General features: G+C 38.1%; 2 protein-coding genes across 11 annotated transcripts; one reads left to right on the top strand and one right to left on the bottom strand.

The window, feature by feature from the left end:
* Nucleotides 1-734: 734 nt before the first annotated feature.
* On the top strand, nucleotides 735-57,705 carry EZH2 (enhancer of zeste 2 polycomb repressive complex 2 subunit). 9 transcript variants are annotated; one of them, XM_066992155.1, is made up of 21 exons: nucleotides 813-870; nucleotides 2,100-2,165; nucleotides 22,915-23,038; nucleotides 23,557-23,685; nucleotides 26,452-26,568; nucleotides 31,163-31,301; nucleotides 33,881-34,012; nucleotides 34,575-34,677; nucleotides 35,217-35,380; nucleotides 44,378-44,469; nucleotides 45,454-45,694; nucleotides 46,094-46,263; nucleotides 46,631-46,725; nucleotides 52,229-52,269; nucleotides 53,365-53,490; nucleotides 53,889-54,067; nucleotides 54,775-54,870; nucleotides 55,463-55,544; nucleotides 56,328-56,408; nucleotides 56,521-56,605; nucleotides 57,373-57,705. In XM_066992155.1, exons 2-21 carry the CDS (start codon nucleotides 2,128-2,130, stop codon nucleotides 57,431-57,433), a joined length of 2,295 nt encoding a protein of 764 aa, XP_066848256.1. In that variant the 5' UTR covers nucleotides 813-870; nucleotides 2,100-2,127; the 3' UTR covers nucleotides 57,434-57,705. The 9 variants fall into 9 exon arrangements, with proteins under 9 accessions (XP_066848259.1, XP_066848261.1, XP_066848256.1 ...); XM_066992157.1 differs by having other exon boundaries at nucleotides 814-870; nucleotides 23,557-23,658; nucleotides 33,881-34,024; XM_066992154.1 differs by having other exon boundaries at nucleotides 816-870; nucleotides 33,881-34,024.
* Nucleotides 57,706-60,252: 2,547 nt separating this feature from the next.
* Nucleotides 60,253-109,501, bottom strand: CUL1 (cullin 1). 2 transcript variants are annotated; one of them, XM_048048996.2, is made up of 22 exons: nucleotides 109,368-109,501; nucleotides 95,213-95,503; nucleotides 85,445-85,619; nucleotides 84,258-84,425; nucleotides 83,136-83,186; nucleotides 81,940-82,030; nucleotides 81,131-81,294; nucleotides 78,115-78,277; nucleotides 74,498-74,628; nucleotides 71,421-71,528; nucleotides 71,225-71,331; nucleotides 69,984-70,032; nucleotides 69,348-69,479; nucleotides 68,696-68,813; nucleotides 67,766-67,842; nucleotides 66,889-67,020; nucleotides 65,483-65,575; nucleotides 64,094-64,141; nucleotides 63,929-64,011; nucleotides 62,645-62,750; nucleotides 61,690-61,803; nucleotides 60,253-60,790 (listed from the first exon to the last, which is right to left on the bottom strand). In XM_048048996.2, the coding sequence occupies exons 2-22, from the start codon at nucleotides 95,350-95,352 to the stop codon at nucleotides 60,710-60,712; spliced, it is 2,331 nt and encodes a 776-aa protein (XP_047904953.1). In that variant the 5' UTR covers nucleotides 95,353-95,503; nucleotides 109,368-109,501; the 3' UTR covers nucleotides 60,253-60,709. The 2 variants fall into 2 exon arrangements, with proteins under 2 accessions (XP_047904953.1, XP_047904954.1); XM_048048997.2 differs by lacking the exon at nucleotides 109,368-109,501 and adding an exon at nucleotides 104,738-104,761.
* Between the last annotated feature and the right edge of the window lie 34,678 nt (nucleotides 109,502-144,179).

The raw sequence follows: 144,179 nt of genomic DNA on the forward strand, positions 1-144,179 counted from the left end.
ACCGCGGTGCGTGGTGCCCATTTTCGGAGCCTGGCCCACGGACGAGGCATGGTCACGGAGGGCGTCCCAAGCCGCTCACAGCAGAGGGGGACGGCGGCACCCGGTAACAGACAACGGGAAGAGACGGCAAAAGTGAGAACACGGCTCAGGGTTTATTCCACGTCAGAAACCGACACCGGGCGCGCAGGAAGGAGTTACGGTTACAAGGGGAGGTGAAAGATCGCGGGGCTAACTTGTCCCTGCAATTTTATTTTCACCAGTGAAGACACAGAAAGGTTGGGCCGGGCAAAGAGGGGGAGCGCCATGCCCCGCTCCCGAGGAGGAGCACGGGAGGGCTGCGAGGAACCGCGCTGGGTGCCGGCCGGGGGGCGAGGGGCGGCTGAGGGCTGGCTGAGGGCTGTGCCCCCGCCCCCTCCCCGTCCCGCGCACAGCAGCCGTTAGGGCCGTTACCGCTCCCACTTTCGAACTGATTCAAACCGGGGCGCGGCCCCGCCCCGGGCCGCCAATCCCCTCGCGCCCCCCGCCCCGCGCGGCCCCGCCCCCCTCCCACCGGGGGGGGCAGCGCGAGAACAAAGAGCTCCCCCTCCCCGCCCTGCCCCCCCGCACGTGGGGCGCGAGACCTCGCCCCCCGGCCCGCCCCGCGCCGCGCCTGATTGGCGCGGGGGAGCCCCCCGTCCGCGCCCGTCCAATCGGGGCGGCGCGCGGCGCTCGCCAATGAGCGCGGCGCCGATTGGGCCGCCGCGTTTGGCGCTCGGTGCGGGAGGGTGAAGCCGGCGGCCGGCGGCGGCGGGGCGGCAGAGCGGGCGGGAGGGCGGCGCGGGCGGAGCGGGGCCGGGCTGCCGGCGGCAGCGGCGAGAGGCCGGGGCGGGGGTGAGTAAGCGAGCGAGCCGCACGGTGGGGCGGGAGCGGCTATTTATAACCGGGGATGGGGGGCAGCGGGAGAAGGGGAGGGGGCGAGGCCCCGCGGCGAGCCGCCCCTCGGCCCCGGCGCCCAGCGGCGGGGAGACGCGGGCGCGGCGGTGGCCGGAGGAGGCGTGCGCGGGGCGCCCTTTGTGTGCTCTGGCCCCGGCCCAGCGCCGCCGTTCCCGCGGGGCCCTGCCCCAGGCACGGCCGGGGGTCCCCCCCTTCCCTCACCCCTCTGAGATCCCCCCCGTGGTGCCCGCCGGGCCACGACAGCCCGCACGGCCCCACCGGGGCAGCCACGGGGCTGGCACGGGTCCGCCCGGCCGCGTGTGTCGCGCCGTGCCGGAAACCGGGGCAGCGGGGCTCCGCGCGCTATTGTCCTGCGGGGCAGCTGCTGCCGGGCGCCTCCTCTCGTCGGGATCCTTCCCCTGGCCTCGGGGGGCTCGGGGCGCCTGCTGGGCGGTCACCCCGGCGGGCTTCCCGGTCCCTTGGGACTCCGGTCTGCCAGGGCGCTGCGCCCCGGTTCATAGCTGGGTGCCTGGGGTTAGCTCTAACGCGGCCAACCACGGGCGCACAGAGCAGCCTCTGAAGGCAGGAGGTGTGAAGGAGGGTGCTGGACAGGGCTGTCCTCGAGCAGCACGCGTGTGGTCCGAGAACGACGTAGAAATCGGTGTGTTGTAGTAGCATCGTGCGTGTGGTTTTCGTGTCACCAGGTATTCGCGGTGATTCAGAAATTACTAGTAGCGGGCTGAACGTAACGCAGCAGGAGTGGAATAATGGGCTTGTGCCTCGCTGAAGTCACCTACGCAAAGTTACAAAGCGCTGTCTTTATTTTACTGGAACTGGAGAAAAGTTTTTTTTTTTTTTTAACTGTGGGGCTGAAAGTTCAGATGCTTTGTCTCTAAGAAAAAGCATGTAACAATTTGAATGAAGCTGTTCAGTTGTTGCAGGATAGATTTGTCTTTGTTGTAAGTCTGGCGGCTGCAGATCCAGCTGTTACGAATTTGGTTCTTATTAACGTGTGTTTCAGTGAAGGTTCTACCAGTACTTTTAGTGAAAGCTTCACTTCTAAACTGGGATTTCCTCACAGTTAGGTTCTCTCTTTCTCAGGGGTTGGCACATTCAGATTCTTTATGTGATTTACAAAAATTTATAAGTCTTTATTAAAAAAAAAGTCATTCTTTGTTTGTCCCCAGTGTCTATATCAAATTGAGAATCCGGGGAATGTTTATTTGTGGTAACAATAAAGCATCTTCAGAAGGGTGAGTATTATTTGTCCACAATGTACAATAGCTATTCTTGCTTTAGATTAGATTATTAAAATATGACTATTAAAGATGTGCGGTATCTTTCAGAAAGCATGCTTCTAGTACTTCAGGAGATAGGACTGAAAAGTTTTATGTGATGTGTCGAGCGTTTGAACTTTGATAGGTAGTGGTTTATCACTTACTTGCTTTAAGTTTATTACATCAAAATGTTACACGTCTTGTTACAGAGTATTCCTTTAAAAAAAAAAGGGAAAAGTACACTTTTTTATTCCTCTATTGATAGCAGGGATTGAAGGGTAATTAAAGGCTAAAGAACATATGGAGAAATCTGTGATAGTAAAATGTTCTATGAGGTGTCAATAGCTATTTTCTTCTGGATCATTGTAAGAATTCAAGATTGTAATTTAGGACAAAAACTGGGGAGAAGAAAATTAAGACACTTTTAATATGTAATGTTACCCTGAAAAGTGACAGACACTGAAAATCCCTATAATCAAAAGAAGGTAAAATGTCTTTGCTCGGTTTAAAATGAGCTAAAACAGTAGTCTTGTCAGCTTAGGCTGGAGACTGGAAATTCAAACTTTATTTTCCTTGTATTTTTACTCTCTAGTAGCTAGAATTGCCAACAAGCTGAAATATGGTAAGTGATTTCATTGAAGATATGTCTTTAAATGGATTTATGTTTGTTCTGTAACATTGCAGCATTCATAGGTGAAATGTAAATATATTCCTGCGCTTCTGCTTATCTGCAAGGAAACTTTGGCTTCATGAGCAGGGAATTCGTGTAGTACATTAGTGAATGCAGTGACTGTATAAATGGAGAGTGCAAGCTAACTGCTACTTTCTGTAATCCCTGAATAGCTGGTGCACTCTAAAAGTCCTCTTGAAATTAGTAAAAAAATAAAATAAACCTCTCCTTGTCACTGTTCACAAAAAGATTCTGCCTCTTTAGCTGTATACGTCATGTATTCATTCTAATAAATTCACAGCTGTAATGTGAAAGTTGAACAACATTTTTAAATGGCAACACTACCGTCATGGGGAAAAATTATTTTAAAAAATGGCTGCAGTACTGTCAGAAGGTATATTTAACAAATGTTTGCTTTATGTTGTTCTTGAGCAAAAGTAAGGTGGAAAACTTTAGTGTTGTCTTATGAATGTTCTGTAGTTCTGTGGCTAGCTGCAATGCATTGTAGCTGACTTGGAGAAATATCTGAAATTTTAGGGGGAATAAAATTTTCCCCAGCAGAGATCCTGAAAATCTCAGGAACAGGATGTGGCGTTTGCTAAGCAAGGAATATTCAGAAGTTTACTGAATCAAGTAGGTCATCTTCACAGAATTACGCACCCAAGGAAAATTCATTGTACCAGATTTAAAAAAAAATGTTGAAGAAATGGACTACATACTGTGAATATAATTCTTAATGGTTTCATAAATTGTTTGAATAGCACTTACCTTAGGAAACAAGACCACTGTTAACAGAAGCTGTAGGACAATAATAGGAAGATTATTTTTAACTGTAATGTTCTCTAATGGTAATGTTGCTACCAGCCTTCTAGTTTGCTGATAGTATGGAGGTGGAGAGTGGTGCTAAGCTCATTGAAATGGTGGCTGACAGCATCTGTGCTGTCTATATCTCTAAATGTATTTTATATGTGTATCTGTACATTTAACATGACTTGCCATTCTGGAATATTTGTGTTAAATCAGTCTTTAAATGGCTGAATTAGTCTAGTGATGACATAGCTCAGGTGGTAACTTCAGTTAAGCTTTGTGCTTGGGAGAAGGAAAGGTGAGATGAAGAAACAAAGCCTTGTGTAAAACGGAAAGATGTTTTACAAGGGAAAAACAAGGATGTCAGTTCCAATTTAGCAGATTGCTTGGATTTGGTTTTTAGCTCTAAGTATATGCTCAAGATTTTTGTTGAGTTAAAGATTGAAAAGAAAACAATGTAAAGAACTATTAAATAGGTGTTCTGTCTGTTCCCACAGAGATCAGTTAAAGACTCTGAGATGAAGCTGTGTATTGCTTGCTATCTGTGCGTGAGGTGAAACTCAAGAGTGAAATTTTGTTAAAGGAAGAAGTAGGTTCTGTTGAGGTCCAAGCAAGCAGCACTGAAGTTTTCTAAAAACACAGCAGTAGCAATGCAGTTTTCTGTAACTGATAATAGTAGGTAGGTAGTTTGTTGCAGGCTTGTACTGGCTGTGCACCTAGATTCCCATTAAGACTGTGGGCTTGAAGTCTGGGTCCTCAAATGACAGTGAGAAAACTGCCTCCAATATTGGAGTAAGTATTTTAAATTAAAAAGGTAAATTTGGGTAGCGGCAACTCTAAGGAAGGGGAGTGAAAAGTAAGATTTTCATTTGCATATAACACTGACAATTTCAACATAATTTTAAAAAATAGTGAAAAAGAAATTCTTAAATATTACTAATTATTTAACCACAGACTTGTAAGTTGGTTTCCATTTAAAGAAAAAAAAACCAGCAGAGGATGTCTTTTAGACGTCACTACTGTGTCCATAAAAAAGTATAAAAAAATAGATTATTGTAGATTCCTTATTTTAGGAATCTTTTGGTTACCTGGCTGAAGTGTGGATGTAGAGTGTTTTGGTGATTGTACCTCTGTTCAATTGGTGAAGAGCACTATTGTCATGGAAAGATTCATAATGCATACAGTGCTTCCTTTCTAATGGTAAAATCAGGAGTACTTTTAAGGTGAGAAGACCATCTGGAAATGTAGTTAGATACCAGGCATGTTCTAACTGCTGCAGATAACAATAACTATGCACTGATGTGAGTGGATCAGTGCAATGTTGGCAATTGCTTGAAAATGTGATGTAGTACTTCAAAAGCTTGTCTTTCAGATACCTCACTTGTTAATATAATCTTAGATAAAGCTGTCAGTGCTGCTGTCATTCTGTATGCAGGTAAAGACTTCTTTGATATGCCATTTCAGGAGTACTTACGAATTTGCTATTTTTTCACCTTTTATATATGCGTATGGTGCTGGCTTAAATGATATATGTGTAGCTATGCAAGCAAAGTGGTGCACATTGCAGTCCACACTCTGGGCTTTCTAATATGTGAACTAAAAATATATTTGCAGGAGAGTGTGATTTCCTTATGTGTTTATTTTATTATTTTTAATCTAGACCCAGGCTGTTTCCTTTGTCAATTTCTGTTGTATCTGGTTCCTTCTTTCATTCTGCCTTTTTCATGGTTGGTTCTGTTTCTCTGCTATGTATTCTCCCTTTCACAGCCTGTGTTCAGTTTAAATCTCAAAGCCATTAGACATAACTTAAAGAAATAAAGTATTTGAAAGGAAGGAAACTCAAATCTTACTAGTAAGTGTGTGTGTATTTTAATTGTGAGCTGCTTTCCTTTCCATGTTTCTTAGGGTGAGTGGATCTGGTAAATTGTGTATTTCTGCTGCGTAGGTGTCTGATCTTACTTTTAACTAATAAGATGAAATGTTAGAGATGGAACTTAGTTTGCTTTTTCTGTGAGAAATCAGGTTTGTTTTAGAAAGACCTGATATACCTGCAAAAACTATACCATGGCAAACGGATTAGAGTCACTAAGTTATCCTCTCTGATTTTATGATACAATTTATAACTAGGAAGAATATAAAGTCTGTCCATTGTGATAACTTCTTCCAGCAATCTGCCTGCCAATTTATGACACGTTTTTAGCATTTTTAAGAAGTGTGTTTAGTGCAAAGTTGAATCCATTGTTTAACTATTGGAAGAGAAGATTGACATATGTTGTTTTAGTGTTAAAATAGTTTGACCATTACTGGTGTTCAGTATATCATTGATTTGAAACCGGGGAACATAACTGGTTCCAGAGCCTTGGAACTACTCGTAATTCTCATCTGTAGCCTAAGGGAGCTGAGTTTTCACTGGAGTGTGGTTTTTTAAGTTAAACTGTTTCTCATTAATTCCCTTTATTCTTTAAATAAATATTCTAGAACAGTAGGATCTTTATTTTTCCCCCTTTATAAGCAATATTTAATCTGCTGATGGATTAATCACTATGCTTTTTAGAATAGGGATGCTATGCATTAGACCCAGTTATTTTGAGGGCTTTAAGGATGAGAGTTGGCTAAGTAACTCTTTTGGTTGCTTTCATTGTTTGAAGTTTATTTTGGAATTTCTCAGACAACTTACAAATATTCTAAATACACATTCAGCTCCAAAATTTGACACACTTATCTGCAATAAATTCTATATGAACTGTCTGCATACATGGACATGTAATGTATTTGAAAGTTTAAGCTATTTGCCTATGCAGAGGAAGAAGTATGTTATAGCTGTTGAACTGCTTAATTGTTGTGTGGCAGGATTTTTTCAGTTTGGAGTGTGGTTTGCCTTTGTGTGTGTGAATTGAACTGAATAACTTTTAGATATTTTAATGTTTTTAGAGTAAAAACAAAAAAGGTGTGTCCGCAAAACTAGTTAGGGTGGAATAGACACTGAACTCCAATTCACACCCAAAATTATTTTGCCTGTGTAGACATGCCTTAGGTGCTTGCAGCAAGTGCTATTTTTTCTGCCAGATTTATCCAGGGTATCAAAAAGGTTTGAATTTTAAGAGGTGGAGGTGTTAGGCAGCAGAGGTTATTTGGAATGTACAAGGGAGTCATCCAACTCATCTGGGCATCTGAATGAGTGTGAGGGGAAAGATTTGGAGGTATGCATTTGAGCAACTAAAAGTTTAAGTTTTATGTCTAAAACTTGACTGTCTCTTGACAAACAGCCAGGCTTCATCTTATGTTAGAGGTGTGGAATGGTTTTAATGGTGACTTATAAAGAACATGATAAAAATCAGGCTTGAAACTCATTGCTGTTCTTCTATTTGGAGTTTTACTTTTTTTTTGGGGGGGGGGGGAATCCAAATAGTCTCACTTGTGCCTGCAAATATAGTTAAAAACATAAGAGTAGATAAAAATAAAAAAAGCTTTATTAGTTGATACATGGTGATTTGCTGATATTGCCTTAACTGAAGTGAGATTTCACTTCCAATTTTGGTTTGATCTTTCATAAAATAAAAAAAAAATCCCTGGTGGTTATAATTTCCCTGTTTTCTACTCACCTTCCCCCACATCCCCAAGTACTTAAGCTTGTCATTTTCATTTCTCAAACAGTATTTTCCTAAAAGTATCATATGTTTAATTGTTCTGGGAGAAATATCATTGAAATGATTGCTTCTTACATGGTATTAATTAATTACATTTTGTCTTTTTTTAATTTTATTTTTTTAATCCTGAAACTGTTGGGATACAGAGGAAGGAATTCATTTTTGAAGAGAAGCTTTGAAAGCTACAGGTTAGCACGAGCGAACTGCTTCAGAAATCTGGTAAAGATTTATATTTACATATATTTAATGGCTGTCTGAAAACAAATCAAACTTTTTTGTCCTACTCATATTTAAGGAAAAGTATATTAGGAACCTACTGAAATTTTATATTAACAGACTATTTGTTTTCTTTATTAAAGAGAATGAAACTCTCTCCATTGTCTTTACTAGTAAATGTCCTAAATGAAGGACTTCTGTCAAGTGAGATGGTTGAAACGTAAATCCAAAGGCAGTGTACTACTGGAAAAGTCCTCAAACCGATGTCTTCCGTCCTTATGGTTGGTGGAAAATATGCAATAAACTGCATTTCTGGTACAGTTCTGTTGTTGGATTTTACTCACGTGCTTCATGTTTGATCAACCTGTAGTTGGCTTGAAAAGTTTTAAAAATAACTGGGGAATTTTGTCAAGACCATGTGCATTCTTCACTGTTTTGTTTGCCTTTTCTTAAACATGTTTGAAGTAGATTGATTACAATTATTTTAGATACTAAAAAACCATTTGGGATAAATTTTATGAAGTACTTACAGAATGTTTGGGTTATTTATAAACTCCGAGTTTAACATCCTGGTGGATAAAGATAAAGAGATGTTAAATAACTGGTTGTTACATACCTTTGATAGCTTTCTAACACAGAAAATAAGATTCTAATGTAAAAATAGTAAAAAAGATATAAATTAAGATTCCTCCCCTTTTTCCAGGAAGGAAGAGGGAGTGGAGGAGTGTTTCCTCCTCTTTCATATTCAAGATCTCCTCGTTCTTCTCTTTCCCTGTTCCATGCCTTGGTAAAGGTGGCAGTGTTTTTCTTTTTTCTTCGTTTGGGGTTTTCTAATATCTGCCTAGTCAGTTTATAATAGTGGTAGAAACTCCTGAAAAGAATATAGCAACATATAAAGCAACATAGTGTTAAACTGTGTGAATGAACTATTAGACAAAAGCAAGAGAGAATGAACTATTAGGAGAAAGCAAGAAATAAAATACTATGGGAGGCAAACTAATACATTTAAAAAAAAAATCAGGGGGGAAATGCTTGAAGAAAATGTCAGTTCTTAGAGCACTAGAACTGACTTGTTTCCTTCCTGTCTTGATTTACTCTGATGTAAGCATCTCAGAAAATAGTGGTATGAGTTTTAGTATGAGTTGAGCGCATTCAGAAATCAATGTGCAGTCTTAGGTGTTTAGCGCTCTCAGGAGGAGTTGGAAATTGAATGTGTAAGGCCAGAGTTTTACAGTGTGGTTAGGTGGGGACAGTAGCAGTGGATGCTCACTTTTCTTCAGTCAAGAGACATGAGGTGTTTTCAGCCAAAGGACTTTCTCGCTTCTGTCAGTGACTGGCTACAAAAATACTCATGCTGTCGGGAGGGAAATGATAGCACAGATGCAGGAACAAGTGGCAGGTAAAAGTCTTTTTGTAGCAATGCCAGCAGAAAGTAGCGGTGACACTTGAAAGTCCAAGCCATCTGTACAGGTTTTGTCTGGTATAATCTTTGGTCAGTGATGAGAAACCTTTTTTGAAAAGGTTCACTTAAACGTTAAAAATAGATGAGAAATGATGATTGATTAAAGACAGCAGATGTGCCCAAAGCAAGCAGAAGTCATGAGTTAGGCATGGGGATGAAAACAGGGTTTTCTAACCGGTTGGTAACTGGACTGAAGGTTAGAATTCCTAATATCTAAAATAAAAGCATATCCTAGCAAGGTCTAGGGATGCAATGCAGGACTAGCTACTGTGAAGTAGCGTATATAATTACGTTATGTGGCTGTGACAGAGAACAGGCATGTCATGTCAGTGAGTCTTCTGAATTGTGGTTAACTACAGTGGCATCTCAGTGAATCTGCTGCTAGGTTTGATAAGTCAGTGACTGCATGTTTTTAATGATTTCTGTTGTTTCTTCTGTTTTTCATAAAATGAGAATTCGTACTGCAACTTTTCATAATGCCAGGGCACTTGCAGACCTTTGAGTACGTTGCAGAAAGCATAACTAACTTAGTTATCTCTAAGCAATGTCACACATGATTTATGTTTGCCATTTGTATCAGAAGTTACAGTAAAGGATGTATGCAGAATGAGGCCGTCAGCCTTATTCTCATAGGAAAGCTGTAATCAGCCATTTAAAGGAAACTGATTACATCGATCAGCTCAGTTACAAGGTTTTGCCTATGTTATAGTGAATTAGTAACTACTCCCAACTAGTCTTAGCTTGGGGAGTAATACTGCAAATAAACAAGTATGCATTACAGCTAATTACTTTATTCAGCATATGGTCATGCAATTTCTAGACTAGGACACAAAAGGTAACAGTATGAACAAGTGAGTGAACAGCGGGCTGGCAATTTTGACAGAAGTATGTAGCTTAATTGGATTAAATACATCATGAAACTGTATTCGTAGTTCAATCATAACCGTTCATATAGCTGTAAGAAAAAATGACGTGTATAGTAATTTTGTGTATGATGGCTATGTGGATCAAGACAGCATGCCAAAATAGTGAATATGCTGCAAAGTAGTGTTTTTTTAAAACCTCTTTTGAAAGAGTGATGAGATGTAAAGGATTATTCCTAATAAATGAATGTGAAAGGGTGAGGGACCAGTTTAACAAAGAGTAAGTAACTTTAAAACTTGACATGTAAAATTGATTTTTTTAATAAGAAAAATTGCTGTTGTATGTTCTCAGAATTACTCAATGTTTTTAAAGCTATAAGGATTTACAAACGCGGCAAAAAGAAGCTGGTGACTTTAGCATCAGACTGAATGCAATAGGACTGGAAAGATTCTGGAAGTGAAAGCAAAAAAATCAGTTGCTGACAAGGTGAAAATATGCTCCTGGATGAGTAATACCATACAGGTAGCTGTAAAAGGATGAAAATATTTTCAAGTAGCAAAGAAAAATGTTTTTGAACTTTGAGCTGAAATTCTTGCTTAAAGAATATAGAAAAAATTGTGAATAATCTTGAATATCCTGAAGTATCAACTGGGAACTATTAACTTAAGGGGCTGCTGGGATAGTAACAAGGCCCAGAGAGCATCGTGTTTGGGAAGAATAATTGAGAAGGCACAGCTTTTCATTTGCAGGGAAGCAGGTCACAGCAGTTGCGTACTGTGCACATGTACTCCTTGCTCATTGATAGCTTCTAGAATATGTTTAGGTTTTATTTAAAAAAAAAAAAGAAACTGAAATAAAAAAATAGTATTTAACATTCCAGGGTAAAGATTGGGCTTCTGATCTTAACCACACCAAGAACAAAGTAAAGCTTTATTCGCTTAAATTACAGTAAATAAAAGGTTGGCAAAGAATGACACTTCAAAGGCACAGAAGTTGGGCTATAAGAAGAACTCTGTTAGAATATGAAGAAGGCTCACTTGAAAAACCAGCCCTTTACAAGTCTTTCTCAGCTAATTTTCCCTCTACTTTTTCATTTTCCTTCATTTCTCTAGTCCTGCTCCCTTTGAAAAAGAAAAACAACAACAAAACACCTTTATTTGGAGTTGAGTGAGAGCCTGTTACTCTGATACATTAATTCCAACAGTGAATGATGGTTTCTTGAAGTAGAACTTGCGAATTTACTACTTTGACTCTGTTCTGGTTTTAGAAAAAGTGATCTTTTTGCTTTGTCTGGCTTTGAAAGGAACACTGCATCTTAACTTCTTTATTTTAAAAACGTTGGTAAGTTTATGGAGAGTGTGAAGCATTGTGGTTAGAATACATTTCTTAATTAGTGAAGAGCTTTCTTTGCCTTTTATGTTTTATATGAGGAGGAGCTAAAGATTCCAATTGCTCTGTTAAGCAGAGACAGACTCTCCAAATGAACAAACGCAATCTTGTAGTGGGAAGGAATATGTGAACTAATGAGTTGATGGAGTTGTTAAAGGAGACTCTAGCACAAGGGGTGTTTACACTGAGAACAATCAGTGATAACATACCAAACTAAAGATTGCAATCTGATTAAGCTCCTAAACACTTTAATTCAGAAATTACTGTTCCCTTAATGTTGTTGTTTCCCAAATTGTACATGTAGCTGACTGAAATATCAAGAATTTTAGAGTGTAGTGGTGAATATTTTCATCTTCTGAAATATTAAATTGGAATTTAAACAGCAAGCAAGCTCGGTAGCATCAGCTTTAAAAACAGTGTGGCCCTTGGTTTTGAGATGGCAGGCCCAATTCAGAATTTTGTTGGCTCGTAGAATAGTTTAGGTTGGCAAGGAAATCTGGAGGTTATCTGATCCAGTCTCCTGTTCAGGCAAGGCCAACACTGAAATTGCATCAGGCTATTCAGTGTCTTTTCCAGACCACTTTTAAAATGTTTTTGCGAATGGAGATTCCAGAATCTCTCTGCTTAATGTGTTCCTGTGCTGGACTGCACTCGCTGTGAAGTGTTTTCTCCCGATGTTGAAGTGAAATCCCTCACTGAGACTTGCTTGTTGCCTTTTGTACTTTTGTTTAGCACAGATTATCATGTCTCCGTAGAAGGGCTAGAGCAGTACTCAAGTTCTGTGGTCATCTGGGTTTAGTGCTGATTTGTATGAGACAGCACACTGTTCGTGGAATTCCTATGTATTTGTTTAAATTTGTGAAATGACTTCCAGTTTTGATAAGGCCTTGAAATAGGCGAAAGTGTAACATGTTTAAAAGAGGCTGTTTAGGAGTTTGGATCCCTCTGTAGTTTTCTTCTATTTTTTTAAGAATAGACAGAAACATATCTTGAAGCCTTAGACTTGTACTAATAATAGGAAATGGAAAATAACTTTTGTTAACTGTTGATTTGAATATAGAGAGTTGTTGTGAATGGCTGTCATGGGATGTATGAGGCAAAACTGAACTGGAAAGCTTGCACTAACTTCTCATTTGTTATAGACATCTTCTATACCTGTCCTCCACTGGCAGCTAACAGAGGCAAGTTACAGACTGTTTTGCCACTCACTGCATCTTTTTCAGGGCAATCTTTAGCTGATAGAGTGAGAGCGGGAAGCACAGTTCTTGAAAACTACTCACACAGAAGTACTTTGCCATGTTAACTGCTTTGATTGTGCATAGACTTGTAAAGAAAAAAAATTAGTGTGAATAGTATGTTACATGTGGTATGGAAAATAAATGTTCCAGTCTAAGGCAAGTTGGGGAGATGCTCAAGCAGTTTACTGGTATTGACAGAAAGAGGCTTTGCTTCATAGCTGTGACCCTGCCTGCACGGCTCTTCCCTGCCAGTTTGTGTGCTAGCCCTGCCAGCATGAGTAATTTTGACTTTTTGGTCCAGTTCAAGACCAGTCAGTGTCTTCTGAGGGGAGAAAAGGTCTGATTTAGCAGAACTAATCATCACAATCAAACTTAGCGTATTTGCCCTGTAAATTCTATCAGAGGTGCAGAGGTAATGTAGGCAGATAATGAAGAGAAGAAATGTATGCCGTTTTAAGATTTCATTGTCCTTCCCAGTTCTAGCCAAGAAGTACATTAGGATATATGTCATCACCTTCCAAAAGCAAATGGATATGTGAATGTGCTGTTAAGTCGTGGTTAAGTTGGAATGTTCTTCCTCAAAATTAAATTGTATTAGGCAACTGTTAATACATTAGTAAATAGTGATTTTGCATGTTGGGGAGGAGGGAGTGCACTGGCCTTGAATGTGACAACTTTTAAGCTGTTATCTCAAAGAAACAATACTGTAGCAACAGACTGCCAGTTTTGAAAGGATTTCACTACTTAAAATGTATTCTTGTGTTGCAAATGCTAATTGCAAGTAACTGACAGTACTATAATAAATAGGAGCTTAATTGCGATGAGACTGCTCATAAGAAAAATGTCTTTTTATAGCAGCAGACCTGCTTTTGGTGCTGCCGTATTACCTGGAAGGTCTGTCTGTGGCTGTTACCCATCTGTCTGGGTGTTAGGGCTGGTGCTAACATGCGTTGGTGCCCATGCTGCTATTGAAACACAGGCTTTTAATTCTACTTGTAAACCAGGGGTGTGCTGCGAACTTTAAGGTAGAGGGAAAGGAGTCATTCTGAGATTGGGATACTTACTTTCACATACAGACATTCCTCTTTAGTTCAGGGTTACGGCATTGGTATATCTGAAGAAGTTAATGGTTCTTCTCCATACGTTGTTAAAATTAGTTTTGTATTTGATGATAGCTTTTCTAAGAGTTTCCATCTCTTGAGTAGTCAAGAAGGTTCTTGCAGAAAACGGAATCTTACTAGAATTGGTCACGAGTGTTATATTAGCCTACATCAGCCACAGCCTCTGTCTGTCAGAGTGAGGAAGGACAGATGAGCTGTTTAGAGTTACCTACATAGCCTAGATTCATAAATATATTTCTTTTAGATATTGTCAGAGTGCAATAGAGGTTAAGCCTTTGTAGGCAATGACAAGCCTCTTGGCTTTTATGTGGCCAAAGAGTGGCAGGTCTGGCATGGGTGTCTTACTGAATGTTTCTGGTTGGCAAGGATAACACTTAAGTACTGGTATAACTGTGGCAGTGATACAGTGTGGCTTGACAAACACTTCTGTTGAAGGCAGGCTGGCTTAAACTCCTAGCCTCTCCAATTTCAGTTCTTTGCCTCTTGTTCCTACCCCTTTCCCTTGTGTTGATTCAAGTATTCCTGTGGCTGCTGAACAAACCTGCCTGTGGAATTGATTTTGTTGAAAATTTGTATTTGAAAACCTAAGTGTGTTTATTTTCTGGGCTGTTCAGCCAGATTTTTTTTCCTGACCTAGTTTGATTAACAGAATCATAAGCACTTAGATCTTACAATAGAGAAGGCTGAGTAGAAGTGGAGATGAGGTGTGTGGGGCCACTGATACAAAGGATAAATGATGTCTTTTCTAGGTGAAACTGACACTGAATAATGTCTGAGGAAGATAGTTTAACTTGATGATAACATTTAATAAAAGTCTTATGCCTAAACTTAAACATTCTCAATGATAAAGATCTTCAGCATATGGAATAACGTAAAGTATGTTTTAAAACATAGATAGGAATTTTTAAGTATTTCTTGGTTAAACAAATTGAATTGCACTATAAACTTAAAATACCATGTTTCTATAAGATATTACAGTAAAAAAACACTACAGTTTATTCTCATCTATCACTGTGACAAATTTTGTAGAGTGAATGTGCTGTAGTGGAAGATTATTAATAAACTATGCTAATCTTTCCAATGTTGTATTTGACCCAGAGATTTTAGTTAGTCAATGTGGTTTGGTGTCTGAAATGCAGAAGCTGACAGTGGAGAGCTGACAGCCTTGAGAGTATTTTTCTTCCCATGGAAATGAGAACATGCTATTTTACACAGATAAGTTTGAAAGATAACTGTTTTTGTATTGCTTTAGAAAATGCAGAAAGTAGAGTAGCAAGCAGCTGTAAATCTTCTAGGCATAGACAATATGCTACGAGCACATGTTGCGTGCTCGTAGCACAGGTAAAAAGGCCATTCAGGTGCTGGGGTGTCTTTTCCCCTCACCCTTTAACTTGCATAACTTAGTACAGAAGAAGTTAGCAGCTTTGAAATCACAGAAGTAAACATTTTTTCTTAGTTTGCCTGAGAGAGTAATACTGTTTCTTGACCAGAGTTTTTTCGTGAATATCTACACGGTTAATAAAAGTTTGGAATAAATGAAGGATGCAGATTACAGCAGTTACTTACAATTAAATTTGACATCATTTTTTGAAGTCTGGCAATATGTATATGTTGGTTTATTTTTAGGTGCTTGATAATTGTAATAAGAGTCTGCTGGAAACTGCTTACTCTGAAGGCCTTTAGAATAGGTTCATAAATAGTATTGGCTTGTTTTGCATTTAGACTGCATGAAGTAAAATACTAAAAATACATTTCCAAGAGTTTCTAAGTAATAAAGTTTGGTTTAACATAGCTGATATATACTTGGCTGTAGCTGAGCAATCATTTAGTAGTATTTATATATTATGTTGTTATACTACTTTGTGCTGTATAAAATCCTGTAATACGAAGATCATTTGAGTTTTTTATTAGATGGGCTTGGAAAGTTAAAAGTGCTGTGAAGTTAGACCTTTAGGTATACACTGAATGCATTGATGTTGGTAATTGACATTTATTGTCTTGTTTCTTTTCTAGTGAAGGTGAGGCTGTGGTTTTTTGTTTGTATGTTTAGGCTTATGGAGAAGTCTTTAATCCTTTCTCCTTCCTGTTGCTAAAATTCTGCTTTTTGGGTTGAACATGAATTGTCTTAAATCATGCTGTCTGAACAATTTTTTTCTAATTTGAAGAAAATAGCATGGAAGATGTGGCTTTTGTAATCGAACCCAAGTTTTGTAGATGAGTGAAGAAGTTCAATAATGACTTCAGATAGGGTTTAATATACGGTAATTTTGTCATTAGTAAAACGGAATATGCGTAGTCTGAGGGACATGTGTGCTGTCTGGATCTGATAACAGCTTACAGCTAAAGAGCATGTCTGCTACTCCAGAGCAAACTGATGTATAAAACCAGGGCCTCTTTATGGTATAATGGCACGCACTATTTCCTCCCCTGTGGCCCCAGCATTGGCCAAAGTTCCTCGCAATTCTCTCCTGATTTGTAGCTGTGCACAAGTTATGTAGGGCTCCAGGTGGGGTCTCAGGAGAGCAGAGTAGAGGGGGAGAATCACATCCCTCAACTTGGATGAGTATCTTCGTCATGTAGTATTGAATCTAATAAGTTTATGCCATTTGAAGTGACAGTTCATGAAGCTAGCTGAGATGCATGCTTTGAGCTTACTAGTGCATCAGTCCAAAGAATGTAATGACAGTATGTCACCGCGTTCATGTTGTCACTGAGGTGGGAGAGGTCTGGATGTGGGATGTAGTTTGCTGAGCAGGTCTGTGGAGTTCAGTAAGTTCCCCTACTTCTTGAAGTTCTGAGAAGTAAATGTGAAAGCTCTCACATTTGGCTTTATGTGAGGTTCTAGTAGTAGTATTTCCTCCCACCCTCCCCAAACTGAATTATTTTATTCTTTCATTACTCTAGGCAACAAAAGCATTATGACTTGATTGTTCATTGGTTTGCGTCAAGTTGCATAGGCACTTTGTCTGTTGGGTTTTGTATTCTCTTCCCCTCACCCTCAGCATTGAAACTGTTGGTTAAGAGTGCTCCTAAGTGCATTATTGTTTCAGAGTATACATACAACTGAAGTATATGAATAACATTTTGAGCATATATGAAATTCCAAAAAAAAAAAGACTTGGAAGTTGCGCTGTGCACAGTATGTTTTAATTCTTAAATATCTCCAAAAAGAATTTCTGAGTTGTCAGAATATAATGTAATATTGTTACAGCTTAAAATATTGTGTAATATTAAGCATAGTTACAGAATTAATAATGTTCTTTTATAAGGGCAGACTCCCCTCACTTATGCTGTCATGCTTTACAATTTCTAACTTTTTTCCTGAAATTTGGCAGGGTAGCCAGAGGAGCTTAAATATAGTCTTTGACAGCAGTATGACTGCTTGAATAGACTGCCTAATTTAGAGCATTATCCACGTGATTGTTTATTACTGATGGGTATTGCCAAAGCGATTGAAGAAAAATAGGATGTTGTTTTTAAATAAGGCTATTTGTATGTTCTGTAGGCAAAACAGCAATATGAATGGATATTTTTCTGTACTTGTCTCTTGTTGTGAATTCTAGATGTATTGTATGTACTTTGGCTGCTGACATTTAGTAGTTGTCTGATTTAAGCTCATGCAGTTTTTAAAAACTTACTGTAAAGCATACGGATCTTGTACAAAATTTCATTATGAAATGCTTAATGGAGTTTATTTAGTACAAGCATGCATGCTCTAGGACACTTGCATATTTTGTTGTTTTTCATTTCCAGCTAGGCAAGCATGAATGGAAACAGAAAAGAACACCTCTGTCTGTTCTTTTTTTTTCTTGTATGGTTTTTCTTGGTCATGTTTAGGTGGGTTTGGTATATCTCATTCCTAATACCATAGTTAAGGCTCCTCATTGGTCAAAAAGAGGCATCATTTGTGTTACTTTTTCTTTTGATGATGCTCTGCTTCAAATTGTGTTGGTCCTTCCATTAATATAATTAACACGCAATTCTACCCACCTGCATAGTTAATACTATGAAATTGCTATAGCTCAGGGAATTAGTTGTGATATTATTGGTAATGGGAAAAATAGCGATGGTGTGAGAGCTGGAGAGAAGAGTGTAGGGACACTGCTATATGGAGTAGGCAGTGTGGGGTCACCTGAGTTCTGCAGTCCTGTGTTGTGGAAAGACTGGATAGCTTCTGCTCCGTGTCGGACCTGAGGATTTTGTTTAGGTGTGGCATATGCATCTCCTTGCTTTCTGTGGTGTCAGGATGATTGCCCAGTCTGGAATGGGAGAGTTCATCCATCTTTGACATTACCAAGCTGAAGCTAGAACTCCTTTGATGTCTCACTGCATTTCCCAGTGCTCCCTCTTCTGCAAATAGGTGCAGGGAGCCCTGGCAGGGCTTTTCTCTGTAGTGTGAAGCCAGGTATGATCAGGCAAGGTTAGCTCAGGTTCTGCAAGGAAGTCATTCTCTGCTTTGGGAAATGAGCTTTCTCTAGAGACAAGATAGAAAACTGCTTTAGAGTTGCGCTTTCTCCTTTTTTTTTTGGAGATGAGATAATCTGCTTATAAATAATGAGAGAGTTGACTGTATAGTCTCTTTCTTTTAGAAAAAAGTCTCGGGACTGAGATCTTGAGCAATTACTCAGTTTCTGCAGGCTGTTTCATCAAAGAGGATGAACAAATGGGAAAGAAAGATTTTAAGCAATAGAAATAGCAGGATTTGGAAAGGAAAATTGAGAAGGACTCGATTGGGGGCTATCTGAATCAGACTCTTGCACAAAGATGTTCCAGAATCATGTTTTTATTTGCTAAATGTAAATTGTTTAACGTTACGCTGTCTTAAGACAGCTTTAACTATTCTTAGATGAAATTTAGCTTGTGATATTGTAGGGAATATTTGGAAACTTTTTAATGAAAAGTTGAGTAGTTTTTACAAATCAGTCTTAAAAATCCCTAGCTTTTCTGTTGTGCAACCTGAGCTGCAAATCCCATACAAAATCATTTAATGAAAATGTACAGGCTTTTTTCTTGTGTAGTAAAGTGCAGTTTGTTGCAGCTCAGAGTTGCATACAAATGTGAACAGCAGAAATTGTAGAAGAAGGTGATTTGGAAAAGGTTTTCCTTACACAGAGGTACTAGTGCAAATGAATGAACAGTAGGTTTGAGAGAGCACCTTTACAAGTCCTGGATTTGCTCCAGAAACGAAGTTTACATTGATGTTTCTCCGAAGTCCTTTAGTTCTCTAAATTACCTCCATCCCTGAAAGGAGGTGTCCAGCATCCTTCTGTAAGAATCCATCTTTGTCTGATTTTTTTCCTCTCCTAGCAATGACCCAGCGTAGGCTGTCCTTGTCTGTGCAATTTATTAGCCCAGTTTCTCAGGCTTAGTTTCTGCATAGTTGTTTTTTTTTTGGTGGACCTTCTAGTTGGTGTTAGGAATTGTCTATGGCATTTTATTATAGTCCTAATATGAAGATGCACCATGGGAATTAACTCTGTCCTCTATGAAAATGCATTAAGACTTTCTCCTGAGACATGGGGACAAAAAAACAAAACAGTGTATCTGTTAAAATGTAATGTAATACTACTTTGGTAATGTTCAACTGCCCAGAAACTTACAAATATGGTTCACTTGGCTTGCAAAACTGCTGCTAAAAAAAGCAACAATAATTGAAAACAGTTTTTTCAAAATTGATATTATACAACCCTGTATCCATAACGCTTTGCATTTTTCTTAGCTGTAATTTTTGTTTAACGTATACATGTGTATTCTTCCTCTCTACTCAGTGCTTTTTGTCTTACTATGGACTTGCCATTTAAAGGATGTTTCTAATTTTTTGTATGCATTTGACTTAATGCATTGCGTGTATCCCAATGATCTTTGCACACTAACATTATTACTTTATCTTGAGTTGTTTCCTACTGTTGCTTATACTAAGTTGTAGCGTATTTCTTTATTTTCTAGGATTTTTTTTAATCTGTACCTTCAATGCTAAATTAGTTGTCCATGTTGTGCCTCAAATAGCAGCTTGAAATGTGTGTTTTTATAACTCATTTGTTATCAGATGAATGACCTGAGTGTGTAGTATTTTAAAAGGAAGCATTTGTCTTGTACATTATGAATTACTTTTCTCCCCATTTTAGCACATCATGTAACCATGATGTTCATTACTGAGTAAATTGAATATACTTGTTTTGTTTACTAGATGGAGATATTTCTCTCTGGTCTTAGACTCCAATTTTGGGGTCTTCTGAGGCAGTATTTCAGATCTGTGATAGAATAATGGGAATTCTGCTTATTTTATTATTATTATTAACCTAATCATGTAAGTTTTCCATGCAGGCGTACTTTTGATTAGGGCTTAGCTGGCAATTTAATTTTAGTTGAGAATGCTTTTTTTAGACCTGAATCACTTATCATTTTCCAAAAATCTAAAATTAAAAGGACTGTGCTCAATGCAGCATTAAAGTAAACATAAGCTGTGCTTTGTTCTGGTTTTAATGGGATGTGCTACTTTAGTGTTGTCAGCTGGTTTCATTTATCTTTTGAATTCCTTCATACTTTTTACATGTCTTTTGGCTGAACCCTGAGATGATTTTGATATTCTATATTACCTAAAAATTGAGATTGTCTTTCTATTATTTATTCCGTTTTTGATTTATTTCCAGTTAATGGGATGTTTTTCCATATTTTTCCTTTGCTTAATTTAGCATGTAATACAATGCATTTGCTTTTTTATAATATAACGGCTTTTATGCCGTTCTCTAATCAATATCATAGTGCATTTTGAATCACCGATTCTTTTTATTGTACTCTAACATGAATGGATTGTGATTTTTCATTTTTATTATCTTTAATCTCTTTCTCCTGTAATCACTTGTGTTGTGGTAAATGAAATACAGGTAGATTCTACCTGCTGCCTTGAGGCATGGAAACACATCAGCTGTGTTTGACTCCTTTGCTTTAGGCTGACCTCTCCCTGCTAGTTTACTGGCCTTCCCTTTGTGTAGTCAGATTCTCTTGCATTATGGGAAACATCATGTATGCCTTGCCTTTTTTTCCCTCAAAGGATACTTCCCATGATTTGGGTTAGCAATTTTGCTTTTTTTTGCTGTTTTCGATCTCAACCTGAATATCCAGCATGTTTTCTTTCAAAATATTAATGCCTTACATACAAATGTGTGAGGCTCTTAGACTATTACTTTTTGTTCAATGATTACATTGTAATCATTGTAAATTGATGTAAATTATCACAGTATCACAGATTTCTAGGTTGGAAGAGACCTCAAGATCATCGAGTCCAACCTTCGACCTAACACTAAGCACTCCACTAAACCATATCGCTAAGCTCTACATCTAAACGTCTTTTAAAGACCTCCAGGGATGGTGACTCCACCACCTCCCTGGGCAGCCCGTTCCAATGCTTAATAACCCTTTCGGTAAAGAAGTACTTCCTAACATCCAACCTAAAACTCCCCTGTCGCAACTTTCGCCCATTCCCCCTCGTCCTGTCACCAGGCACGTAGGAGAACAGACCAACCCCCACCTCGCTACAGTCTCCTTTAAGGTAACTGTAGAGAGCGATAAGGTCGCCCCTGAGCCTCCTCTTCTCCAGGCTGAACAACCCCAGCTCCCTCAGCTGCTCCTCATAAGACTTGTTCTCCAGACCCCTCACCAGCTTGGTCGCCCTTCTCTGGACTCGCTCGAGCACGTCCATGTCCTTCCTGTAGCGAGGGGCCCAAAACTGAACACAGTACTCGAGGTGCGGCCTCACCAGAGCCGAGTACAGGGGCACAATCACCTCCCTAGTCCTGCTGGCCACACTGCTTCTTATGCAGGCCAGGATGCTGTTGGCCTTCTTGGCCACCTGAGCACACTGCTGGCTCATATTCAGCCGACTATCAACCAATACTCCCAGGTCCTTCTCGGCCAGGCAGCTTTCCAGCCACTCATCTCCCAGCCTGTAGCTCTGCTTGGGGTTGTTACGCCCCAGGTGCAGGACCCGGCACTTGGCCTTGTTGAACTTAATTATGACATAGTATTGAGAACAAACAGGTTCTGCATTGATTTTTCTTTTCAAGATTATCATGATTTCTGGTAGAACTCAAATCCACTTGGTACAAAACTGCTGAAAATTGAGCTCTGCCTACAAAGATCTTTAAATTGAATAAGTCTTTACTCATGACTGCCAGGTGTGGTGTGGTGTGGCGGAAGTTGTGGCACTGGGCATTTGACTCAAGCCTGAAGAGTACATTTTTCATCTTTACTTATATTGTACCTTAATAAAGGCTAGAATTGTTTCTGCTCAAATTGATTATGTGCGTTTGAGAAAGCATTTTTTTTTCTTGGGCAACTGGACACTTAAGCCTTTCAGCCTCTGGCTATTGTGAGCTGTTCAGTGAAATATCATAGGTTGTTACAGTGTGACTCTGGAGTGGAAGCAAGTCTTCAGTGTGGTAGGGGCTTTGTTTATGAATGCTGTCAAAAGAATTGTCAGTATGGGTGCAGTATATGGTCCTTGATTTTGAAAAATGCTGAGCAGATTTACATGTTCTAACAGTTTCTATAATATAAAAATACAACTTCAGTGCCAATGGTTGTGAAACATAAAAATGAAGCACTTGGTACTAGCTGGGTGATCAGTAAAAGTAGAATCTGTCTTGTTTGCAAACAGCTGGACAGTTTAGTTGTTCATAGAATACCTGAGAAAAGAGCGAGGTCTGTCTCAACTTCTTATGTATGTCTGAATTTCTAGAACTCCTTGGCAATTGAGTGGCTGACTAGGAAGACTGTACTTGGTACATCTGTGCGCTCGAAATCTACTCTAGAAGCCTATTGCAGGATTTACAATCTTAACGACCCTTCCTGTGAGGAGGGGAAGATTTGTCTGTCTTGAACATTGCTGCCCAGAATCGAAGAATCTAATTTGCAAGACTGCTTGTATGGATTCTAACCTATCTCTTTGCAGTGGGGGTTTTAATTTGTTCTGCTTTACTCCTTTAAATACATCAGATACTCCTAATAGCTACATAAAAAAAGTGCTTAAACCAAATGTGAATGGTTCCCATGATTTGTAACTAAAATTACTTTTCTTCAGTGTCTATCACTGATTCTTAATTAAAATTACTTTTTCAGTGTCTATCACTGAAGTATGGATGGTGGTGGTTGTTGTTACTTAGACTGGGATGGTGTTCCAGGTGTATGATTGAAAGGAATTAGGTATGATAGGTATTAAAGGAATATCTCTATCCTGCATTTCCCATCACTCTAACTTCCTTTGTAAGCAGAGGGGAAGGGTTTGGTAGTATTAATGACATTGTTTCTTGCAGGATAATCATGGGTCAAACCGGAAAAAAATCTGAGAAGGGACCAATTTGTTGGCGAAAGCGTGTGAAATCAGAATATATGAGGCTGAGGCAGCTCAAGAGGTTCCGACGTGCAGATGAAGTAAAGGTATGTTATCTTTTGGTTCCATTGTTTAAAAACTGATGTCAAAATCGATTTTCTTCTGAAGTATGAGTTGGATTGACTATGAAAGTTGTCCCACAGTTAACAACTGCAATAACAGTTTCATGAAGTATTTTGTTAACATACTGAATCTTGTCTTAACTCTGATATTAAAAGTAGGTGTGATACATTTGTATGTGATTGAATCCAGTGTGCTAAGTATCAGAAGAGACTGGAGAGCAAGTATGGCAATTCCTTTAGCCACCTACTCTTTCTAATTCTCTTTAGAATTTAATTCCATGTTAAACCTGTAAGGCTCTATATGTGAGAACTTGGTTTTAGTCAAAGAAAGGGATAACAATCTATTACAGAGCCTGACTGACACTTAAAACTGGGACAGTTCAGTGTTGAGCCACTTCTAAATTTTTTGGTTTTAGTATATGTTATGATACCTTAAGATGTTAGCAGATGAGTTCATAGTCTTTGATTTATTTGTAATGTTTACAATTGTGATTAATTTTTAGAGTATGTTTAATTCTAATCGTCAGAAGATACTGGAAAGAACTGAAATATTAAATCAAGAATGGAAACAACGTAGGATACAGCCTGTACACATCATGACTTCTGTGAGCTCATTGCGCGGGACCAGGGAGGTTGGTTAACATGTGTTGTGGTAATTCCCCTTACAAGGTTGTTAGCATGTTTTAATTTTATTACAGGAAATTTGGCTGTTCTTTTAATTTTTTTACCAGCTTGATATGACTTTGCAACTAAACAATTTTCTTACAAGTAAAGGAGTTATTTATTACTTACTTCCATCAGATTTCTGTCTGGAAAACGCTAAATAGCAGGCTACTTAGCTTTGAGTGTCCCATGAGACAAAATTTCTGATAATACGTGGACTTACTTCAGCATCCTTTAATCATTTTGTCTCACTGATATTGGGAGTCTAATGTTGCTTCCATCAAAGTTGTTCCCCTGTGGTACAAATGACTAGTTACTTTAGCTGTTATTGAGTTAAAACACATGAAACCTGTGAACATACTTATTTGAATAAGTCTTCTTTATACTTACAGTTGTTTAAACGCAGGTCCTGAAAGGAGTTGGTACACCCTTCTGTTGCATATTCAGACTAAATACTAAATTTGTGAAAAAAGCTTCCATGATTCTGATGCTGATTTGAACACCCAAATTGGCTGTCATGTTGGTAGCTGAAACAGTGGTTGAAGTCCACTCCAACTTCCAACATTCACCCCAGCTTAATTTATCTTGTTTATCAGTTGCTCTTTAGACACTTCAAACTTAGCCAGTTTGAGGATGCTTCATGTGTAATTATCTGAAAACCTAACTCTTTTCATTAGGCTGAGAATGAAGACATTACTGTGCACAGGTTTATAAAAAGAAAAAAAAACCTTCCTATTCAAGGAAATTTGTCAGGCTTTTTTTCTCAAATTTTAGAGGGAAGCTGATATTCTCTATATCAGGTGCATTTTGTGTGCCTGACTGTTTTCCTCTAAGCATGATTGAATGTGCAGCTCTCAGGTACAGCTCTACACCTATTATATGGCACTGTAGGATCAGAACTTCTCATAATAACTGAGAGGTATACATCCAGTTTTCATTTTTTGATAAAGATCATGTCTCACCATTCCTCGATTGCTCTTTTTTTTGTAGCTTGATTTACTATTCTTTTATTTTACTTTTTTTGCCTGAATTGATTTCCTGCCTGAATTGATGGAGCACACTAATTACTGCATTCAAAACCAGTCTGTCTCCATGAATTAGAAGAACTCTACTACTTGACTTAAGATTGCTATAATTTATAGTGGGAGAAGTGAAAGAAAGAAGTAGTATGGGAGGTGTTGAAAGATTATTTAAGTCTTTTTCTTTCTTAATATGCTAAATTTCTTCAGAGTTGTATAGGGTAATGTCTAGAAATTAAATTACTTGATAGAAAGGATTTTAGAAACCTGATGTTCTTGATGAAGTCTGTAGGGCCTTGCTGATGACGTAGGTTTCTTCCAATGCCTAGTGCAGTTAGCATCAACGAGAGACTATAATGTGTGGTAGCCTAATAAACATCAAGCTGAGTTTCATACCTAAACAATGGGGGAACATAACTGAGACTTTGTACTAAACACCTTGAGTCATTTTGACACAGTCTAAGATTTCTAGTTCCAAAGATAAAAGTAATGATTTTCTACTTTTGTATTTTTCTTTAAACGAAAAATTTGCTAGAAGGCTGCTAGCTAGAAAACTAAATGTTAACCTGAAATGGCAATAAAGCACTATCATAGCACAGTGTCTTGAGTATTGATATACAGAGCAGAAATCTAACTTCATTGCCTGTGTATTTAAAAATAAAATAAAAAACCTGGCTTGTATCATTCTACTGGGGTACTGTCTCTGTATACTGTTTGTTATATTACTTTGTGTATTTCTTTAGAAATGTGAAGCTCTGTTCATCTTTCCCTTCTGGAAAGGAGAAAGATCTTTTGTCTCCACTTCCTTTTTTCCTTTCAGGTAGCTATGATAGCTGTTCTACATTTTGTTTTACTTAACTCCAAAGCTTCCTTGTTGTACTTTCCCTAGCATTGTATTTTCCTATCTGCTTTTGTCTGTAACATTTTTTAGGAGTTTTTCATCCTGCTGTTCAACTACTTGAGAAGAGCTGATCCGTATCTGTTATCTGTTGAATTGATGGAAGAATAACCTAGAATGTGTTTGTATTTCTGTGGCATGTTTATCCTTTGGAGGCTGCATACACATTAAAATTTCCAAAAAAACCCCAACTCATTGACATGTCCAGAGTTGCATATTAAAATGTTAATTTTTCCTCTGCTCTTTGTAAACAGTGAGCATAATTAAAGGTTTGGGTATAGTATAAAGATATGCAGACAGTAATGGGTAAGCAGGGCAGGAGTTAACAAGACATAAGTATCAATTTCCATAAGATGTCTTGCTGTCATTAAAGTAAAATTTTATTTTTTAACATGTATCATACATGATTTCTGCAGTGTATTGATCTAAAGCCAAGGGAATTTTCATCTGCCTCTCTGGCTTCAGTAAATACTCTAAGACCAGTGTAGCAGCAGCAGGTACTAAATCTCTTCTGAGGTACAAAAAATGGTTTATATGACAGGCTGAATAGTCTGAATAAAATACTAAGTATCTAACACAGCCACTTAGTATTATGTGGAGGAAAAAACACATGTTCTATTGACAAAGGTATTAAAACATAAATAATTCCTGCATATTTTTCTTGCTAAACCTGTTCTTATGCCATACAAATCTGAAGCATTTCTCAAAGGCAGGTCTAGCAAATTTTGACAAACACCATTTTGTTTGTTGTAGAGTGATTTTTGTGATTTTTTTCCCTGAAATTGATATATAAGTGTAACTTCAACCTTTTATTTCAGTGCTCTGTTACCAGTGACATAGATTTTCCAAAACAAGTCATCCCACTAAAGACTCTCAATGCTGTTGCTTCTGTGCCTATAATGTATTCTTGGTCACCCCTTCAACAAAATTTTATGGTAAGTTTAAAAAGGTGGTGCTAGGAGAAATGTATGGTGAAAAGAGAGGGGGGTTAGTTTTAGAAATAAAACACTAATAAAAGGTATTACCAATTGCAGAGTAAACCTGTGTTCTTAATGGCCCTCAGTATCTCTACAACCTTGCTGTAAGTAAAGCCTTACAGTATTTAATTTCATCATAGGATGGTTTGGGTTGGAAGGGACCTTAAAGATCATCAAATTCCAACCCCTCTGCACTTCTCACTAGATCAGATTTGTTTTGGGCCCCCATTCAACCTGGCCTTGAACACTTCCAGGGCTGGGGCATCCACAGCTTCTCTGAGCAACCTGTTCCAGTGTCTCACCACCCTCTGGGTAAAGATTTTCTTCCTAATGTCTAATGTAAATCTCTCCTTTCTTAGTTTAAAACCATTACCCCTTGTTCAATCACTACTCTTTGACAGAACTCCTGTGCAACTTTCTTATGGGCCCCCTTTAGGTACTGGAAGGGAGCCTTCTCTTCTCCAGGCAGAACAACCTCAACTCTCAGCCTTTCTTTGTAGGTGAAAGAAGAGGTGCTCCAGCCCCCGATCATCCTCGTACCCCTCATCTGCACTTGTTCTGAAATGTCCATGTCCTTCTTGTGCTGGGGACCCCAGGGCTGAACATAGTATTCCAGGTGGGGTCTCACAGGAGCAGAGTAGAGAGGGAGAATCACCTCCCTTGACCTTCTGGTCATGCATCTTTTGATGCAGCCCAGGGTACAGTTGGTGTTCTGGGCTGGAAGTGCACATTGCAGACTCATGTTGAGCTTTTTGTCAACCACCACCCCCAAGCCCTTCTCCCAGGGCTGTTCTCAATCTATTCTCCACCCAGCCTGTGTGCTTGGGATCGCCCCAGCCCAGGTGCAGGACCCTGCACTTGGTCTTGTTGAATTTCGTGAGGTTTGCACAGGCCCACCTCTTGAGCCTGTCCACGTCCCTCTGGTTGGCATCCCTTCCCTCCAGTGTGACAACAGCACCACACAGCTAGGTGTCACTGGCAGACTTGCTGAGGGTGCACTTGATTCCACTGTCCATGTTGCCAGCGAAGATGTTAAACAGTGGTTGTCCCAATACTGACCCCTGAGGAACACCACTAAGCACTGATCTCCATGTGGACATGGAACTGTTGACTCTCGAAGTGTGACCATCCAGCCAATTCCTTACCCATTGAGTTGTCCGTCCATAAAATCCATGTCTCTCCGACTTAGAGACAAGGATATGGTGGGAGACAGTGTCAAATGCTTTGCACAAGTCCAGGTAGATGTCAGTTGCTCATTCCCTGTCCATCAATGCTGTAACCCTATTGTAGAAGACCACCAGATTTGTCAGGCATGGTCTGCCCTTTGTGAAGCCATGCTGGTTGTCACCAACCACTTCATTTTTCGTGTTTCTTAGCATAGTTTCCTGGAGGATCTGCTCCATGATCTTTCCAGGCACAGAGGTGAGACTGCCTGTCCTGTAGCTCCCCAGGTCTTCCTTGTTTTCCTTTTTTTAAAAAGGGTTACGTTTCCCCTCCTCAGTCACTGGGAACTTCACTGCACTACAATGACTCCTCAAAAAGGATGGACAGTGGCTTAGCAGCTCCATCTGCTGGTTCCTTCAGGGCCTTTGGATGCCTCTCGTCATGTCCCATGGACTTTTGCACTTTTACATTCCTTAGATGGTCTTGAAAGTGATATTCTCTTACAGCGGGCAGTTCACAATTCTCCCTGTCCCTGCCTTTGCCTTCTGGAACATGGGTTGTGTGGCTAGAGCTCTTGCAGGTGAAGTCTGAGGCAAAGTCACTGAGAGCCTCAGCCTTCTCCATATTCCAGGTAACCAGGTCTTATGTCTCCTTCGGGAGAGGGCCCTCAATTTCCCTAGTCTTCCTTTTATCACTGACATACCTATAGAAGTCTTTCTTGTTACCCTTGATGTCCCTGGCAAAAATTTAATTTTAAAAGGGCTTTGGCTTTCCTAACCTGATCCGTGGCTGCTCAGATGATGTCTCTGTATCCTTCCCAGGCTTCCTGTCCTTGCTTCCATCCTCTGTAGGACCCTTTTTCAACTTAAGTTTGGCCAGGAGCTCCATGTTCATCTATGTAGGCCTCCTGGTGTTTTTGCCTGACTTCCTCTTTGTTGGGATGCATCACTCCTGAGCTTTGCGGACGTGATCCTTGAATATTAACTAGCTTTCTTGGGCTCCTCTTCCCTTCAGGGCTTTGTTGCATGGCACTCTACCAAGCAGACCACTGAAGAGGTCAAAGTCTGCTCTCAAAAGGTCCAGGCTAGTGAGCTTGCTGTGCTCCCTCCTCACAGTCCTCTGAATGCAAACCTGCACCATTTCATGGTCATAGTAGCTACGGCTGTCCTTGATCTTCATGTTTCCCACCAGCCCTTCCTTGTTGGTGAGAATGAGGTCTGGCACAGTGCCTCTCCTCCTTGCTTCCTCTGTCACTTGGAGAAGGAATTTGTCATTCATGCATTTCAGGAACCTCGTGGATTTCCTGTGCTCTGCTGTGCTGTCCCTCCAACAGGTATTGGGGTGGTTGAAGTACCCCATGAGGACCAGGGCTTGCGAATGTGAGGCTGCTTCTATCTTGTCTATAGAGGGCCTCATATGCTTGTTCTTCCTGATCAGGTGGCCTGCAGCAGACCCCCACTATTTTGTCCCTGCCCTCCTGTAATCCTGCCCCACAAGCTCTCTTTCAGCTCCCTATCTGTCCCCAGGCAGAGCTCCTTGCACTCCAGCTGCTCAATGACGTAGTGTGGTGCCCCCTTCTTGTTTCCCATGTCTGTCCTTCCTAAAGAGCCTGTATCCTTCAGAGCCATCCCACCACATCCTTGTATTGCCAATGAGGTCATGGCTGTGCAGGCCTGTGTGCCTAACTCCTCTTGTTTGTTCCCTGCGCTATGTATTAGCGTAGAGGCATTTGAGTTGGGCCCCTGATGAAGCTGACTTACTGGCTGGAATTTCTTTTGCTGCTCTTCAGGTGCTCTCCTGCTGAACCGTGACCCTTCTTCAGGCTCTGGGCATCTATTGCTGACATGAACATCAGACTGGGGAGGAGCGGGATGGGCTGAGGTTCCCCTCCCCTGGCAACTTTAGTTTAAAGCCCTCTTCACCAGCTTTCTCAAAGCCAGTCCCATGCTCCCCTGGCTGTAGCATCAGTCCTGTAACTATCTGTTGATTTGACGGATTCAACTGGCCCTTTCAAACCACTTCCCTCTGATTGGGAGGACTGATGAAAAAGCTGCCTGTACTCCTGAGTCCTTCACTGCTGCTCTCAGGGCTCTGTAATCCCTCTTGACGCTCCTCAGACTGCTCCTGGCTGCATCACTGATGCCTGCATGAAACAGCAGCAGTGGGTAATGGTAGTTAGTGTCCAAGGCTTGGCAGCCTCTTGGTGATATCCCTGATACGAGCCCCTGGTAAGCAGCAGCCTTCTCTCAAAAGTGGATCAGGTCAGCAGATGGATGCCTCTGTACCTCTCTCTCGGAAGAGTCATCTGCTACTATCACCTGTAGTCTTTTCTTAGGTGCACTATATTTAATATAATGAGAAATATTTTCTGAGGGATGTGACTGTCCTTACGTAAGACAAGTGGCCAACATACCTGTAGCAGAATAATAATTCTTATGTACTAAAGAGATCTCAGTCCTGAAATAGTTTCCCCATGTAATGGTGATCTCATATAGCAACTGGAGTTCAGCCTTTTTTCTAATTAGCTTTACTGTATATGCAAACTCTAATGTTAGATTTCTGATAAAGGTGTTTGACTTACTTGAAAAGCTTAGCTTATTACAAATCTTTGTCACAGCATTTTGTATACAAAGGCTTTTGCTAAAATGGTTATGATGGTAATCACAACAAAGCAATTTAAATAACTAGTTTTATCAGTATAAGTACAGAGTTCTTCCACACTTTTTTCTACTTGCTTTCAATTTGTCAGTATTTGGGTATTTGCACTGCTGCAGAATGATGATCAGCAGGAAACTTTGCATTGTCTATTTTCCTAACAATAGAAGGCTCTTGAAATGCTGGAAAACACAGCTGAGTATCAAGGTCTGTAAATTCTACTGATAAAACTTTAGGTTATTAATGTGGTAATTCTGGATATAGACAAAACAAATCTGAGAATGGCATTTGGATTAAATAGTGTGAGGCATGTTTCTGTGCTATCTGTTTAGACAACTTGAATTTAGAGTCTTTCTGTATCATGTTTTCTTATCTCTAACAAAGGAATGAAAGGGTGGTTTCTATCACATGTTGCTGAGAGAAGCAAGGAAGAGAGAATGAATTTAACAGTGCAAGCTTCCTAAAGCTAGTTAGCTTATTGTGCTTCTATAGTAGAAGTTTTGTTGCAACACACTGCTGACCTTAATGTTAGGAGTTGGTGTCAGCATCTTGAGCCTTTCACAACTAGTGCAAAAAGTTCTTAAATAAAGATGGTTTTGTTTTTAGTTAACTGTGAATATGCTAAGTGGTGAAGCCAATTTAACTGTTATCTAAACAGTTGTAGATTATGAAAACAGCAGTGGCCAACTGAACATGCAATTTAACAACGATTATGATCAAACGATTTTACTAGGTAGAGGATGAAACTGTTTTACATAACATTCCGTATATGGGAGATGAAGTGCTTGACCAGGATGGTACCTTTATTGAAGAGCTTATCAAGAATTATGATGGGAAAGTACATGGAGACAGAGGTGAGCCCAAACACTCAGGTATACTAATCACTTCTTTCTACATAAATAATTTCTGTCAGTTTTATTTGTTAAGGCCTGATACTTGATTGTTACAATAGTATCTCTAGAATGCCTGTGCTGTGTAAATGTTGGATAAAATAGAAATCCTTATATAAATATAGTGACTTTCATTTTCATAAGGCTACAAAGTATTCAAGTATGGAGAAATTAAATGCATTTTTTTCCAAGACCATAGAGTGATTCATCATAATGCCTAAGCGAAACATGGAGAAGTTTTTGGTGTTCAATGTTCAGGGCTTTTGAATATAATAGTATAACATACAGATGTGTGTCCTGCTTAGCAGAAAGTGGCAGGAGAGGCATGCAAAACTCTGATTATTACAACACTTACAAATTACGTTCAGTAGACCAACCTTCTGTGGGTTTTGATTTTCTTCCCTTACCTTCAAGGTGTAAATAACTTTTCATTGGTTATCACAAATTAATTGTATCAGAGAGTCATAGAATGGCTTGGGTTGGAAGGGACTGTAGAGATCCATCTAACTCCAACCCCCCTGCTATGGGCAGGGACACCTTCCACTAGACCAGGTTTCTTAAAGCCCCATCCAGCCTGGCCTTAAACACTTCCAGGGATGGGGGGAGGACAGTGTCAAATGCTTTGCACAACTCTGGGTAAATAACATCAGTTGCTCTTCCCCTATCCATCAATGCTTTAACCCTGTTGTAGGTGGTCACTGATTTGCCCTTAGTAAAGCCAAGTTGGCTGTCACCAATCACCTCATTTTCCACGTGCCTTAGCATAGTTTCCAGGAGGATCTGTTTCGTGATCTTTCCAGGCAGACATGAGACTGACTGGCCTGTAGTTCCTTGGGTCTTCTTTTTTTCCCCTTTTTAAAAATGGGAGTTATTTCCCTTCTTCCAGTCAGTGTATATGTACCTATCTACAGTATGTATAGGTATTCACATGTATAGTTTTTTCTTGAATCAGTAGATCTGCTTGCTCTGGGTATCCACTCAGAATGGCTTATACAAGCCTAATTTTATAGTTGTAAAAGTTTCTCTGACTATTCTGCTTCCCCTTCTCAAAAACATTTGTCCTGTTCTGCTCCCTGCCCACTCTGTCCCAAGCAGAATCATTTCTTGCAGTGCTGCTTCTTACATTCCTGTTAGTGCAGGAGTCACTAAGGAGGAAAACTACATTTCTGAGTATATTCTGTGTCACTCATGAAAGTTAAGCCTGTGATTCAATAGTAAACGTTACTCAGTCCTACATCAGTCTTGCTAATGTCTTCAGGATAGATGGTGCCTTTATATTTCTTGAAGAACATCACTGTTTTTTGCCTTTGGATAATTTTACAAATTTACTGATTGTTGTTGACACTCTTGTCAGAGAACTGATTAGATCAAAATGTTGACATTACTAATAAATGTATTATATTACTGATTTAATTTATTATTGAGTCCAGCTTTAAAATTAATCTCCTTTCACTGCCTTGAGTCCCACGTTCATGATGGTAATAATTCAGGTCCTTTGTACCTGTATATCAAAAGTCAAAAGAATGCTTTTTATTTTTCCAGTAACTATTTGTTTGTGTGGCTATAATGAAATTTAAATGCTATGGAAATCTGTAATCTAGAGGCATTTCCTTTTATTTATTTATATTTTTATGTATATATATATTTGTGTATATATAATGAGCCATAATTATAGAATAGTTTTGTAGTTGCACTTTTGGGAGAGAAATTCTTACTAATCTATGTGGGTATGTTGAGAGTCTGTTTAAAACATCCAAATACCTGCCTCTTTCCATTATATGCATATTAATAAATCTATGAGCTTCCTTCAAGTTACAGTGTGACATCCACCCCTGTTCAAGTTCAGAAGCAGGGTGAAAGCACTACAGTTGCCACATGGTTCAGTTATTTTTTGAGAAGTAACAGCAGTATGTCAATGTACAGTTTTCCTCTCTGCAAAAATGTCTGTTTGGGCATCTGTGCTGCCCTTTGAGTTTCACAGCAGAATCTGGGCTAAAAAGCAGATACACGGCATTGTATCCTTGAGTTTTCTTGTGAAATTGTTGTTTATATTTCCTTGCCAGTGACATCTACAGTAGTGGAAATAGATGCTAAAAACTACCAGCCAAAAGTCTCTCTGGGGATTCCCTATCTGTCTAAGGATAGTTTCATAGTCTGTTTGCATGCATTGGCTGTCTTTGCATGCATAAGGCTGGCTTAACCCAACCACATTGGAACTGGGATTCTGGTATAAAATCTCTTAAACAATCTAGCTAGTAACTCTACTCTTTAAAAAAAATCTATCAAGGAAGAGAGATTTATTCTTGTTTACTGGCATGAAGAATGGGGAGTTGAAAAAGAATTTTCAAAAATTTTTCTCCCCATCCTGGTTCTCAGGTTAAAAAATGAATACCAAGTATTTTTAATTCTTCTGAGTTCATACATTGAAACGAAGAAGGAAAAATACAAATTTGTTTTTCATAACTTACAGCTTTTGCCATAATTCAAGTGTAGGGAGGATTAAAAATATTTCATATATACCATGTGCTTTTCTGTTCACTCCCAATTTTGCTGAATTTCAGAATGTGGATTTATCAATGATGAAATATTTGTTGAGCTGGTCAATGCACTTGGTCAATATAGTGATGATGAAGATGATGATGATGGAGATGACAATCCTGATGAAAGAGATGACAAGCAAAAAGATCGGGAAGGTAACAGGATGGGTATGTCTGTCTGCAGACTTTAAAATTTAAGACCAAAAAAAGCTTTTCTTTAATCACTTGGTAAATTTGTTCAAACCCTTCAACTTAATAGTTTTCAGATCTAAAGTAACATCATTTTCTTCATCATTTCCTTTGCCATATAGTTCAAGAAATTTAGAGAGAATACTACAAAACATGCTTTTGTCAGCTTTTGTTTCTCTCCAAATTGAGACAATCAAATGCTCAAAAATCAGTTGGGAATCTTTCTAACAAATGCTTTGGTAAGCCTCAGAAAATGAAATAATATTATTCTTAAGTAGACAGTGCTGAATTGCCATCTCCATCTGCTGGTGAAATAATGTTTTCTCCAAATTTCACTAGTACAGTTCTGTCAGCAGGAAAGATCACTAAGGTGTTTAATTTAAATTCTCAGTAATTTAGAAATAAAAACCTTTGTTTCTTTTTTTATTAGGATTTTGGCGAAGTCCCTCTTTGAACACCTCCTTGAAGTAGCAAAGGAGCAGAAATATAATTTTTGTTTTTGTTTTCCAAAATTTTGCTTCTTTGACAGAGAAAGAAAGTCATCCACCTCGGAGGTTTCCTTCTGACAAGATATTTGAAGCCATTTCTTCAATGTTTCCAGACAAGGGTACAGCAGAAGAACTGAAAGAGAAGTAAGAAAGTATTTCTTAGTATATATTGCTGTGTTGAATTATGAAACAAAGATTCCTTGACTTCATTAAGTATTTGTTGATAAGGAATGGTCCCCCTAGCTTCCAGGTTCTGTGGCTGTTGTGTAACTAGTGCAAGTGATATTTGAAGGTAATTGGCTGTTCTCTCCAATTGAGCCAAAAAATAGAGAGGTTTATTAGCTTTCTTTTCAAACTACTGAAAAGTGGGTGCTTGTGTATGCTTAATGTCATTTTCTTGAAGTGGTAAAATAAAAGCTGTTTAAAAAAAGCTACCTTTTTCGTATTAGTAATATATATATGAAGAGGTGAGTTTCAAAGTAAATGCATGCGTTCCTAGCAATTTTATACTTGTGTTAATGAGTATAGAACTAGCGTGTCATATTACTTGCTGATGAACCTTTCTAGCTGACACATTACCTACAATTTTTTGTAAAAAAAAATTGTCACTGAAAACAGAGCGGTAATTGTAAAAACTTGTTTTTCATTGTACTGAATAAACAACTTGTATTTCTTTTCCTAAGATACAAAGAACTCACTGAGCAGCAGCTTCCAGGAGCTCTTCCTCCTGAATGCACACCAAACATTGATGGACCAAACGCTAAATCTGTTCAGAGGGAGCAAAGCCTACACTCTTTTCACACACTCTTCTGTAGGCGCTGTTTTAAATATGATTGCTTCTTGCATCGTAAGTACAATTGTATTGTGCTTGTATCTCTTGCTTTTTGCAAGTCAGAAAACTTAACATAAGATGCAATACAGAAGGAAGTAAAGAGAGATGAAAGCATTATTATCACTAAAATTTACAAAAGTAATTTGTCCATGTTGACACTATTTTGTAGGGAAAACTATACCTCAGAAAATTGAATGCACCTGCTTGGGGTTTATGCTTTTTGCATTTAGGAATGCTTGTAGAATTGCAGGCTTAGACCAGCCTGTGATGTTATTTCTATTTATCTGGTCTTCAAGAGAACTACCCTTTTTCCCACTATTTCTGTGTTACACCTTTGCAGTTTATGCAGAGAAACTGAGAATGGAATATGATTCTGTATAAAAATATTTGGTTATTCAACAGACTTGCTTTGTCTTCTAGGAGGGAGAATGAATATCCATCCACAAACAGTTTTATCTTTCATTCTCTCAGGTCACTTGCACCTGCCTGATGATTTGAAAAAGAATAGTTTCAGACAGTTGAATTTTAGTAACTGTGATATCCTTTCCACTGAATTCCTTTTGTGTTGACCCCCACTTTTGGGGAATTCAAAAAGTGTTAGCAATGACATTAGTAAGAGAAATTCGGAACTGCTAATTGAGACAATTATTTCTCTGAGAATGGAGTCAAAGGTGAAGGGGAACCTAGTGGTCAAATATGAATTGGTTTGGACCTTAGTTAAATACTACGATGCTCTTTATTTCAAATACTTTTTCTCTTTTGACTTAACTGCTCATACGTATGTTAGACTGTAAGTATAAATGCATATTCATCTGGAAATCTTCATGCTTTGTCAGCAGCTCCTCGTGCAGCATGCGCGCATTCTGCCTGTATTTGTACTTCATCCAGAAGGCTTTACACAGTGCTGGTGCTTTTTAGTATCCCTTAGTTGCCTCTTAGTTTGAGGAGGAAATGGCGTTGTCCTTACATGGGGAGGGGTGGGGAAACTTTTAGTTTCATCAACATTTGTGGCTTTTGGAGTTAGGTCAGTTAGTTTCACTTTCTCCCTGTATTCTTTTGGAAGGTCTTGCTTGAGAATACATGCAGAAAAGCTCTTACCTCTCAGTGTTTAAGAAAATAAGTTTTTGTAGATATAGCTGCTGTCTTGTCTTGTCCAGCCAGCTTCAACATTGTGTGTCCTGTGAAGCTATAGGTACTGTTTAAAAGTGCCTTAGTTGCCTGAATGACTCATTTCAAGAAGTGTTCTGCTTGCAGCTGTAGTCTGTAGGACAGGGAAGTGAAGCTGTATGCTACCTCTTGGCAAATATATTAGTCAGGAATTTCTTTTAAGGAGATTTGACATTGTCAGTAGTCTCAGGGAGTTTGAATGCCATTATAGTTTTCTTTTTCCAAAAGCATTTTGGATTTTAAGTCAACAAGAAAGCACTGTTCAGACGCTTTGAGAACAAACTTTTTACAGTAGTGCCCTAGAAGATTTTAGGTATTTCTGCAGCAGTGTTTTTTTGGCCATTTTTCTCAGTATCTTGTATAAACTCAGAAGAGTTTTTCACCGAAGTTATGGGCTCCTTTAAGAATATGCATATACTCAATTATTAACATAGATCATGTAGATCTGCTTTTATATAGATATACCTTTCATAGTCATTTTTGAAGAATGTTAGAAATAGAACTGAACAAACATACATATGTAAGTCTGTGGGCCCTTCTGGGATACACCTGTGAATGCTGAGTGAGCTGGCAAATATTGTAAGGCCACTCTCAATCTTTGATCAGCTGTGGCATATTGGAGAAGTGCCCAGAGACTGGAGAAAAGCAAGTGTCACTCCTATTTTCAAGAACTGCTAGAAGGAGGACCCAGGGAGCTGACCCAGGTCAGACTCACCTCGATTCCTGGAAAGATGATGAAACAGCTAATCCTGGCAAGTATTTCCAGGCACGTGAACAACAAGACATCTTGGGAGTTGTCAGCATGGATTTACTAAGAAGTCGTCGTACTTGATCAACCTGATAAGCTTCTATGATAAAATGACAGGCCTCGTAGATGATGGGAGAGCAGTGGATATTGTCTATCTGGACTTCAGTAAGGCCTCTGATACTGTCCCCCATAAGATCTTCAAAGAGAAGCTTTTGAAGTATGGGCTGGATGAGCACACAGTGAGGTGGATTGAAAAATGGCTGAATGATGGTACCCACAGGGTAGTGGTCAGTGGTGCAAAGTCTAGTTGAAGGCCAGTAAAGAGCAGAGCACCCCAGGGGTCAATACTGGGTCCAGTCCTAGTTAACATCTTTGTTAATGATCTGGACAATGGGGTAGAGTGCACTCTCAGTAAATTCGTGGACAACACAAAACTGGGGGGGAGTGGTTGACCCATGCATCCATCCAGAGGGACCTTACAGGCTTTGCAGGAGAGGTGGACTAGCAGGTGTGCTTCAACAAGAAATGCAATGTCCTGCACCTGGTGAGGAACAAACCCATGCATCAATATTTGCTGGGGGTCACTCAGCTGGAAAGCAGCTTTATAGAAAAGTCCCTGGGGGTCCTGGTGGACACCAAGTTGAAAATGAGCCAGCAATGTGTCTTTGCTATAAAGAAAGCCAATGGTCTCCTGGGCTGCATTAAACAAAGTGTTGCCAGCAGGTCAAGGAAGGTGATCCTTCTCCTCTGCTCACCCTTGGTGAGACCACACCTGGAGCAGTGTGTCTAGTTCCGGGCTCCTAGTACAAGAAAGACATGGGCATACTTCAGAGTGTTGTGGATAATTTCCTGGTTCAGGTACTAGATAAACCAACCGGAGGAGAAGTGTTACTGGACCGGGTGCTCACTAATGTAGATGAACTCATTAGAGAGGTCAAGATCGGAGGCAGTCTGGGCTGCAGTGAACATGCCCTGGTTGAGTTTGTGTTCTCAAGGAATATGGGCTTGGCAAAACCCTGAACTTCTGAAGAGCAAACTTGCAGTTGTTTAAACACCTAGTGGGCGAGATCCCCCTGGAACCCTCTAAGGATGCTTTTCTTAGAGTGCAAGATCTTTCCATCCCTTTCCATCCCCATGTATAAGAAAGGAAGAAGGGAAAGCAGGAAATGGGCATGGCTCAGCAAGGACCTGCTGGTCAAACAGAGGTGTGAGAAGGAAATGCACAGGCAGTGGAAGCAGGGACATGTGGTCTGGATGTACAGGGATGCAGTCCGGATATGCAGGGATGGGATTAAGAAAGCCAAGATACAGATAGAACTAATCTTGGCAAGGGTTGCAAAGACTAGCAAGAAAGGATTCTATAGGCACATTGGTCAGAAAAGAAAGGCCAAGGAGAGTTTATGCCCTCTAGTAAACGTGAAGGGAGAACCGGTAATAAGAGACATGGAGAAGGCTGAGGTACTCAACTTTGCCTCAGAATTCACTGCCAGTCAGGCTTCCAACATCTCTTGAGTCCCTGGTGATGGCTGGGTGAGCAAAGTCCCTCCCACTGTAAGTGAAGAGCAGGTTTGAGACCACCTGATGAAACTGAACAGATAAAAATCTATGGGGCCTGATGACATGCATCCCAGTGTCATGAGGGAAATGGCTATGTAGTAGCCAACCTTCTCTCCATCGTATTTGAGAAGTCCTGGCAGTTAGGCAAAGTCCCATGTGACTGGAAAAATGAAAACACCTCATTTTTAAAAAGGGTCAAAAGGAGGACCTGGGGAGCTACAGGCTGGTGAACTTCACCTCTGTGCCTGGCAAGAGCATGGCACAGATCCTCCTGGAAGCAATGTCAAGGTACATGCAAGACAAGGAGGTGATCAGAGACAGCCAGCATGGTTTCATCAGTGGCAAATTGTGCCTGACCAATCTGGTGGCCTTCTGTGATGGAGTGACTGCATCAGTTGACAAGGGAAGACCAACCAATGGCATCTACCTGGACTTCTGTAAGGCCTATGACATGGTCACACATGACATCCTGATCTCCAGATTGGAGAGACACGGATTTGAGGGGTGGACCTTTCAGTGGATAAGGAATTGGCTTGAAGGTCACACCCAGAGAGCAGTGGTCAATAGCTCTATGTCCAAGTGGAGGCTGGTGACGAGTGGTGTCCTTCAGGAGTCTGTCTTGGGACTGGTACTATTTAATATCTTTATCAATGACAGACAGTGGGATTGAACGCACTCGCAGCAGTCAGCAGGTGACACCAAGGTATAGTTGATACAACAGAAGGAAGGGATGCCATCCAAAGGGACCTGGACAAGCTAGAAAAGCAGGCCCATGTGAGCCTAATGAGGTTCAACAAGTCCAAGTGCAAGGTGCTGCACCTGGGTCAGGGCAATCCCAGACAGGAGTACAGACTGGGAGAAGAACTCATTGAGAGCAGCCCTTCAGAGAAGGACTTGGGGGTTCTGGCGGACAAAAGGCTCTGCATGAACCAGCAGTGTGTTTCGACACAGAAGGCCAACTGCGTCGTGTGCTGCATCAAAAAATGAAGTGGCCAGCAGGTAGAGAGAGGTGATTGTCCCCCCCCCAGCCCTGCTCTGCCCTTGTGAGGCCCCACCTGGAGTACTGCGTCCAGGTCTGAGGCCCCCAGCACAAAGAAGATGTGGAGCTGTTAGAGCGGGTTCAGAGGACGGACATGAAGATGATCAGGGCACCTCTCCTGTGAAGAAAGACTGAGAGAGCTGGGGATGTTCTGCCTGGAGAAGAGAATGCTCTAGGGAGACCTCATTGCAGCTTTTCAGTACTTGAAGGGAGCTTATAAAACAGATGGAAAGCAGCTTTTTGCTCAATCAGATAATGATAGGACAAGGGGGAATGGTTTTAGACTGAAAGAGGGGAGATTTAGTTTAGAGGTTAGGAGGAAATTCTTCACTGAGAGGGTGGTGAGGTGCTGGAACAGGTTGCCCAGAGAGGTTGTGGATGCCCCATTCCTGGAGGTGTTTATGGCCAGGCTGAATGAGGCCTTGGGCAGCCTGATCTAGTGGATGGATCTTTTAAGGTGCCTTCCAACCCAAACTACTCTATGATGAACTTAAATTTCTTCAGATTTTCAGGGCCTTAACAGAAGGAAGAATGTTTTCAGTGTGGAGGCATTCAGAACACAGCAATGTGTCAAGACAGAATGTGAAGTTACCTGTAATGATTATGCTTTTCATGACAGCTCATGCAGCATGTCCATTGTTGCTGACCTTTTTTTAAAAAAAATCTAGTTGATCATTGCAAAGAGACCTTTTGAAACTGTGTTTGCTATGCAGTAAACCTGACTGGATACTGGTGGAATAAACTGATGCTTCTGTCACCATTTCCTGAAGACATAATCCAAATCCTACCTCTACAATAAATCCCACCTCTACCATGATTGATCACTGCTTTGGATGCATTGCTTCCTTCTGCTTTTTTTCTGTAGTGACAGCAAAGGAAGAGGATTTATTTTTTTCCCCTGTGTGTGTGTGTGACTAGAGCTAGGAATTTGTCTGTTAAGAACTGAGAAAATTCACTTGTATGACCTCTTCGCTTTTTGTGAAGTTTTAAGACTGTTAGTCTAAACATGTTGGATTCACTCGTGGGATCTAATTTGTAAGCAGAAATCTCTGGAGAAGGCATAGAGAATTGAAAAATAAAAAGTACAAGAATTCTATTAGTTCTGTTTTTGATCTTATAACTCCCATTCTTAGAGTCTGTTTTTAAGTTTATCCTTATTTTATATAGTTTCAAATCTTCATTGTAGAAAGTTTGAGTTAAATATTGGAAAGTTTATCATTAGGTTTCTAATATGTCAAGTCCCCTTCATGAGCTGGCAATCCCTTTATGTGCAGGTGATGACATTACTGAAAAAAACTTGTGTACCGACTTCATTTGCTGACAGCAAGGAATTATGCCTAAGTGTCTGGACTAACAAAGAATTTAGAAGAAGGAAAAATATCAGGTAGGGAGAATTTCCCAAATAGCTTGACTGTGAAGCAAATGTACATTTCAGGTTAAGCTATTGCCTGTGTGCTTTCATGAAAAAGTTGAGAATTGAGCCTGCTGGGGATCACAAAGATGGAAAACATTCATAGTGGAATAATTTTAGAATTAATTTAAGGAAATTATTAAAGAAAATGAGTTTAGTTATTTAGAAAATTCTACAAAGTCATCTGTTTTGGAAAAAAAAAAGTTTGCAATATTCAGAATACAGCTATAAAAAGTTTTATATCTTGCCCTGGTCCTTTCTTTTGTAATAAGTCTCACAAATACCTTGCAACAGTTGTGGTAGATTCTGGTTATAGTGGTCAGTACTATATGCTGTTGTGTGCTTTGGAAATAGCAGAACACAAGATACAATTCGAAGATTAATTTTAAGGTATAGCATATTTTTGGTCTGGTTGGTTTAAAAAGTCTAAGGATTTGATTCACTGCATTACAAATGAGAAGGATTTCTTTATCTAGTGGAAAAGAAAATTTTAATAAGTAAGCACTTGTTTTAAATTTTAATAAATAAGCACTTGTTTTAACTTGTTTTAGGACCTCACAAACTTGGAAGAGAAATACTTGTATTGCCAAGTGGCATATGTAAAAATAGTTTTGATTTCTGCATGTTGCAGTGGTTTGACGTGGATCATGGCTAGCAAATATTTTACTGTTTTTGCATTTTTGCAAAATCATTTTCCTTGTGGTATGAAGAGAGTGTAAAACAGTCAAGCTTGAATGAATAAAATGGTATACGATGCAAATTTAAAGATTCATTGTTGAAAAAATGTGCCTTTTCCTTTCTACTTTTTGTTGAGAAACTCCCATCATCTCATTTCTCAAAAGCTGGAAAAGGGTGGAATAACTTGGCATTAAATTGCACGGTTTCTTATTTAAATTATTTTAACTACAGAACACATGAACTCTTCAAGGATATATGAAACATGAGAAGTGACATGCTACATAAAAGATTTTAACTGAAATGTGGGGGAAGAGAGGAAGAAATGCTAATAGCAGCAATGTGCATAAATTACATCCATATATTTGTGTATAAATAATTTTTACATATCTATATGTCAGAAAGTGGTAAATTGAAGCTTTTTTATTTTTCCAAATTTATAAAATGTAATATATATCTGTGGAGAAAAAGATGCAATATTTAATTAGTGAAATATTTGTATCCTTTTATACCTTTTTAAGCCCAGCTTTGGGAAAATACATTGCTTCCCTGAAATCCCTATGTACTCGTCATCAATACAGGCATAAAATTACAGAATTTACAATGAAATTTTTACCACATCATCCCTTATGGGAGATGGGAGCATGCAGTGATGGTTTTAAGATGGAGTGATTTCACCAGAGGAGCTTCCTGAAAAAGCACTCATTAGCTCACCTTCCCTGTGGGTGCCAAATCAAGTGCTTGTGAAGCTATGTTGCAAACCAGATCACTGAAACATGATTTCCTTTTAAAAACCTTCTTTGAAGACACATGTGAGCTCTGTCCATAACAGCTGACAGATATTCTTCTTTAACAGGGGAATAACTGCATTTAAAATGTTCAATCTTGAAGGCATAGTGGATTATTATAAAGAGAAGCCTCGTAGAATCTAGAAATGAGTAGGAAAAGCTATGGTGGTGATCTGTTGAAGAAAGATGTGAGTTTTCTTAATACAGAAGAGCCCTTCGTATGGATTAATATGGGTGAGGGGGAGAGATTTGTTCTTTCAGTTCATACAGTAGCACTCTGTATTCACTAAGTGATGAAAAACTTAACTGTGACTTACAGTTGCTTAACTTTAACTGTGGTAAAACTGCAACATGAGTTCTTCTGCAGTGCTTGGGAATCAGTATTTTCAAACAGGAGTCTCTTGTATGCCTTCATGGAGCATTATGAAACAGGAAAGCTAGAACTGAGTCCTATATGTTTTTTAAACTTGAGTACATTCTCCATTTTTGTTCCTTGAAGGTTGTGTATGTCATTGTTACCACATTTAGGGGAAAAAGCTATTTCCTGTATTAAGCTATTTATGTGTATTAAAACAAACAAAATCTTTGAGGATAGTGTTTTTTTTTTTTTTACAGAAAATTGCAGAAAACTAAGGATAGTGTTTTTGAAAAGCTCCTAATACAACAGGGAACAACAGAGATAGAATAACTTGGGAACTTAAGTATGTGAGTCTGGCTACAGGTTTCCCAGACTTTACTTAAGTAGGGGATACTGAAGAGTTCCTGATGCTTCCAATGAAAACGGGAAAATCAGTCTCTCTGGTAACATTCTGTTGGGAAGCTGTTATCAAGTGAGGGAAGAGCTGGTAGAGACAAGCTTTACCAAAGGAATGGCTAGGGAACTTTGTTACCCTGTTGTAAAGGTGGTAATGTGGCATCTGCAGTGTATCCAGTTCGGCTTCATTGTGGCTCACCATTCTGCAACTTGAGTGCTCTACAGATGCCATCAGGATACAAGAAGAAATAGTTCTCTGCAAGTTGCAGACTTGACTGTGGCTGTTCTGATCTGTAGTGACTGTGTGCTGTTAACTCATTTTTACCTTGCAGCTAGGTTAGAGGAACTGGACTCCTGCTGCCTGTTGGCTTAGTTGTGGTGCTAGTAAATACTAGAGTAAAAATGCTTGTAAGACCTTCTCACTAACCAGAATGAAAAGTGGGTCTGTCACATTTGTAAAGTGCATGGCTTTTTTTTTGACAAGATAGAAATGGAAAATGTGGTCCTTACAGCTAGAGAAATGAACACCTAATAGGAGAAACTCTGAATAATTCTGTTTAACTTGGTAATCAAGTTTGTTCTTTTTGTTGGGAAGGGAGATAGAGCAAGTCTTCCTTGACATGTGAAACAAATGTGGTGATTGTCTTCACTGATAGAAACAGGCATATGCAAAACTTACTCATCTGCTTTCCATGTGTAATTAAGTGGTAAGTCAAATGTCAGTAGATGGAGTATATTTTGTGTTTTTCTAGTTTATATCATTTTTATGCTTTTTTTGGTGAAGTCTCGGTAAACCTTGTGTTTTGAATATTGTTTGAAGTTACCTAATGCATTTCTTTTAAGATTTAAAAACATTATTTTTTGATTCAACAGCATTCCATGCAACTCCTAATACTTACAAAAGAAAGAATACAGAAACAGCATTAGATAATAAGCCTTGTGGACCGCACTGTTATCAACATCTGGTAAGATTTCAAATAAACTAAGAATTCACTAAAGCAGAAATACTTACGAAATAGCAAGCTGCACGTAATGTTAGGACATGCTAGGTATGCAAACATGCCTGTATTTGTGGGCCACTTGGAGTCAAATCTGTTGTCTTCAGTTTTTGTGAAAGTGTTAATCACCAAATGAAAGTCTGAGTATGAATAACTTCGAACTCTATTAGATGTAGTCTGATACAGTTATAGGGAAGCAAGATCGTTACCTCCTAATGACACATTGCTGCCGTTGTGTCTAACTTAACTGGGTGTTATAGACTTAGCTCTCATAAGTTACATATCAACTAAAAATTGGACAGGTTTAGTTTACTGAAGGAGAGTTATATCCAGTATTAACGTTTTTAAGAAACAACCTGATAGAAATTAAGGGGAAAGTGTTAATAATATGATTTCAAATTTCTCTCATACTTGCCCTAAATTTTTTAATGTGAGAAACTACATATCTAGTTTTCCAATCTGAAAACGTACTATTGTCGTATCCTTTTTCACTAAAAGGCAAATTGCCACTGATTGTATTTTGAAAAATATAGAATGTGTACTGTTTAGGCAAGAAAAGTTCTTGTTCTGAAGGCCATTCTCAGTGGGAAATTCTCATTCCTTCTGTCACCTAGGAAGATGGAAACTTACTACTGAATTATTTTTCACTTAGCAGCCAAAATGAAAGTAGAATTGAAATAAATACTTTGTAAATGTAGATTTATTCATGGTAACATCAGAAATATTCATGTTCATGATAGAAAACTTGAACACAGAGACATTAAAAACAATTTGCATAATTGGTATGAGTAAATTAACTGGAATTTATGTATACATGATTAAGTTACAGAACAATGTAGAATAACGCAAGCCTGTAGAGTATGTAAGTAGAATCTGTTATCTGCCAACCCCAGGCTAGAGGTGAAAACACCTTTAAACTCTTTACTGAAAATTGTAGTGTTTTGTGTTTAGGAAGGTGCAAAGGAGTTTGCAGCTGCCTTGACTGCTGAGCGTATAAAGACACCACCAAAGCGCCCAGGTGGCCGCCGAAGGGGAAGACTTCCAAACAACACCAGCAGACCCAGCACACCAACAATAAATGTATTGGAATCAAAAGACACAGACAGTGACAGGGAAGCCGGAACTGAAACTGGAGGAGAAAACAATGATAAAGAAGAAGAGGAAAAGAAAGATGAAACATCTAGTTCCTCTGGTAAGCTTCTTTAATTATTTCCAGTGCTTGAGAGCATGAATCCAGATTATGCCATGCAATCTTAGAAACAATGTATTTGAAATGTATGGAAATCAGAGAAAAAACAATATAAGTTTAATAGAAACCTGTAAAAAAAAAAAAATGTACAGATTGTCTCAATTATGTATAGAAGTTAGATGTGTAGTTTGAGTAGCCACAGTTACCTAATTTTAATCTTTTCCAAGAGCTGTGTGAAAATTGCTGTTTTGTTATAGTACTTAAATAAAAGAAACAAGCCAAAATGCAGGCTATTTTAACTACAGTTTAATAGGTTAATAGTTTGATGTTTGTAAAGGCTGTGGAAAATTTTTGAAACATAACCTTATATTGATCCATGCTTTCAATAATTATTTATTACAGAAGCAAATTCTAGGTGTCAAACACCAATAAAGATGAAGCCAAATATTGAGCCTCCAGAGAATGTGGAATGGAGTGGTGCAGAAGCCTCAATGTTTAGAGTTCTTATTGGCACTTACTATGACAACTTCTGTGCAATTGCTAGACTGATTGGGACCAAAACATGCAGGCAGGTAAGGAGGGGGGAAACTATTTCTAAGGATGATAGTATTTTATTTTCAAAAACTGAAGTACAGAAGTACTAGCACTGAAAGAGAAAATTAACTAATTTTCTTGTTTTTCCTAAGAATGCTATGATACAGAATATGTGACACATATAAAAGTTAGTTTTAAATTTTTTTAATTAAATTTACAGGAAGTTGTAGTCAGACTATCTGTTCTTAAGGAGAAAAATAATAAACTTTAAATATATTGAAAAGAGACTATGACTGGATATAATCTGTAAGATGTTGTTTGGAGGAAATCATATTAACTTAGAAAATGAGCAACTTTCTACTAGTGAGAGATTTATCGTGGATGTATTATGGTATCTCTTGTTAGGTGTATGAGTTTAGAGTAAAGGAATCTAGTATTATTGCTCCAGTCCCTGCTGAAGATGTTGATACTCCTCCCAGAAAGAAGAAAAGGAAACACAGGTAAATTTGTTACTAAATAACCTTAGCATAACAGTAAATTGGAGATGCAAGGGATCAGAACAGAAATTATTTTGAAAGAAAAATCATGCAGCTCCTCTCCTTTTCTTTTCTTTTCAAAAGCAAAATTTGCAGCAATAAAATGAAAGTGTGCTGTTTTCAGACAAAAGCACTACCGTGTAGGCAAGCGTAACCCTTCCACTTCCCTTCCCTCCCCCCTTCTTTTTAACCTCTTAAACAGTCAGATTCTGGGTAGGTTTATTGTTGCAAGTTTAAATTAATCAAGTTTTAATTTAGAAATACTCATCTATACAGATGGTTAAAACATTCAGAATATTTCAGTATAATTTTGTTTCAGCAATAAATAATAAATTTGCAAGCATGATTGTGGTATTCAATAATGATTGTTATTTTGCAAATCAAAATCTATGGTTTTATGTTGAAATATATTTCATCAAAATTCTATTCAGATGATCAGTAAGAAAAATGTTTCAGGAAACTAGGATTGCCTTTTTGGGAGGGGTGGCAGTGGGAATTCCTTTATTGCACCCAGCTTCATTACCAACTAAACTTCAACTGAAGAAACAAGTTAATGAAGTATTATTTAAAGTGTGGCTGCAATTAAGAACCTTCAATTAAGTACAAAATAAAGCTATTTGCTGGAGCTAGAAAGACCACCTAAAATAATTCCTGTTTAAATTACAAACTTACTGTCCAATGTCAGTGAAATGTAATCTTTGCTGAGAATCCTGAAGTTTGAAAAATGTGACAACTTGTGTGTTGTGATCATTTTTATTCCCAGGGATAAGAAAATAGGAAATAAATAAATAAATAAATGACTGAAAATTAGCAAGAACATTTCTTTCTGCAAGGAATAAGTACACTTTTTTTTCCATATTTCCTATTTTTCCCTTTAACTTTCCTTATCTTCCCCCCAAGTTCATTCTTCCAGTTCTCACAGTAATTCTAGGTATATTTATTATTTTCAGGGTTAATGAAATTCCTAATGTTGGTTCAAAAACTACTGTTGGAGTAGAATGTTTCTGCTTTGTAGCACAGAAACAGCTGATGTAAGCTAGGAAAAAAATTGGTGAGCATCTGGAAGAGATTCTGTCTGTTCTAAGCAAAACCTACATTGATTTAATGTTTTAGGCATAGCTTTCAAGTTTGTGGGCATTTTTTGGGCTTGGCTGTTTAAATCTGGAGTTATTAGCCACAGTGTAAGTTTGGAATATTCAGTTGGGAAGCTTGCTTTCAGGTTCATGCAAATTGCTATAAAAATAGTGGCACTACGTTTATTTGGAAAGTGCAACTAAAAGTACTCAAATTAATTTTAAACTGAAATGGATTGTATGGTTAATGGATTGACATTGTTTTGGAGGAGTTTGAGGACTTTTTTGTTTTAAATAAATGAAAGAATATACCAGTACGTGGGGTTTCTTGATGTTCCTTTCTTCCTAGTAGTTGCCGATAAACAAAAAACAAACAAACAAAAACCTTGTATGCCAGTGATTTGGTTTTGAAATGCCTTTTAATTATTTTTTAGCCCTAAGTGAAGGAAGAAGTTAAATTTTTCACTTGATTTCAGAGAATGTGGCAATCAAGCAGTCTCCACTCTATGTGCAGCAGTCTTTCAAAAAAGGAAAACCTTTTAGTCCATCTACGTACAAGTGTAATCTGAGCACTGTCTAAAGATGGCACATGATCCTAGTGATTGGGAAAACCATCTGAAGTCTTCGTCTGGTTCTTAGGCTGAGTCCAGTTTGATTTTACTCAGTCATCGAGTAAATCCAGTCCTAGAGGCAGGATGGTTCTTTCTCTTCTCTTTGCACTTCCCCATTGCAAGGGACTTGCTGGTTTGCAGGTTTTACATGTGCAGATGTGGTACACAGCCTTTAAGGAAAAGCGGCACTTACCAAAGAGAAAAGCAGTGGTAGAGGACTTAATGACATTTTCTATCTGATTTGATAGCAGATTCTCTTATAAGGCTTTTTGTTGAATTTCTTTTTAAATATCCACATAGTATGATAAAATAACAGTTCTGTCTTGTGGAGCTGCCATTGTTAGCTGAACGGCGTATTTCCCATGTGGCCTTGTTTGTACTCACGTAGGCATACTGAGCAACTAGCTGGCATGACTGCACCCATTTGGGATAGTAAAAGATGCTCTCACCTTCCTTCCAGTGTCACTTTAGTTAGATAGCTGTAATAAGACTGATCAGTGACAGGAGAAAACTTTTTAGGTAGTTTTTTTTGGAGAGCTGGTAAATGTTAGGACTTGTCTTATATATCAGAGATTAACTTGGCAGTTTGTGACAACTCTGCTTTGCTAGCAGAATAAGTACTTTGCATAAGAAGCAGAGAATAGAAAAATCTGAATAAAGAATTCTTCAGTACTGTTCATTCTCTTATGTATATGCTTTCTCCCATTGTGGGGAACTGAACTGCACTTGCTTTAATCAGCACTCTTTGCATTGTTAGGGATCTGTTATTGATTGCCATGTAATGCTGCTGCTTGATTTTATTTTTTCTCCCTTCCCTTTCCCATCCTCTATTCAGATGTGAGCTTACTTTCTAAACTGTATTTGAAAGTATTTTCTTTTTTTCCCATATTTTCTCATTTTCATCCTGTTGTCCCTAGACTACTGTTCACTCACTACATATGTTTGAGTAGCTAATGCAGTTCTGCCTAGAGTTCATGGTGTAAAGATACATGTTAGCAAAGAAGAAAACTCATTTTGACAGCTGATGTCATAATGCTTCTGGAAATGCTTGTTTTCTAAGCTGGCTATCCTATAGATGTGAGCAACCAGATGTATAAATCCACCTGCTTGTTCAGAATTCTGCCACTGAGTTTCCAATTTATTTTTTTCTGATACCTTGCGTTGCGAGTGCTTCCTCAACTTTGTCGTCTTCAGTTCTTGGTGCACAAGGCCCGATCTTGCCTTATATTTCTGGTTTAGATAGCAGATTATAGGGCAGATGAAGGCATCAATCTGCCTCTGATAGGGTACTCATTCAGGCTTCAGTTCTGTGTAGTACTAGTAAGGGGAACTTACAGTTCTGGCAGCTTTTGAAACTTGCAAGAAAATGAACACAATACTTGATTGTGCTAATCAAACCTCCTGTCTAACTGGTCAGCGTTGGCAGCTCCATGCTGCTGCCTGTCATTGTCATGGTCACACAGGATGCCTTGAGATCCTTTTTTGCTGAGGTCTCTTAGCCTATGACACCAGTCTCTGTTACAAGTGTGACAAAACTGATGCCTTTGTCATTGTGACTTCCATGCAGAATTTTCTATCCATCTTGAGTTGTTAGTATTCTGAACTTTTGGTTGATAATGGCAATCTTTGTCATATTCAGGTAGCCATGTCAATACAATCCACTTTCGCATAAAACCAAAAAGTCCCAGCAGGCAACTAGTCAGCAAGTGGCATTTTATTGTAAGGTATTAGGATAGTGCTTAACTTAAATATCTGTATCTATAGATATTCATGCTAATTGCTAATGAGAGAGTTTTTTAAGGAGTGTATCCACACAGAAAGCCTTGAAGGGTTTGGTATGCTGCTAGGTCCTCATTACCTTAAGCTGAGACAAGCTTCTGTGAAACAGTTGTTCAAAAGTAGTATGTAAGTTATACTTGCCAAACACCAGCCAGGAAAAAAAAAAGGTAGCTTATGCATTAGAGTAACTTAAGGCAAAATCATACTCCTTCCAATTATATGGGAATGGGATTCTTATATAAAGTCAGTGTTTCATAATTCAAAAATATATGTTGGCATCTTTTTTTCCCTGTTCTTCTCTTCTAGAGTGAGTCATTCTTAATAGGAATGTCATCTATTTATTATAGTGTTCTGTAATTCTGATAGTCTTCGGTTCACTGCCCTCTCCTCAACTGCATTAACTTGAATAAGTTTGCCTCTGGATGTTTCTAACTTATATGGGTTTCTACAAATGTTTGGAAGAAAGTTAGCTGTTGATAGCTCAAGGAAGTCAAACAGTAAAGCTTTGAAAGGGCAATAGCACAGAGAATCTTGTTTACCTAAAACTATTCCATGCGACAGGAGGAGGCAGCAAACAACTGAATTAAAGCAGAAATTGAGACAAAGCTTATATAAAAGAAAGTACCGGGTAAAAAAATCCTATTTGGGTAGGTACAGCAGAGGATAATTTTTCAGAACACAGACTTTGGACTGTTGTGTTCACTGAAAGGCAGTACAGCTGTCTTAAGTATTCTGTGCTGAGGAATTTGAGTACAGGTGTTTACTAGTATTTCAGACCAGTTATAAGAAGTAAATTTGCACAAAGTAAAGTTGCTAGATGCAGCTAGCAGCATATTTGATAGTTATCTCATGGGGGAGTGAGAGTTGTTCTATATTCCTTTGATGTTGCTATATAATGTACTAATAAACAGCAAGTATCAAATTTGGAAAATCCTAACTCCAACTAATTTAACTTTTTAAAAATTTCTTATTCAGTGAAATTCAGCTGCTAACAAAAATGCATAGAATTGAACAAAAACTAAAACAAAAAACACAAAACACATGTATTTCTACTTTTAATTTTAAGGCTGCTGAAATTTTCTAAGTGTGTGTTTGGTACCTGCGGTACAGACAGATATTTTTGTTTGATTATGTCTGACTCTGCTATTCGTGATAATATTTTACTTGCCCACAAAATCTGCAACCTGAAATGGGTACAAAATAAAGAAAAGGGGTAATCGTAACTTGCAAGAAATTGCAAGTGTAGCAAGCTATGCTGTGATAAACAAAAATGTGTTATTCCAACAAACACACATTCCACAAACACCCCAACCTCCTGCCCCCAAGCAAACTTGCAAAAGCATTGCTTAGGTAAGGTAACAGAGAAAGAGGACACTGAAGAAAAACTATAACTATGTCAGAGGAAGGCGTATAATGCACATAAAGTTTGAAATAGAAGGGAAATGGCTTAGCAGTGTGATCTGTTGTCACATATTTGGAGATTGGCAGATGACGGGTAATACCTGGTTGTGATCTGTAGGAGACTACTAGTGTGGTGCTGAGCCCAAGTCCTGTGATGCAAACAGCTGACAGACTTTCACTCCCTTATTTAGATGTGCCCCTGCATATCTGCAATTTGATACCTGCTGCTGCTGTTTCTGCCCACTAGAAGCAGTTCCAGCAGTCACCTCGTTGCAGGGTTCCTTCAAGGCCATCTGAATTTAAATCATCTCTAGCCTGGGCTGGGTGGGGGCTTCTCGTGTACAATTCTGGGAGTAGAGTAATGCAGTGGTGTGGGGAGAGGGAGGGATTAGCCTGCGGAGTGTTGAGTTTTGTCAGCTCCAAGAGACTAGAACAAGGTGGTTCTGCTGCAACCATGTCTGATGTCTGTGCAGTTAGCGGATGTTCATGTTACCAGAAACTCGCCCATTTCATATCAAGCATGGGTGCAAGATGCAGATATCTTTCCCAGCCCACTGCAGGAAGAGTTCCTGTCAACCTTCTTGTGTTTTTGTGTTTTTGCAGGTTGTGGGCTGCTCATTGCAGAAAGATACAGCTGAAAAAGGGTTAGCATCTTTCCATTCAATTTATGTCCTGAACTTTTAAGACTCTACTATTGCTTTTATGGTTTGCTTGTTTATTTGTTTGTATTTTTTAATGCTAGGTCATTATATACATTCCATGGGGAACTAGAGATCATAGGGGAAGTAAATAAATAAATCTCATTACAGACATAGTATGGATATAAAATATACTACATTGTTTAAATAACTTATTGGAAATACTCCATGAATTAATGAAAATGGTAGGAGGCTTAATTTACAATTTTTTAAGTATGGTGTCATTAAAATACATAAAACAGTATCAAAAGTAGGAGCTGCAGTAAAAAGCAGCATTTGTTTCTTTAAAAAACAGCTTATTTTAGAAATTGTTTTCTGAAAAATTGTTGAGAATGGTTGGGACTTTAGCAATGAATAATCAGTTTGTTTCTCTCACCTTTTTTGTTACTGGTTGAGCATTTTTGCAAATATATGCAAACCCAACAAAAGCTCACGAGTATTAACAGCAAATGTGATTTATATTGCACCAAATTCTCCTAGCTGCTCTACAGGTAATGCTAGATTTTCCACCAGTAGTCCCTCCTAGCCTGTAAGATGTTAGCATTGTCTGTGTTGGAAAATTGACTTTGGAAAGCACAGTGGTATAATGACCAAGTATTATTTTGCCCAGTGTTATCTGTTTTAAAATTGACTGTTGCTCTAGTGTAAAAATGATCTGGGGGTGGTTAAGCAAATTTACTTTGAATAATACCAGGGTTACTCTACCACATATTTACGCAGGGAATTATACCATTGTAGTTTTGTTTTTCAGTTTTCCACAATAGAAAGCTTCCAACTTTGAATACTTTAAGTAGCTAAGTAACGGGAGGAATGAAGTGCACAAGGAAATAAGCATCTGATGGTGTCAAACACCTTACTAATGTTATGGTTCTGGTTTGGTATCTTTTTTAAAAAAAACTACGCTGCTTTGTAGTATTGGGCTTGTTTGGTTTTGGGGTTTCTTAGTTAAGGGACTTAAAGGGAACTTACACTGAATGAGGGGAACTGCATCTTGTTTGTTTATACCTTTCACTATTACAAAATGTTGCTATTTTTATTCAGATGGGTCATCAAATCATGTTTACAACTATCAGCCATGTGATCATCCACGTCAGCCTTGTGACAGCTCATGCCCATGTGTAATTGCTCAAAACTTCTGTGAGAAGTTTTGTCAGTGCAGCTCAGAATGTAAGTAAAAATATGAGCTATCTATAAATTTTTTTCACTGTCCCAATGTCTCTGTACTAGCTCTCTGTCCCTACTGCAGACAGTGTTTGCAAGAGGAGCAAATAGTGTTGAACAGTGTCTACAAAAATAAATAAAAGCAGCACAATATCCAGTTCTATCTTGCCCTCTTGTTAGCCACTGAACAAAGTCAAAGTCTTAATGCTTAGAATTGAGGAAGACTGAAGTAAAATCAGAGAAGGCAAGAATTCTTAATACTTCCACATGTCCTATAAAAAGATCAGTGGTTGTTTTTTTAATGTTCTGATATGCTATAATCCCTATTGTCTCTTTTATAATCTCTTTTTACCTGGTACTTTTTTCATACTTGCCCTTTTTGTTTTTCTTATGTTCCTTTGTAGGCCAAAACAGGTTTCCTGGATGTCGTTGTAAAGCACAATGCAACACTAAGCAGTGTCCATGTTACTTAGCTGTACGTGAATGTGATCCTGATCTCTGTTTAACATGTGGAGCAGCTGACCACTGGGACAGCAAAAACGTTTCTTGCAAGAACTGCAGCATTCAGAGAGGATCCAAAAAAGTATGTAGATATACAATTACATGCCTATTGCCTTGTTTTTGTTTTTTTGAGGCATTTTCATATTTTCATATCAGAATATGGAATTTCTTTGTCTTTATGCTATCAAAAAGGAAAAAAACACAACTAAAATCAAACAAAAACCAACCAAACAACAATAAAAAGCCAAAAAAAAACAAAACAGAAGGGGAGGTAGCTGTCAATTACGTTATTTTGCTTATGTGCTGCTGTTAACCTTGTACGTTTTATCATATACCACTACCCCGTTAATGTTTTCTGTATGTAATGTTCTCTGTATAATACTGTGGTAGATCTCTCTTCTTTCTCCCAGTCAGATTTCTCTTGTATTTTGCAAACAGTCTGCTGTTCTAAAGTGGTAGCTTGTAAGCCTGTCTCTACTTCAGGATAAGAAAACTTGGCTCAAACATAGAGACTGCTATTCTCTGTTAAGTTGTTGATTCTGTTGATTCTAATGCAACAACTTATACACAGTCTACCAAATATATCTGGAAAGCCTGTTCAGATTTCTTTTTTTTTAAAAAAAGAACAAAACAAAAACTTAATTTCTGCTCTGGAGCATCTTCCCACCAACTAGGCTGTCAAATGGTGAACTAATTAGTATTATACTCCTGTCAGCAGACCTTTCTAGTTTGAAGTCCTTAGTGCGTATGTTGTCTAAGCTTTTTTTTCTCTCCACCCTGCTCCCACAGCACTTGCTGTTGGCACCTTCAGATGTGGCAGGCTGGGGAATATTCATAAAGGATCCTGTACAGAAGAATGAATTCATCTCTGAATACTGTGGCGAGGTAAAGAAGGTTATGTATAAACTTAATTGGTAAAGTTGCATGTTGGCTTGGAACCAAAAGATTGCCTATAATGTGATGTGATATTCTTTAGAGAGACAAATGTGATTAAGTATGTATTTATTGCTGTCAGAGACTCCAAACCCAGGAGTCAAATGGTTGAAACGTCACAAAAATAATGACATAGGTTCTTGTGAGAATGAGTGCTGAAGTGTCATTTTTATCTTTGATATAATTTGAATTCAGACACACCTGAAACTTTGTGCAAAATCATTTAATATAGTACTAAAATTCAGTAGGCACTTTCATTAACTGATATTCCATAGTAATAAATAATAATAAAACTGAATCATATATGCAGTCTTGATTTTTGAGATAAGAAGCAATTCTGGCTTTCTTCCTGTTCTGAAAGAACGTCTTTATGCTTAGAGCAAACCATGATTGTTTGATAACTTCAGAATACTGAAAAGAGTATTTTGTTTGGGAATATTTTCAGTGCCAGAGAATAAATAAGGCCTCTATTTTTTCCAACCTTAAGTTCTTACGGTTACAAAAGGGGAGAGGTGGTCTACTTTACAAATGCTGTTCCTTTCAGATTATTTCTCAGGATGAGGCAGACAGAAGAGGGAAAGTATATGACAAGTACATGTGCAGCTTTCTGTTTAACTTGAATAATGGTAAGTATTTACAAGTCACAATCCTTACAACATAAATAGAATGTATGTTCACAATAACCTTCAGCCCTGCTCTTTTGCAGGCAGCTGCAATTTTTTCTTTTCCTTATCTTTTCCCAGTAATTTTCTTGGTTCCTAGTGCTGATAGTGTTTAATGTAAACACTATTCAAATAGATAGTAGTAATAAAGCCTATTATACAAGCCAACTATGCAAGATGTGTAGGGTAGAAGTAGATTTTTAAGGAGTAAAATTACATGGAAGCACTAGTAAACTAACCTGAACAGTAAAAGTCATGCTAGCTATTGTTTGAAATAATTTTACTATGACTTAAATTAGCAGTAAGTTATGAAGGTAATTTGGGAGGAAAAGGAGAGGGAGCTACACAAATGTACAGCTGCTGATGCTTGAAGAGGAAAAACACTGACTGTACTGTGACAATTATGGAATACTAGAAAATATGTGGAAGAAAAAAGCTGCCTTTGTAAATGTTAACTTAGTATATTTACGGAACTTGTCCTTGTGGAGTAAGTTTAGAGAAGCTTCAAATGAGAAACTAAGGTATTGCTACTGGGGCAGGAGATAAATGGGCTGCTCAGTGTTGGGCAACAGGAACATTGAGTTGCAGGACAATAAAGCTACTGTAAGAGAATGTGCAAGCTCTTCCACATGGGAAGCTGAGCAGTTATCTTTCCAGCTGCTAAAATCTAAGCACACTAGGTATTAAATAAACATCAAAAAATGTTTGTAGGTGACCTATCTATCACTTGTGGTCTTTTTTTCCTAGATTTTGTGGTTGATGCAACACGCAAGGGCAACAAGATTAGATTTGCAAACCATTCAGTAAATCCCAACTGCTATGCAAAAGGTAAGTTTTAAATTCACCTTTAGAGTAACAATATATTAAATGCTGTGGGATGCTAGTTCAGAATATGTTTTCAGTATTTGTGTTAACATGAGTTTATATTTCTTTTTAACAGTTATGATGGTTAATGGTGATCACAGAATAGGAATATTTGCTAAAAGAGCCATTCAGACTGGTGAAGAACTGTTCTTTGACTACAGGTTGGTAGATGTTTTCTGTAACTTCTTCCTATCACACATTGGATTATCTAGCTGCAGTTCTTGGCCAGCTCAAAATTAGCTGCTGAGACCTGAAGTTGCAAGGGACAGTAATTGAGAGACAGTCCTGGAGCATTTTTTTTAAAGTTGAATAACAATAGTAAGACTGACTTAAGGAAAGCAGCTGGCCAAGAGCCTTGCAAACCTTCAATAGCAGCTTGTATCAAGAAAATAAATGATACTTAGGGGGACAGATTTGCATAATGTTCTCAGGCAGACAGGCATTAAACTTTCTTTGGGTAGAGTTCCCTAGGTAGCAGTACAGGTTGTCTACCATCATTCAGAAATGGGCAAGAAATATTTCTGCTTTATTACTGAGAAGTGCTTGCTAAGATCGTGTTCATACTTTCCTCTAAAATCATTACTAGAAGAAAACTTATCTGTCCAGTGAAAACAATACGATTTAACTGCATTTCTCAAGGTTGACTTAATTTCCTTCCATTAGCTAAAATGAACTTTCTCAGTGTGAGATGCAGGATGAGAAGTGTGGATTTTTCCCCCCTCTTTGGATTATGCTTTCCTTAAAGCAATTTCTTGAATGTTCTGCATTGTTCTGTATCTGCAAATTCACAGAGGAAGCAAAGGCCCCAGTAGTGGGAAAACTATGGCAAATCTGAGGGTATTCCAGGCTGAGCTGCTGTGCTGTTAGGTCAGAACAGTGAAGTTGAAATGCTCAGTGTTAATGATTTTTGTTTTTATTTTTATTTCAGATATAGCCAAGCTGATGCCCTTAAATATGTGGGCATAGAAAGAGAAATGGAAATCCCTTGACACCAGCTACCTCTTCTTTTAAACATACAGCTGCCTTATCTTCAGGAATTTCTAGTACTGTGGGCAATTTTTAAAAGATAAAATGATGCAATTTGAAATTCTGTATTTGCAAAGTACTGTAACAGTAATTTATAGTAACAAATTTTAAAAAACAACTTTTTATTGCCTTCTTACCAGCTGCAAAGTGTTTTGTACCTATGACCTTTTGCAATAATATGGTGTGGTACATTTTTCAACCTTGAATAAAGGATACTTGAACTTCTTCATTTTTACTGGAATGGAGTTGGAATTCTGTGCTAGGTGGTTGAAGAAGCAAACTGGCAACTTGCTTTCAATTTCTGAATAAAGGCAGCCCATATTTGCCTAGTTCTGTTTTTGTTACTTCAGGTCACATTTCCATTAAATTCTTTACATACAATCATCTTTGACCTGTCAGGCTAATTGTAGGAATTTCAACTATAGCACTTAAGTAAAAGAGTAGTAGTCCTCAGTTTTCATGCACTCTTAGGGTGAAGCTACATTCAGGTTCTCTAATGTGATGGTTGGAGGCCATCTAAGCTGATCTCTTGTCATACTATCAACTGTACTTAATCATTTTTCCTCTACTTTTGCTGTATCCATCTCATCAGTCTTAACAAGAGACTAAGTCCTAACAGTTCATTAGCAGCAGATGGACACTAAAAGGGGGAGGGGACTAAGTATAGTTGTGATTATTTCTGAAGCAAAGTGTTTTCAAGACAAATGTTGAGGTGTGGTGCCTAATGTTACAGTTTTCTTCTAGACACGTACTAGCTTAATAGTAACCCAGCTCTCCAAACAGGTGCCATGGATCTCGGTGTAGAAAAAACACTGAAGAGGCCATGTGTCATCTGATAAGGGAACAGTGTTCTATTAACTCCAGTAACTGCTACCCTGAATTGTGGCTTCTCTTAAGCTGCAACCGGAATGATGCAGCAGTAATGATGGACAGATTTCATGTGCATCAACCAGCCCAAGACCACTTAGGTTGCATCTCTTAACTGGCTTAGATATAAGTAACAACTGTTTTGCTTATTGGTACAAATGTCTAGCTCTTATTACAAATGTCTTATATGGTTTCATCCAAAATTTTAGATTGCAGATAGTCATCTGTTTAAGTCTTGTACAGAGCAGTCATTTTTTTTTATTTTCCAGCAGGTCACTGCTAGAACATGATGCTCTGATATATAGTCAAAACAGCTGGGCTAGGAAGGCACAGACATGAAAACAGTATTACAAAACTGATTTCAAGAAATCCTGTCAGTAATGACGAACTGCATTCTGGCCTGAGGAGGTTCTACCTCACCGATCCTTTTCAGGCAGAGCTGAAATATTGCAGTCTGGTATCAGGTGCTCAATACCATCTTGTTCCACAGTGACCCAAGGAAGAAGAACTAAGACTTCATACCCCTCATCTTACTGATAAGAAAAATACAGCTTGAACCATTCAAACCTTTAGGGGAGTTGCGAGGGGAGAAAGTCTCTTTTGCTGGTCATTTTTGCTTTCCAGTCCCCATCCTTCCCCATGTTGTAACATGGGTGACCAGTCAGCTATTCTACTTCTGCAAGGTCAAAACTTATTTTCACCCTGCTTAGCTAAAGCATTTCAATTGCCTAGAGCTAGACTGAGAGCAGATGGGCTTTTTAAAATAGAGCTCTGCACAACATAATATACAAACTATACAAAGCAGTACTGCTTTAACCAGTGATGGGTTAGGCTGCCCAACAAGGCTGTGAAAGGCAGCTCACAGCAGGTTATTTCTGGCATCCCACATGACCATTTGGTATGCTTCTCTAGTGCCATACCACCCTTACATCCACCTGCAGAAAAAAATCTTGTGAACTTCAAAAGGCAACTCAAAAATCAAGCAGCAAGGTGCATTTAATCATGCAGGCAGTCTTCAGTGCAATTAAAGGTCTTTCAGTACAGGAATAGGAAGCTTGAAAAATCTCAAGTTCATAAGACTATCCCTTTTCCAAACAAGTTAGGATTTTTTTTTTTAAACCAAGCATTTTTGTAGGTCAAAGTCTAGTTATAACCACAAAACTTAGATTCCCAGAGAAAAATATTATCTACACCAAACCTGCCTTCCTTTTCTTGATGCCACATAAACAATAAACTGATCATTTCTAAGGGGAAAAAAAGGGTTTGGCTACAGAAGCAAATGCCTTTTCACCATCAAGAATGAAAAAATATAATTAACAAGATTGAGTTGTGTGAGAATGGTAGCTTTTTGCTTGTAACATACATAAGCCAGTTTTCATTTCACATGCATATGATGAATATACAACATGAAAATAATGGAATGAAGCTTGGTCAATCAATGTATGTATAGGAACAACTATTTTATTCCCATCACAGGTTGCATTTAATATGAATTAATCTTTAGGAACACACTCAATTTTCTGTTCTATTCAAAGAAAGGGCCAGACTAAACCTTATTCAAGGCAATACTTAGGCGAGTGTGATGGGATACATTAAAAATATGTCCCAATTTCAGATGACCAAGTATTTCTGCATATTTCACATTTTCTATTCCGCTTATCTTGTGAAATCACAGTTTTCTTCTCTTTTCAAAGCAGGCATTTCCTCTTAAAAAGAAATAATACTTATGTTTGATTACAGATGAAAATTAATCTCTTCAGAGAACAAAGTATGCTTTAAATCACTGGCAAATGGGAAAGGAGGAAAAGCAAAACAAGTTTCTATAGCTTTCATAACCATTATACCTTTTATTTACATTTAGAAAGATAAGTCATGAAACTTAAAACAATAAAACCAAATGCAACTTGTACAGAAATCTTTTCATTTTTTTTATTTATCACATTAAAAAATGAAACACACTATACAAATGGTTTTTCATAGCAGATTACACATGGGTCCATTCAGACTCGCTCTCAAAGTGCTGCCAACATTTATAAGTGCTGCCTGTGATGGCAGCTGTTTATCATATAGCCAATGTATTGATTTAAATGCAGTAGCATGCAACCCTTAAAGGAGAAGGGTTTGATTCCTTTCTGTTCTTAAATTAGGTTAAATGGCATTGGTGTCCATATTTACATACTTGAAATGTATCAATCCTGAGCAGTTCTGATGTAAGTCTGAGACTGGCTGATGGGAGTCCTGGTCTCAGTTATTAAAAAGGGAGGTCCAAATGGCAGCAGGGTAGCTGCTATGAAGTTCCGTTGCTTTCATTCTTTCCATCACATACCTATTTGCCGAGTGTCACACAGTCAGAAATTTTGCTAATAAAAATGTTAAGCCAAGTAACTGTAGGTGTCCTTCTCACCATCAACACGTTCCAAGTACTCCTTCTCAATCAGAATGTCAATGCATTTCTGTGAGGAGAAACAAAGGTAAGTGGTGGGACACTTAACAGAAACCCTCCGTGGTTGCTACGAGCTTTGAACAATTTTGGCCTTTGATTTTCATGCCAATTAGAAGATGGGAGTAGGCAAAGGGCACAAACCAAGGCAATTCACTCTCCTGTTTCTGACCACATCCATGTTGAAGACACTCCACTAGTCCACTGAACTGAATTATGCTTACTTGATGTCATTCCATGGTAGTATGCTCAGCAACTTGGTAGTAAGACAGCAAATAAAGAATTAAACCAAGATGTAGAATGCTTACTGTAACGTTACTAAAGATTGTTAAGGCAGTAACTAGTGGCCTGTTTAATGACTTGTCTATATGCATCTGTTTCAGCACTGGTGCCTGTTCATACGGTGGCTCTCCACTGGCTGTTCCAAGCTGCACTTGTCCCTCTGGGTTTTGGATGTAAAAACAAAAAGTGGCACCACTAAACCAACCAATCGGGAAAACAATTAAATATAATGCCCCCTTCCCAACATTTTTATTCTAGAAGAGATCAGGAAACTATTACAGTAAGCAGGTCTGTAAGCAGTGGTACTCTGAGAAGTGTGAGAGCAGGAACAAGAGGTAAGCCTACAGAAGGGGTTGCTGTATGCTGGCACTGGCGCATAAAAAAAAATAGAAAAAAATAAAAGCACTCAAGCTACTATTTTACCATTGCAAACAATACAAAATATAAATATTATACATTAGAGAAACCATATAAGAAATCTATTTCTGGTTAAAATATTTACTGATTAGTTACAACTTTGAAGCTCTGTCCCTACTCATCCCATCTTTAGTTTCCCTTTTTAATTCAGAAGCATGCATTTTATCTTCCTCGCTCCCAGAACACTGGTTCAGAGCAATGATTTTCAGATACCTTAATTACTGGAACTCGTGGCTTGAACCTTGAGGATAGCTGTGTTAGCACTTCTCCAAGCAGTTGCTGGTGTTTTAGAACCTTCCTCATTTTCATGATTCTTACAATAGCAGCCTGCCAAGCAAAGTCAGAAAGATGTGCTTTAGTGCATACAACTGGACTTCTGCATAGAATCACTTCACTTCCCCAGCAGATGTTTGCTAGCACAGAAGCATCACTACTTCAGTAGCAGATGGGGAGAAGTGTACCTACAAGTGCCAACTACTCAGATTTCATAACTCATTCTATATAGCATACAGTCATCAAAAGTGCTTTTGACACATGAATTTTTAGAACTACTCTGCTTAAGGTCAGTAAGGATGATGGTACCAACAGCAATTTAACCTTACAAAAACATTTAACCTTACTGTGACATTCTCTTAGTAGTACATTTATGTGGCAGGCAGGTGATTGATGCCCCATGCCTGTCACTGTTCAAGAGGCATTTGGAAAACACCCTCATTAATATGCTTTAACTTCTGGTTAGCCCTGAAGAGGTCAGGCAGTCGGACTCTAAAGGTCCCTTCCAACTAACTATTCTATTTTATCTCCTTCCCCTGCCCTCCTTGCTTCTCAAGTGGATTCCAAATGAAGTGATAGAAAAACACCTTCTAGTTCATTATGCCTATATATTACTGATTTTCACCCAGAATAGAGGTCTGGTGAGTGTATGCCTCCATGGAACCCAAACACTCACCAACATGTTAAAACTATGTGAAGGACAGTATGCTATCATGTCTTTCACTGGAAGCACCTTCAAGAGCTTTGTAAATACATTTTTAGCTCCATTCCACTGCACTGGAACTACACATTGTCTTTTAATAAAAAAATAAGAAAATCCCATAGTATGTTTCAGTAAAAGACTACAGGGTTAGAATTTCAAGTGCACTGTGTGGTAATATTCTGCAATAGTCACCTGAATCAGTAGTTTCCTATCTTCCTCTATATTTTTGTGTGTAGTTTCTTGCTCCTGCTTCTGTTCAGTCTTCATTGGCACATTGATGTTTACCCTTAATTTTTTGCTGTAAAGAAAAATAGAAGTTATTCAAACAATTAGCCTGTTCTCAAAACAAAACAAAAAACTCACCAAACTACCCACAATTACTTGAACAACAAAAGTAGACTGTCAGTTCCAAAAGATTTAAATAATCTCATTCAAGTTAAAAATAAATTAAAAAAACAATAACCAGAAAAATGGTGGGCCCATGACTATGTGCAACATGTATCATGCTGTGTTACGAGCGGGAAATAAGCCACAGCACCAGGGCACTCGTGAGTCAGTGTGTCCCAGTGCTTAGCCTGTCAGTCACACTTGGAAGTGCTGCAGCGGACAGATTCCATTACCTACTTAGCAGTCCTGTGAGCTGTAATTTGGGAGCCTACAATCCACACAATGCAGCAACACTCAAGTGTTTCCATTACTACACTGATGTAGCCGACAATGAATTCTCAAACCTTTTTTTATTGGTCAAGAGGAGAAAAAAAGCAGATGAAGAGGGAGGTACAAGGACAAGTTTTAAAATAAATGTTTCCTTCACTTAAGATCTGATCTTCAGGAAGTACTGAATTCCTCACTGAACGTGTGTCTATGCTCTGGTTAACATGATAAGAAGTCAGCACAGTGGTGAGAACAGCTTAAAATACACAAACACTGAAAACAACACTGGTTAAAGTAGGTAAGAAAAACTACTGTGAATCATGTTTAAGTTTTCACAGCACTTTCAACTCTGAAGTTCTAAAATGAGCCTGCTGATCTTCTCATGTTATTATGACTGGATGAACGCTTAAGTCTCTGGCCTTTGCTGTCACTGTACATTACTTTATAAAATGTAATGTCCTTTGCGGACTGCGTTTAGGTTATGCACCCCTGTAAAAAACAGCACAATTATAACTGGCAAGCAGCATATCTTGCCAGAAATAAATTATACAAGAATTAGATAAGAATCAAGGAACAAAATGGAGATCTGAAAACATATTAAGGCTTTGCCAGACTTTACGAGAAAGTCAGAGAGATGAAATCTTCTCCATCCCCTTACTAGCTGTCTTTAAGGCTGGTATATGGATCTAAATTTGTACTGGCACTTGAACCCTGGAGCTTTCATCCCGTGTATATATTTTACCCAAACTTTGAAAGCAGAGAAGCAGGATGCTAGCCATTCTATAAAATTGAAGTAGGTAGGCAGCTGAAGGTTTTCCTTACTTTTTATAACCAAGATACAGTTTTATTAAGGTATCTGGTTTTAACTCCACCTCATCAACATTTGCATTTTCATCTTCCAAAACCTGCAAGAAATAAAGTAAACAAACATTAACCAATACGTTTTGCTGAATGTTAGGCATATCATAAAAAACAAGGAGTACTTACAAGTAATTTTGATTTCAACAGTATCTGTAGAACTTGTGCCAAGATATCCTACAAAATTACAGAAAATATTATCAGACAGACAGCTCCTTTCCCTAGCCTTAAATCCTCTAACAACAATACAGATTTACACTAAGAACTATTGAGTGCAGAGCACTCCAAAATGAACCTGAGAAGCAGTAAAAATGTAGTTAACATTAAAAAAAGTAGTCAGGTCCTTTTTGGGTGTTAGGACACATTCCTCTGTAGTAGGCAAATACCATCAAATTCTTTATAAAGACTAATTCCAAACAAAAGATCTTTGTAGTTGTTGTTCTATAAATCTGCTTACAAAATCGCTTCTAAGTATTAGAAATATTTTTCCTTTAAACCATGCAAATTTAAGTACCATGCCAGGCTTAAACCTCAAAAGTAAGCACCCTCTGTTTTCTGATTAATGTATTTTTCTCATCTTCAATACAGAAGTCTGTTCTGGTTACTGTCACTGGTCAGACTCCCAGATGGCTACACTAGTCAATGCTCTGTGCAAGGTTGCAAAGCTGCTATTTTAACACAGTGAAAATCTTCTGGATTTCATGTTGTTAAGTTTCATGTGAATGAAGAGGTTTATTCAGGTCCAACCATGATCTGGGCCAAATACTTATTTTTTAAAAAAAAAAAATATATATATATATATATATATATAACAATGTCCATTTGCATTTATCTATCTGCAGGTATCTGCAAGCAAGCGTCTGTAATAAATGGTAACCCTGCAGCATACATAAGACTTCTGAATTTGTTGTAAATCATCAACAGCAGTAACTTACTAGATTCGCATTTCTGAAATCAAAATGTAAAAAACCCCACTGACTAGGTATTACCTAACTTTCCAGAAGTCCCAGCAGACTTGATTCAGAACTACTAGGAAAAGACAAAAAATGCTAAATAAACTGTGGATTATAAAGGCTACTTGGAAAGAAGAAGAAACCTTTTTCACAACAGATAGTGAACCTCTGATATACAGACGTTACTACGTTCATGTATATAAGCACTGAAATGCAATGAAAAACAGAAATGCGAAACACAATCATTTAGGAAATAAGATGTTCTCTAGGAAGAACAGTATTTAATATTAAAGATTTATGCAGGGAAACTGTGAAAACTTGATATGACAATTCAGCAGGAACGTACACAATTCACTCTAGTGATCAGACATGCTAAGATTCATTAGAAGATTAAGCAGTTATGATTACAGGAAAGTAAACCAGGAAAGTTAACCAAGAATAGAGCACATCTGCTCCTTCAGGACAGAAATCAACTCTGGCTTCAAGCATATCTAATCCCAGTTTCTTATGATAGCAGAAGAGCCCTGAAGACCAAAGAGTGCAGTTAAATGTGCAAAATCACTACCATTTTTATTTGGGTACTGTCTGTCAACTGCTGCACAGTGTAGGCATCTTCTGTGTTGTACTGCAGTAAAATTGCCATCTGGAATGTGGATGCCTACCAGAAACAAAAATCAGAAAATGAGAATGAACATACTTACTGAACTTGAACAGCTTGGAATTCACTAGCGTGAACACACATACTCGAATAACTGGACAATGGAAAATAGCCAACTAGCACTAATCATTATACAATACAGGAAGTCTGACTCTACTTATATAACCAGAACTCTACCTTCCAGCATTATCTAAACATAAACCCTAAGATAATGAGCACTGAACTAGCTACAGATACTTAATATCTTCTATTATGATGTCAAAGCTTTATCTTTTCACTTGTTAATATCAATCTTTAATTATTTTCCCATCACTCTCTGACTCTTACTCATTTAACCTTCATTAAAAACCTACACAGACTACTGAATTCATTCTCACAACCCTCTCAAATCTAACAGAACAATGAAAACAAATTTATAAAGAAGCAGCTATCAGTGGCTTATTCATGTCTATCACCGTTGGGTTAACATATGCTGATTACACAAGTTCAGAGTCTGAGATTATCTTGTTTCTTCTCACTGTTGTGAACTCCCCTCCTCTGCCTACTTTGAGAAAACGCAGACACAAAAGCATGACATGCATGAGATCTTCCATAATACAGTCTGTTGTATCACATAACCCAGTTCAACAACCATTTAAACCCCGAGTAATATATTCACTTTTCCAAATCAAATTTCTTTTAAACAAATCTTAAGTATCATTACAGTAAATAAGTCAAACATATAATAAAGGTTCTATTTACCATAACACCAACAACTACCTGTGGAGAGCTAGTATTTGTTCACATTAATAATATCCAGAATACCTCCAATCATCAGATCTTACCTGCGTTTTTTTTTTCAGCCAGTAGCATTGTACACAAGTAAAGCTAATGAATGCTTAGTAGCTAAACACATACATATGTATACATGTACATGCACACACAAATGCAACAATTAATGAACCAAATGATTTAAAACACTTGCGATATATCATTACATACTGTTAATGAATATTTTGACATACAAATAAAACACAGCTTAAGTCTCTGTATTATCTTTTAAAATTTGTATGGGTGCACAGGTATTCACATGAACTCCACTATTTCACCATCTACACACCTTGCCATTTTAAACACATTTATCTACACAATTATCCTTTAATGTTGGGAAAACCAGTTATCTCCAAATGAGAAGAGGTTGTACAGCTCATCTACAATACATAAAAGCAGTGGAGTAGAGCATGAATGCATGTCTCCAAAGTGATCAGCTGCAATCAGCCCTCTAAAAATGCAAACATCACCAAGTGTTTCTACCGGCACAACCTTATTCGTACCTGTAACGTGTATCTATTTTTGAAACAGTTGGTAACCAGTTCCCCTTTCGACAGCTGATACAACCACGTTAGTTTTCTTCCACTGTGACGACTGGCATAAAATGCAGTGAATCTCTGATAGCTCCGTTCTAACTGTATAAAAACAACAACATAAGAAAACCAAGAATATTATTTTTCTTCATCCTTTATTAGAATATGCTCTGTAACCAACACATGAGAATCAAATCTGATTGCCCTATACTGCAACGTTGTCTGAAATACAAAATATTCAGGTTCTTCTGATTGGATGGAAAATTTCCCTTTGTAATGAGTTTCCCCTTTAAAATGTCATTAACAATAAAACCCTTAACAAGCATCTAAATTTCATTCTTCCTTATGATATATTAGGTAAGACTAGAAAGGTGATTAAACTACCTTGATCCTCCACTTAACAGCAGTTGCTTCTCATGTTAAGTATTCATTTCTTGTCTAGTTTTCTGTTGAGTGCTTATCAAAAATAATGATTACAATATCCAAAGAATTTATCGGACAGAACTGAAGCAACTGCAACAAGAAGTTTCTTACATAAAATTATACAAAAAAATACGCTAACGAAGACTTGTTTCAGTTACTGTGGAATGTTTTGAAGAAAGCTTCATTAATTGTCTTTCTACAGAAGAAAGAATTTAGGTATTTCACATAATTTTCTCCCACTACCTTTACTCGCTTATCTTATTCCCAATGTCCTTCAGCCAAAAAGCCAAACCCCACATCCAAAACTTCTAGACAGAAAAGAACCTTTCAGTCCTCTCTGACACGCAACAAAACACGCACACACACCAGCCTTGTTCTTGTTTAGTAATCTCATTGCTCTAATGAACAAAGTGCAGCACCTTACCTCAGAGGGCAGAGCAAATGTGCAAGACTGCTGAAATGGCCATGATCCAGAACTCAGCACCTGTATGCTGAAATCCACTGAAAGAGAAGAATGCACATAAATAGGCTAGACTCCATTATCTTCCTTGCTTCCACTCACTGCTCAAACACGCAGTTTGTGTTCTAACACAAGAAATAGTTCTGTCTTGCTCAAACTAACACAATGAAAAGTCATTAAGCAATATACATTATTAATATTCAGACCACAGAACAAAGGAATTCATGAAGGATGACAGTACAGCTGGATAGGTTTAGGTTTGTGACACTCAATTTTCTCTCATTTGCAGAAATTGCCCTGCTTCTATCAGACTCCTCATTTAACATGCAAGTATAAAAAACTTATAAATGCACATTTCTGTGTGTAACTAAAACACAACACACAGCAAGAATAAAAATTATACATTTATATTTGTAAGACATATCACATAATTTGGTAAGAAATAAAAATACGAAACTAATGTAATCCAACAAATAATTATCAATTTTTGAAAGAATTTGATTCAATGCGCTTCAAATTAAAAACAAAAACAAAAAAGCCATAAACACACAAAAGAAAGTGATAAGGCTTTCTAACAATGTAACACAGTATCCTTTTTCTTAATACTCTTATAGAATTACATTTACTAAGCCAACATGTTGTGTTCAAAAACAAAACAGAAAATCATCTTTTAAATTTAAAAAAAAATGACAGCATTTAACTTACTTTCATTACATACCCAAATACAAGCTACAAAAAGCTATGAAATGCTATTAGAAGACAAAGTACAGACACGGAAGACTAATTTAAAAATCCTAGCTATCTTGGACAAAATAGTAACTCTAACCATTGGGGATTATGATAAGTCAACTAAATGTTTCCTTTATATAGTTAGCACGTAAACATACTACTTACAATCTAGTGGTTCTGAATTCGTCAGGTGCTTTTTAAATTGCTCATTCAAGTCCTTGCTTACACCAATATCTTGGAACATCCGTTGCAGCTTGGACGTATACTCGAAACCACAAGCTTGCTGTATTTTAAAAACAGGTATGTCAGCACAAGACAACACATTTGACACTGAAGAATGAAAACAAAGCATAGGAGCCTGTTTTCTTAAAAGATGTACAAAGTTCAGTATTTCCTTTACTGAATTATAGATCCCAACTAAATGTGTTCTTCAACTTATCAAAAAGTGAAAATTTAGTTTAAAGATGAAACAAAGGCACACAATGAAACAGACTACCAAAAGATCACTAAATCTTATTTTGCTTGACATTGTACTAACAAATGAAATTAAGTTAATGAAATTAAGTCCTTCACTTGGACAACAATATCCATGTTATTTTTCAGATTAAGAATAAACTTTAACTCCATTAAACATACATGCATTACAAGTTCCTAAGAGGATAAAAAAATTAGAAATGGATGAGAACTAGGTTGTGTATTTTTCTGCTATACATAAAATAAGTGAAAAAACAAAGTGAAAGTATATACAGCAGTGATATCCAAGGTACTGTGAAGACGTGCAATATGGTAGATCTTGGGACAATCAAGGAATACTCACTTTTAGTTTAGAGATCATGCTTGCCTCAGCATCATCACTAGCACTGTTCTGATGTACAAGTCTTTTTGCCAGCATTTTAGCATAGAATTTTTGAAATACATCTTTATCTTCAATGTACTTGAAGACAACCATCTGGAAAAACCAAGGTAATTTGTAAGAAAGAAAATTAAGCATTTGTTATGAAAAGCTTTAACAGGACCTACTTCAATAACACTTCAAATTTCACAGCGTTTTTTTTTTGTTTTTTCTCCTTTTTATTTTTTAAATGTGAATACAATTTCAAATACATTAATGGTATATTCCACATAAACAGTTTTATTATGCATTAATATACATAGCACATATATATAACTATATAAAAACATAGTGTAGGGGCTGTTATGCGTATATATAAATCAACTAAACTAAGTGGAAATTCTACCTTGTCATTTTAAATACACTAAGTGCTCTGTATTAAAAATATGTACAACGAAATACCATTAACAAGTCTCAGAGATAAAGACCATCACTGAAGAGCAAATGACATCAAACATACAAAGTAAAAGGTTTGATCTCATCTGACTTATGTGACAATTTAATATTACTAAGTTGTCAGACCTAAAACAGAAGAGAATTAACTATTTACAGATGTCTTACCACTTGATTGAGTGTATCTTCCAATTCTGCTTCTTCTGGATTCTTTGAGCTGTAATGAAACAAGTGAATTTTTTATGATTCCCCAAACTGCTATATTAGGCCAAAATAAAGAAGTATATGGAAATTTATTTCATAAACAAAGGAAAACAAACTGAATAGTTTTGGAATCAAAGACTCTCAAAAGAGGAAACAGCGTAATGAAATGAATGCTTTTCTCTTTACTCCACAAAATACACATATGCAAGCACTTCTAAAGTATGTGATTCTGAAACAATAGGATGAACTCCTGTACCATTAATTGCATGCGATTTCCTGATAGCCTGATACTTCTCAGGATATACAGGCTTAAATGTGGATCTCTTTCTTCCTGCTTTCTTTTCTGCTGCTAAATGCTATCTTCACTTCTTATCTTAGATAATACAGTGAAAAGGAAACAGCTCAGATAGCTGGGTCATGAAAGCTAAGGTGGCAACACATTGTTTTTCTCCATATCACGCTTGTCCATCAGGCATAACCCAAATCTAAGCTATAGAAGGGTTGTATGGTTTGTATCTATAAAAGGGAAAAATAAATCCTTTGCAGGAAGAAAAAAGGGATGGATGGGAAGTGAGAAGTGAGCAAGTTTTTCTGGTTTTGTTCCCTCCCACCCTAAAGTTGCCAGTGACAAAAACGACACCAATCCAGTATGAACTGGACTGGTACCAACTCAATTTATGTGCCGTTTAATTATTTGAAGCTAAATACTTTAATTAAGTTATGAACTATGAGAACTTAGAAGGCAATTTCTGTCCTCCTCAATTTCTGCCCAGATGGAAGAATACAGAGAACAACAGAAGGAAAGCAAGAACTTTAATGGAAAAAGGGATTGTGCTTCGTTTCTTTGCCACATGTATGTACTTCACCACTCAATTTTATTGAGGGGGGGGGGGGGGGGGGGGCACCTAGGACTTAGAATAGAACTTAGAAAAATTAGAACTTCATTTTCTATCAGAAAAAAAATCTTAATTCTTTTCTTATTTCCCACCCTCCTGCCATTCTTTAAAAAAGAAAAGTAAACTACATATCATCTTTAGGAAAGGCCCTACTAAGTTTTTGGTTGGTTTCTTTAAATTCAGGAATTGATATAATTAATTTTTCTTCAAATGTTATGTTCTCTTTCTGAATACACAAAAAACTTCACAGTCTAAATCGTTTTAAAACAAAAGCCAACCTGGAATAATAATTTGTCTTTGAAGACGTACCTTTTCTTTAGCAAAGAGTCACAGTATCGTGCCAGTAGCTCTGGGGATTTACTGGATGATTGAGCCATTTTTGTCACTGCATTATTATTTATAAATCGACCACAAGCCTATAAATCACAAAAGATAGTGAAATTTTGGGGAAACAAAATAAAAAATGGAGAGAAAATGGTTACCATATGCCATTACATATACTTACTTTGTCCAGTGCAGCCACAAAACCAGCATCATTGTTGAATGCAGACATGACTAAAGCATTGTATTTCTTATGGACATCCAGCACTGTCTGTACATACATTTTTGGATCCTGTAACAGAGAAAAATTGTTTGCAACCCACTGACTTTCTGCTTTCTACTTTCTCCTTCCTCTAAAAAGAAGCTACTCATTGGCAAGTTTTTATGGCAAAATGTCAGAAATATTAGAAATATTTGATGTAGCATTAAAAGTTTTAGATACTATTAGAGGTAGTATCTATCCAGACTAGTTTAGTCTCTGCTTCCAGGACTGACAATTATTACTGCAAGCTTTCATTTACTGCAACCAATGCAGAGTGTAACTATATTATATAGTACAAAAAACAGAATCAGTTATAAAACCAAAACCAGTAATTCTGCCATTGCAAATACTTTCAGGAAAGATATTTCCAGAGACACGAGCTTCATTCCAATCAGACCTGAGAGCTGGATAATCATAAAGTGGCAATTGTTGGAAGAAACACTCAAAAAAAAAAATCTGTCGCAAGAACAGTAGTGTAGTGTATCGCCAATAGGTACAGCTTAGTGCAGAAACCTCAGTTGTCACTGATAGTTAAAAAATTATCAGCTCAGCACCCAGTGGCATTCAAATGCCAACAAGCATCCAACTTTCAGCACTCAGAACAAGTCCTGCAATTACTGACCTCCGCATCTCAAAAAAGATGTAGTGGAATCAGTAGAAACAGTGGAAGGCAACTAGAACACCACGCAGACAGGACATCTGCTTTACATGTGTCTAAAAAGGCTAGAAGTCTTCAATTTGGAGATCTGAAGTTTAAAAGTGCACACTGAGCCAAGGTTTAGAAAATCGTGAGGATGAGTGAAAAGATGAAGGTTCACCAAATACCACATTTTAAAAGTGCAGGGTACTTGATGAAATTAATAGGAAACAAGTTTAAAACAGGTAAAATATGTAGTATCATTACGTGTAAGGTAGTGAACTTCTGTACCTTGCTGCCACAGTAGACTGTTGGAAGCAGAGATTACAAGGGGGTCCAAAAATGGATTAAACAAACTCAAAGGACAGAGTTTGTCATAAATAAAAGGATTGGGCATGGAAGTACTACTGTTAAATCCCTACCATAAGAGTTCTGGATGCTGGGAACAAATAGCAAAAGATGGGCAGGGTTACATCAGGATCCTGAAAAACATTTCCTACTGCCACTGAAGACAGACACAGACTATGCAGACCACCAGTCTAAGCCTGTGCTTAAAACATAGAACTGACAGGTTATTGAGAATCTCGTCAGCAAGAAATTGTGAAGAGAACCTGAAGGACATTCAAAGAGGAGTGTCCTGTTTACAAATCCAAAACAGATAACCAAAAGGAACTAAAAACAGTAGTCCTCTGATTGAAGAGCAGTCCGGTTAATATAGTTAATGGAGTTTAAAACACAACTCAATCAGCAATAAGAATCTAAAATACGTCAGATGAGTCAACTTGGTATGGCCATTAACCCCACTGACTACAGAGAAACTGAGACACATTTGCTCAGCTGTTAGTGTGTTTAGACACAGTACAGATAAATGAAGTTAGACAGAACCAATCCTACCTAAATGCGACCGAGGACAAACAAAACAATGATTCAAGTAATACAGTGGAGTAATGGATATTGGAAGAAAAGACAAGATGGTTCCCAAGGAAAACCAGCCAGAGTTACGAAAATAAAGAACAAATATACAGAAAAGGAAAAAAAGATAAAGGTAAAGCACATACATTTAGGAAACAAGAAAAAGTGCTGTGATAGAGGTTTTTTTCCCTCTCTCTCCTTTAAGTGGCTGGAGTTAGAAGAATACATATAAATCTCAGGCTTCCTCACTCTCGAAGACAAACTGCTGAAAAAGAAGCTTTTATTTTTCTGGGAACTTCAAGGTCCAGGTAAAAAGAAACCTGAGAGTGACAACTTTTTGAGGGATATGTCTACTATGGAGCATATCCAATCTCAAATTTTAAGTTGACATCTATGAATGAAACTGAAGACTCCTTAAGTTGCTTCATGGTTCATAAAGCATCACTACTGCTAAAAAGCTAGGCGCTTAGAACTACAGAAATGAAACTACAGACATGTAAAACATTTTAATCTCTGCTAAAACCTATAGTTTTTACTGCTGTCCATGCAGTTATTACAGACTATTGTTTTAATATTTACTAGTATGTTCTATTGCTAGTACTATTTCAAGAATATCTGTGACCAATAACTGGTTAAAACTGAACTATGTCCGAAATCAAAACTTGAACCCAGTTTTAAACAAAATTTACCAGAAATCTATGTTCTATCCCAATTTTGCTTTGTGCAATGCCTTTTTTTTTTGTTTTTTGATAGTTAGTGTCATATTGTCTATGTTCAAAAGGGTTAAAAAAGGTTTTAAACAACTTCTTAACATTGCTGAGATCAATACAAAATTAATCCTGGAATTGTAATGTAACAAAATCAAGAGGGCCAATTATATGGCTAAATGAACACAGTGCTGTGAAAGAAGTGACCTGCTTCTTACATTGCACCCTAACCAACCATTTCAGTTGTCATCTTGTTTCTTCCTTTACCATTTCTCATGCTTTTCCAAACAGAATGAAATAATTCACCAAAATACTAAAAACATACTTTCTTCGAACTGTCCCATCCAAGTCAGAAGTCTACACAACAATGAAAAAATAGAGTACACTGGAAACAATGCTTCTTGTAACAAAAATACTACACTTAGAGTGGACTTCCAAGTATGTTGTATTTGCACAGCCAGCTTTCTGAGCAGTATGACATCCTGACAGAGCCAAAACTCAGAAAGAAAAGAAACCCCAGAAACAAAATAAAAACACAGAAAAGTAGTAATAACAAGTAGTAATAACACAGCAATATAACTGTTGTTCTAAGCCTACCATAAACATCTGAGAATTGTCTATTCTTCATAAATTTTAATGAGTGAGAAGGAAAAAACATGAAAAATGAAGATTTACACTATAGGAGGGTTTCTGATGTAAATTGGCAGTAACCATATACAGACTTATTTTAATGGGATACTTGCGTTTAGAGCAGCTTCTCCACATTTTTCTATTGCAGCTAGACCTTGATTATGAATGTGGGTTTCTAACAGCTTTTTTAGCTCTCCAAGGCCATCCTGGATTCGAGATACAAGGTTATACATACGTCCCAAGTCTGAAAAATAACAAAACAAAGCCAATATCTTTTATTTGTACTAGCTATGACTCCAATTTTTCATTTATAAATTGCCAATAGGAGTTAAACATTCATTACATGCAATTGCCATTGTAAAAAGTCAGAAAAAAACAGCAAAAAATTCTGTATAGTAAACTTTTCCACTAACCTGGAAAGCTAAGAGTTCAAGAGAAAACAATCTGTTAAATATTAAGACACATTTTACATTCACAGTGACATCAATAAGAAAAAAAAGGAAACTTCAGTTACAGAAATACATTTACTTCTGATTTCTAGTCTCCATACATTTAAATAGGTGTAATGGTTTAAAAATGGAATTAAACGTTCTTATTTACATGAAGTTTTGAAGTGATGCCTTTAATTAGGACTTGCATTAGAGTTACTGCTAGCTGTGCCAAGAACACAGAATTCTCCACTTGATCACCATCCCTTAGATCTTATTTTGAACAGGACTGTTTTCAGAGACATGACATCACTTGTAGCCTATTCTATATTAACATTTCTATTTGGGGCAGCAACAGTGGAAATTGCAGGAAATTTAAGGCAAACCGTCACACACCGAAGAGACCTCTGGCAGATACTCTGTAACATTAGAAACCAACACTAACAGTGTTTAACTATCTGATTGCCAATAGAATATTTAGAATTAGATTAGAATATCAATTGATTTTCTTTTACCTCAAGGAAGAAAAAAAGGTTTTGAAAATCATCCCCACAGTATAAAACTACTGAGGGTAGAAAGAAAATCGGGCATCATTTCGCACATATCAAAGCTTCATATTAAATTATCATCAGTTTTTGGCCAGTCACTTAGTAATTTTGGATATCGTCATTAAAGACGGCATTGTTCTTACTCCTTTTAAGCAGGGCAGATTCTTTGTGCTTTCTAAGTGCAGGACTCAACTTCTCCCCATCCCCTAACCACCTTTTGTTTCATTTAAACAAACAAAAAAAACTCTCAAAACCTTTATATTGGCAAACCAGGTACACAAAAACACTTGGTATTTCTAGTGAACTTGCCCTTACTGAACAGACACTTTAGTAAAACAACAAACCATCAAATGAGTTACTATAAAGAAATATGGATATTTCACCTCACTGAACTGATCTTAAGGTTGTCAGCTACATCTAGCTATATTCTAAAAGTATAAGGGGTTCTCTTGAAGGCTTAGGAGCAATGTATTACCACCTTCAGATTATTAAATATAATGGAGCAATCAAGTAGCGGTATTGCTACCTAACACTGAAATATAACACAGAGCTTGATACCTTTAATAGAAAAGCAATTACACCTCTATTCAGAAGAATTTCCATATAATGCTTTCAGTTCCCTAGAACATTGTGAAGTTTTTAATTTTTGTATTGACCATTTTTGAAAACTGAACAGTTTTTCCCCCCTCTGAAAAATCACATTCTCAGTGTGATGTTAAATTTTTATTACTACCCAGGAATGCTTTTCCTTTGCCTACAGAATTTTATAAAAGAGATAGGAAAAACATGCACATGTTTAAGTGTAACAAACTGCTATCCTGCTCAGGGGTCACAGGTTGCTCTATCAGGATGTCTGTATTGGGTGAAATATGGAAGAGATGCTACAAAACAAAGGACCATTTACAATGTAATTACTCCTAAATTATCTTAGGGTCTGTTCCCAATAAATATAATTATTTCCTATAGGTGTAATACTGATTTGAGTAGGTTAACACATGAAAAATATGCTCTTACAACCTAACTGGCTGCACAATGCAATTAAAAAGTTAGAGAATACCAACAGGTGTGACCTGCAATACAGCATGCTTAATATACTTCGCTTAGGAGGACCTCAAAACCTGTATGCTTTCAGGAGCAAAAAAACATAAAGAGTTCATCAAGAGCAATCAGGATTTTATTATGAGTTTAAATAGCCTATTGTAGATTATCCTAACCATACCACAAAGTTTAGGTCCAGTGCTTTAAGAGCGAACTGATTAAAAATTGATATTTCGTTCTTTAACCACTATCAAAATAAAATGTTTCTACTCATGAGACTTCAATAGGGCCAAGGAACACTACTGTCATTTGAGTAAGTGAAGCCCGAAATGAGAAAAGGAAGCATTTTGAAAATGAAGAAAATTCAGGCATTTTAAAACACTTCATCAGTCTTTGATATAACTCAAGTGAAAGTTAAAGAAACACACCAAAAATAAAACATAAGATGGTACCCAAGACTCAAGATATTTTTTTTTTTTTTTCCTTTTCACACCAGGAAGGCTTCCTGAGTCCCGACAAGTTTTCTTCTTGATTGAGCTTCTGCTATTTCTATTGTCAGAATATATTTATGATGCCATTTTACTATTCAACACCTATCTATATAAAAAAACCTCTCCATTATAGATTAAGGACATTTATTAACAAACAAACAATATCTGTCCTTCAACGACTACTACAGGACAAAAAAATCTTCTATTCGCATCTGTAACAGGTAACTTCTGATCTACTCATCATGTTTAATTGCCCTGTTTTGAAGTGTCTCTTAGTTATAAACATAATCATAGTAATTATGCACAGTTGCTCTTTAAGGTTGATATGTAGAGTCATAGTTGCAATGCACAACTGTCAAACCGACAGTATTATCAATACTAACTTACTACATCTCTTCAATTCTGTCATTTCTTTATAAGCAATGTTTCAGCTATAGAGCCTTATCTTGATTTCCTATAGTTTTAATTAATTCCTCTATTGCAAAAATTCCGAAATACCATTCTTCTTCATCACCTGCATTATTTGACCCTAGTTTTGACTATTTTGTGCAAAGCATTAACTCCTGAAGAAACTCTTAGTAATCAGTGCAAGTGATAATTTCTTAGAGATAACCAAACTCTTAACTTATTTTAGAGGAACTACTGAAGAAACCTTTATGCTGTTTGTTCTCTGTGAAGGCATAAACTTAATTCACTTGATTTTAGCTGTGAAAATGAGTCTCATCAAGTAATAATTTGTACCTTTGTGCTCTATAAGCAGTTCTATTTAATATTTTAGAAGCTACTTTTTATTTCTTCTATTCCTTTTTTAAATTCCATACAACTTAGATTTTAGAATTCTCATTGCTGACTCAGGAAGATCCATGTAATAAACTGAAACAGCTGGTGAGACTACTAATCTGTTTTCTGTCTCAAGACTCGTGAAAGCTTCCGTTCCTGCTGGAAGAATAGCTCAAGTGCTCTTGAAGCCATTCCAGCCAAGCTAAAATTAGTGCTGTTTTGCCTTAGTATTTAGGATTGGAATGGGCTTCTTGAGGCAATATCCTGAACTGTCCCAATTTAATCAGAAGTTGTTTGTTATCAATTTGATGTCTATCTTTTATCTTAGATTAAGGAAAAAAAAAAAACACAAAAAATCATGTTTAGCTATCAACAGAATTTATGTCATTCACAAACCATCAGGGAAGAACTCTCAAGGCTAAAACCAATGTCTTAATTGACCTACCTTCATTTTTGTCAGCATCCAACAAATTCTGAAACTCTGTATGAAATATTTCCAGGTGTTTTTCAATAAGTACTTGCTCACATTTCCGTGCTAATTCATCTTGTGTGCTCTCATGGAGATATACTTGAACTCTACGCTGTTCTTCAAGAAGACGAGCTTCAGCCTACAGGAAAGAAAGATAGGCATGAAACCTGTATGTAAGGCAAAGATCCAATATAGCAGAAAACAGATGTCTATTTAGTAAATTAATCTACAAAACAAACAAAAAATGCCTAATCTCTCATGAATGCAGTGCTATGGTACCCTCACTGTAAGTATTATTTTTCTGAGAATCATAACATGATCCCTTCCACACTACACTATATATGTATGGAATCAATGTCGATGTTGATGATAATATCATATACTGTTGAAAAGGGGGAGAATCACAATAAAATTGTCTTCCCTTATGATTCTGAATAAGAAGTTTTCAGATGGGAATACGTTGTCAGAGAAAGCCGCTGGCATGCAATTCTTGCAGCTTCAGCATCATCAAGCTCTCCAGCTACAGTTTGTGCCTGCACAAAACTACAAGGCACAAAACTAGAATTTAACAGTACACCCGTTATAAACTTATTTGAATGTTCTCATATACATTCTTAAACAGAAAAGCTTCCTAATAATCTACAATCACTTTAAACTGTGTTAAAATTCTAAGTGTCATTTGAGAAGCACTACTTTATTCCAAAATGTAAAACCGAAGGGTTTTTATATAACAATGACCTCTACTTTGTTTGTAAAAGTGTTAAAGATTCCCTTTGGAAAACACATGTAAGAGTAATACGCTATTATAAGGTATAATATAAGGGTAAGGTACATATGTCCCTTTATCAGCCCAGATTATTTAAATTAACGTCACCAAGATACTATTTATCCCCAATCAGAACTCAATGCACAGTGCTTCCATGGGAAAGTCAAGTGTAACATGTAAAGTGTAAATAACAGATTACTTTTCCTAGTTTATACTTCCAACAGATGACTTAAGATGCTCTTATTCCAGGATGACACGTGACTGATTGACAACTTGCAGCTTTTCACATCAGTGTTATTTATTAATTTTCATAACAGAAAAGAATTGTATCAGGACGTTAGTAATAATTATGGAGAGTACTATTCTGTTCTAGGCATTTAAGTGGCATGCATGATTACAACACCCAAACAGAAAAAATTACGACAAATATTGTAAGACAGTTTTGTGTAAGTCAAAAAATATGTTAAGAACTCCTGACATAGTGAGGTAAGAAAAACTGAAGAACAAACCTATCTGAATTTTAAATAAATAAATAGTTCTGATAATTTGCATGACCTTTCCAGTAGACCAAATAGACCAGATAAATCAGTCAAGACAATTTATTCCAGTAAATAAATTTTTAGCTTCAGTAATTCCCCTTTCTGGAAGGTCATATCCCTTAGTTTGTATCATTTTGCAAGCTTTTACCATTTTTGCTAGCTCCATTTAAAATGCTCCAATAATGACATTTACTATAGAGTCTATAATACATCTTCTTGAGTTTCATCAGTTAAATCCCAAATCAGTTAGAAGACACTAAGATAGACAAAACTTCTTATACATATATACAATATACATATACACCATATATTAGTATACGACTGATCAGACTTGCAAGGCTACATGCATCCTTGCTGAAGATTTCCCTTGCCTTCCAATAGCTTTCTATACATTTTCAGCATCAACTGAAAAGCAAACATTAAGCTTCAAGCAAAGCAAGTTGCTCTTCTGTGCATTTTTCAAGTTTTTAAGATCGCTTGAGGTACTACTAAGTTTGTTCTACTTGCTACTAATCCCTACTTCTTGAAATAGCAATGACCTTCAGACAGCTTTTTACTGCCCTGTACCAAGAAACCCTGGATGAGCCATTCATTCACATTATAAATGACTAAAATTCCCTTACTCTGTTTTTGTATCTATACCTGTATCTCAGAAGATAAAACAGATTGTTAGAGGATGAAAGTAAAGACAAACTGAAAGAGAAGCACCAAAAATAATGAATTCAACATCAACAGAAATGTAAATACAGAAATGCCTGAGAACAACTGATGCCAGGCAACTCTCCCAATACACTGAAAATGGGATTCGTTATACTGTAATATTTCTAGGAGTTCCCCCCCACACACCCTTTTTTTTTTTTTTTTAATTATTCAGGAAATCATTAACTAATGCCAAGAATCAGACGTTTCTTCTGTGGCAAAGAGCTCCACAAAGATGTTACAGCAAGAGACATGACTGCTACATGTACCTGCATACTGCATATTCAAAAAGCTCTGTTTTTTAATTAAAAAAAGGAAAAAAACCTCTATTCAGAAAGCAAGGAAATGTACTAAATATATATATACATACATTTTTCAAATTCACTAAGACTGACCCAATAACCAGGCTGGAAATACAATTTGTTTATCCAGGTTGCTCTTAATCACCCTGTCTGGAATCCTCCAAACGAGAGAGACCAAGAAGAGACCAAGAATTTGAACCTTGCTTCTGTTGACCAGAGTGACTATGTAGGGTTCACTAAATGAAACTATTCTGAAAGAACGAATGCTGATTAATGATCTACTTCCTCTGTGGAGGCCAGCTTGCTCAGGAAGAGATTTCAATAATGTGCTAACACACAAAGTTCCTGGTACAGGAATAGCAAGCTTGCAGATCTAAAGCAAAATGATTATTCTGGTGTCAAATCCTCAAGTCTAACAAAAATCTGTATTTATTTTAACTTCCTTTTCTGTTTTGCCGATTAAGAAAGTTTCAAATTTTTGTTTTACTTAATGAAAATCACTAAGGAGACAAACTTCAGACCAGATAAAAAGTAAAACATAGAAGCATATCACCTCAGGGAAAAGAGCTAAATTGTTTTGCTTCTGTAAAATAATTGGCATTTAAGAAACTAGTAATAAAAGTCAAAAACTTAGTATTGCTTTAACTCTAACCAGAAAATAACCACAAAGCCATTAAATAACCTACCTTCTTCATGTACTCTGTGACTGGGTTCTGTTGCAAGAATTCAGTACTTTCTCGTGTATAAAATCTCTCCGTGTCAGCAAGAAACTGTGATTCAAATGATTCTTTATAGACTGTTAATGTAGGTCCTTTTGCAAATGCATCATCTTCATTCAGTCCCAGCTCCACTACAAAAAAAAAAGAGCAAATATTAATAAAATTGTCTTTTATTAAATCGCCCTTTGCAAGTAAACAGGTAGTCTCCTAACTGACATGAAGGTAATAAATTGGGACAGTATCAGCACCACTTTTTTTTTTATTTTTAAAAAAGTAGTATATATTTATAGCATTTAAAAGCAGCACAAGGACATAAACTCCACTCTCTCAAAATATAGTTCAAATCCCCCCTTCCATATTTTCCCCTCTTAAGAGTTACACGTTATATGCATACTTATTTTTAGTTATGAAACCGGTCATTAATCTGCATGGCAAAACTCTCAACTTTATGCAAATGGAGAAAAAAAATCCCACTCTGCTCTGTAAACTGCTACACTTTCACCCTTCTGTTTTTTCTCTAAAACCGATTCATATGCAATCAACATTATCATTTTTGCTTTCAAACTTTACAAATATTTATTAACTGTAAATATGCATTCAGTGTCTCTACATACATGAAGTTAAACTTCATATTACTGTATTTATTTTACTCTAAAACGATATTTACTGAACATCCAAGGAGAAGAGACAGGAGTCTACTTCTGAGTTCTGATAGGGGATTATCATCACTATTTTTCATAAAGAAAATAATTAAACCTTAAAGATATCTCATTTACCATAAGATTGTACAACTCCACTGATCAGCCTGGTATTGATAGTTTCACCATTTCTTTCCTTTTCAATCAGTTTCAACACAGCATTTGTTACCTTTGAAAAGAGGGATTAAAAGCAAGTCAAACAGAAAAAACAGCTGGTAGGTCCAGAAGGGTATTTAATCAGGAACGTATTCTTATGTTAAAGACAAGTCAAGATCCTTGAGAACAAAATTTAAGGATACCTGAATATATAAAATTTCTACAGACATCACTGAGAGTATGCCACACCTGTAAGTTCTACAGTGTGATTACAGTACAATTAGTGGTGAGCTATAAAAGGGTATGAATGTGCTTAGGCTTTTTTGTTTGTTCCCTTTTATTTACTTCAAATGTTCCTTTTTTTTGTTTGGTTTTTTTAAATTCAAAAAGCACCCAAACCAAACTTCTGTTTGCTTTATACCTGAAATACAAGAAAACATTGCAATAAGAGCTAACTAACCACCTGTACTTTAAAAGAAAGCTATTGTTCATGCTGATGGATACCGTGGTATAACTACTGCTCCTTTACACTGAAATACAACTAATACTTTCATAATACAGTACATCTTTTCATCATAAAGAACTAGTACATAAGAGTGAAATATACATAAACACAATATTTCATTGTGATAGAATCATCTTGTTTTATATTGTACTGATTCACTAATTAAAAAATATTTGTTTGACTTGAATCTCCCAGGCATCAGAGTAAGTTAAAAGATCCATAGTAACATGAGATCAAAATCTGGATCAAAATCTCAGCCTCCTCACTATCTGTTCTCTCAAAATCCTGACTTTCTCAAACCTTAAGGCATCACTGTCAGTATGTACTCCTGCCTGTCCTGCAAATATTAGAAGTTGTTACTTCATTTAAGGCTAGCTTCATTAAATAACACCAAGGATCCTCTAAGGAAAGAGATAACGGAGCAGTGTTGATATCAAAGTTCAACTACTAAAAACAAATAAATAAATAAAATTAAGGCAAGGTTAATTCCCTCAAAATATTTTATCTTCCTAACATCACAAAAAAGGAGCAGAAATCTATTTTATTTTCTGGGGCTTTTTTGTGCCCCTAGTTCTCCTTGGAGCAATCACCAAGAATATATAAAATTAACCATCTAAAATAATGCTATAGTCATACAATCTGTACACACATACATGTATGTATATAAATATACCTGCTTATTTAATGGCCTGAATAAGCAGTCTCTCCAGGTCACCAAGGCAAGCTAGAGGAAGAGAGGTGAAAGATGGAGTTAAAAAAAAAAAAAAAAAGTACTTGTACACACACACAGAGTGTAACTCTTTAAGGAAAATTGACATAGTACACTAAGTAATCAGGACTTATTTTTACGATTATGTTCTGGCACACAAATTTCTCATGCAATAAAACTGTTTCACAGAAAAATTACCTTTTGCTTTACTGCTAACTCTACTTAAGGTAGAGTTACCTAAGGTGTCCCCTTTTCTGACAGTGATCCACTGCCAGCTCTGAAAAATAACAAACCTTGCATATTACTTTGACGTTATACTGCTTTTTCTGTTAATGATTTTCAGGCTGGCACAATCCCTTAGTGCTAGACTAGTGAAAGGTAGAAGAGTGGAGAGGGAGGTAAGTAAGGATATCAACTGTTTTTCTACCCTACACAAAGTTATTTTAGTGAAACAGTAAAACAACACATTTCCTAATGCATCTCCAGCAAGGAAAATACTTATCCATTATAAAAAAAATGTACTTTTAGCAGAAAATCTTCATCTTGGATAACCATGTTCTTCTCTTATTATATTTGAAAAAAATTTAAAAAAAATCAAGATCACATATCAATCTTCCAGACTGATATTACAAACCAAATGTTGTCTAAATCTTAACAGTTTGAATGCTAAAAGATTTGTAGAGATGCATTGAAGTTAACAGAAAAAGGCAATTCTCTTCCTGGTCTTGTATTTCAAACACTTGACTGAATTCTAAGTGGAAAGACAAGGCTATGTAGATACATACAGATAACAGTACAAGCAGCAAATATCAAGAAGGGACAGCTCTTGTCAGATTGATACTGGTAGTCCCAATAGGTACCAAGTGGATTATACATCCTCAGGTTTAGACCCATCAAACTTTTATAATATAATGGTGTGGGGGATAAGGGAAGAGGTGCAATTTCTTTTAACAAATTCTATGATGCCCACTTCAAAACTTTGGTAAATGTCCTACAAATAGGAAGTTTCAAGGAGTGATTTGTAGGATGAGAGCGCAAATAAGACAGACAAAATGGACAAATCACTCACTTCAAAAGGCTACCTACCGAATAAATTTCATATATTCCTTTACGACCTTCATCGCACTCACGACGAACCCAATGTCGATTGAGGTAGGCACATATCCCATTCAGTACTTTGCTTGAAAACCTATAGTCTTCCCACTGTTGAGTGTAGAATTTCAGCACACTCTCATCCATCAAATCTTCACCGTCCTAAAAAAAAAAAAAAACAAACACAACCAAAAGTTTGCCAGTAGTATCGGGCAAAATTAGTAGTATTTTTTATAAAAAAAAGTAGTATTTAAGGTAAAAAGACATAAGGGTATACAATAAATGTATGCCATGAAATAAATTTATAGGAAACAGGGCTAATAATTTTACTTTTGCAATAAAAAAAAGTACAAAACAAAACACAATACTCCCGAAACAAAACAAAAAAATCAAACAACACAAAAATCATGAAAGGAAAGCATAGACAAAGACGCTCTCTCCTGAAAGAGAGAGATGGCTCTATATTAGAAACAGACAGCTGCACTGATGAGTGTGCTAGGGTGAGGGAGAAGTACTATGCAGAGATTCAGGTATCTTTCCAAACTGGACCAGTACAGTTTGAATTGACATGGAAATAAAACAGAAATGCATTCTGAATAAAACCTTGAGACACCTTCATGCAGCCATGTAAATTAATTACAAGGTAGACTTCAAGACTAAGAATTCTTTTACTGTTGCTCAAAACTAAAATCCTAAAAATCAAAAGCATGGTTCCTTAATATTGAACCCTTTTCCAAAAACAAATAGGAAAATTTTCTCTTACAATGCAGCCCATTGCTCTATTAGTAATGTATCAATTATAATAAATTAAGGTCTACCATCAGGCATTTTCAACGTTACAGGCAGCCATTTTTTCAGCACTACTAATATGCTGGTTAACAGCTTAGAAAGTCTGGCTATACTTGTACAAGTTACAGGACAATTTAAGATGACATATAACGTTACTTTTATAACACACATACACACCCCTTTGGCAGGAAGAGGGGGAAAAAAAGCTTATGCCGAGGTAAAGCCTACAATACCTTCTAATGTTTAATGTAATGCTTGAGATGAAAGCAGATTTCAAGATCATTCAATTTACTTCCAATGACTGCACACGGTTCCAGTTTTGTTGGTACAAGTTTTTCCTCAAGTCAGCCCATATTACTACAATCACCAATTGATCTAACATTCCATCTTACCTTAAGAAGATTTGTCAAGTAATTCTTCAGAAATTCTTTTAGGCGTTTGTACAACTCCAAACCCACAAACTGAGCACCTCCAGGTGTTTGGCCCTTTTTTGATTTAGAAGGAGGTACTCCAGCTCCACGTGCTTGATTAGACTGGTGTACACTAGTACAGTAGTTATAAACGTGACTGACAAGGAAGTTAAGGAATATGTATGTGTGAGCACAGGACATTAAGAATACAATAAAAAAAATCAAGTTAATTTAAAGAAACTATTTTTGTATTACTGTAAATGACTTCACCATATATTACATTAACTCACATAAAATAAAATCAAAGCTAAGAAAAATAAAGTAATTTTAAGCAGAACTATCTGTAGCAGAAGTGTGCACTGTGGACTGCACTGCAAATACTGATAGGAACATTAAATTTACCTAACAAGACCACCAACAAAATGAAGTAGTGGAATTTTCTGAGAAGGTTGTTTTTAAGGTTTGAATTGAATTTATCTGATGAATTATAATGGCTTTCTAAACATACATAAGCTTTCATATGAAGAGAAAGAAATTTCAACACCTTCCTCAACATAAAGAGAACTTCATGATGAGATTCAACGAAACCCAATTTACAGCTAGAAGCGTAACTGAACTATCTGCTTGCAGTATTTTTTCCTCTCATATTAGTACAACCTGGAAGACTTATTGTATCTGTTAGCATGACATTTCAGGAGAACATTCTGTTTTCTGGAAGAAAAAAAAAACCACCACCACCACCACACATTCAAATATTCAGAACTCTTCCAAAGTAGTAAGTGGAAATCACATTGCTTGAAATACTTCATGTAAGAAAGCATCCTAAAAGAAACTGCACTCCACAAAGAAACAAGCTAGGTCAGTAACAATGAATGCAACTGGACATTGATGATGTGACAACAAAAGTTACTGTGATGACTCACTCAATAAACAATTAGCCAGCAAGAAGAAAGGTACTGAGCAGTCATGCTTCTACTGATAGTCTAAGGGCAGGCTTTTGAGTCACATCTCTCATTAGAGCAATGTTGTAATAAGTGATCTAAAAGGTCTAATTTAGCTTTAACTTGTGTTTTAACTATTGGGTCAAGCTTTAACCACTAGACAGGCTTTGCCCATGGTATGCCGCACATTAGGAAATTAGTATATTGCCGAGATTTGGCTTTTTCGTTCCCTTCTGAAAGACCAGCACAATAAAATGAAAGATATCAGTGTGATTAAATACCAAGGGAATTAGAAACCCAAAATACACAGTCCATTACAGTCATAACAGACTTGCTGCTGGTATTTAAACAGTAAAGCTCAAGCAGAAAAAAATCTGAAAAATACTCAGTTACCTCCTTTGCAATTTCTTTAAGAAATATTTCATAAACAACTCAGAATCTTAAACTGGGTTTTCAGCTTCAGAGTGTACTCTACACCACAAGGAAAGAGACTCAATTTTTTTTGATGAATTTCAAAAGAAAAATTTTTTTCTATCCTATACTCACATGCTTGCTTAGAAAGTCATCTCATTCTACCCAAAACGATAATGCTCTTTGCCAAAAATTAATCATTTTTGAAAATGTATATTATAACCTCAGTCCTTACCTGTGTTACCTCTTCTAGGTGCCAAATAATGATAGCAAACAACAGTCTGAAACCTTTATTTGTGCTTAGTAACCAAAGCTTTATCAGCTTCCTAATCTCTTATCAGCCACTTATTACCTGAACATTATCGATTTCTTTCAGCTCCTAGCTACTTGTTTGTTCAACTTTCCTGGCACTGTCACTGCTTTTATCATCTAGACTCAGATTTCAGAATTCCCCATTCAAGTGAGCAATGCTATACAGTACAACAAATCTTCTCTGGATACAAAACATTTCCCTCCCACGAAGAAGAAAAGCAGGGCTTATTTCACAGTTTAACTTTAAAATATTTAACCTAAGGTGCTCTGGATTGTGTATGGGAAGTCCCTCCATAATGATGCAAGGAATTTAGGGTTTTGATTTCTAAATACTGAGCTTGGAGTTCTGCCTCCTCCTTCTCGTAGCTCTCCTAACCCAAGTGGCTTTGATCAAGCCTAAAAATACAAGGAACCCAGATGGTGAGTAATTCTTATGTTTTTTGTGAATACAGCCTGATGATAATAATACTCTTTCTGCTCTTCTCCAACAATCATCCCAACAGCCTTCAGAAAAATAAAAGACCAAGGCTAGAAGACATAAGCTTTTTTTCAGCCCCATACATTTTACTGTTAAATCCAGGACTTCCTGTAAAGTAAATGCTGAGAAAGATTTTGAGATCTTTTGTCCATTCCTTACAGTAATCACCTCAGAGATGAAGTAAAAATATACCAGTAATAGCCACCTTTACTTGTAGTTCCAGCTTGAGTCTCACTAGCCAAAGTGTCCAAGATGGCACTTTCCAAATACTCTATTTTAGTTGTTCTACGCAAGTCAAAATGAAGTTACAGTTTGCCTGTGCAGAAGGCAGTTTGTAAGTGCAAACAACTCTTTGACATATTATGCATAAAAGAATACTCTCTTAGGCTTTGTTTACAATCTGCATCCCCGTCTGGTAAAGCCAACCACTGACAGAAAGACTGACATATGCAAAACAAAATCAGAGATGTGCTGCCTGCAGCAAAGTACATGCCAGTCCATCTGAGAATCACAAGAAGAATGCTATAAAAATATTTCTTGGTTGCAGAAAGCAAACTAATCTCCTTCAACTGCCTCGTACTTTGGAAGTCAAGTACATACCCAAATGTCTATTAGGAAACATTTCTGTGGATGTTTGCACAGTTCTGCATAGTGATTAACATATTACAACAATCAGAGAAATTAATTTATCAATAGCTTACACTACAGTGAAGTTGCATTGTGCCCAAAGCTTCTGGCTTCTAAACTTCAAGCTTGGTTCAGCAAGGGGACAAACCATCTTAAGGATTAGATGAATCTTTATGTCATCTTTGTAGTGAAAGAGGAATTAGATTTATTTATCTAAAATTAAGATTTGAGGTAGGAGACGAAAAGCAAGTTTGTAAATTTATTCAGTATTGTGTAAGTTGAGATGAAAAACCTTTCAAAACTTTATTCTTCTCTAAAACTCTCTAAAATGTGATTCAAGAAGCATCCAAAGACTAAAATTAATTTTACCATCTTTGTCTTCAATACAATTTACACTGCTTTTAAAACAACCTTTACCCGGTTTCTAAAGCTAAGCAGCTACCATTTCATAATGAATTCATGGCTTTGTACAACATACCTACTGAAGGAAACAATCCTGACAAACAAAATGCACCTGGAAGGCTTAATCTCCATCCTTGCCACCTACTTTTCTCGTAGGAAAGGAGTTCATGCAGACATTCAGTGTGGATTTGAGGAAGCGACTGCCATGACAACTAACCATTTTTCCTTTTCCCAGATCATATGCTTGAGAGGTTCTAAACTTCTGTGTCAGCACGGGGGAAGTGAAACAGTCTTTCAGCAGTACTGCATAAACTTTTTGAGCAAGTACACCATGAAAACAGTAAGCTTGAGAGTGCTATGGTCACCTCTAAACTAACCCTTTCCCCAGAAAAGTACCAAAATACTTCATGAAGCTTTTTTTCCTCAAGGAGCAAGTGCAGACAAAATATGGGAGACAAGTATCAATTTTGTAATTGAATACAACAGGAAAACACTCAGATTTTACACCAATGGGTGTGAATTACTTAGTTTCATGAGTCTCTAATTTTAAATTTATATAAAGAAAGCTGTGCTTCTGAGGTAATAACTGATTCCCCTTTCAGTAGCACAGCTGGGTCCCCAAAGTTCTCCCATATTGCTATGAAAATAGCATAGCTGGAGTACAGATATGTAAAAATAAAAGGAAGTGAAAGGTAAGCAGAAATAATATAATTTAGCACAAAGCTACGTTATTTATGGCAGTGAAATGACCACAAAGCTTTTACAACAAGAAGACAAAGCCAAACCACCTTCTAACCAGAGTTTTTCTGTTATTGCTTTCAGTCTCTTTATAATGAAGATAAAGCATAAATTTGCTATTTTACATATCTAAATCAGTAATTAACTCTATGCCAAGTGCTGTTACCTTAAGAGTAGGTCGACACAAACAAGTTCAGATTAGTTATAGATTTGTCAAAAATTTGCATTTTCCTTAATTATACCAAAGTAATGCAAGAACATCATACAGAAAGTTATTGAAAACATCAACAACAAAAAAAAATTGCTAGGAAAGGCTATGGAAATTTTGTATTCTTGTAAAACCACTTTCAATAAAACAGTTCAGCTTACCATTTTCAATAGAGAACTGCTTTACGCATTTTCTTCAGACAGATTAAAGTCACTTCAACTCACGTGTCCAGATTATGTCGGGTGAATTTCACAAAACCATCTCGTGCATAAATAGAAATTCTAAGAGAAGTATACATGTCTATATGACTTTAACACCTCGTAAAACAAACAGATTAATGAAATTTTGCACAGGTTTTTGAAATGACGAGGTTGCCAAGATCAAGTCACTTTTCAGAACAAGTGCTTTAAACCTGAAATTCAGCTTTCTGAGGAATAGCAATGGGAAGGAAAAAAAAACAACATACAAAAAAACAACCGACCAAAAAATAAAACCAGAAGCCTTAATTCTTTTCAGGAAGGTATCAGCAAGAGCCCATTTTTAAGCTAATTCAGTTAGGAAAGGTTACAGATACCCCACAAAGCAGTTCAAACAAAGGTCAAACAAAAAAGACATCGGCTCCAGCCCCACACATTCTCCGAGTTTCAATACAATTTATTCTATGATCAATTACACATTTAAGTCTTTATATGACATACTACTGCTTTGTTAAGCTATACCCATGTTAGTCAGGGAAAGACTGAGGCAGTGAATGTAGGACCTATTACAGAATCAGCCATGCATGCTGCTATGAGAATCCAGGCATAATTGAATTCACATACATTTATGTAAGTCTGAGATTGAGAAACTTCCAGCAAAAGCCATCTAAAGACTAATAGACAACTTCTTGTTTCCATCTGCGTGGCATAAAACCAAAAGAATAGCAGAGAAGCACTGAGTTACAAGGAAAATACAGATTTTCAAACTCAAATAGCTACACGAAGTGTAGTCTTTATGTCAATGTGTAAGAACCACCATAACTGAGGTTAAGTTTAAAGTTCTGTGCATTGACAGAAGTTGATTTTGTACAGAATATTCTTGGTTACTACAAGCAAGTAGAACAGCAAGCGATCAGCATAGAGATAAAAATAAAGAAGGAACTGATCACACTAATATAAATATATTCTGCACTTCTTTAAAACCAAAGCAGCAATTTTTATAAGTATACACAAGACTGCACCATTATACCTACATTTCTGCACAACCATGTGTACCCTTCAAAAAAAGTAAACAAATTCATTTACTTCTACCACAAATGCATTTACTTCTACCTTCACATTCCACATAAGCTCTAACTTTCACACAAGAAATGCTAAGAAATATTGTATTGAATGTAAATAGGATTACTACTAGCACAGTGGAGGCTGCTTTGATGTATACAGAGCAACCTCAATTTGCCATTAACGTGAAAGGATAGCTTAGAATCTCAGAAGAAAGTGGAACTGTTTCTGAGGTTTAAGAACTGCATACCCTAGCATCCCAGTATCTTTTACTGTACAGAAAGAATAAGGTCCGTTAAGAAAAAAACAACAACAACAACAAAGATGCTGTACTGCCCAGTAACAACAGATTCGTGGGATCAGTAAATAAAAGATTCTTACAGTTTTAACGTACTTCTGCTTATTAAAAATCTTAACTAAAGAATCTTACAAGAATTTCAGTAAAAAGCTATCAGGACAAGGGCTACAAAAGAAGCAATAACTTCATGATTCTCCTTGGGCAAAATGTTCTACTGGTGCTGAATCTATCCACAGGCAAAAACATGTTTCATGTATTTATATATTTTATTTTATGAACATGGAGATTATCCTGAGTTGTCTGGCATTTTTAGAATGTAAATATACTACAATATATATAATAATGTTTTTCCCTTATTGCGTGCTAAAATCTGAGAAAAAAACACAATAACCTTTTCTGATGTACAATTACTTGATGCAAGGGATAATCAATAACTACTACTTCATTAAAGTAAGTTTAAAAAGTTGAATCACTGTAAGCAAATTTAGAAGCAAGGGAAAGATGTTCATAAAATAATGAAATTAGACAGAAAAGCCTAACCTTTACTTATCCTTACTTTAAAATACCTAATACAATTCTTTTCAAAAATAATTGCCAAGTTGTTAATAAAGGGACAATAATATAATAACGTTGATTTGGACACTGTAGATGCACTTTTCAGTAAAATAATCAAACCTTCCATAGTACTCTTCCTATTACCAATTAAAACATTTTAAGCTCTCTCTCTCTGCTTCACGTAGACTGAAATCTTATTCACAGTAAATTAATGATGCCTAGAATCCTTAAACAGTTCTTCTCCCCAGCTGAACACATTCCTTACATATTACAAATGAACAAAAAGGTTCCTCTGTTCAACATACGTATAAAATAATTACACTGCCTAAAAATAATCTATAAACGCTTCCCAGATTATGTTTTGTGAAGTAAGACAGTAAGAGCATGAGTTTATGACAAAAAAATCTTGAGTTTTCAAATAAGAAGTGCACAGGTATGAAATAATGGTGAACCACTGAGCTTTCCATTCATCGATCATTGAAGACTTCTTTGAGGAAGAGAAGAATAACTTCAAGAAGTTATTCAGCTTTTTGGGTAAGCCACTGTGAAAATTCATGCTAGTTCAATATAGCGCAGGAAAGTTTTCTGATAGTCTAATACCTGGTCTGAGTATCTGTTTAGGATACATAAAACAGGGCAAGTTACCAAATCTTTTCATTCCCTCCACTGCAGGATTTAAATCTGAATGTGCAGAAATCCCAGATCATCTGAGGAAAATAAATCACAGACTTATCAAATAATTAGTTTAAAAAACTGTCAACAGCTTCTGTAAAAAAAAAAATAGTAAAATGGAAGATGTACAAATATTTTACCATTGCCAGATGGATGTTGGGAAGAGATGGCCATGAATATAAGTGACTTATTCAACTTGTTCTTATTTGTATTGTTATAAGAGTAAACAAAGTAATAGATGTTCCATCAAGAGTTCAGAAGCTCACAACTTGCTTTGCAAGGATGGTGCTTTCTTGGACAGACCCACTGCCAGTTGTGTCAAAATAGATCAAATGACATGGAGAAATACTCTGCATACATTGGTAATACTACTCCCTGACTTATTGCAACAAGTGAGGTTCCTCTTTTGTTGTTTTTGTTGCAGAACGGTGGCTTGAGCTCATTTTCCCTTTGTATAAGGGAGACAGAACAACTTATCAGTAAACTACCCTCTCATGTGCAGCGATATCAAAATTGTCCTGTGCAGTGATATCAAAATTTGTTGGTTTTCTCCCGGGTTCCACAAACTTCATCACTGTTACAGAACTGACTTTTACAACCTAGTCCTTTTCCTAACAGCCTCCAAACTAATTATTGCTAAAGGAAAAAAAAAAAGGGAAAACAACAAGCACCATTCTAAAGGAATTTTGTTTCTATAAGAAAGTTCTCAACAGGAAACAAAGAACATATATCAAAAAGTAATTACAGTACAATCCATCATAACTGTGCAAGGAGCAGTAAATAAAAATATCACACCTTCTCTAAAGGACTGCTCTTCTGGTTAGGTGCTTTGACATAGGTGGTGGGACAAAAATGAATCACAAGAGTATGTGCTGCGCTAAAAAAAACATTTGGTCATGGTCTCATTTGACCAAAAAAAAAAAGTACATCCTGAAATCAGAAGCACAAAGGAATCTGAAAGAGTAGGGATTGAAGTCTTTAGAATTATCATTCAGAAACAAGATTTCTTGGTTCACCTCTTCAATATTCTCTGATCTAGAAAACACTCCGATTTAGAAAACACCTGCTCTGAGATTATGCATGCAGAAAACAAACATTTCTGTCTCCTTAGAAAGTCCAGAGAACCACAGAACTAGTTGACTTATATTGCCTTGCACTGTTGTTTTTTTTTAAGCTGTCTCTTCAAATAAGTTAACAAAAATAGACTAAATTTTGAGGCACAATTCCAAATAAGTGCCAACAACAATTTTAAGATTAATTTATGTATCAGAAAAATAACCTTTAATAAAAATCTCCAAAAATTAAGAAAACTATCAAAATTACTTGAAGTAAGGAAATGCATACAACTATTTAATTTCTTTTGTCATATGTCTATACACTTTGCTGTACCACAATCTTCTTAAACAGTACTTAAGTCTACTGGGCAGTAGAAGGTTCTTAGAATGAATACTGACCAACAGATGCAAAACAGAGAACAGGTGAGAGATTTCATCTTACTGTGGTTCCTCGTCAAATCCAACTGCCTGTCACTTTTTACAAAAGGCACAAAAGCAGGATTTATCACTTTCCAAACAATGTACTTAAGTTAAACACTGAATCTGTAATACAGGAAGAGGCACATGTCTCTTTAAAAAATCAGTGATTGAAGATCATAGAATCACAGAATGGTTTGGATTAGAAGGGGCCATAAAGATCATCTAATTCCAACCCTCTGCCATGGGCAGGGATGCCCCCACCAGACCAGGTTGCCCAAGGCCCCATCCAACCTGGCCTCAAACACTTGCAGGGATGGGGCATCCACAGCTTCTCTGGGCAACCCATGCCAGTGCCTCATCACCCTCAGAGTAAAGAATTTCTTCCTTATATCTAATCTAAATCTATCCTCTTTTAGTTTAAAACCATTACTTCTTGTCCGATCGTTACACTCCCTGACAAAGAATCCCTCTCCAGCTTTCCTGTAGGCTCCCTTTAGGTACCAGAAGGCTGCTGTAAGGTCTCCCCAGAGCCTTCTCTTCTCCAGGCTGAACAACCCCAACTCCCTCAGCCTGTCTTCATAGAAGAGGTGCTCCAGCCCTCTGATCACCTTCATGGCCCTCCTCTGGACTTGCTTTAATACAACCATGTCCTTCTTGTGCTGCGGTCCCCAGAGCTGAACATGGTGCCCCAAGTGGGAGGTCTCACAAGAGCAGAGTAGAGGGTGGGAGTTACCTTCAACTCCTTGACCTCAATCCTGACACACTACCTGACAGAAACAAGTTTCCTGAAGTTTTCCAAGTAGTAGTTCAGTATACACATACAAGGATGAACACAGCAACAATCTACAGAATAGGAGATGCTGGAAAACTTCAACAGCTCTTGGATATGACTGAGCAATTCAAGAGAAATCCATTGGGCACATCCTCACACCGGCTAGAAAAATCATAAAAACAACTCAGATTAAAGAACTATTTTGAGGTTCAGAAGAGAAAATTTTTCAAGGTAACTGGACATTACAAGTCAGACCCACAAAATAATGCCAAAATCTAACATATAAAGGAAAAAAAGTTAATTAATAAAAAGTTTAAATATGTGCTCTATCAAACAATCACAATCAAACCTGAAATTCGGAAGTATACATAACTAAGAGTTTTCCAGAACAATGAATCTTTCTGCTTACTTGCCAGTAAGAGTAAACAGAAAAGGCTGATCATTAAACAGAAAAGGCTGATCTTCAAAATAAAAATATATTCTTAAACATTACTAAATCAACTTGTTATGAAGCAATTTTGAATTTAAAAATGTAAAAAATTATTTTTAATCTACCAACAGTGAAAGAATGAAAGTACTAATTGGCTTAGATGCTAGGATACGTGTAGAGTTCCATGTATCTGGATTTTGCCATACTTTGTCTGGTGTAAACCTGTTGAATTCCAGCTCTTAGGTCATCCCATATCTGGTCAAGACCTATTTGTTTAAGTCCGTGCGGGTTCTGACTCCTATTAGACGACATTTTGTATTTCCTGCAAAGTCTTCCAGTGCAGCAGCCTGAGATCTGGTTATTCCTCCATCAGAATCAGAAGTAAAGCAACATTCTAAACTCAGTTGCAGTAACTCTAAGATATTCTTTATATGCAAACAGCAATGCTTCCCAGGAAGAAAATCTGCAAAAGGAAAAAAAAAAAGATGCATATATTACAAAACAGTCCAATCAAATTCATTAGTACTAGAGTAAAAAATACAAAATTAGTGATCTCTTTGGAACATTTTCATTTACACAGATGAGAAATCCATGATCCAGAACCAAAGGAATTTAATTTTGCAATTCAGCAATTCACTACAACATGCAACTGTTAGTATCCAGATCTGTCCAAAGCCTATAGGTACCTCTGTCAGCACAGTTGACAATAAAAACCTAACACTAATAAAAAATGTAACAGAAATAATTGTTCCAAGCAGCAGACACTATCCTGACATGAAGTGTTTGCTCCCTACACAACAGTGTTTCCTCCCTCCACTATTTCACACCAACTCATGGTTCTGTGATAACTCATGGTTTAACAAACACCATGATACATATCCAAGATAACCACAAGATATTTAATATCATTATTTTTCTTCTTTTATCACTAAACTCTTCTAGACTCGAGATTCTATCACAGGTAATCTGAAAGTCCAAGGTATTTTGGGAGCAGAGAATTTTGTGTCTGGTAGATACATGCTTACATTAATTTCTGTGTTAAGTAAAATAACATCACTTCCTTGAATGTCATTGTATGAGCAAGAGAACATGCAGCCAATAATGGTCAGAAGAAAGAACAACTAATTGAATGCACAGAATAAAGATCCATTTTTACAAGTCCTCCAAATTTATTTGCAATTTTAATATGGCTCATCCTCTGTAGCAACCAAATTAAGAAGATTTCCTAGAGTGACAAAGGAGGTAACATGATTAAAAAAAATAATTCACAATAATCAAGTTGTAATAAATCAGGATCAACTTACCCTTGAGTGCATTCACTGAAATGTTGTAATACTCAAAACACAGTGAAACATATCATTACTCTTTGCCATGCTTCTACAGAAAAAAAGAATACAGCCCTACGATAAACCTGTCCTGTTATGGAGTCTGCTGGCAAAGGGCCATGTGAATCCTTCTGTAAGTTCAAGTATAGTATGTGCCAAGACCTGATAAACCCTGTTATTTGTTTTTGACCTCTGAGCAGTGGAAGATGAAGATATACTTCCAGGATCCAAAATACATCATAGGTACTTCGTCACAGCCACTTCTAGACTTTTTATGTTGCACTCCAGATTCCACAGTTTAAGATTAAAGATAATATTATACCCTACCTGTCTGCTCCCCCTGCAAATTATTGGGAAAGGGGAACACACAACATTCAGTTTTTTCAGTCAGCAAATCAGTCCTTACCCAAATAACACATAAGTTAACATTCCTCATAGTCATTTACTATCCATCACCCACAAGTATTTAAATCTCAAATTCTAAGTAAAAAACATGTAGAATTATTTAGATGATGTAAATCTGCAAAATGAGACAGTACTTGTTGCAATCAGAGAAACTGCTTCTGTAGCTATTTTTTCTTTTAACATGAGCAACAATTACTTGGAAAATTAGGAGAGAAAAAACAGAATACAATCAATATATGTATCTTATAAAATGTACATTTAAAATTTAACTTTGCTGTTTTGTGCTTCTATAGTTACAGCAAACTGATTGTTAGAGACACGTGAATCACCATGCTGCACTGTAAAACAGATCACACCTTATTTGTATTTCATTTCTGGAAAACAAACTTGCCACAAAACTAAAAATGATGGGATTTCCACAACTTAGCAATGAACACCAGGAAGAACAAAGGTCCACAAGTGGCCGCTCGCCTCTTACTGCATGAGAATGGCCATGGTCTGAAGTGCATGTAACACACCCACAACCTTGAACCCTAGGTCAGCACTGCAATACAAAGCAACAAAATTAACTTTCTCTCTTGAATCCATGAGAAAAGAAACTTTTTGGTTCCTTAAACCTAGTACTATTTCAACTCTCCACACAAGCAAGAGACGATACAGCTACCAGCCTACCAACTCTCCTTGTCTATCAGAACCTGTAAAATGCAACTGACCCTGACACTTTTACTAATCTGTAAAAAGCTAGCAGCCTGGAATTAGAATGTATTTTAGTAAAAATATTTTGGTATAACTAATACAGAACACTTCACTCATGTATAGAAGTTCACAAGAGAAGACCAACCCCTTATTAGGTCAAAGAAAGTACAGTAACTATTATTATCATTCATGAGTGGGACAAGGTCCCTTCCCAGGCAGGCTGCAGAGAGAAGCAACACCCAGGGTTCTTACTCTGGTGTCTCTCTAGGTGCCAGTAGGTCCATGCAAGCCTGTTGTAACCAGTGGCCTAACAGATGCAGTTACATATGTATGACAGAAATATGTAACTTCTCTAATGAAGCACCTCCTAATCTTGCTACATACCCTGGTGCATCTACAAATGCTGCCTTCTTCAATAATCTTGTAAAATCAATGTGTTCCTCATTCACACTGTACTGATTTTCCCTAGCATCCCCCTAAAATAATCTGTGTTTAAGTCAAGATGTAGCCATTAACAAAAAATGCCATGAAGAAAGAACTCAGTTTTGATTTTCATTTTATTTTCTCATCCAGTCCACTACATATATTTTCTTTAGAAACAGTAATTTCTACCGTATGTGATATTACATTACCATCCTTTGGCTATCTTTCAATTTGAATTTTACAATTAAAGGCGTAACTACAGAATGTTAACATCATATCACTAACTTCCTATGGAATATTACCATATTACTAACTGCACAGATTCAAAACATTTACTTCTTCTAGTTACTAGTTAACACAGTTGGTAAATAATGCAACAGATGAATAATGATACAAACTACTTTTTTTTTCCAGATTCATTCATATGCAGAAAAATGGAAAGGGAATTATTAATATATTACCATAACAGGAGTTTCACTGCATAAGAATAGTTACAAAAGCATATTTATAAAAGCAGATGTTTGCACTTACTTGTTCAACTAAGATGGTGTTACATGTATAGAGAGAAAGGGAAAACGAGGCTTTGTTGCATAGCACAGTTATTATTACACACAAGCACCCAGGGAAAATATGAAGTTCTATTTCACTGCTACGGATAAGTGTAATTTTCAAAATTAATTTTGTGATTCTTGCACGCAAAACCTCACCAAGTCTGGTCCACACTAGTTACGCTGTGTCTCGTTACCCATGGTCCTTATCACCAAATTTACAAGGGAGAATAAAGAGAAGGGACAATAAGACATCTATAGCACTTCTGCAACAGCTCTCATTAGCTAAAAAGGTTTCAGCTTTTAGAACTTACATAACATGACACCATGCACGCCACCTGCTATCATACAATACTCTGACTTTCAGCATTTTACAAAAACAACAACAAAAATCCATTGCTGCAATCCTCACTGCTTTGGGGGATAGAGAAAACAGTAATAAATGCAGAGACTATAACAAAGAACAGGAGTTTAGAAGTCCACCATTTCCCAGAGCTCAGTCTATGTGCAACCTCCAAGAGCAAGGTGCCCTCCCAAGAGCCAAACATGGCTACGGATGAATTGAAAGCTCAACTTTAAGTCATAACCTTTTCATCAGTAAGATTTCTCACCTTTGGAAGTGATGTTAGCAGGAGTATGTACAAGCCAGACTTGAACTGACTGTCACTGTACCTTCTCGCTCAACCACAAAGCAAATGGACTGTTGATGACCAGGTCACAGACAGGACTACCGGCCCAAGTTACATCACCTGCTCAGTAGCTCTGGACCAGTGAATTCAGATTGCATTATGTCTCCAGGACCAGCGACAATTACATAAAAAATTACTTCTGCAGTTTCCAGCTGATACAGACAACTTCATGCAGCAATATGACAGTTTTCAACAGCCCACTTCTTAACCCTGCTTTCCAGCAACATAACTGAAACAGGACTGTCAAATAACCTTGTCGTTTCTGCCTATGCCAACATCAAAAAGAAGTAATATTTCTCCCCAAACTTTAGAACAATGCCCTCAAATGACAGAGGGAAATGTTATTCTCCTCTTCTGTTACTGGGGGCTGGAGGAGGAACACACCTCATATGCAAGGCATGAAATCTCACTTTAAAATGGCATCATTCGTTTTTGCTGACCTAAGAAACTTTCTTTTAGCTACCCCATATAAGGGAAACAACGCGTATGTTGAATGAGGCCTATACAAAGAAAGTAGGGTTAATTTTCAGAGATTATCTAAAAAACACAATAAAACACACCTGACTACAGCATCTCAAGCTATATGCTGGAGTTGCTACCTTATTTTGATGTCTGAATACACAACAGCTTTCTTCTTCACAGCTACACAGCCTATGCACCACCCATTGTCTCTTATAACCATGTATTTCTAAACTACAGATTTAAATGTAGTTTACTTCAATAACAGTAAAAACAAGTACAGATAGAATTCAAAGTTGATAGCTTCTTGACTCAGTAAGAACTTACAAAGAAAAAAAGAGCTATCAGACCTGTAAAGAGACAGGACCTAAACTCAGTCATGTCTAAGTAATAATCCCTTGTCTATTTCTAAATCAACCTTTGTCTAATTCCAGTAATAAGCTATGGTGAAACAAATGCCACTAAAATCATCATAGAAAATCCTAGTTGGAAGGAATCCACAAGGATCATCAAGTCCAACTCCTGGGCCCCCAGAGGACCACCCAAAAATCAGACCACATGTCTGAGAGCGTTGTCCAAACACTTCTTGAACTCCATCATGCTGGGTGCCGTGACCGCTTCCCTGGGGAGCCTGTCCCAGTGCCCGACCACCCTCTGGGTGCAGAACCTTTCCCAACACCCAGCCTGACCCTCCCCTGTCCCAGCTCCATGCTGTTCCCTCGGGTCCTGTCGCTGTCCCCAGAGAGCAGAGCTCAGCGCCTGCCCCTCCGCTCCCCTCGTGAGGGAGCTGCAGGCCGCCATGAGGCCTCCCCTCAGCCTGCTCTGCTTGGGGCTAAACAAACCAAGGCATCTCAGCCGCTCCTCATACGTCTTGCCCTCCAGTCCCTTCACCATCTTTGTTGCCCTCCTTTGGACACTCTCTAACAACTTTATGTCTTTCTCACCCTGTGGTGCCCAAAACTGAACACAGTACTCAAGGTGCAGCTGCACCAGTGCATAGCAGAGCGGGAGACCACTCTGATATCTTAAAGTTCAAAGACTTCAACGTTATTGAGGTTTCCAAATTTTTCAAACGTATACTGAAGTCAAAGTTTTCCCCTGTACGCCTCAAATTCATTTTCTAAAGATGAAAGAAATTTTGCCAGTAACAAAAGTACATCACAAGTTCATTTGGACACTAACTACAGTTTGTTATCGTTGGTAAAAACTGGTGCAGTGACCACATTCACTTAAATAACCACTAAAAGCAACAGAACAGCCCTCTGTGCTCAAAGGATAAAGCATAATAAACATTTAATCTTTGGCTTCAAAAGACAAGAAAAAGTAGTAAGTTTAACACAGCCACACACTTAAAAATTCAAAGTGAAATTCCTCTTGCCATCCTCTTTCATTCCCATTTTTCCAGCTCAACTTCTGTCTTATCTTACCCTGCTCTCCTGTTGCCCTGTTTTATTTCAGCACATCTGATCCAGAATTTCAACAGATGTTTGTTGAAAAGAAGAGCAGCAACTCTCAAAAAGGTTCCCAACCAGTTCTGCTCTCCTAGAGTCTCTGCTACCTCTACACTGAGCTGAGGCAACTATTTATTTACCCAGGATACGCAATACAGCTGAACAACATACGAAGTATTTTCAAAAGACACAATCAGAAGGACATTAAACACTACCTTTATTCTAACATGGTAGTTATTTGCTTGCTCTTGTACTTATTTTAAAAATGATTTAAGATATTAACTCTAGCTACAATAAACTTGAAATCACAATAATTGAAGCGACCCTGAAGTATTACCACATCAAACTACTTGGCAAGGCTTTGCCTTACGATAAGCATCCACATGCACATCTATTGCTTTACACCAAGGCTAAACTTACCAAAAAATAAGCCAAACCCCTCTCATAACCAAAGCTGTCAATTTATTATTCTTATATCCCTCTTACCAAACATGGGCAGTTCCACAGATAGGACGTTGCAAAATCCTACAAAGAAGTCTTAGGACTCCTTTTGAAGTCACGTACGCACAAACTCCTTGTAAAGACATGAAAATGCAAAGCACAGAGCTGAGAACAATATACAGATTAACTAGAGGTAGAGGGAGGTAAGACAGAATCTCCATTGTGAAATAGACACAAGCATTGGCTTGTGTGGAGGGAGGACAGAAACTTACAAAATTCTTTTCACTTTCACCTTTTACTTCTGTCTTTAACAGTTATATAAACTGTTTCTTGGACTTTTTTTTTTTCAAGTTAAACATCTCAAATCCTATAGGACACAGCCTCCACTCTGGCACATATTAATATTTGATGTGGTGGAAAGAGGAAGGAGAAATAATTCTATTTTGTCTCTATGATCACTTGCACTCACAATTTTTGACTTCAAAGACATTTTCTATAACCATGTGCCTCCAAATGAATTATTTTGTGTTTACCTGACTTCAGTGGAGGTTACCATTCTGAGCTCAAAACTATAATGTAACATAGCTTAGTTGAACCATGGTCCTGCATACAACATTTTATAGTATTGACATTTCTGTCCAGAAGTATTTTAGGTCACTAAAATAGGCAGGCAGTTTACACATGTAAAATAACTCAATCCCTACAGCAAGACTAGGAACAAGCATAGTGTCCTTAGCACATCACACACACTACAAATGTGTAATTAATCAAAATCTGGAGAATCTGTCTACAGCAGACATTTCCACTGTGCTCCAGCAAAATGAAACCACAACAACTGAAAAAAAAAAGTTATAGGTTATTCCAAAAATTACGTCAATACCAGAAGAGAAACATTAAAATATTCTAACACACACATGCCATGACAGACAACATGTATCAAATTACATTTCTTGAATCAGTCTGGAAGATGCAACAAAGGGAAACGAGGGTGGAGAAGTCAAAAAACCACAATCCTAGGTACTCAACATGCTTACAGAAGACAGAATAAGGCACCTTGTTTTTCTTACAAAGAAAAATCAGCAGTGGGAAGTTGTAGCGAATTCTATTTAGCACGAACAAGCACAGAAGACTTTGGAAACTCCGAAATATCTTGGGCCAGCCTAGAGACCCTAATGACCTTGTACAGCCAATTCTTACATAAAGTGATTTCCTGAGAGCTCTTGCTTACCATCAAAACTTTACCTGAAACCAACTGAATAAGCTGGTTTTGGTGATCCTATTTATTTTTGGTGATTTTATGGTGATCCTATAGATCTCCATCCAGCAAGTCTTGGGCCCAGAAAGGCCACTTCAGTAACAGTATCCCCTCTGTCAGAAGGTTCAGGGTGAGTCTCTAAATGCCAACACAAATCCCTCTCTAATGTAACAGAATTTGGTGCACCACAGCAAATGATTTCATACTGACCTGTTAAGAGTCAAATAGCAGTTTTCACTTGTAATAACGTTTGTATACAAAGTTTTCACATTGCTCTTGGACAATGGTGATTCTTATCTCTAATTTTAGCAAGGGCTACTGTTAAGAAGTGTCAGCCAGTTCAGGGTAGAATCTCTTCCCAATAGCTTATTAATTTCACAGCACCTTTGATCTTTTTACCTTTGCAAGAGCTCATCTAATCAAAGTAATGCAGCTTGTAAGTTTAGTTTAAAAATAATTATGGCCACACTAATTTGTCTTACAACAGTCTGAAGTTTTCAGATGACCAAATATATCACAAGTGCATGGCTTAAATACTGAAAAGCTTCCTCCTACGTTAACCTTCCTACTAATCTTTCATTCAGAAGCAATGAGAATTCCAACTCATATAGTTACAATAGTCAACAAAATGAAAGAACATTGCAATTACTTGCGTTTATTTCCTGCATGTGACAAAAAACACTGCTGTGAAAAAGATGTTCCCCCCATTCATTTTCCCCTCCCATTCAGGCTTACATTCTACATTTGAATTCCGCCTAACCTTAAGTCCACGTTATGTGCACTGATGTATCTGCTAGCAATGCACATTTCCAACAGCGTACAGTGCTGTGAACGCTGTTCACAAAAAAGAGTCAAGTTCCTGTTTAGTTCATTCCAGGTGCCTAGAAATTGACAAGGCATAGCTACTTACTTCCAGAGACAGCAAGAAAAAGACTGAGAATGCTCTCATTAAAGCCTAAAAAGGGATTCATACATGATTTTTCTGGTTCAAACAACTTATCTGAACTGTGAAAACCCTAAATCTAATCTCCTCATAGCAAAGAATTTTTACTGTACAAAAAGGGAGTTCCATATAAATTCAGCATCGTCTTGAGCTATTTTTTAATCAGTTTTGACTCCCAATAACTGCAACAGGTATGGCTGGTACAGAAGTGAAACAGTTTAACTTTGTAGAAGTTAAAATTGTTGTGCACCGCTAACAGCCACACTTAAATCCCACTTCTTGTTGATTTAGCTCACACCATGAAGTCTTTTTTACTAGTACAGGCTTAGCTTTAACAAAATCAATTTTAATTAATTTGCTTAAGCACATACATTTGGGTGTTTTGCTACTCCTCTTAATGATGGCACTTTCACAAAGGCACACTTTCAGAGACAGCAAAACTTTGGAAAAATACCTGGGCAGTAAGAGAACAGACTGTTTTAAAAATATCTGCATTTTCTTAAGAAGAGTGTTTTAAATTGTACAGTGAAAAAAAAAAAAATCTCCCTTGACTACCCAGAAGCAAGCAAAACATTTGCCTGTGACATTATTACCACGAAAAGCAATATGGAAAGACTAGTGCCTAACAAAACAAAAACAGTTTCCCTAAAACCCTTCTTCTTCCCCTATCTGAAATTAAGTCCTCCAAACTTAAGATAAAATTTCCAGATGATAGTTTCCACTGCTGTGACACTAGAGGAGCTTGCAAATTTACATATGAAATTAAGTTTAAATTACAGAGCAAAGCAGGGTGAACTAAGGTCACACCATTAGCCTCGTTTCTGAATTCCAATCAGCATCAAGACATTGTCCAACCTTAAACACACAACAATAAAAAGCCAAGTTACATCAGCTGCAAATTAAAAATACAAACAAGAGGTTCTCAAGTTCAGCTATGGCTGAAATTCAATTCCTAACAACCCAAATTCTCATACCTTCCTGCTTTATTTTTAAAAAGGATCCTGGCACTAATTTTTGTCTACCTTGTATGCTAATGACTCAAACAACTGAGGCGACCAGTACCTTCACGAAAACGGGAGAAGAGAAGCACATCTCTGTTTTCCAAATATCACTACATTACCAGAGCAGAGTGAGAAGCTGCCCACGTGGCAAAAGCCTTCAATCCTCAGTGTCCTGTGCGAGGATAAAAAAGTTTCAGTTTCTCCTTCACAGTAACATGAAGTCTGAGACATAAAGCAACATTAACCAGAGCCAATCTAATGAAACCAAGGTCAACAAGTATTTTATACCACCTCTCGGTATTTCTAATTTAATAAAAAACAGATGTCAAGGGTATTGAAGTGCTATTGGAACCTACTGCACAACTAGGAAGATCTTACAGAGAAAATATGTATTTGATCCTTTGTTCTTAGTAGTGATTTCAAGCAATGCCTCATACCTGCCAGACCAACCTACAACAGCGAACCTCCTGACTGCAAAGCCAGAATAATCAAAGGGAAAGAAGAAGAAAAAAAAAAAAAAAAGGAAAGAAAAAAAAGATCAATCTCCTCTTTTTTGTGTTAGTTTTTGGAAGAGCACCACATCAAAATTATACTGTTTGTTCGAGAAAGGTAGGGCCATCTTTAGAATAAAATACAAGAAATCAGAAATCCCAACTCTTGCACAAAGTTGCCACAGGATATGATTCTCTATCAGTTTCCTGAACCACAAAGTGGAGTCATTATTTTCTTATTTTCACAGTAGCTTCATTTTTTTTTTGCCATTTTTTCAAGGTTCTTAGATAAAGAATGACTTGAGAATTGTTGCATTAAATAAAGGGGAATGTAATAAATATTTGGTTAAAAATTGCATATATTTGACCTTGACCAGCGTCATTTATAAGAAGAGGTCACATCACAACGTGAACCAGTTCACTGTTGTGACTTTGTAACATCAGAGGTTCTGTGGGTAAAAAGAGAACTCTGAAAATTACCCACTGGAACATAGATTATGTCCTAAAACAGTGTTTTCCCACAAGCTGCACTGCAACTAATCCCCGATTAAAACCTCATATATCTACTCGTAATGCAGAAAGTGTTCAAATCTAACAGTGTTCCAACCCTGTAGTTACATTAAAGTAAGGCTGTAAGTTACTGCACCATAGTGGTGCGTATCAGGTCAGGACAGCTTTATTACCACGTTATTTAATCCTGTCTGTAAAAGGTTGGAACTGCATTCTTGTAGAACCGTCAACAGTCAATCTGTAGTAGTTCTTCCATTTAAAAACTCTCTTATAATAAAATTGCAAGTGACTTAAAAAAAATCCAAATGAAGGTATGTTTTACAGCTCTCTTTAATTTTCCAACCATTAAATTTTCTTGATTTTCTTGTCTCTTCCTTAATCAATGTTCCTCTTTAGCAAGTAAGAGAAACTCAGTGGTCTCAACAACAAATTTTAAAAATTTGCTTGCACCCTATAGAGGTTACAACTTTTACCTAGGCCTCTAAATGTTGGTTCCAACAACCATTTCCTTACATGGAGATTACCTTGAAAAAAATACAATAATTAGGAAGTTTATGAGTTTGCTCTTTCCAAAGAAAACAATGCTAGTACATACGTAGTCAGTTTAAAACAGGTTCAAGCATTCCTAAAGCACACAAAGAACATCCAAGTAAGGCTACAAGTTAACATAACAGCTGAACTTCCAAGGTTTCCATGCTCAATCTTCCTTCGAGCTCTGTGGAGCACGAAGACTGTACTAACCTAGACACTGCTGGTGCTGCCCATGCACGTCCTCCCGACACAGACCTGCTGAAGTTCAACACCTGCCCCTTCCCCTCAGAGCAGGCAAACCAGGTTAAGACAACATGGTAAGTACAGCGGCACGGACATGATCCAACCACTTTACACTTTAATCTGCTTCTGCCCTCAGCGAGTTAGAAAATCCTGGTTGAAAAGTATAGTACACATGACATCATTATCCACCTATAGCATACTGGCAATCCTCAGTCTTCACATTCACGATGCATACTTTGGATGTTAAAAGTGGTATAACAGCAAGTGAAACATCTTTAAAGCTGCTTCTTCTGCTAGGAAAATTAGAAAAAAAAGTTTCAGTGTCAGAAAACTCCAGGTATACCCAATCCACATAACAACTGACACCCAGGATGTGACTCATCATTAAACTGGGCTCTACTGAAATAAGTGTGACTATGCAAAACTAGACACTACTTGACAAAGATAACAGATGAAAAGCAGTATTCAGAGACCTTCACATATAAATTGTAAGAAAACACTTTTTAAGCTGAATATCTGAGATAACTTCCTCAAAGGACCCAGTATTATCTTCATAACAGCATAGCTAGAATGTAAGACATTACCCCAAGACTGAGAATAAGCTAAATTCTAGAAACCTACCCTCAAATCAGTATCCAACTAAGGGTGTACATCAATTTAGCTTAAAATGATTTAAATCAGAGCAATGCAATTTTCTCTTGCCCATAGTTTAAATAACAGGCCCAAAGTATAAGGCAAGTTTAAACCACTGGAAAAGGACTGTGGTAAAAGGAGAGTAATTTAGTTAAAACAGTGCAACTGTTTTGTCAATCGAGCAATGGGGTGAGTATTGCCTAATTAAGGTGCCTAAACTATGAAACCATTCTCTATATGATCCCTGGATCAACAAATCGAAAAAGTTTCCTCTAGAGGGGTAGTTCAGATCAGAAGCCTAGTTCAGTTGCTTTGAGATGTTGTCAAGTTACTAGGATTTGTGTGTACGCAGTTGAGAAAAACAAGAACAAGCTGTTAACATTAGACACCAAACCTGGTTTCTAAAGTTAGTTGTACAAAGTACTCCCAAGATTCAACGTATTCACCACACCTCCCTGGGGCAGCTATATTCGGTGTTTAAATCGCACCTCAAATATATTACGACAGTACGATCATGAAACGTAACCAGTCTTAACCAAAGCAATTGAGACAGACATAAAATAAAAAATTTGGCAAAAAATACTGAGAAACAAGGGAAATCACAAAGCAGAGGGAAAAGCCTGTTTTCCAGTAGTCACCACCAGACACACCAAGTTTAAGTGCAACACAGACTCCTAACTATCACCACACAACATTGCAGCTGTTCACTGCAAGCGTATCTGGGGTCAAAACTACGTACTGTGGTACTTAAGAAGTATCTTACCACTTCCCCAAAGCAAATGCTTCCCAAATGCACACCATATCAACCAAGTACCAACTCACAGTACAGTACTACAAACAATATTTGGCCTAATTTAAGGCACACAAACACTGGATATCTCTGGTCCCCATGGAGAGCCTTTTGGCAGGACCGAGAGGAACGGCCTATGACAGAAGTTTTTTCTAGACTAGCATTAGGGTATGTGTGTATTAGGGTGAAGACACGTGACTATATATGAACACTATATAGGAGAACAAGGTTGTTAAGGAAGCCAGTAACAAACAAACGAGAACAAAAGAGGTAAAACAAGTAAGTAATCTGTGTCCTCCTAGTGCTTACTGACAAGTGTACAGATAATCTAGGGTTAAATTCCTTTCTCCTCAAAGGCACAGCTGGAGGATTTAAATACAAAGTGGGGGAGACAGCATGAGAGTCTACAAAGGAAAGGAATATGTCAAAGGGAAAGAGTATTAGGTGAGATCAGAAGGAAGGTTTTAATGACAGGAAAATAAGATCAGAAGGGCAAAAAATCATGGTGCAGGAACAGTTACTGAGGGGAAGAAAACTGAAAGAGGAAAAGCAATAAGGGAACAATGATGATTAAGGAATATAGGTAAGAGGAAATAAGAAGGATTGGAAAGTATCCCAGTGAGGACACAGTCAGCTTTCAGTGGCAGACAAAGTTACTGGGAGATGAATGAGGTGATTAGTTGCAATGGCAAAAGACTGCAGGACTAGCCATCCGGATGGAGGCAATAAATACATAAACAAGCAAACAGATAAAAGGTTATCTGAGGGGCACCCTCCCTGGGAGCACCACAACAGCAGGAGGTAACAAGGGAAAGTCCAGCACACAGTCCTTGACTGCGAGGGGACCTGGGGAAGGTGATAAGGAGGGAAGCACTCCGAGGGAGACACCACGGCGCTGGGGACACAGCAGGGTTTCTCTGGGCACAGCCAACAGCTCCTGGGCAGCCGCGGGCGCCGCTATGGCTGCGGGACGGCTGGGCTGGGGCACGGCGAGAGCAGGTTGCGCGGCGAGGACCGAGGAGAAGGCGGCTGAACGCTGGAAAACCGCGGCCGGGCAGCTCGCAGGAGGAGCCCAAAGGGCTTCGGGACGAGCGAGCGGAGGCCTGGGCCGAGCCCAGCACGGCACGGCCGGGGCCTGCAGGAGGGCCCGGTGGGGCGGCCCGGTCCCCGCAGCTCCCCGCCGCCGGCTCCGCGCATTTCAGCGCCCAGCCCGAGGCCTCCCCGCCCGTCCCGGCCCGGCCCGGAGGCCGGATCCCCGCGCCGCCGCCTCCCTGCCTCCCTTCCTCGCTGCGCGCCGGGGAGAAGAAAGGCGGCCGGGCCCGGCCTCCCCTGCCGCTGCTCCCCGCGGCGTGGCTCGTGGCCGGGCCCCGCTCCGCCTCGACCCGGCTCGGCCCGGCGGGGCCTCCCTCCCTGCCGGCCTCCCCCCTGCCGGCCCGTCCCGGCCTCCCCGCCGGCCTCGCTGCGCCACAGCGGCGCGGCCTCCCCGCGCTCACCAGCATCGCGCGTCCCGCAGAGTCAGGCCGCGGCCGCCCGCCCCTTCCGCCTCCGCCGGGCCCGGATCCGCCGCCGCCTCCCCCCGGCGCGCCGCGGACCGGAGAGCGCCGAGGCGCCGCCCCGGCCCGCCCCTCCGTGCCCCGGCAGGGCCCGGCCGCAGCCCCGCGGTGGAAGGAGCCCCGCGGCCGGGCCCTGGGCCCGAGACCCGCGTTCTTCTCTGGGCTCACCGTGCGGGCCCCGCCGACACAGCACCGGCCTCTTACTTCTCAGTCTGAAGTGTCAGGACTCTCACCCGTCCACGACCAAACGGCTGATGCTTTTGTATTTATTGGGAGCTCTGGTTCCTGGCTTGTCCTAGGCGGTACTGAACTACACGGTACCCAAAGCTCCAATGACTGCTAAAGTTGTGCCAGGCAGGGTCCTTGTCTAGCATTATTAAGCTAAACTGAGAGGCTCTCGTCTGTATTGCATCAAGAGTCATTAGCTTCAGTGAAGTGATAACTTAGACGGCAATTGAAGTGCGACTGTCATAATGACTAAAGATAGCTAGAAATCTTTCTATAATCATGAACTTCAAAAAAAAACTCAGAAAACAACACTGCAGAAAGAACAAGGTAGAAATTCTTTGAAATATATATATTTTTCAGTTGTGAGCTGGTTGGGAGGTGTGTAAGGCTGACTGATGCAGTTTTAAATAGTTAGATGAACTTATTTGCAATCTATGAACAAATTTAGCATAGATAATTTTAATGCAAAATAAAATACAAACTCCTAGCGTTTGCGTCACCTTCGTCTGGACTGCAGTTTTAACACCATGAAATAGGTGATGCAAAATCATACCAAATTAAGGCAAGTTTCAGAAAAGTAATGTTTTGGACTTAGTCCTGTCCTACAATTCCATAGTCCTCAGGAATAAATATTTTTGGAATTGTGCTGCAAGGAAGAATGGAATTGACAAGTCCTCAGTATTTTGCTTATTCAAGGCCATCTGTACTGTACCTCACAAGCCATGCAGATTTTCCCTGCCAAGATGAAGTCAAATACTGATCTGAATTATACCTGAAGACATGTAAAGCAACTCGTCATAAAAAAGTCTTATCATTTACATTAGTTTTAAGAAATCAACCCAGAAAACACAATAGCTTCATAGGAAAAAAAAAAAAGAGAGAGAGAGAGAGAGAAAAAAATGGGGAAGCAATCGAAACAAAACATTTGTTTGCACTGCAAAATGCTTCACTTGCATCCTGGCTCCACCAGCTTTACACCATTTTCAAAAATTGGCCTTCTCAAAGCTAATGGCCTTTAGTCACCTAAGTGCTTGAAAAAGTATTTCTCTGTATAATAACGCCTTACTTCAGCACAGCCTAGTGAAGTGGACATAAGCTAAGTCATTGACACAGCTCTTCTAATGAAACAGTTCTGGCTAAGCACTTGAGAAGCACTGTCTGAGGAACTGGTTTAATGCAGAGCGTGAACACTGTGTCAGTCAGCTGGGTGGCATCGCAGCACTTATATTAATTTTGCCCATGTAGACATAGTTTGCAAATACCATTCCTAGGCATCACTAAATTCCTGGCTTGCTAATGTGGTTTGTGCTAGAGGAGAGTCAGTGTTAGTCATGCTTTGTGCTGCATCAGCATGGCCAGCTCTGCACGATACAATAAAGGCCAGGAAGAGTAAGGGCAAACGAAATAGTCTGGGGGAGACAGGAACCAAATCCAAAGGAGAATGGAGTGGTAAAAAAAAAAGGGGGGGGGGGGGGAGGAGGTGACGACTGATTTTTCAGTCTTGGAAAGTAAGTTTTAATGACGTATTTTCAAACAATTATATTTACACAGAGGTAAAACCATCATTGGTTTAAAATCCTAAAATGAGGGGAAGATAGGGCCATGGAGAAGCAAAGGAAGTGGAAAATAAATGGCAGAAGGTGAAGAAAATATACACTAGACTTTTTTTTTTCTTGAGATCTGAGAATTATGAATGTGTAGCTTTGTTTGTTTGTTTATTTTCCAAGAGCTTCATTATGATTTGTATATACTTTAAGGAGGCAAGGTACAGTCCTCTGATTTTATTCATGATTGCTTGCTTGGCACTCTGAAAAGGTAGGCCATGAAAAAATCCTCACTAGAAGATTTAGACACCATGCACAACGTCATTCATTCATACATCCATTGAAAAAAATCCAATTTCACAATAAGTGGTCACAGAGATAAAAGTGAATTGGATGCCAAAGTAAATATCACCAATTTTTTCACAGCAGGATGGCTAATGCACTTTAAATTGTCCAGTGGATTTTATGTACTTCACATGAGAGGAGAGATACCTCCCCTAGAGAAAGAGGCAGCCAAAAGTTCAAGGACAAACTTTATGGGAGAAATCAAATCAGTTTTTACCGGAATGAGTTCACAAAGCTGCTGAGGGGGGCCTGTTTTGAAAGTAACTTGCAGGTTTCTCACTTGTTGCATCAGCAATGAATTAGCAGGCATCAAGCAAGAACCATGACAATGTGTGCTGTCGGTGCAAGCAGGAAGCGCCGTTTGCAGTTGGCTTCTTAGCCAAGAGGAAAAGCCTGAGTCACTCCAAGACGCAGAGGAGCAGTGCCAGTTTATTACTACTGTGAGGAGGTTGGCTGCCTGGGCAGGGATACTTTCCCTGATAGTGATATCCACAGTGGTTGTCTGAAAACAGCAATAGTATCATCCTCTCAACATAGCCAGGGAGACCAACTAAGGTTAGAAGATAACTAGATTTCATGACACATTCTTGCCAAATACGAGTTCTGCTTTGCTGCCAGTGCACCTCTACCTTGGGCTAGCAAAACCAAAAAAAAAAACAACAAGCACCAACACCAAAAACAAAACCACCACCACCAAAAAACAATACTGCAAAAATGTTTACCCAGCCAACATGACAAATCTGACAAATTTGCTTTGTGGAATTGAATGAATCTGTAAGATATGCAAAACTGGTGAATGCGGTCGAACATACTGCATTACAATGTCTTGTAGAAACTACAGCTAGATCCTGAATATAAATATTTCTTTGATTATGATACTGACCCAAAGTAAAAAAAAAAAAAAAAAAAAGCACTCTATTAAATCTTGTAAGCAATAGTTTTTGAAGAGCTAGCTGAAATGAGCGGACGTGTATGACAGTAGCTAGCCTGGATGCAAAGGTCTACTAGACACCGAGACTGTACTACCGCTCACAGAGAGTATATGATGAGAGGGCAGCTAACAGCAGAGGCCACTGCTAGGTTTGCATCTATCATAAAAGTTAGTGTAGAGAATAAGCATATTCATACTTTTTAATCAGTGAGAAGCTCGTTAGTATTTCAGACTGCTTTGGCTACACTCAGTGTGCTCACAAAATGGGACACAAGTCTGAAAGTCTCCCTCAAAGACATATTCCAAAACCATGCTAGATAACAACGTTTTGCACTCCTACTTATGTTACAGGGGTTATACTTAAACTAAACAGTGCACTTTTCACTAACCAATACATTTATTTGATGAATTGTAGTAGATTTTTTATACATTACAAAATGTAACTAAATGTAATTACTAAATATTTTCAGTCCTCAAAGTGTTTGACAAATTTGTATGTGAAGTAGAACTTTAACCTGCACATCTGACTAGTCTTAAAGGTCTGAAAACATTAACTAGTATTATTTTCATCTAGGTTACTTAGTCCAATGCTTTCTAAGCATGCAACCGGTCAGTGAAAATGATGAAGGGAGCCTGCTATTTACTTTCTGCCAGAAAATTCCTTCAGATGCTGTGGGCACTAAGAAAAGCAACGTTAATATGATTTGCTTGGAGCAATAATGTAATAGAGCTGGAAAAATAAGTTATTAATGGATAATTTGTCCTTCGGAATACATCTAAACAGAGAAAATCACCAGGTCTGTACAGCTATAACTCACAGTTTTGCACTTTGAAAGGTCTGGGGAAGTCATACTCTGAGGGGATGGCTAGTGAAACTAAAATGAATTTGTTAAATGGGATCTGTTAAATGTGAAAGAGTTTATCAGGATATGCAAGCTAGGTAGAGAAGGGAGGGAGGAGATTTACCTGAAAAAGTCCCTCAGGAGTAGACTTAGCACTAAGCTGATGGCACAGGCTTTGCTGCGCACAGGAGTTTGTAACGTGTGACCTGAGCAGTCCTGCCACGCTTGGCAGTGTTAATGGGAAGGGGACTGCAACTGCCTCACTAGCCTGATAAATCATCCAGTAAACATGAAAATAATATATACATATACATATACATATACATATACATATACATATACATATACATATACATATACATATACATATACATATACATATATATATGTTTGAGCAATTTCCTAATAGTTAGAGGGAGTTTTGTTTTATTTTTCCTCAATAACATGATGCCTGGTACGGTTATTTCATTCCATGATGTGGAGGTGGGCCTGCTAGCCTCTGCTTTCAAGCCTGTGGGTTTTAATCAAATTTGATACGAGTGTGTTGTGATTATTTTCCTTCTTTGTGGAAAAGTACTCCCTGAACTACAGGGTGGAGGTTAATCACATCTGACAACAAGACCCTGTCAGTGATGTAACTGAAATATTCTGACCTAGAGGTAAAAAGTTATTATATTCTAAAAGCAAACTGCTTTCTCAGAACTCTCATTACATCTCGATCCTACAAGTGTTTTGTATTTGAATCTGGCATTAACAATTTCAAGGAGAAATGCTTTGAATTACCTCTTTTTGATGACATTCCTAGTAGTATTTTTTTTTTTTTTCCCCAAGAGAAAGTCTGTGTGGATAATTGATTTTATAAATTGTTGCTCATGTTGATCATGCAGATGTAAATTTTCACAGATTTCTTTTTTTTTTTCTTTTTTTTCTGATCAAAACAACTCTCCATGCCTTTCTTTTCTTCCCCTTTCTGTTCCCCTTCCTCTCCTCGATCTTCAGTCTGTTTGACACAAAGCATGTAATTTGACCTGAAAGGAAGTAGTTGGTCTGTGAATACCAGATACAGAGTTTGTTTTCCTTTCAGTCAGAGTTAGAGTATTGCCCAGTTCTTCTTCTCTCTCTGAGAGACCCATCATTTTGTCTTACCAGGAGAATGCTCTTCCCAGCTAGCATTAGGCTTTGGTTATACTAGCCCAAGCCTTTCTCAGGCTCACCACATACTGAATTTTGTAGAAGTGAAGAAGGGTGGGAGAGATTCTCAAGCTATGACACCCTTCAGCTGGGAGGTGCAACCTCCTGCCTGTAGGTTCAAATTTGCTAATAGTTTGAGATGACTGATCTATAGCTATCTTTTTTTTTTTTTTTTTTTTTTTCACCTAATACATTTGCCAAAGAAAGCAAGGATGGTCATGAATGCTGTGAGAAAGCAGTGTTATGAAAGCTGACGTAAGAAATACCCACTGCCTGTAACCTTTTTTATTCATATGCTTTACCTCTAGTGAAAAATAAAATATTCTCCTCGTGTCTTTCAATTTTCTTGCTTAATGTCAGATAGAGATTCTCAAAACAAAGCAAAATTGAGACTAAGTGCTTAAGTGGTATGAGCCACTTTTGTGCTGGTTTGTTGGTCTTTGTGAGTGACATCAAATCTGCCTCTTATTGGTCACTTTGAGAGCAGGGATTTAAGGAAGCGATGCAATCACTGCCTCTAATACCTAGCTGTTTCTATATTATACCATATTACTGTACTAACACTTGTATTTGGAAAAGATTGCTTGGCTGTATTGAATATCTCTTGCTTTTTCTGGGAGATTCATTTTTCTCAATGTTTCAGTAAAAAGTGTTTGATAAGCTCATAAGTGAGGGTTCGCCATGTTAGGACTTTATTCCTGCTTTTAGGCTGAGCACAATTTGCTCTGTAGTAGCTCTGAGAACATCTATTGCTTGAAACAGTGAGAGGCACGGTCATGTTTTTGCCCTTGCTGTTCCTTCTTGGAGGGGTTGCAAGTCAAGATACAGGAAATATAAAACAGGAAAAAAATGTGGTCAGGAATGGCATAAATGGTTGAGTTTAGTATTTGAACATACTGGGAAGAGGCTATCCATTTTTGCAGCTTTTCTGGTGAGTGGAAAGTTTGAGTTTCAGGATTGTCCATCATTACTAGTAAATCAATGTTGGGCTTACTGTCTACCATGAATGTTTATGTAAACTATCTGAAATAAGAGATCATCTGTGCTTCCAAATTCAAAGATGTCTGAAAGAATCTATCAGTGGTAGATGATACTACAGTGCTCTACCTCTCTTTGTGTTGTGACCATTTGCCAGAATTTAAGAAAAGATTTTGCAAAGATACGGTATCTTTGGTTAATCTGCTGCATTTTCTTTCATAGGCATCTGCAGGCCAATATTAATATTTCTCTCTGTTTGTATAACCAAGATTGGCACAGGGTTGTAGCTCTCCCCAAGATTTCTGATTTTGCTGTTCTCTACCAGGTGTTTTTCACCTGAACTATTGTATCAGAGGTTTGCAGCAGTGAATTCCAGCATTCCTGGATGCCAGGCCAGGCTGGATGGGGCTTTGAACAACCTGGTCTAGTGGAAGGTGTCCCATAGGCAGCGGGGTTGGAATTAGATGATCTTTAAGGTCTCTTCTAACCCAAACCATTCTGTGATTGTAATGAACATCCTTGCCACAAAAGTAAGGAGCCTGCCATAGGATTTCTGATTCTGGCTGCAGAAGATGGGTGTAAGTTTGATTCTGATTTCATCAGCCTGCTAGCTCTCCACCTGATAGCTGCAGGCAGATAGCTGTTCACCCTGATGTCTGTAGGCAGAGAAGGGACCTGGTGTGCTAAAGCATCAGTGGCTGCTAGAAGAACTCCCACAAAAGAACATCATGACATCAGACTTACATCAGTAAGGACATTAGTCCTCTTTGCACCACCGGTTTATGTGTTTTTCTCTAAAGGATGGCAAACACTTCTAGGTGAGTGACTCACAGCTTCTCTGCACCATTGATTAATTTCTTAACTGTTCAGGAAGCTGTGAAAGCAGTACTTTAATGGTGGTCTGAATTGGTGTTTAAACAATATTGTAGCAAGAGTTTGTCTTTAGTATCATCAGAAACCAGGAAACTGCTAAAGCAAACGTTGAAAAGTATTATAGCTGGAATCCAATACTTTAACTTACAACACTTGGTTTCCAGATTCTTAAGGTCTAGTATAGCTAAAATCTTGAGTTAATTTACTATTTTAAGGTAATATAAATAAGAGTTAGCAAATATCCAAAAATATGTTTTGTGTGATTTCTGTCTAGCTCAGATACGTTTTAGTAATTTGCATAATGAGATAGCTGCTAGAATGCCTTAATGTTCCTATCTCAGAAATCTGAGAAAACCTAATGAATTTTTATAGCTAGGAGACCTATTTTGTTGATTAATCACAATTACCTTCACAACGTCATGAGGAAGAAGTGGTAGACCTACACTCAGTAGAGAAAGTAATCAGTTTTACCCTAATTCTCTGGTGTTTTTTCATAGCCAAGTACAAGTTCTTTTCAAGCCCAGATAGCAACGGAAGATGTACTATTTTTTTTTTTCTTGAAAAGAAAGCTAATTTACAAGTCAATTATGAAGGAATTAAAATTACTGTTGCTAAAATAAACCAAGTACATTGTGTTATTTGTGACTGATGCTTTTAGTTATTTGTTATTATGATTTCCTTTTTTGTTCAGTAATTTACAGTGGGTCTCCCACGTATTATTGCAAATTAGCCTCGTTTGATGGATAACAAATACTTTTATCTCTTCACTAAACAAAAGACTGCATAAAATGAATAATGGTAATATTAGTGTGTGAAAAACCTTATGCTCCAAAAAGCCATTAAAAGCACACTGGATGATAATTACAGGAAACAATGCCTCAGCTCCTTGAAATTTGTCACAGAAATTGTGGTAGCACTAAATGTGATTAAAAGCTGGGACCATTTAGAACGCCATATACTTAAAGGCATTACCAAACCACAGCCATCCCCTCTACAAACAAACAAAAATACCCCCAAAAGCTGAAAAAGTGTTCACTTTACTCTGATTTCCATATTTCAAGTATCATATAAATATGCCAATTTCTGGACACAAGGTATTCTCAGTATTAATACACCTATTTGTATGAACTGTATGGACTCCAGTTACACAACATGGAAAAGCAACAAAGCTAAATGATTTGTCCAGAGTTACATGTAGTGTTCAGGCCCAGATTAAGTGTTACCAAGGTTAAGTGCTATACTACTGTGCATGCCCCTTGGCACCGTGCAGATCAATTTGCTGTTCCTGCTAGTGTTTTGTTTTGTTTTGTTTTGTTTTTTTCAGCTGGAGAAGCAAAACAGCATAAACTTTGATCCTCTGACACAAGCTTGACTGTATACTTGGAAAGGATTACTTTTGTTTAATATCATGGCAATTTTGTTAAATCAGAGTAACAGACTCATGGTCAAAAACTGCCCCCACCCCTGCACCATTTAAGGCTATCTGTCAAGATCATGCTATGCCAGAGAGGAAAATAATGTTAAATAATACAAGTGATTCCCAAGGCAACTAATCCCTAAGTAACAACATATGAAAACATTTGAAAATAATTCTAATGACACAGAGGTCAGTAAATCACACAGATACACTGTAGATCCTCGCTGTACATGCTGTGAATGGGTAATTCACAATCTGTAAAGTTGTAGGCTGAAAACAGACCAAGTAATGAGCTGGAAACGATTTTCATCTGGTTATCACCACTAAATATGATGCTGATTATTCCTTCTGTTTCTGTGCTGTGTAAGATGAGATAAAACTGGAAGTAATTAGTACTAAGATGGTCTCAACAACGTGTGCTGGACTTACTGCTCAGGCTTTATTTTTTTGACCTTGCTGTGTTCAAATAAATAAATAAAATGAAATAAATCTGAAATAAATCAGATGAAAGCTCGTGTGTAATGTATTGTCTAAACTGGAAGATATACAACACATTAGAACACATAAGTGAATAAAATGCTAGGTACAACTTAGTTTTCCAGGTGAACAGCTTTGATTTTGCCTAATGTTTTACATCTACATAGTTGGCCAATGTCTGATAATAACTGATGTACCACTCTAGACAAGCTGTACCATGTTAGAGGTTCTACATAGAGAAGCTGATCAGCTGGTACAAACATATTTGCTCAAGATGACAGACACTGCTGCTTTTTAGTATAAATGTGAAAAACTTCATATTTTGTTTAAAACATCCTTAATATTGTTATTTAATATTGGAAGTCCAACTGATGGATTTTTTTGTCGTTGTTTTTTCAGTAACAGAGGACAACCATTCTTTGCTTATATGGAGAGCATACCGAAGTCCATAAATATCCATAAAATTAAGTCATTAAGCTATTATTGTCAAAATAAAGAAAGTAAATATTGACCTCTTTTTCAGTTCTGTTTTGAACCCACTTTCTCACACTTTATTTTTCTGATGTATAATTGTGCATTGCTGTGAATTTTAAAGTGAAACCATTTTTTTTTTCAAGCAACTAACATTGTAAGGAAGAACTGAAAGTTAACATTTATTAAATTAAACTCTATTGAGACAGAAATTTGCATTTGCTTTTTAAGTGTCTCAATTACAATCATCAAAGTCAGAGTTAGTTCAGAACTGTGATCTGTTCTCAGTTTACTTCTGATGAAGTAAACAGAAAAAAATATTCTGATCTCTAACACAGCAATTCATATATCAGTTTTTAATGATTTGTTTTCATAACACCTTCCTTATAAAGGACATGCCAAGTCAGATTATTCCCATTTTGTAACAACCTCTCCCATTTTATTGATTTAAGGAGCTGTATAAAGCTAATTATTATTACCATAACTGCCCCTTTTTAACATCATTCCTTCTTGTTAAGACTTTGAGTACTTAATTATCAGTAGGCATTAAAAACCCATACAGGTTTTCCTTTACTGTGCTGGGAAAGTTATTTTCACAAATCGTTGCAAATGAACTGGATCAGAGATGCTAGTACCCACCTGCTTCACATTAGGGAAGCTGGCCAGACAGGTAAGAAGACTTGTGAGATCTTTTTCAAGGATGTGATGGCTTTTGTTTGCTGCCCGTGACATTTCTACCTTCAAAAACTACAGTCTCATTAATTTTTTGCTGTTGCTCAACCATCAAAGGACCAAATGCAGATATGCTGTGAAGGCAGGAGATGGTGGGTAGGTGCTGAGCTTTGGCTGCAGTATGTAGGGTAGCCCATGTGTGCCATCAGTGGTCATGTGCTTGGAGGAGAGTTGAGGCTGCTGCCTTCTCCGTTGCTCCAGTAAGCTGGCTATTGGGAAATTTTTTGGTCTTTGAAGTGGCCGTTAATGCATCGATGTCACTCCATTGGTATTCAGTGGCATCTAGAATGAATTGCTTCTGTGCTTCCAAAGATAGTGGATTGTTTGAGGGAGAGGGAAAGAGAAAATGGGAAAGGTTCCCCTAATTAATCTTTCAAGAACAGGATCCTAACAAGCATAGCTTCCACTTTAGTATAGCTGGATGTTTTTGAAATGTCCCACTTTTAAACTGGAAAGCTATTATGTAGCACAGCACAGATTTTCAAAACTGGCAAAATTCTCCTTATTTGTGCAACAGAATTATAGGCAGACTGAATCGCCGTGGTGCTGAGCAAATGTAAATTTCCATGTGTGCTGTAGGTATTCGTTACTTAAAGTGCTTTAAGTGCCAAATATTTATGGATATAGGTTTGAAGATTTGATCCTTTAAAAAAAAGGCATAGAAGCTTTGTAAGATAAAATTATTCTTCTATCACTTTATAACAAACATATTTTTTGTTTGTGATGTGCTCCTTACAGCTAGTTGCCTTTCTCTTATGAGTGTCACTAATGGAAAACACAAACTTTATGAAGCAAATTTTTAAAGCAGCTTATGAGTGATTAAGAAGACTTTGACCTCTTAGAGGAGGCAAATTTTTCCTCTGTGCTAGAGGAAAGCAAAGGAATCAAAGAAGGGAATTGAACACACAATGCCTGTAGCATGCATGGCCTCAATTTCTATAAAGGATAAAATACCAAAAGTATTTACAAAGAAGTTATCTTCAACAGAAAGCAACCAGCTAGTCAGATCAAAGCAACTGATATGTCAAAATAGATCAGCAACAAGGAAAAAACACCAGTTACAGCTAACTGGATATGTTATCACTTCTGTTTATTTTATAATACCCTCACAAGAAACTAAGAACTTCTCGGTGGTAATTTTGTAGAACTGTAAACAGTTCTCTTCACAATACATCTATATTGTAGGGAAGTACTATTTTTGTAAGAGAAACAGAGGCCCTGAAAGACTCAAGCATCCTATTTTTTTTTTATATCCAAAGATGAAGATATGTACACAGTGAGATTTTTTGATTTTTTTTTCATGCCTTTAACAGAAGTTAGGTTCATATGTGCTGTTACAAATGCCATCCACATTTCTATTTGCAAGTTGAAATAGAAGAATTCTTAAAAATCTGACATCAAGCTAATTATCTCACAGAAATCCCTAGTGAAACAGCAACCTCCCCCCCACCCCACCCCTTTTCCTAATTTAATTCCTAACCTGATTTTTTTTTCCTCAGTTGTAGTTTTGACCATCTGTGCCTGCACTGGCCATAGTCTGTGTATCATCCCATCATGCCAGCAGAGTTGTGAGCTGCGCAGCCCCCAGCACTGCTCAGCTCAACTCCATGAACATCAAGCTTTGTGAATTGCCTCTAGCATATGGCTGCAGAGTATGTCCAGTTTTGAAATAATGAATAATAAGTACAGTACAGTGGGGACCTATTTACTGCCAAACTTGGTCTTTTCCTTACTAGTTCAACAGGATTTACTCAGGAGAGAAGGAAAAAATATATATATAGAGAGAAACCTCCAGTACTGAAATCATTTGGAAAAATACGGTGAGTCAGAGGAGAAATGTATTACACTAATTAACAAGCTATGTCCTAGTAGATGGAAGCAGCAGAGAGAACAGTACATGCTGAAGTAACATATAATAGTCTCCTCACCTGAACCTTTGTCTGGTCCATGCTGGACAGACATGGGCAGAGAGCTGTTTTTTAAAATTAAGCCTTTTAAAAACAAATATAGCAGGACTGCCTGCTCCCTACCTCTATGTTTAAATGTTGATGCAAAGCAAATTTTTATAAAGTTGAGCATCACATGCTGTGTGGAGATTACTAGATGTAGAAATCCACTTCAGTAGGGACACATCTCCTTTGTAAATGGAGGCTATGCTTCATCTCCAGCTGTTGGTGAGCTGGCCACGTTTTTGATCCCCCTTTTAGCCAGTGGTAATTGGAAGTTTAAGGGAAACAATTGACAGCAGAAGCCAAATGCTCCTTCTCTGAGACAGCGTATAGAAGAATACCTTGGACAAGACAATCCTTTAGCAACCTTCATGTTGCTAAAATCAAGTGATGCAAATCTCACCTCCCCTGCCAAGCAAATGAAATTGCTTAAGCCCTGTAGCTCTCCCAGCCCAATCTAGCTATGGAAAATGGGATCAAACCCCATAGGAATAGGAACAGTTATTCCTCTGTACAGCCAGATAGATTCTATCAGTCTATGAAGGTATTTTCCTTGTCAGTTTGCAGCCTTTTCCACCTGGTTATGAACTTTGTCTCCGGTACTGGGAAGTACAGTTTAACAAGGAAATGGTGACATCTGCATAGCTGCTAAATATGCCCAGGAGAGGGAATTTTGTTTGAAGCAGAAGCTGAAAAATCATAATCTTACATTGAGACAGGATATCATAAATTTAATATAATATCATTTTATAATATCATAATATCATTTAATATCATAAAAAAATATTAAGTTCTAGACTTATGTTCCTGCATTTTGGAAGACGTGTACAAAAGATGTTTTGTTATTGTTACAGAGCAATCACAGATTTCAGTTCTTAAAGGGAGCTTATAAAAAAAGATGGAGAGTGGCTTTTTACACAGACAGGTAGTGATAGGACAAGGGGGAACATCTTCAGACTAAAAGAGGGGAGATTTAGATTAGAGGTTAGGAGGAAATTCTTCACTCAGAGGGTGGTGAGATGCTGGAACAGGTTGCCCGGAGAGTTTGTGGATGCCCCGTCCCTGGAGGTGTTCAAGGCCAGATTAGATGAGGCCCTGGACAACCTGACCTAGTGGGTGGCATCCCTGCCCATGGCAGGGTGTTGGAACTAGATGATCTTTGAGGTCTCTTCTAACCCGAGCCATGCTGTGATTCTATGATATGATTCTATGATTCTATTGCAATTACTTTATAATATGATAATCTTTATTAGGTATTGAATAGTGATGATTTTATTTATGAAAACTTGAGGGGTCCAAAAGCCTTTACAGCTAAGTTGTATAGTAATCACGCCCTTTTTAAATAATAGCTGGTGTCTTTCTTTGTAATTCCCTTATTTCTTTTGTGTCTATCACTGAAACAAAGAAGAAATTCACCATATATATTTTATTTTCCTCTTCTCTCTCAATTTTTTGTCTTTATTAATTTTTTTTGCATGTCCTCTGTTTTTTTTTTTTCTTTCCTTCACAGTTTTTATTCCTAAACTTTTAAGAGGCCAAATAACATTTCCTATTTAAAAAGACGAAAAAACAAAATCCGACCAAACAAAGAAGCTCTTACTGGACATTTCTCATTGATTTTCTGGACACTTTTAATTCCCAGACTTTTCTTTGATATTTTGTTTCTTATGGATTTTTCTATTATTATTGCTCACTTCCATATCTCTTTCCCTCTGTCTTTCTTTTTACTACCTCTTATCATCTCAAACTGTCTTTTCTTCTGTCCCCTCTGTTTTATCCTATAAACTTTACCTTTGAGAATCATGAGTGACACATGATGGAAAATGTTCCGGTTAACATCAAAGACTGAAAGACAATCCCTGGAACAAAAAAAGAGAAAATATCATTGGTGTGGAAACTAGGGTCAGGATATATTTTTCATTGATCAAAAATTCTTTGATCTTGGAGAACATCAAGCAGAAGATAAGCATTACACAAAATGTAATGGAAATGTTTATTGATGCCTTTGGTGATTCAGGTTAATACCCATAGCTGCATTTTACATAGTTATACCGTAGTTATACGGTAGTTACAAGACAACCTTATTCTTGGACTTTATAGGCTTATATAAGATTACTGTCTCTAACAGCAAATTACATGCAAACAGAGAACAAGGGTTACAAAGTTGAATTTCTCTTAGTACTCAGCTATACCTCATTTTAGTAACCTAAGGGAAGAGAAAAGCTGGCTGATTTTCAGAGATACTGAGGACCCATGGTCTTTGCACAACTTTAATGCAGGAACCAGACTAAGTGGCTCTGGAAAACAGACCAACTTCATTAGAGTAGCTAATGTCAGGCAATCAGTTTTGAAATGTTAAACTGAAAGAGCCAGCTTCAAATTGCATAGAAAACCTGGGAGAGCAGTCATTCAAATCTGGGATTTCCAGCATTTAATCATGGGACAGGCTGAGGTTCTTTTAATCACATCTGGCTACGTATCACTATATATAGCTTTACAAAATATAAACAAGCAAATAATTTTGAATCCAGCATGCTTACATTTTCGTATGGTGTCTCCATTGCAAGCTCTGTTTCAGCATGTAGAAATATCATTACAGAATCTAAAGTAGCATGGCAGAGGCCGATGAGGATGTGGCTGGACCTGTTTTCAGTTTAGCTCTGTATCATCTGAAAGCTATGCATACATAATGACCTCTTGCTTACCTGGACCAATAGCTCATTCAAATCCTTTCCCAGATCTCAAATATAAGGTGAAAAGATCATGTCTTTTTACAAATGGAGGAAATGAAGTCCAGAGAAGTGGGGTCATGGGTCTGGGCTGTGTCCAGCAGCCAGTGCTGGATCTGTCTACTCTCCTGATGCGGGGAAGTTCCTTGGGCAGTCAGCTGGGTGAGTGAGGTTGGGTGGCAGCAGCAGACAAGGGACAGGCCTGGAAGCAGGGTGATGTGCTGGGGACTCACTTGCCTTTGATGATACAGCCTCAGGAGACAAGGTGTCACCTTGACAGGATTCAGCAGATACCTATGTGAAGATTGCGCAAGGAGGAGCAGAGTAAGAGGCAGGGGGCAGTTCACAATTCACCTCAGCAGTGAGGCATTTTTTAGGCTGTAGCAGAGGTGGAGTGGAAAGCAGAAGCAGGTATAACCTAGCTGACTAAGTTGTTTTGGAGAATTTGGATTTCGAGAGGTGAGAGTGAAAGGAGAGTAGCAAATCAGAATACTGCCCTCTTACTTTGAACCAGATCTGTAAACAGACTCAAAGTAGCACAGGAAGAACAAACTTATTACCTTAAAGCAATTCAAGCAGTGCTTGGAAGATATTTTTTGAAATACTACAAAAGATGCTCAAAGATGCTGAATTACTCACCTGTATGATTACAACAAGCTATTGGTGATCGGTCAGCTATGAGGGCAAACCCAGCATGACACCCATACTGGGGTGCCTGTTTTTTCTGGCAGAGGTTCTTGGTAGTGTCCCAAGGACCTGCCGCGGGGCAGAGGCCTGGGTCGCAGTCACTCCAAAGCAGAGCAGGTGGGCTGCAACTGCTGGCCTCGTGCAGTGCCAAGAAATACTGAGCTGGCAATGGATATGTAAATCTGAACTCCTCTAGCCAGTGCTCAGCTCTGGAGAAACACGTGATCATGAGACCAGTTCAGCGAAGAGTGATTTGATGGCAGCTCTAAATGCTGGCAGGATGTAGTTCTTGTGTTAGATGGCATGGTATTAGTTTTGCTTTCTCTCTTTGGGATGTTAAAATTAAAAATAAAAGTTAACACATAATTACCAAGGTACTAAAGATTGTTTCTATACGCATGTTTCCTACATTTTTTAGTTAGTATTTGTGTCCTCACAGAGACCCAGTACAGTGTACTGGGCAGGCCACAGCTGCAGTGAATTACTGGCTTCTTTGAGACACAAGCCCAGACTGATCCATTCTTGGCTGTTTCCACATAGATGTTAACAGTTCAATAAGTCCACATTTAGAAAGGTTTACAAACAAGGTTTTTTTAGCTACATTGTCTCTCTTTTCTTTTCTTTTCTTTTCTTTTCTTTTCTTTTCTTTTCTTTTCTTTTCTTTTCTTTTCTTTTCTTTTCTTTTCTTTTCTTTTCTTTTCTTTTCTTTTCTTTTCTTTTCTTTTCTTTTCTTTTCTTTTTCTTTTTCTTTTTCTTTTTCTTTTTCTTTTTCTTTTTCTTTTTCTTTTTCTTTTTCTTTTTCTTTTTTCTTTTTCGATTTTTACTACCAATACTTTTAGTTTCAGTAATAACTTCAATATATATACTGCTGGCTGGGTGGAAGCTTTTTTTCTTTCACTGAAGAAGCAAGCCACTGCATGTGGAATGATCAAATACTGGGAATTGCTTTCAGATTTGCTGACTAACATTCCTCATCAAGGACTTATACAGTGCTGCTTTTGACTTTGCCCATCTCTGATGCATGAGCTACGAAAACAGTTTGTATTGATGAAAACATAAAGTACAAAGCCTATTAGCTCAGTGGTTTTGGCTTCATCCAGTCTAAACGTGCCTGCCGCTCCACAGCAGCAGCAACAAAGCTTCTCCCTTCTCTCATCTGCTCCCGTGCAATGGCCCTGCCAGCCCAGATGCTGCCTTCGGCTCACAGCACACCTGCTGGTGGGTACCAGATGCTAAGGAGAAGTCAAATGGCAACTATTTTATTAGGTGAAGCCACCTGTGAACTTTAAACTAGTCCATCTCCAAACTCCTATGTTCAAAAGCAGCACCTGAGAAAATGGCAGTGTCTTAGGCCTTGCTACATTCCAGCTTTTTCAGGTACATGTTTTTTTCTAGTACAAGTCTGGCTAAGCAGAAGAGATTGCACTGACATCTGTGGCAAGCGGCAATGAATTCCAGGCGACAATATGGTATCTACATCTATTTTGTTAGATTTGGGAAGCTCCTCTTGGGAAAGAGCCCAGGGAGGTGGGAAGTAGTCCATTTTTTTGGCAAAATAATTTTCATTCTCAAAGAGTTACTTGATCTAACATGGAGAACAAATGAATGCTTACAAAATTAAATAAGCTATGGCTTAAATGAGCATTTTCCGTTTTCATGTTTTTTTTTTTTTTAAAAAGATCAAAACCATAATGTTATCTCACCAAGTGGCAATTCATTTTAATGATTCTCTTTATGCATAAACATTTGGGCATAAGCATGTCTCCTCACACTTCTAAAAAATAAAACCAAAAACAGAAAAAAACCAACACAACCCACAAGCTCTCCACTAATAAAGAAATTTTTGTCTTTACCACACTTAAAGAATTTGAAATACATCTGCCTAGCAAATTATAGCTTATTCATCCAGTCTATTACACAAGTCTGGTAAGTCCAGTCCTTAATACGCTGAGTGCACAAGAAGGTGCTAAAAGAAATGAGCATGCTCTGATGTGAGCACAAAGAAAGCTCTTGCTGGTCACACTGTGCATTGCAGAGCTTTCAATCCCGTTGTTTCTTTCCAGATGCTCTGGAAATGGCTGCATTCATATTTTATTTCCACTCAGGAATAGAAAACAAAACTATTAGTTTTAATATGTACAATTCATTTATTCCATAATCAGTGCTCTTTAAGTTTCTATAACGAGTGCCTACATGATTATTAATAAAATTAAAAAAAAATCAAAATGCAATAAGTGTATGTGCATTGATTTTACTCTCAGTAAAATAGTTATTTTGGAACATAAAATTTTGACACCTTTTAAAACAAACACAAAAGTGTCATCCTTAATATTATTTTAAGGAGACCCTCATAGTCCTCTTCATTATTTTAAGGCGAGCACATTCATGCAACCTGAAGATCATTAGCTGTTGACTAACCATCTGAAAGCAGGTGGAGACATGCTGTGATAACTGTGTACCAGCAATCTTTTTTCTTTGTCTCACTTTCTAGACAGTAATGCAGAAAGGGAAGTAACTAGAAATTTTCTGGTGCAAATAATAGACTAGAAGTCTTCTTGTTGGCATGGCGATAGGTGAGAATCAAATTCACTACACATAAAATGCTGTCAAAAAGTGAACCTTGTTAAACAAAATCATGATCCAGTACTGAATTAAGTCAGCACAGTTTTGGGAGGAATCATTTCCAGTCTCCATACTTCACTTTTGCTTGTCATTTCATTTCAGTGATAATTTAAAATACAAACAGTTTTTAACTAGGAAATGGAAGTAGTTCTCTAAAATGTTCATTGCAAATTCAAAGGTGGTGCTGTCTCCTGCTGACAGTTTGTGTATGTTTCCAGCTTTGTGCCCTTTGGACAAAGGCAATACCAGCTGCCTCTATATTATAATAGTCTGTTTTGAAAGCTACTGGCTTTGGGCAGGACCAGCTCTGCAGATGTCCCTTCACTGACTAATGAAGTAACATATTTCTGGGGACCTGTCTCCTACAACATTGAGGCTACTATAAGCAGTCTTTTTTTTTTTTTTCCCTGTAAGTTCACATTCCTTCCTATGTGGAAAAAACTTTTTTTCAATTTTACACAAACCAATAAAGATGAGGGCTTACTTTTTTTTCCCTGATTATCCACCAAAATGATTAACTTTTAACACTAGGTTCAAGTAAAACTGAAAAAAAAGCAACACTCAGGAGTACTACTGATGCAATAATTGCTTCTTAAGATGCTATATAAAATAAAACCAAACAAGTTATAAGTACTATTTTAAAAATACATTAAAAAAATTACTCATAGGACAATTCTAGATGCAGAACAAGTCTATGGTATTTTACACACAGACACAGATGTGTGCAAATGTGCATTTATCCAAAACAAAAATTTTCCAAGTACTTTTCACTCTATATTTCACAAAAAAAATAGAATACAGAAGAATAGACAGTCAGCAGTGGAAGGCAAACATGGGCAGACTTCCAGATATTTTTTCTAATAGTGAGCTGTCAATCAGATTCAAATAACTTATCTGTATTTTGCAATATGCTCTCCCACAGAGGAAAGCAAGATACTTTGTGTTTTAATTCTCTTGGAGCGTAATCTCCACGCAGATCTCCTCAGTGTACCTAAATCTACCTAAGGTGAGTAGAGAGTAACATGAGATTTTAAAATTATTATTATTATTATTATTATTATTATTATTATTATTATTATTATTAATTTCATGGGGGTTATCCTGGAAGTACATTATTAAATTTCTTGTTCTGGAATAAAAGGAGTAATGAAGTCTTCTTTCTCATGCGGGCAATTCGTTGGTCTCACAGCAGGCAGCAGGAAGTTTTGCCCTCCTAAGACGACTCTGCAGAGCAAGTATTTGCCTTTTTGAAGCTGCATCCATGTCAGGTGTTTCCAGTTCATTGTACGCTGGCAATGGATGACCAGAAAATCAGATCCAGTGGCCATTCTAAGATGCTCTTCCCCCTTTTCTAGCATCACTGACACGAACTACAGGGTTTCCAGTGTATTATGTTTGCAGAACACGTGTTGATCTCTGTTTGGTTACAGGCAGCTGGAAGAAATAAACAGCTTTTCCAATCCCACATCAAACTCCTCTGCGAGGAAACCATGGTTGGGTGAGACATTAGGGACATTTTGCCAGCCTCTCTTGCTTGTGTCAGCAAATAATTACGGAAAAAGAAAATAAAACCGCTGCCAACCGCTGCAGCAAGGGATCGGGTACCGTAACTCGCTGAAGTCAGTCAGTGCTTTGGCTCTGCTCGGACTTCCACGTGGCAGACTTCTCCTTTCCTTCAAACTTCATTGAAAACAAAACAAAACAAAGCAAAACAACAACAAAAAAGAAACAAACAAGCTGTCGGGACCGCGCCGGGATCGCCGCCTGGTGGTGCCGCGGGTCAGGTGCAGGCAGCCCGGGCAGGGACAGGAGGGGTGGCGGGGTGTGCTGGGGGTGCTGGGGGTGCTGGGCGTGCTGGGGGATGCTGGGGGGTGCTAGGGATGCTGGGGATGCTGGGAGGAGAGGAGGAGGGTCAGCTTTGCCACCGCATGCCTTACTGCCTGCTGGGCAAAGCAATAAGTGGTATACCTGAGTTCCCCCCCCTCCTTAACCGTTTTTTAGCACAGGGCCGTGTTTTGTACGGGGCTGGCCGTATAGTGGCAAACAGATGTGATCGGCAGCAGCTTAAGAGTAGTCTGGTTAGCAATAGGTCTGATGAGAAGTGCTTGCTTAAGATATTCCTGACAAGTTTAAAAGCAAAACTTGACTGTGTCAAAAGAACCAAAAGTGTGTGTAACCTCTGAAAGTGGGCAGCAGACCCAGCTTATATATAAATATATATATTTGTATATATGAAGCGCCTATCACCATATTGATAACTTGCCAATATTGTAATTTCTGCCAGAGTGACAGCTGGTTTTGTTGGTCTGTAACACAAATATTGCAGCCTCGAGAACAGTGTCTCACAAAGCACTGATTATTTCCTTGCTGATGAAGGTTGCCCATTACCTCTAGTTAGGAGATCAGCTACTTACAAATAACTGACCCAAACTGCCCATTTTATGTCCACATTTTGTACATACCTATTTTTATACATGCATATGCATTTGTGAAAGTGCACACCTACTCTCACACAAGTATACACATGAAAACATACATGTCTGTATCTACATATGCAGACATACACACAAGCACACAATACATACACTTACAAAAGCATTTACAGAAAGAGAGTGTTTTAGTTTTAGCCAAAATAATGAAGCCATTGTACAGAACAGAAATAGGGATAAATACTCTGCTTTGATCACATTACAGAGTTCCAGTGACTTTTTCTTTGAGACTTTTAGCATCTTCCATGCACTACACACTCTACCCTCCTCACCTCTTAGGATTTCATTTAGCAAAAGAATATATTACCTGGCTTCCCAGTTTAATACATTAACTGGGCAGTATATATAAGGTGCAATGGCTCCCAGATGCACCATGCTGTTAGGATACCGTGTGTGTAGGCAAGCCTAATATCTAGTTCTGTCAGCAGCATGCACAGCCCTTTGACTTTCAGTGGGATATAGGCCAAAATATGCTTCAAAACTGCTCAGTGTTGTTATAGTATAAGTGGCTGTACAACTGAACTGCAGAAGCCAAGATGATGAGAGAGCCTCACGAGTTGCAGCTTAGGCATTGATTGAGTTTAGGCATGCCACAGATTAGCTCAAAGCTGTGTGAGTGCCAGGAGCACCTCATGTATAAACTAGCAACCCTTCTGTAAAAATACTGCAAAAATGCTTGCTTGCTTGCTTGCTTCCAGTAGCTCTTGGGGCTCTCATGGGCTTATCATGTGCTAATGTTACTTATTAAGCCTACCACATATTAGTTTAATAGCCATAAAATTGTGGGTTAAATACCAAGGTATTTTCCCCAGGGGTTCTCACATGCATTGTGTATGAAGTTTAAATAAAAGTTGCAGAGAGGATTCTCCTTTTTTTTTTTTTTTAACCTTTTCTGAAATTTCATTGAATTGTTTTAACAACCCGATTCCTTCTACACTGGCCTGTCTTTTCAGCCTAAAAGGAACAATTTACATGGAAGTTGTCTTTACAGAACTGACAGAAGGAAAAAGCACTCCCAACCAGTTGCCAGGACACAATATCCTTGCAGTTCCTTGAAAGGCAGAAAGAAAGTTACTTTTGTGCTTTAGATCTTGTCTTCAATTTAATTTTTTTTTTCCTTTCACTTGTAACCAGTTCCCACAGTGACAACTCCTGCTGCACCTGTGTCTGTTGTAGCAGTGACTGTGGTTCTGTAACTATCATGAAGTCAGTTTGACCAGAACAGAAAAGCACTTAAATCCTCAGAGAGTCCATACTGGTAACAGAAGGAGTGTTTTGCAGGAACCACAATAAAAGAATAGATCCTATACATTTCTGAACATCTATAAGTATAGAAAAACAGTTAGAAAATATTAAGAGAGATAAATGTATATAAGCATTTTTAATTACATAATTGGTCCTGGTTTACTCTATGGAGATATCACTCTAATCCAAGTCAGCATTTTCCTAGTAGTGCTTGTAACTTTACATAATGACTGCTCAGAATTTTTGGTGCAATAACCAGGAATTCAGCTGTGCATTTATAATGAATAACAGCAGGGAAAATTATGTTCCTAATGCTGTCAGTAATAATAATAAAAAATACTGCTAATTAAACTTTAATGTTAAACTCACATGTCTGTATTAGTGGTATAACTGGGGAAAAAAAAAAAAACAAAAAACCCTCCAAAGACAGTTAAAAATATTCAGGGATGAACCAGTGCATATGTGAGAGCTAAAACATTTTTTTTTCTGCATCTTATTAGCTGTTTGTCTGCAGTTTATACTACCCGATTTTAATGTAGATGACATGCCCAACTAGCGCTTAACCTGCATCCTGTAAATTCTCTTAATTCTTCTAGGACAGAGGGAGAGTCATTTGAATGTAAGAGAAGTATGTCACCATTAAAGACTATGCTTAGTTAAAAGCTGCAGGTGAAATAACTGAATTTAGTAGGAGCTACAGTTTCTAAATTACTGTGTAGTGAATCACAAAAAGGTCATTCACCCATTACGTCTGCTCAATAATTTATTCTTCGACTAAATCCACATATCACAGCAAAATATTTAGTTCATGAGATGACAAGAATATCTCCTGATGGATTATAAAGATTTGTACAAAGACATTGCACTGCACTTGTCTAAACTTGCATAATTTGAAATAATTTACAAACTTTGGAAATTTGGTATTGAAGAATAACTTCATTACAGATTTTAATGATTATCTCTACACCTTAAAATATAAGTATCTGTACAGCAGCAGGCTTCGAGTTTAATCTTTAAGAACTTCCACTTGTATGGGAGTCTGATCCCCTGAGTCCCAGGTCACCTAGCCAGTGGTGATGCTATCTGTAACACAACCTGTAAGTTCTGGATGACTTTGATACTCTAAAATTATCAAATTATCATAGTTATTAAATTATTAAAATGCTGAGTCTGATGTATTTACCTTCTGCCATTTTGTAAGGATGTACTTTTAACTCAGTCCTGTGTGCTTAGCCAAGGACACTGAACTCTGACTGCATTCTTACACTCTTATCATGTTATTTATTTATTTATTTATTTTTATTGTTAATGCCACGCTCGACCAAAATAAGCCCTCAGATAAACCCAGACACCTTTGCTCCCTTTGTTAGCTTTGCACACACCCTGGCTGAACCTGCACTTGGGAAATCCCTTGCAACTTTTTTGAGGAGGTGTAGGAGAAAGTTACCATCTATCTGAACCTTGTTGTTAAAGTCAGTAGATGTGCTTGAACACACTCTGAGCAGAACTGTTACTGAAAAAGGGCTCCTTTTATGTGGTCAGGCACAGGGTAAATCCACACTTTGGGGTGAATTTTCAGCATTACAGTAAGTAATTCTCACTGTTCTGCTTACATAAAGCAGCCATTGCAACCAGTTCAACCAGTCCTTTGAGAAATCCCACTACATAAGGAAGTGAGGAGCTGTAGGTGCATTTCCACATCACTGAGTTAAATACTCTGATCAGTCTCACAAGTCACCTGCAGTGGTTCTTGCCTACCGCATCTACTTTGGTCTGCAACCTTGCTATGGTAAAATGAAGTTCATTTAAAGTCAAACTGAGACTGTAACTTGGCAGTACTATGCAGAAACCTCTCCTTTCCATAGCCACCAAAGTACCAGGGGATTTGCTTGCTTGCTGCTTAATTTTGTCCAAGTTTCTCTGGCTACAGAGGAGAAAAGATAGCAAGCATACTTTGTGTTTAGTGACCTGCTCAATGAGATCAATTTGAAACTAAAACTTTGCTGTGATGGACTTAGGAACAGGGTGGGCTGGGGGCTGTGGCAGCACTGCAATACTTGATATAATTCCTTTCTGAGGAGGAGGACGAGGGGGGAAGGACAAACTGAACTTGGTATTTCTTCCTAATACAGTAGCTGTTTAGCACTGTAATTTCTGAAACATATTTTAACTGATACCACATCAAAAGATATTTCTTTTTCATGGAATTACTGATGACTCTTTCAGAGCAAAATCAGTTTAAATGCTCAGGGTATGGTGTTGGGGTGGTTACCATAAAAATTCAAAAAAGCACCTAACCAAGCCCCTTACTTCAGTGCTGCCTCTGTCTTGCCTGTTGATGAGACACGCCTCTAATACCAATCTACTCATCAATGCAGTCTCAAGGATGTACGTCTTTTGTTCTCCATGTAAGCTGTGTATGAATAAAAAGCCCAGAGGTCAAACACCAAACTCAATAAATCTGAGGGTCCTGGCATGCTAGGTGGCTGTATAAACTGATCAGACCTTTCATGTCTGAAAGTGCATGTAAGCTGTGTGATCAGCATGGACAGGACAGCTATTAAGATACCTTCTACATGATGATCGTGCAGAGTTGTTTCAGATGTACCCAGTTCTCTTTCATTGGTTTCAATTTTGTTTTTCTTAGAGGTATTTTAGAAGTAGGTATGAAGAAGAGAAAAAAAAAAAAAAAGGAAAAGCAAAGAAAAGGGGCTTGGGCACATTTCACTTGACTGTGGCCTGTGTTTTGAACATGAAGACCCAGCAGTACAGGTGTCAGTAGTTTGTACAAGCCAACTCAAGGCTGCAAATATCTAAAGTCACAGCCAGCATTTCACAAGCACAATGGGGCGGATGGTTTCATACCTCCCTGCGTCATGTGGATGTGCCTTATGATTTGACTGACACTGTTAACCAGTTTATCTGTGTTTACATCTAGTCTACACACACTGCCCTGGGGGTAAAAAGGGGAATAGGAAAGGTAAGGGTAGGAAGATGAAAGCTGGAAGTAACATAAAATCAGACGAAAAGAGGCATTTCTTTATAGATTTATGGTTTCAGAAACCTTGGTTGATGATGTGAAAGAGAGTGATGTGATATTTCCCATCCCATGTTGCCAGAATTTCTAACCTTTCCATTTGTGTATACTCCAGCCCAATTTCTGGGCTGAAAAATCTAACATGGCTATTGGCAAGAAAACATATAAAACATATAAAAGCAACTCATATTGGATTATGTTCTTGTTAATCTTTATCCAGTGGAAGAAGTCCAAGCTGATTCTTTTGTGGGTGTACTGTTTAACAGAAATATTTAACAACCCAAAAGATTTTTTTGTCTTTATGGAAAAAAAAAACAGGAATAAAAAAGAATAAAAAAGAAAGTGGCTATGCAATGTTTTTAAAAGTAAATAATAAAGTGAATAAGATTTTAAAAATCTGTTTATTTATTTATTTTTAAATGATGTTAAAAATTAAGAAGACAATAGGATAAAATCCTCCAGCCTTTCCTAAAAAAATTATAGGTATGTTGTGACCATTTTCTAGTCTACATCCCTTAGTACCTATCTTTTTTGACTCTCTAACTTGGCTTGGGATCCCCTATCTTTGATGACAAACTTACTGTTTATTTGCCAGACCATATTGCTCCCCTGAAGGTTAATGCCTCTTGCACTTTCCATCATTCTTTAATCCAGGCCTTCTCTTCCATGCTAATGCTTCCTCCCTTGCTAACTTTAGGCATGATGTAATTTTTATTGTGGTTTGGTGCAAAAGCATTCAGAGAGGTAAGGACTAGGACTGGGATCCCATGCTTTGTTTGACTCTAAGATCACCCAGAAAACTCAGGAACAAAACCTTTCAATGCCAGATACACAAACCACATTAGTAAGAAGAAAGGAAATAGACTGGAAAAAACCACTGGATTTGTATATGCAATAGTCCTGAACATTATCTTATGGCTTTAATTTTTCAATATTTTGAACATAGCTGAAACACTTTTACTCCAGAAGGGTGACAAGCAGATCAGCAGAGAATCTATGCCCAGGAAGTGGGAGATAAAAGTGCGTCCCTGCTCCGCCCTGCTGTGCTATGCCTGGCAGGCATGCCCTGGTCACCTTGCAACAGCTGGCTGTCAGCTGGGTCAGGGAAAACCTGATGGTCAAACAGTGGTTGTGATGATTTGTGTGTATTTGTAAGATAGCACACCATAGATCGTTGGTGTTATTCTCAGAAGGCCACCAGAGCATGTCTAAAGACACCTGATTGGTGTATTCATCTACATGGCCATTAGGAAAATTAAGAGTCAGCTGCAACTTTGATTTGCTCAGTCTGTGGTGATCTAAAGAATTCAGAGCCAACAGCCTCTATGAGGAGACAGGCAGGATGTCTTTCAAAGCCAAAAGGGGCAAGTAAAGCTTTAGTGCCCTCAGGATAACTGAAAGCAGTGAATCTTGCATTTTGTGATAAACATCCAGCAGCTCAATCAACATATGTGTGCAGAACAGCAGTTAAAGGTTCATCTGTCATTTGTAGATGGTTCATAGAAGTGTTTGATTCCTCAAGAGGTCCCTCCTCTGCTTCCCCGCTGCTACAGGCTTCTTTCTGTGATTTAGATGTTGAGTGCCCTTGGGACTGGGAGATAACATGGTGGGAACTCCATCCACAAATGCTGGTGGCCTCTAAACCTCTCTGCACTGCTGTGAACAGAGCATACAAAATGCCAAATTACCCCTTTAGAAAATAATATCTGAAGGGCACAAGATTTCTTTTTGCTTCCATGCAGTTCTTCCTCCTGTTGTCGGCTTCCACTGAGTGTAACATTTCAGTCAAGACTCTGCATTCACCTGCTAGGCTGCAACTTCCTTTCCCACCATCGTGTGTCAATATACCACAAGCAATAAAGCAATGCTCTGTGCTGCGGGGGATAGTTGCTAGAATGAATCATTATGGTGTAATCCTGGGGGAACTGTTTTCTCCTTTTCAAATTGTGGATGTTGTGGGTGTAAGCAGAAAAAAAAAAGATGAAAAAAAAATCAAAACAAAAAAGCACCTTCACAAGCTTCTATGTGCTTCTGTGTATGCAAATGCCAAGTTTTTGTACTGTCAACATCTGCAAAAACTCTTGTAGTTTCCCGACAACCTGAATTGTCTGTCTTTATGAGACCTCTTCAGACAATCTTAATACGGAAGGAAAAAAATGACCTTCTCTCTGCTAGAAAAGTCTCTTAAATTCCCCCAGAAGTGTCTGAGCCTCCTTTAGAGATGACTGTAGTTTGCTGTGTTTTAATATTCCTCCTTAGCTTATCACACACTTTGGCAAAAGTTTTTCTGTCCCCACAAAAGGGACATGCTGCCTGCCAGCACCACAAATCCTAAGGCGGGACAGGTGGTGTTTGTGCTTCTGTGTGCTTCTAGCAGAAAAACAGTGCTTGGGTAAGGTTCACAGAGAGGTCTGTGGGAAAGCCGCACTGGCAAGTGTCCATGTGTCCTCGTACCCCACACCAACAACCAGCCTTATACACCAAGCCTGAGTGGTAGCAAGGGACTGCAAGCAAGTCTAGAAATTGGGATGGGGACTTCTGACTTGGAAAGAAGGTGCTTCATCTCCTTTTCCTGTAAATAAGACTTCTGTACATATGACCACGCCATCAGATGTCCCATTCTCCCAGCACTACTCCTGTTTGTTTAAATTTCCCACTACTGTTCACATAGGCCTGTAATCACACAGAAACACCAAAGTAACATCTAATCTTTTGGTGTACACAGTAACCCCTAGTTCTTGACCAAATGGGGATTTTTAGTGTTCCTGAAATGCTGAAATGTTTTATTTTACAGGAAAAGCTGAAGGAACAGTTTTTGTCTAGACCAAAGTTCAAGCCTTGCTGCACCTTTCTTCCTGTACTTATTGCATCTACGTCTCACTATTTGCTGCCTTGATTGCTGTTACTTGCAGGCAGCTACCTGCAGAGAGCTAAAGTTCCTTTATCTCTTCGGCTGGCATGTTACTTCAGTTAATTGCAACCATTTGACTGAAACCAACCATTTGATCTGCTTAGATGCTCCTTCTTACCTGACTTTATATTTGCTCCTTTTTACCTCTTCATAGTACCTGATTTACTCCAAAGGACAACCTGGCATGCTCCAGTGGCTTGCCAGACAGCAGATGTAGTAAGCAAACAACCTGGAGACCATTGCATTGCTCATAAAAATATGGACTGTGTCTTCTTGGTGCACAGCAAATGATCAGGGTGATGGTCCGTTACCTTGCTGTGGCGTGGAGATGAAATTATATGTTGGGAACCAAAACAAGAAGCGAAGAGGAAAGGCAAAGGAAGGTCTTGTAACCTGCTGCCACCTCCCCTGTCCCTTTCTCCAGTAGCCCAGCAAAGCCACCACACAGTTGAGATACTTGTGTTTCCCAGGTGGTCACTGTGCCAGGCTTAGGGGCCTTCTCCACAGTGCACTGTTACTTTGCTGGGGTCCCTAGGAATATGGAAGTCCCATTTCCCAAAAGAAGAGCTGGAAACTGTTCTTTTGGTTGGAACAGAAATTGCAACAACTCACCAGTTGGAACTGACTGGGATTGGTTGTTCCAAGCCCAATGCACAGGTACTCAAGTTACCTGGCCTGCTGAGCACCACAAGAAGTTCTCATTAGTGTAATGCTAAATCAGGTGATGTTTTGTATTCCTGTGCAAATGACTGTGGACTTTTGTTACATTTTTTCCCCAGGGGTTTTCAGTGACAAATGCTCAAAACTTTTATTGGAAGTGGAGACTTTTGAAGGAAGTCTATTTACTCAGAAAACATTTTCAATGCAAACTGCTGTCTACTCCAAAGAGGTTTCCTTCCTGTCTCTTTTTGATAAGGAATATAGTTAACATCAGTATCTATTTCCAGTATGTCTGGTATTTAGCTTAGTTTTCAACAATTGCTAACCTAAGAGTGACTATATGAAATCTATTTTGTCTAGAGAAGAAGCCATTTCATCTAACAGAGGAAATATGTGCTGATTCATCAAACAGTAATTTAAGCTTTCCAGTTAGGGGTATATTGGACATTTTTAAGATACCTCCTCAGGGTGTTTTCCTCAGGCAGCATACAAAGATTTCCTTTTCATTACTGGAAGTATATGTCAGCAACTCCCTACTTTGCTGAGCTCTTCTCTCTGGTGACCAGCGATAGGACCTGAGTGAATGTCTTGAAGTTACTACAGGGGAGGTTCAGGTTGGGTGTCAGGAAAAGGTTCTTCACTGAGAGGGTGGTTGAGCACTGAAACAGACTCCCCAGGGACAATGCTCTCAGACACATGGCCTGATTTTTGGGTGGTCTTCTGAGGACCCAGGTGTTGGACTCGATGATCCTTGTGGGTCCCTTTCAACCAGGGTATTCTATATTCTATGACATGTGGATGTAGAATGTGTCATGCATGTAGTTCACGATCACAGTTGCAACAGGAGATGTCTAACACTTATTTATGGAATACTAGGGCCAGATGAGAAGTCTCTCACCGCCCATCTTGAGCTATTCTGTAAAAAATTCTGCCCGCAGAAATCCACTCAGATTACTGGGCTTTAACATATAAACTGATATCTTAAGATATACATCTATACTTGTTTCAATTTGTTATTTGCAGATAGGCAACATCAGCTTTGCTGAAACACTCTGGAAGCACCAGTAGATATTTTTCCAACAAAGAGAATTTGATAAGACACATAATGATTCTGTGACAAGCTTCAGAGCTGTGAGTGACCAACGAAGAATGATAGGGGCAGAGAGGCAATTTATGGTCTTTTTGCTTGAGTACAGACTGCTATTTGAGCAGCACACCAAACAGCAATGCTGAAGTCTTTCCTCTCACATCCATGCTTTCAGAAGGCCATGCTGGTGGATGACATAAGAGCACAGACATAAAAGATGCACCAGTGACATTTTAAACTTGCCTTGTGATGGTGAACTCAATACTAACCTAAGGAAAAAAAATCAAACAATCATTTTCAATTTGCTGAGAGAAGAGCTGCAGTGATGCTGGGACTGCTGGTCCCTGCAGCCAGCTTTGGTTTAGTTCCAAGAAGGAATGAAAACAGTCTGAGATACCTCAATTCCTCATACCACAAAAACAACTTCATGCAGGAAACCACGTCCAGCAAACAACTTTGCTGAATGTGTTACTCGTTCTTAAAAGCAGTAGATGGCACTCTTTGGATTAACTTGCTCTAAATAATTTTTATATTAATACAAACAGACACACTTGCACACACGTAAATATTGGGGTCTCAACAAAATATTCACACCAGGAAATCCCATTTATTTGAAGTTTGACTTAGATGCCTTAATAATAATAATAATTAAAAAAAAAACAAACAACAAAACTAAGAAATAGAGTGAAGACAAATTCTAATCTAGAATTTCCAGGGTTTGGGGTTTCACAACACTGTTTCCAATTTTCCCATCCCTCTTTTTAATTCTGCATTTTTATTTTTTTTTTTAAATCTGCTTTCTCCAGCTTGCCTTCCAACAACATCTTTCAAGACTACTTAGTGACTTGTACAGATGAAAATATCTAGTGCCAACACAAGAAGCAGCATTTCTTACAGATTCTCCCTAACATGTTCCCAATATAATAATGGCCTGAGATAATAATTTTTCTCCTATATATATATATATATTTTTTTTTTTTTTTTAAGAGGGAAATGTTTTCAGGAATAAGCACAAACTCACACAAGGACTGTGTGGACCAGACCTGTATCTCTGCTTGGTCTTTTCTTTCCTGTCTCCGGTTTTATCTTCCTGTCTGGCTTCTCCTACAGATGCTGCCAGAATGAAGTCTTTTCCTCCCTGCATTCACAGTGTTAGCAGATATTGCTTTTCTCTACTTTGAGAGAAATTGTCAGCTTGAAGTTCATGTTCATCTTCAGTTGTATACTTATAGCCCATAATCACATAAATCTTGGAGCTATGGTTTCTGGATGGAGGGTCTGACCTTCATGCAGTCATGGGCTAGCCCAGCATGACAAGCCCTTTCCATTTCTGCACTGGGATTCTCCTGGAAGCATATTCTGGCCAGGCTGAGCAATTCTGCAAATGGACACCAAGCTCAAAAGGGACCTCACTGGGGTTTTGCTTAGGCCCAAGAAAGCACCAAAATTCAGCCCTTGCTCTCAACATCTCATACCAGAGCTCTGCATTTGTTAGAATTCACACGCAGCTGGAAAAATAAACCAGGTGTTGTTTTTGCCTGGATTTACTTATTTATTTATTAACTATAATTTTTAAATTTGCATTTGTGAAATTCTTTTTCAAGGAGCTTTTCTGGATTCACAGCAATCTGGAGGGACTGTCAGCTCCATCTGTGAGAATACCTTTTGACTCTGCTGAGGTCCTCGTCACACAGAGATGCTTAGCCAATGCACTGTCGCAGCCACTAGTAAATCAAGAGAACAGATGGCCAGCCCAATTTAATTTTGTCTCTGTTGTTGAAGTTGTGAAACTTGTCTAGGAACTGCTGCTTAGTCATGCAGCGATCGAATGTTTGTGTGACATGGTTAAGGAAAACCAACGACTTGTTGGTGGCATAATCTGACACACTCAGCATTACAGCAAATCCTTTATGCACATCAGATCACGTCAGTGATATCAGGATGACAGCCACACTGTGCCTGTGCTGGGGAAGGCAAAGATTGTCATGTGGTTTAATAGACACACCAGTCATTTGCAAGTGAATGAATATTCAGTGTGTACAAGATGATCTCAATATTGCTATTGTGTGGAAAGGGAATAACTAACTCTGCTTCTCATTTTACTCAGACCCGTGTCAGGGAGTTACAGTCATAAATGCTCAAAATCAGATGTTCTGTTGTACAGCAGGAAATATTTTGGGGAAAAAAAAAAAAAGATTCATAACAATTGTTTATAAGCAAAGAGTATGCTTCAAGTTTCTGTTGACAATTTGAATCTATGGTTTTTACACCTGTGGTGTGATTTACAGAGATGTAAAACAACTGAAAAGAGTTGTTAGCCAGTATATTTTATATACCAGCATTGCCTTCTTTCCTCCTTACTGACGCGTGGAGGGTTTTGGGGGAAAAAAGTTAGTCTTTATCCCAGGTCAAAGTCAGTGTGCAAAAGATAATAATGAGTTGCTATTAGAATCATGATCTCTGATGGTGATTTGATTACTAGCTTTGTAAAATCATTTTCAATTTAGTTTTTTTTTTTTTTGAAAACAGATTTAATGAATTATTTTTATCCTAAAATTTATCTTAAGCTTCCTGTAACAAAATGCAATTCCTGACAGAAATCCAAAATGCCATTGCTGTACAGTCATAGATCTCAAGGGCATCCTCTTCAGCAAATTGAAATATTAATGGAAGATGTGAGATTGGGAGCAATCTGATAGTGCTTTTTGAGGCTGACTCCCTAGTGACAATATCTATCAGTAGTGCTAGATATGCTGCTGTTTAGAGAGTATGTGGTGTCCAATGGCACCTCCAAGAGCTCCTAAATGTTTCTAAACTGACTCCAGAAATTTTTGCATTTCTATTCTATTCTCCCTGTCCTTCTTTAAACTTTTTTATTGCCTATTGTATTGCACCGCATACTCCTCTGGGTACTGGATAATACCTTACACTGCCATCTATGCAGGAAAACGGTTTCTGTTACTTTTACACAAACTCTGGCCGTTGGTGACTAACCGTGTGAAAGAACTTACCCCATCCTTGCTGCCTTTAGAAATGAGATGATTGCTCACATCCTAGATTGCATGCAGACCCACTTTGCCTTCCATTCTCATCTTTTCTCTGCCTACCAGCTGTTTGCCGTTCTCCCTGTGATGAGTGCCACCCTTATATTATCTGTGCTGCCTTTCTTCCTCTCCCTCTGCCTCTTTCTGAATACCACTGCTAATCACAGAATCACACAAAAGCACAGAATGGTTGAGGTTGGAATGGAAGTCTGAAGAGCATCTGGTCCAAACTCCCCGCCAAGCAGGATCACCTAGAGCACATTGTGCAGGATGGCATCCAGGCAGATTTTGTCTATCTCCAGAGAAGGAGACTTCACAGGCCTTTCTGGGCAACCTGTTCCAGTGCTCTGTCACCCTCACAGGAAAGAAGTGCCCTCTCATATTCAGCCGGAACCTCCTGTGCTTCAGTTTGTGCCTGTTGCCTCTCATCCTGTCGCTGGGGACCACTTAAAAGAGTCTGGCTCCATCCTCTTGACACCCTCCCTTCAGATATTTATACACATTGATAAGATCCCCTCTCAGCCTTCTCTTCACCAGACAGTTGCATGACACTTGCAATAGGCCACAATAACATCACACCTCTTTTACCCTTCTTTTACCTCAAATTCAAGCCCATGTCTGCTTGACATGCCCAGAAATGAGGCATGTCTAGATCTGCCTAGAAGCAGTTCAGAACTGTATGAAGCTGTAGCGGTCCTTCAGAGAATCTTTTCTTAGGGCTAGGTACAACACCATACTAAATTATGAACAAATGTAAATGTAATTTAATAATTTCAAAAGAGTAAATTGGAAGCGTGAAAAGAGACTAGGATTTGAATGCTTCTTTGACCAAAGCCAAATGTTGTTACCTGATTTATAGTTCCCAAGCAAGACTCACTCTTGCCTGACGCAGCCCTGATGACAACTTGACAGAAAAATGATGGGTGATCCTGGTGTACAATCACATCTGTCATGATTTTCACTCAGTCCCTTTCCCTTAAGTAATACAGACCCTGCTGTGATACTGTGAGCAAATTGTTATTGCATGCTTGGTCCTGAAATCAATTGTACAAGAAGCAGAAGGAGGAGGGTGGGGAGGAGGGAGGAGAATGGGTTAAAGAAAATAAAAAAAGTCTATGCAATTTTTTTGCAACTTGCTACAATACATCAGAGCAATTCTTCTTCGTGTCAGTGTGAGAGCAAAAGATTCTTTGTGGACTTTACAGATGTGAGAAAACTGGAAAGATGGAAAGAGGTGTAGAAATCTGTTCTGGGCTATAAAAAGTGCCTTGTTGGGACCGAAAACCCTAACATCAGACAAATAATTTGCTTTATTAGGAGTCTTTGAAACCTATTGACCTTCTGCTTGTTACAAAGAGGGTGGCAGTGCCCTGCTGGTGGCCTGAACTGGCTTTTCCTCAGCATCATTTAAACAGTGCTAAGATGGCTCTAGCCTTCGCTGTTATGGGATGGGTTCTGATTGTATCCCAGCATCATGGAGGTCTGTTTGCAGCTTCTGTCATTCAGCCATTGACGAAGGGGTCTTAGAAATCCAGCACATATATACTTGTTGCCAAGAGCCCAAAGGTATTCTTGGCTGCATGAGGCACAATATCACCACCAGGTCAAGGAAGGTGATTATTCTCTATTCAGCATTGGTGAGGGTGGACTTGGAATACTGTGCCCAGATCTGCCCCCTCCAAATGGCCTCCAGAGGTCCCTTCAAGCCCTAAGCAGTCTGTGATTCTGAGACGAATCCTGTTCTCTAGGGGCACATCTGCTCCATGGAAAAACAGTCCAGGAAAGCTGGCAGTCTCACAAGGGCAGAATTAAAATTGGAGTGAGGGGCAGCGGTGTCAACAGAGCTAGGCAGATTTAAACAAGCAGACTAGGTATTTGTATCTTGTGGCATTTTTTTCTTTCTTTTTATTTTCCTGCTTTTGCAAGGCTCCTGTGTTACCAATGAGACTAGCTTCAAAGGAGAGCAGAAGTGTTTCCTCTGGGGGAACTTCAAAAAGGCCAATCTAAACATGATATTCCTTCCTAAGCCGAGTTAGTGATGCATCTTGGTGCCTAGGTGACACCCTTCCCCTCCTTTTCTGTCCCTCTCTTTCCTGACTTGTGCCCCTTCCCTGGCAATTGCCTGCTGCTGAGCACGTTTTGCAGGTCATAAAATCATGGAATCATAGAATGGCCTGGGTTGGAAGGGACCTCAAAGATCATCCAGTTTCAACCCCCCTGCCTTAGGCAAGGATACCACCCACTAGGTCAGGTTTGCCCAGGG

Source organism: Anser cygnoides, chromosome 2 (assembly GCF_040182565.1).
Source record: "Anser cygnoides isolate HZ-2024a breed goose chromosome 2, Taihu_goose_T2T_genome, whole genome shotgun sequence".
Classification (NCBI taxonomy): Eukaryota; Metazoa; Chordata; class Aves; order Anseriformes; family Anatidae; genus Anser; species Anser cygnoides.

Excerpts from the sequence above, each read along its gene's own strand:
- CUL1 (XM_048048996.2), bottom strand. The coding sequence starts at position 95,352 with ATGTCGTCTAATAGGAGTCAGAACCCGCACGGACTTAAACAAATAGGT. Across the intron at positions 70,033-71,224 it reads GACTCTTTGCTAAAGAAAAG|CTCAAAGAATCCAGAAGAAG; the intron begins GTACGTCTTCAA and ends GTTTCATTACAG. Across the intron at positions 64,142-65,482 it reads ACAGTACCCAAATAAAAATG|GATATCTTGGCACAAGTTCT; the intron begins GTAGTGATTTTG and ends GTAATTTTGTAG.
- EZH2 (XM_066992154.1), top strand. The coding sequence starts at position 2,128 with ATGTTTATTTGTGGTAACAATAAAGCATCTTCAGAAGG. Across the intron at positions 23,686-26,451 it reads CATTGCGCGGGACCAGGGAG|TGCTCTGTTACCAGTGACAT; the intron begins GTTGGTTAACAT and ends CTTTTATTTCAG. Across the intron at positions 46,264-46,630 it reads GGACCAAAACATGCAGGCAG|GTGTATGAGTTTAGAGTAAA; the intron begins GTAAGGAGGGGG and ends ATCTCTTGTTAG.